Raw genomic sequence first — 142,256 nt, forward strand, 5'->3', positions numbered from 1 at the left:
TAGGAGCTTGGATCTCAGGAACAAAGCAATTCCTGGAAGAATGCACTGCAAGGATTTCCCTGAACTGCAGATTTTTCCAGGAAACCTTTCCTCAGCACAACCACAGCAACACTTCACAAAGCACAGCTCTGGGACAAGCCCCAAAAGTTCAGTTTTTATCCAAACACCAAAATTTCTTCGGGGTGTTGGTGGCTGCCCCTGGATCCCTGGCAGTGCCCAAGGCCAGGTTGGACATTGGGATTGGAGCACCTGGGACAGTGGATGGCACTGGGTGGGATTTGGGGTTCCTTCCAACCCAAACCCTCTGTGATTCGGTGCTCCTAGGAAAAGGTGTTCCCTGGAAAACAGGAATTCTGTTCAGGGCTCAAGAGCAGCCCCAGGTGGGTGAGGAGCAACTTGCCCTGCTCCCTCAGCTCCTGTTCACCTGCATGAGGAGTCAGGGACAGTCTGGTGTCTGTCCAAACCCTCTGACACGTGCCAGCAGGCAGGGAGGGAAATCCTCATCGGAATGAGAGGGTTGATAATGGAAATAATGAGATTGGAATTAAAAATTCCAGGTTTCAAATCCTGCGTGGGACAGGAAAGTTTGGGAAAACCAGCAAGACCAAAGCTGTGTTTGTGTCCTGGGCTCTGCCTGGGTGGAATTTGGTGCCTGGGGATGCAGAGAGGGGCTGGGGGTGTTTGTGCTCACGTGAACACAGGACTGGGTGTGCTGGGCCAGGGTTGCACCCGTGCCTTGTGCCACAGGGAGGGCAGAGCCTCAGGATAGTCATGAAGGAACTCCGTCCCTCAGTGGGGATGAGATTCGGAACATGGAATGTCCCAAATTCAAACCCAAATTCAACATTACAACCCAACATTAAAACATACTAATGCAATAAGAAAGGCAAACCTCCAATTTTTTCAGCATGAAGTCTGCAGAGCATGCCTGGAGCAGGCATGGGGGGATTTGGGAGATTTGGGAGGGGCTGGAGTTTGCTTTTGGTTTGTGCTGGTGACAAAGCTGTCGAAGTTTTCAATGTCACTTAGAATACTTGAAAGACAATTAATCAATACCTTAATGACAGCTGCCCCTTTGTGCATGCCGAGGTAATTAGGTTGAAATTCCCCAGCTGTCTGGTGCAGATGGCCCTCCCAGAGCTGGGCAGGAAGAGGGAGAGGAGCAGCTGGGATTCCCCAGAGCGGGAATGGGGCACTGGGAGCTCCGTTCCCAAAATAACGCTGATGTCTCAGGTGTATCTGCCCACTCGCGTGCAATGGAGATTATTTATGTATCACGGAGTGGTGGGACAGTGGGGATGGGATACTGGGAAGGAGTTCCTCCCTGGGAGGGTGGCAGGGCCTGGCACAGGGAGCCCAGAGCAGCTGTGGCTGCCTCTGGATCAGTCTGGGGTTTTGTGAGGCTGTGCAGCACCAGGAGCTCCACAGCAGCCATGGCAGGAGTGGTTTGATGGAGATCTGACTCTTCCTTGGCTTCTTTCTGAACCTCCTAAAGCCTGAGCTCACTCGTCTGGGTGACTTTAATTTGATACCACCAATCGTGGCTGTGCTGATAGATATTGGTAATATCAATTCATATGCAGATTTTCCAGGAGCTGGAGCATTTGTTCCACACTCAGCCTAAGCCAGCACTGCAATTTTGTGTGGGGATTAGCCTGAGACTCGAGCTACACAATATTTTCCAAAGCCCAGTTCTCAGGAGCACCCATTGCCTTTAGTCTGATTATTATTATTATTGTTGTAATAATAATAATAATAATAATAATAATAATAATAATAATAATAATAATAATAATATCATTATCTGCAGCCCCCAGAAGTGACCTGGAGAACACAGGTCCTGGAGGCTGCTCGGGTCAGCCCAGAGCTGCTGTGATGGAGAGGGATCAGGGCCCTGGAGAGCCGGGATCAGGGCCTTGGAGAGCCGGGATCAGGGCCCTGGAGAGCCGGGATCAGGACCTTGGAGAGCCGCTCGGGGTAAGAGGTTTTCCTGCTCCATCCCATTAGGAATGGGAGTGTCCCCAGGCCTGTTTTCCTGCACAATCCTCACATATTCAGCGTTGGGCAGGGTCAGTGCTCCGTGTCCCAACAATGGCAGGTGGAAACCACCCCAAGATTGAATTTCTCTGCTAAATAAAGAATTGTGCTGCACTGAACAGTTTCATTGGGAACTGGAATGTTTCAGCAGAGAAGTGTCCTCTACTTAGAGGAATTGTTTTTCAAATAGGTAATTTGCTTCTCCTTGCCCTAATTTATAGAAAGGAAATATCGGTGCCAAGGGATAAATTCAATTAATGGCACTTTGTAAGTCCCCTGGCCTGTGGCAGTCAATAAGGTGAGGGAGGTCCTGGTTTTTAGGTTATTTCCAGCCCAGGTGATCTGACTAAAAGCTGGTCCACAAGTTATCCAACACCTTTTCTGGGATGTCTTGCAGAATTTTTGTGCTTGGCTTAGTACTGACATTTAAGGCTGGTCTAGGGCAATTATTTCTGGGTTTCCTCTATGACATGAAGTCCTTACTGTAGCAATTCTGAAAAGAGCTTTTTATTTTTTTAATCCTGTGAGGTCTGAGCGGAATAACAGGTTTTCATTGGGAGGTTTGGGGCCCTAATTTTAGGTGAACATCATTTGCTGCCAGTTCACAATCCCAGCAAGGAAAACCCATCATCGTGGTACCACATAATCCTTAAAATGCACCAATAAAGCTGGTTCTGATGTGTCCCCACTTCAGTGGCACCTGTAAGGGGAATAATTCTGGCAAAGTTTGTCCAGAGGTTGGCAAATGGTAGAACAGAAATGGTGCCATGCAGGGGGAATTTGCAGCTGCTTATAAAACCTCTGGAGGCCAGGAAAACACTGAAACTCTGCTCCAGTGAGAGGAGAAGGCTGGAATAATGCTCCCATGGGAATTGTGGGAATTGCACACCGGGCTGAGGCTGGACAGGCTGGGTCAGGCAAATGAGGCAGAACAGCTTTAGCTGGGGGCCTGTCCAGCTCCCTTACACCCAAACGCTCCAAGTTCATCAAATTTCCCCTGAACACCAATTACAATAATTCTAACACAGCCACACACGCCTGCTGCTGGCCGCACAGCATCCACGCTCGTCCCACTGCCATTCCAATGAAGGAAATTTGAGTTTGGCAGTTCTAATGCAGGTAAATAAAAGGAACACCCATGTTAGGTGTCGGCCCCTGCTTGTTTCTAATGGCTTTGGCAATTACTGAGATGGATGGGCTTGAAGGAGAGGGGCTGGGCTGAGCGAGGGGCTGGGAAATAAAGGCTGGGGATGATGGATGCTGAGGCCTGAGCTGGTTCTTTACTCCCTGCACAGCTCCTGCCCCTGCAGCCCCCAGGAGGATGGGGAAATCCAGAGCTCCCTCCTTCCCAGCTGGGCTCAGCTGCCCCGTGCTCAGCAGGGCGGTCCTGAAGGACAGGTTGTCATTGTCACCCAGCCTGCTGCCGGTCTTGATCGGTGTTTTCCCTTGGAGCCCGTGGTTGTCCCATAAACACCGTGACCTGGCAGGGCTGTGGCTGCCTCTGGATCCCTGGCAGTGCCCAAGGCCAGCTGGGAGCAGCCTGGGACAGTGGAAGGTGTCCCTGCCCATGGCAGGGGTGGCACTGGATGTGATTTAATGTCCCTTCCCACCCAAACCATTCCATGATTCCCTGAGTCTCTTTATCCCCAGGCTTTCCCGGGCAGTACATTCCCATTCCATTCGGAACACCTGGCTGAGTTTAGCCTCAGACTCAGAGCAAGGACACAACTCAGCTGCCAAAAACCAGCGCCAAGATCTCCAGGATTTTCCTGTCCTAAATTCAGGGTCTCAGACCATGTGGGGTAAGCACCATCCCTCAGTCCCGAGCTCTGCTGTTCCCTTCCTGCAGCTTCAGATCAGTCTGGGCATTTTGGCTCAGCACATCTTGGGTAGGACTGGTTAAATCTTGCCTAGCTCTGAAATCTCAACCAGAGAAGAACTCTCACTTAGAGAGACTTGGGTAAAAGCAAAATACTGTAGACTGTGAGGATCTCACCTGTACAGTTTGTAAGGCTGGGGAATCCATTTAAAAGATGAATGATTTAATATTAACATCCCCCCTCACCCTATGAGCAGGAGAAGTGGGTAATGTATAGCACAGGCACAGACTCTGCCTGCCCCTGCAGCCAGAATTGCCAGCGTTTATTTATTGTCAATATCATCAGCAGTGTCCTGAGCCTGCGTGAGGCTGCTGCTCACAAACCACGGGAATGTTTCTAGATGAAATAGAAGATGGATAAAAAGGATCTTTATCCTGTCAGTTTGAAGAATAATTACAGGATGGGAGCAACTAAAGAGCTGTGCTCGATGCAGGTTTCACTGGCAGAGTTCGGGCTGACAGAGAAATGGGGTTTTTTACTGGATTAACAAAAGCTGTGTTTACAATCCAAAAATTGACTGCATGGCCCCAGTCCTTTATAGGGGTATTAATGCACGTTTAATTCAAATATATGGCATTGATCTGGGTTGTGCTGGATATAACAGAGCTCCCAGCACGATGGGGCTCTCCGAAAGCCTCAGACTGCGAGTCTTTGCCTGACTCCGCGCTTTCCAAGTCTGTTTTTCTGCAATTAATGACAATCTATGAACTCCCCTCGGCGCGAGGGCTGCCATTGGAAATCAGTGCCTGTGATGAAGCTGTGCCACAGCAGGAGAGGCCCCTTTGGGGCCGCATCTCCAGCCCTGTGCTGAGTCTGTGTGTACTCCGGGAGCTCCTCTGGGTGTCTGAACGCTGAGATCCCGATTTGCACCCCCGCAGATCCCAGCTGGAAATGTAATCTTGGGAATGAGGGTGTGCTTGGAATACTCTGTTCTGCAGGGGAAGGCTCTGTGCAGTCGGGGAGTAAAACACCACTGACTTATCCCTGCAGATTAGGACAGCACAGTGGGGATGGGACAAGCCTGGATCAGGAAAAATCCCTCCCTGGGAGGGTGGGAGGCTCTGGCACAGAGCAGCCGTGGCTGCCCCAGCCCTGGAATGTCCAGGCTGGGCAGGGTTTGGAGCACCCTGGGACAGTGGAAGCCCCAGGACTGGCCCCGCTTGTGTTCCTGAATGCTCTGAGCCCTCAGCTCTTCGCTGAGCTCAGGGCTTTGCTCTCAGGGAACAAAATCTGCCATCATCACATAAGAAGGAATGGCGGCAGAATGCCCCCAGCAAAACCTTGAGGTGCACTCGGTGTGATGTGCTAAGTGCTCCTCACTTTTTGTAGAACATTAAATTGGAATTTAGCCCGGACTGTGCATCTGCCCCAGCAATTTACACCTCATTGGTTAAGCCTAAGGAGGGAGGAAATTAAGATGATTAATTAAGGAAAAACAAATTAGTCTCACTTTTTTTTGTGGACTGTGGCTTATTTGCCTTTGTAGAGAAAAGCTGTTGGGGGCTGGTTTGGCCTTGGATTCTGAACCAACAACTGAATGTGTGCGAGGGTCCGCCCGGAGCAGCTCAGGGAGCTGAGCAGGGCTTTGTTGAGGAAGGGAAATGTGCAGTGCAGCTCACAAGGGCTCTTCCCCCGTGCTGCCATTTGTCTTTCCATAAGGTTTTGTTCTCACTTCATTCTATGCTAAGGTTGATGCTAAATTTGCTATTTTTGAGACGTGAGAGTCTAAAGGAAAGCCAATCCCTGAAAGTGGATAGAACTTTCCTGAAAGTATATTTATTTGGGTGAAAAAAAATTCTTCTAATGGTGTTTGGGCTCTGAGTGGGATTTTTTCTTGGTGCTGATATAAATCAGGAGCAAATCAAGACAAGTCTGGTCTGCCCAGACCAGAGGGGGGATGTTCCTCAAGTGCTTTAGGTGAACCCCTCCAACCATGGCAAGCAGGGGTCCCTGGTGCTCCTGTGCCCCCCTGAACTCCCATCCCGGGGGGCTCTGGGGGCTCTGGGTGGGCTCTAACTCTGTTTGTCTGAGCAGCTCCCTGGGTAACTTCTGATCTCCTGTGCCTGACTGCCCTGACGCACCAGCCTTGACATCGCAGAGGTGAGGGTATTTATTCCTAATAAAGCACTCGCAGTCTTCTCTTCTTCTTTCAGATTTTAACGTGGCTGGATTCTGTTGGTGGTTGGTTATTCTGTGCCCCTCATTACAGGGAAAAAATCTCCTTTGGAGGATGCATCCAGGCTCTCCTTTGTGGGACACCAAAGGTTTGAGTTCATTTTGATATGTCAGGAAAAAAAAGTTATGAAGATGAAAAGACTTATGACCATCTCTTTGGACTTTGCTCTCCCTTCAGCAGCAGCATCTTTATTGGCTCCAGGAGGAGGAAAATATTCTCTGAGATAATGAGACTGGCAAGTTAAATCTAAATATTGTGGCTTTTGCTTGGAGAAGGGCAGAGATGGTGTCATGCACACAGTTTCAGTGCCTGATGCTCAAACTCACAAGAGAAGACCTCAAGGTCACCCTTGGGTGAGAACGAGCAATGGATGTCCTGAGATGGGGAGAGGAGAAAACTTGAAGCTGGTCAAACCTTCAGAAGCTAGTTTTGTTCTAGCTAGACTGAAACTTGTTTAAAAACCACTCAATTAAGGTAATAGGCAGCACATTCTCATGCTAGGGAGAGCCATAAATGAGCAGCACAAAAAAGAGAAATATTTCCTCTGCGAAGTCACTTAGATGAAGCAGATCAATAAGGCACCTGTACCAGGGGAAAACAGCCATCAGTGACTCAGAACTCCTGGGTTTGAACAAATCCTTGGGCAGATGGGCACAGACAGAGCTGCTCTGGCTGCTGCTGGAAGCTGTCCCTGCCCGTGGCAGCGTTAATTGCTGTCACAGCAGAGGAGGATGGTTGGGAATGGGCGCATGGGAAGAGAGCCTTGAGGTGACTGGGAATAAAGGAGCTCAGGGGCTGTGTGCCATGCCATGGATGTCCAACCCAGCCTCGGCTCCAGCTGTGACAGCGGGAAACTCCATCTCCCACCACATCAAACACTGCCATGGAGGGAACTCCAGCTCTGAAAATCCATCTCTGGCTGGCTCTCCAGCTGGCCTTCAGCCTGGAAACCTGGGAGTGGAAGTGCAGTCTTCCTCCAGTGCAGGGTTCATTGCGCTGACATTCCCAGGCCTGGGGGGCACTGAGGAGGGGATTTGGGGGCAGTGAGATTGGTGTTATCAGCCCCAGTTTGGGGGCAGTGGGATTGGTGCTATCAGTCCCAGTTTGGGGGCAGTGGGATTGGTGCTATCAGTCCCAGTTTGGGGGCAGTGGGATTGGTGCTATCAGCCCCAGTTTGGGGGCAGTGGGATTGGTGCTATCAGCCCCAGTTTGGGGGCAGTGGGATGGGTGCCATCAGCCCCAGCAGCAGTTCCAGGATTTCCCAAGGAAAGCCCATTTCTAAGCAGAGCTTGGCCGGGTGCCTGCTGCTCGTTTCTCACTTCCCAAGGAGCTGCTGGCAGTGTGGGGTCTGAGCTCGCCCCTTTGTCCCCGTGCCAGGCTCTGTGACTGGACCAGCCCATGCTGGCAGCTCCGAGGTTTTCCTGCTGCAGGAGCCGTGCTGGGAATGGGGGGCAGCAGGCACGAGAGGACCAGCGGCTGCAGGAGTGAGGGGAAGGCACTCAGGGAAGCAGAGCTGTTTTCTTCTCCCCTGCTCTCCAGTTCTCCTCAAGATAACAAGAGCTGCTGTTTGCAAAACAACAAGGGCTTGTTCAGGTGTGAATTCCCTCACCTGGGGCTGCAGCTTCACTCCTGGTCAGGCTGGAGCAGAGAAGATGCAGGGAGAGCTCAGAGCCCCTTCCAGGACCTAAAGGGGCTCCAGGAGAGCTGGAGAAGGACTGGGGATAAGGCATGGAGGGACAGGAATGTGGGAATGTGTCCCTGCCCATGGCAGGCAATTGGTGACCTGACAGGATCCTTAAAGGATCTCTCCCAACCCAACCCATCCTCTGGCTCTGTTCCTTCTGCTCTGCAGCCCAGCCTGAAGAGATGCAGAATTTTTTCCATCTGACTGCTGCTAAACGAAATTTGATGGCAATAGTGCATCAATAAGCTCGCAGGGTTTGTGCTGAAGATGCTTGGCAGAGCTGAAGGATTCCTTGGGGGGATTGCTCTGCACTTCGCAGCCTCCTCCAGGAATCTCTCCTGGGGCTTTAAAGAGAGAAGCAGCAAAGGGGAGGGTGGGATTCACCTATCAGAGACTTTATCAGTTACTTCCAAAGCCACACAAAGAAAATGTTTTATAGGTGGCTCTGTTATCTGCTACTCCATCTTCTTATTACAAAAAATTTCTTAGCAGGACGTTTTAATATCACTTTCTCTTTGCTTATCAGGAAATCTAACGCCAGGCAAACAGGCCCCAGCTGCTTGGTGGGGTTTATCTGAGCTCAGAAATGCAGTGTAATAACAGATCTTTAATAATGCAGCACGGGGCTGTGCCTGGCTGATTTATAAACTTCATAGCTGCAGCAAGTCCCAGCTAACAGGGATTTACTGCTCCCTCTGCACCAGCATCCCAGCAATGATGGGGGAGCAGATGGGGAGTTACAAGAGTGTCACCATTTGTTTCAGCAGGGCTTGGGATAAATCTGTCCTGCCATGGCAGGGACGTGAGCCTTGCTTGTGGGCCAGGCAGGACCTGGAGACAAGGAATTAACCACGAGTGCAGCGAGGGGAGGTGCAGACGGGGAGGGCCAGGACAGCTCTGGGGTGTCTGGTCAGAGCTCAGTGCCCACGAACTTCTTGTGCCCACCCTAAACCTTCTCCCTTTTTCATCCTAGCACCTGAGAACTTGGGTTAGCAGTAGGACACAAGTGCCAGGAACCCTGGCTGAGGCCAGAGAGGCCATTTGGGTCCTCTGTGCCTTATTGGCCTGGGCTGGCCCCCTTTGGAGCCCTTCCACAGCCTGGTTCCAGCCCAGAGTGCTTCCAGGCCAGCACTGACCCTCCCTGGCCAGAGCCTGGCTGAAGGGAGGCTTTGGGCAGAGGTTTCACCATTCCAAAGAACACCAGGAAGGGTTTGGGAAGAGGTTTTGGAGCAGCACTGGGCTGGAGAGCTCCGAGAGCTCCGTCTCACTCCAGCCTTGCTCTCCATAATTCCAACCCCTCAGCACTGTTTTACAGAGCCTGAGTGCTCTGAATGCGTGCAGCCAGCTGGGCTTTGCCTGTGGGATAATCCATCATCCCTGTGACACTGCTCCTAACAGTGATAACAGCTCCAGATGGCACCAAGGCACTGGGGGAGCTCCTGCCTGTGGAGTGGCAAAACATTCAATATTATCTTTGAATGTGCCACATCCAGTCCTTTTAAGAGGAGGGTCAGTGAGCTGAAGGGGTTAAATGTGATGCCAAGATGGGAGATCTCAAGATCTTGGGTCTTTTCCACCTGAAGGAAGGAAAACTGCAATTGGAGATTCAGGACAAACAAGGAATTGGGGTTTTTCCTGTAAGAAGCTTTTAAAACACCTTGGGTTATGTTAAAGCATTTGTACAAAGTGATGAGTGGGGAGGTTTGTCAACATCTTCAGTCTCAGCTGCCTTCAGAAACCCAAATGTCAGAGCCAAGAAAAACACAGTGAGAATTGGCTGGAAACTTTGAACTTTTCAGGGGAAATAAAGCAATGATGATATTATCTACAAATTCTCTTAAAAGAGATATTCCCAGGGCTCTTGAGAAGGAGGCATCTTCCCTGCACTGGAGCAGAAAGGAGTTAACTGCTGAGGGGGTGAGCTGAGCTTTTAAACAGACTGGGACGAGAATTCTTCATCCACCTCTTCTCATTCTTCAAATGAACAAATGGCAGAAATCTCCATGTTGTGGTTTTCAGCCCATTATTCTCCCCTGGTTGTCAGGGCAGCTGCTCGCTCAGTTACGGAGCAGGGAAAGGGCTGTGCTCGCTCTAAAGGGCATCCTTTCACTTCTGTTCCTGCTGCCACTTTCAAGGGAGATAAGGAAAATGAGGTTCTATTTTTCCCTGTGAATACCTGTTTATCCTCGTTGTCATGTCTCTGCTCTGAGCCCTGGGGATGCGGTGGGAGGATTTCTCTCGCTCCTCCTGGGGCTGTTGCACAACTAAATCACAGCAGAAGGCAGAGGGTTCTGGCACAGCCTCCTCAGCTCGTGTGTGTCTCTGCGGGGAAAAATAGAATTGTGGAATCAGGGAGCTTGGAAAAGACCTCGAGGATCATCACAACCAGGCAGGGGCTGGGGGAGGAGGGGTCAGGCTGAGCCTCGAGTTTGTGGAGTCATGGAATGGGGTGGGTGGGAAAGGACCCCAAATCCCACCCAGTGCCACCCCCTGCCACGGCAGGGACACCTCCCACTGTCCCAGGTGCTCCCACCTGGCCTTGGGCACTGCCAGGGATCCAGGGATCCCTGGGAATTCCATCCCAGCCCCTCCCCACCCTCCCAGGGAACAATTCCTTCCCAAACTCCACCAAGGTGTCAGTCTCATCTCTGGGTCACTCCTCGTCCTGACACCTTGGTGGTGGCTCTGCCAGCATTTCCTCAGGCACGTGCCTGCTGCTCTGCCTTGCCCAGCCCCAAAACCCCCTCCTGCTCCTTGAAAGGCAGTTTTATGCCCTTGGTTCCAGCAGGAGGGCTCGTTTCCCCTGCTAGGTTGGCTTTTCTCTCAAATACATGGTTGAGAGCTTTAATCTGCTGCAAGCAGGTGCCACTGCAGGTGAGCTCTGCTAAGAGCATATGTTTAATTATGCTGCTGAAGTCAGAAAAAGCTGTTATTTTAAAAAACTTCCTTTAATAGTCTGGGTAAGCGTTGGCAGCCAAACATTCTCAGCTGCAGATGTATTCAGCTTATTATTTCAAAACACATTTCAGACTTGCAAAAATATTGAAGGAGCTTAAGTACAAAGGAAAAATTAGAGGGGTTTCATTCAGGGATCTGTGGTCAGTTCCCAGAATCCCTCAGTTCCCAGGAACTGAACTGAACTGAACTGAACTGAACTGAACTGAACTGAACTGAGAAACCGCAGCCCTGGAAGGAAATCTGGGATGAGAAGCTCCAGGGAAGTGGCTTTAAAGAGATCAAAGAATGAAGGTGTGTGTGCTTGAAATCTAAGAACTCACAGTTTCCATGTCCCCAGGTGCCACAGCCACACGTCTGGGTGGGACTCCCTGGATAGGCTGTGCCAGTGCCTGACCACCCTCCAGGACAGGAATTTTCCCAATCTCCAATCCAGACCTCCCACGGCACAACTCCAGGCTGATTGCTTTTGTCCCCTGGGAGCAGAGCCCGGCCCCACCTGGCTGCAGCAGCAAGGCTGGAGGGGTCAGGAGCTGGTGGGACTGGGGGGACAGGACACCCCTCCATCCAAAAGAACTGGAATTTCCTATGGTTTTCTGGGAAACAACAAGCCACAGCTGGCTCTCTCAGTGAAATGTGTGTCCGTGCTTGGCAGGCAGCCTTTGGAAGGGACAGGAAGGAGCCTTTGGAAGGAGCCTTTGAAGGAGCCTTTGGAAGGAACCTTTGGAAGGGGCAGTAGACTTTGGAAGGAGGAGAAACGAGCCTTTGGAAGAAGGCTGAAGCCTTTGGAAGCAGGCTTTGGGAGGAATTTGAAGCCTTTGGAAGGGGCAGGCAGCCCACGGTGGGAGTGCTCCAGCAGGATCCCATTCCAGCTGCAGGGAAGGCTCTGCTGTGCATCACTGCAGACTCAGTGACTTCAGGGGAGTTTTATTTACGGGTAAATAATCCTCAACACGGAGCTCCCGAGCATTAATCTCAAAGCAAAGGCTCTGCTTCCACATTTCCTGCTCCTGTAAAATGAATGCCAGGTAGGATGCACTGGAGAGTGCTGATACAGCCTGGCAGTGTCTGCCTTACATTCCCTGGGAGCCTTCGCTGTCTCTGAGTTCAGGCTGGAACAACCAGGTGCAAATCCGAGGCGATGTTTCCACTGTCTCCTCTCCCACTGAATTAGAGCCCTCTAATGACGCGACACTAAATCCATCCTGAAGGCTTCCAGCAAGCAGAGTTTCTCTGGGAAGTGTTGAATCATCACACCAGACGAGTTTTGCTGGAACAGAAAAGGTGATTCTGCCTCTCTGAATGTCAGTGACCTCGCTGCCCCCAGGGCAGACGGATCCAATATCTCCTGGGGTGTTGGGAAAGGAATTGGCAGCAGGGATGGGAGGGGCAGGGACTGACCCAGGAATTCTCCCGGCAGTGCCCAGCCTGAGCAGAGAGCAGAGAGAGGCTGGGCTCTCCTCCCTGGGGACATTCCTGGGGACAATCCTGTGCTCTGGGGTGACCCTGCTGGAGCTGGGGTCTCTTCCAGCCTGGCATCCTGGCAAAATGAACACTGCCATCCTGCTTGGTGGGAATTCCCTTCCAGCGCTGATTTTCAGGAGGAGGTGTCCCTAAAATGCCTCTGTGTGAGCAAATGTCTCCATTCACCTGCTCCTGCCTCCAGGGCTGCTCCAGGGCTGCAGGTTCCTGCTGGGAAATGCCCTCATTTCCATTCCAAACCCCTCACTCCTGAACTCAGCCTTCTGGAGGCAAGGAAATAAAAATGGGCTCTGAACCTGGACTTAGCTCCTGCTGAAACTTCTGACATTCCAAGTGCCTGGTGTGGAGCAGTTTCATCGATTCTCAGCCCAAATCAGCAGTGGGGGGACAACTCCCACCCCTGGCATCATTCCCCACCAGTCATGGGAAGTTTGGTCTCACACAGACCCGGGGCTCACTGCTCCCACACCCACAATCAGAGATTCACTGGGCATGAACCTGTCTCAAAATGTCTTTAACTAGAAATTTACTCATTTACCTCTGTGGTGTGATGTGACATTCGCTTCATCCTGGTAAAATAGGGAAGAGTTCCAGAGCTGAATCGAGCGAGGGGTAAATTATTCATATGCAGCGTCTGGAAATCTTTACATTGGTTTCCTGAATCGGAGGCACCAGGAAAATTGGAAACCTCAGCTAATACCCTTGTAATAATGTGTCACCCTGGAAGGAATTAGAGCTTGGATTTTGTCACTTTTCAGCACTTTCTGCGGGCGCTGCTGCTTGGGAGGCTCTGTGCTCTCAGGGGGAAAGCTCCTTGTGGAGATTGCAGGGCAGGGAATATTGTGGGAATATTGCAGGGCAGGGAATATTGTGGGAATATTGCAGGGCAGGGACTAGTGCAGGCTGTCATCCCAGGCCAGCCTGGGAAAGCATTTCTGGAAAAGCATCCTCACCCTCAGAGTGGGGAAAAACCAGATCCCTGTGAGGGGAAGCAGAAGGAGCTCGGGAAGGGTCAGGAGGATGATTTGGGTGGGGATGAGGGGCAGGAGGAGATCAGGGTGGGGATGAGGGGCAGGAGGAGATCAGGGAGAGGATGAGGGGCAGGAGGAGATCAGGGAGAGGATGAGGGGCAGGAGGAGATCAGGGAGAGGATGAGGGGCAGGAGGAGCTCAGGGTGGGGATGAGGGGCAGGAGGAGATCAGGGAGAGGATGAGGGGCAGGAGGAGATCAGGGAGAGGATGAGGGGCAGGAGGAGATCAGGGAGAGGATGAGGGGCAGGAGGAGCTCAGGGTGGGAGGGCTGGGTCTGACCTTCTGCACAGGGGTCGCTGACCCCAGGCACCTCCGGGGGAATGGCCAGGGGGGTGCTGTGGCTGTCGCTGCTGTCACAAACGGGACTGCAGGCAGCGGCACAGCAGGGTTACACGGGGATTGATGTTACATGGGGTTACACGGGATTTTGGGCTCTGATGTTCTATTTCTGTGCTTTCTTCTGTCACCCTTTCTGCACACGGGGGATCAGCGGCCCCTCTGAGGATATTCCTCAGGCACGGGGATGCTCCAGGGTGCAGGATGGAGATGGAGTTCTCGCTGATCTCTCCCTGCAGGCTGGGGATGGGAATCAGCACGTGGGACTGATGATCTCGGGATTAGGGACACAAATTCCCACGTTTGTCATCATACCCTGGCTGCCCTTCCCAGGCACACCTCAGGGATGATTCCATGCTGGAGTTGGGAGGCACAGGAGCAGAGGGTCTTGGTGGGATCCCGATTCTTTGTAGAATCAGAGAATCCCAGCCTGGTTTGGGATGGGAGAGACCCCAAATCCCACCCAGTGCCCATCCAGGCACCTCCCACTGTCCCAGTGCTCCAGCCCCAATGTCCAACCTGGCCTTGGGCACTGCCAGGGATCCAGGGGCAGCCACAGCAAATCTGGGAATTCCATCCTGTGCCAGGGCCTGCCCAACCTGCCAGGGAGCAATTCCTAATTCCCGGTTCCCAATATCCCATTTATCCATCCCTGCCCTCTGGCAGTGGAAGCCATTCCCTGTGTCCTGTCCCTCCATCCCTTGTCCCCAGTCCCTCCCCAGCTCTCCTGGAGCCCCTTCAGGCTCTGGAAGGAGCTCTGAGCTCTCCCTGGAGCCTTCTCCTCTCCAGGTGAGCACCCCCAGCTCTCTCAATTTGGCTCCAGCCCTGGAGCATCTCCGGAGCCTCCTCTGGATTGTCTCCAGCAGCTCCAGGTCCTTTTTGAGTTTGGGGCTCCAGGGCTGGATGCAGAACCAGCATAGAGGTGTCCAGGGGGGCAAGGTCTGGTTAAAGCCCATCAGGACACTGAGCAGGTGGGATCCACCCATCCCATCCCATCCCATCCCATCCCATCCCATCCCATCCCATCCCATCCCATCCCATCCCATCCCATCCCATCCCATCCCATTATCCCATCCCTCCGTGCCCTCAGGAGGGCTCTGTGGCACCCCAGCGTCCCCTCCCCTGCAGCAGTGACCGGGAGCAGCCGGAGCCTTTCAGCCACAACCAGAATTCCTCTCAAGTCCGGCCTCCCCCTCCAAGCTGCTGCTGCTCAGGAGAGCCTGAACCAGATGGAGGCTGACGAGGTAAACATGGAAATAAAAAGCTCAGATGTGGCTTTAATGTTTACTTTGAAGCCAAGTTATTTTAATGAATTCCAATTAACGTTAAAAAAAGAAAAAAAATCGCTTTTGCTGGATGGTCCCTATGGTTAACAAGGAATGCAGATGTTTTTTGCACTAATTGTTCTAATCTAAGTGTTTCCGTACTTTGCATTCTCAGTGCGCCAGCTCTCATTGCCCCATGGTATTTAAATAGGAGAAAGTGATTCCATGATGCTTTATTTCCCCAAAAAACAGGAAAAAGTCCTGCTATACTTTGCATTTCAATATTATCTGGCAAATTCGATGACCCTCTAATTAAAAAAGAAAAGAAACCAAAACAGCCAGTATTTCAAAGATCTCGTGCAACACAGTAGCCAAGACATCCCAATGCAGAACTTTGTTCATTGTCAAAAGATTTATTTCACCAAACTCTTGTCCTGTACCCCAAAAACTCCTCACTTGAATCTCCTGTTCAGTGAAATCATCAAAGAGATTTGATGAAAAGAAAAATTAAACTGTAAAAGTAAAAGTAAACTGGTCCATAAAAGCGTGGTTAAATAGAACTGAACCTGCTCTTGTCTATAGTTTATTTATATATTGCGAGGTGCTTGTGACCAGAATTTCAGGGGAAGACATTTCTAATCACAGGCATTGGGGTTCCTTACGTATTGAGATATTTATCACAAATATATATAGCATATATAAAAAGCAAATACATATACCATATATGTAAAATAAATATATGCCCTATAGACATAACAAACATATATACTATATATATGTGACAAATAAAGTGTATATATGACATATATATATAGCAAATAGCATATAGCATATATATAAAGAAAATATACGTACCATATATAATATATAGAATTTATATGCACTATATATAACAAATCTATATACTATATATAAAACAAATATATGTCATATAGATATAACAAATATACATAGTATATTTATGCTATATATACAAAACAAATACATATACCATATATATAATATATATACCATATATAGAACTTATATGTACTATACATATATAAAAAATCTATATACCATCTAGATATAATAAATATACTATAAATAACAAATATATATAGTGTATTTATAATATATATAAGATAAATATATATGCCATATATATAAAGCAAATATATACCATATAGATATAAAAATATGCATAGTATATTTATGCTATATATATATGACAAATGTAGATATCATATATATAAAGCAAATATATCCACCATAAATAATATATACCATATATAGAATTTATATGAGCTATACATATTTAACGAATATGTATACCATATATTAAAAAACAAATATACTCTATATACAACAAATCTATATATGATAAATATAGCAAATCTATATGCCATATATAAAGCAAATATATCCACCATATAAATAATATATTTACCTTCTATATAACATATATATACAGTACATATGTAACAAATTTATATGCCATATATATATATATAAAACAAATATATATACAACATATATATAATAAATATAGACCGGATATATAAAACAAATATATATACCATATATAAAAAACAAATATGTATACTATATATAAAAAACAAATATATATACCATCCAGATATAAGAAATATCTATACTATACATATAAAATATCTAGTATATGTATATATGTGCTATATACCTCTGGTTTTAAGTGTGTGTACACATAAACCAGCATTAAATAGGAGCTGGGAGCTCTTCTCACATTCATTACTTGCACTGATCTCTCCATTAATTACAGTGGAGAGGCTGAGCTGGTTCAGGGCTGCAGCCCAGCCTCTGCCTCCACGGGTTCCTGGCACACTCGGCGTCCCAAAGGACATTTCTGGGACAGTTTTGGGCCAGAACACCTGGGCTTGTGGTGGCCACCGGTGCCGCTGCTCAGGGATGTTCTGAGCTGAGGGCAGCAGCGGCCGACAGCCCGTGGGAGTCAGGAGCAGCCTAAAGAGACCTGGTGGAGCTCCTGGGCTCAGAGCTGCGCTCAGAGCTGGGCCCAGCCCCAGTGCCAAGGTGCCAGGCAGGGTCTCTGAGGGTGCCCAGCTCACAAGGAGCCGTGGATGTCACCCAGTGCTGCCCAGCTGGGCTTCCAGCTCAGCTCCAGGGCTCTCCAGCCCAGCAGCGCCTTTGCTTTCCTCATCTCCTGCTGCTTTATTGTGTTCTGAGAGCCCCCAGGGACAGGGAGTGATTCACAGACCTGCAGTTGTTGTGACACGGGCACAGGAACCATGGAATGGGTTGGGAGGGATCCCAAATCCCACCCATCCCACCCCTGCCATGGCAGGGACACCTCCCACAGTCCCAGGTGCTCCAACCCCAATGTCCAACCTGGCCTTGGGCACTGCCAGGGATCCAGGGGCGGCCACAGCAAATCTGGGAATTCCACCCTGTGCCAGGGAACAATTCCTAATTCCCAGTATCCCACCTAAATCTGCTCTCAGTGTGATGTAGCACTGCAGTTAACTCTAAAGACAGGGAATGTGCATGGAACGAATGCGTATTCCTGCTTTTCCCACCCAAAACCACACAGCCAGTGCATGAACTGTTGCCATGACTCAAGAAAAAGCTAAACCCAGCTTAGACCTCAGCTTCTACTGAGCCAAATCCCTTCCAAGAGCTCCGAAGGCTGGGCCGGACGGGGCTCGGAGCCCTGGTGGCAGGGACAGGCTGGGGTTTGAGGCGCCTCTCCAGGCTGGGGTTCCACGAGTTCCCTGCCATTCCACGAGCCTCAGGCACGCTGCCAAGCCCGGAGCTGCAGCCACCCAGAGAATTCTCGGTGCTGTGCCTCATTAGCAGCGAGCAGCTGCCGGTTCATTCACAATTAATGGCAGGGATAATGAACGACACCCAGTGCAGGAAGGGCTGGAGCTGCACAGGGCTCTGGCGCCAGGCAGGGGCTGGGGAACCTCCGGGCAGGCTTTGGGAAAGGCAGGGAAATGTCCATCCACGCTCCTGACCCGGCAGCCACAGCCCCTGTGCAGCTGGGAATTAATGCAACAGAGAAAACCGAGGTTATTGCTGGCGTGATTTCAAACAGAGATATAGATTTATATATATATTTATATATATGTGATGCTGTTCGTGCGTGAGACAAGCAGACTCTGCTGCTGCTGCATCAAAATTTTGCCCTGGAGAATATTTGAGAAAAAAAAAAAAAGACAACCAACCCTCAAACCCTTCTGAAATGAAACTCACTTCATTTGTTTTCCACTTCTGAAAATATAGGAGAAGAGTTTACAGATCCTTAACCATTTTTCTGCCTTTTAAGGATTCAGAAGGAAACAGTAGATCTGCAGTGAGGGTGTTCATTGTGTTCCAAACCCAGAAAACATAAAAGCCAGGCAAAGTATTTGCTGGAGGAAATGTGTTTTTATACAAATTACTATGTCTATACAAATTACAACTTCTATCCAAATCACAATTTTAATTCAAATAAGAGATATTTTGTGGGGTTTAACAGTGATGGTGCTGCTGAATGAAGGGAAGGCAGGAAATGGAGCAGCAGCCCGGGGTGAAGGAGAAAAAGCCAGTACACAGGGTGGGATGGGGAGGGAAGGAGATGGAGCAGTGGGGCGAGAGGCTGGGAGGGCTGCACAGAACTGGGGGGCTCCAGGGTGAATTTTGGGACCAGCTAAAGGTTTTAAATTCATTAGAATGATTCTGTCGAGGTCAGGCCCCCATGAGAGCACTCCCTACTCCTGGGACACTCAGAGCTGCACTTAATTCAGGCTCAGAGAAATGTGTGGGTTGTTGGGATCACAAGAAGCAGCAAAGAGCTGAGAAACCTTAAAATTAAAGTCATAAAGGGACCGAGTCCAGCACATACAAGCCCAGGCTGTGTCGTGCCGTGCCCTGGAGCCACGGTGCCCAGTGTCAGCCTGCCTTGCGCCCTGGTCCCTCACCTGTGCTGGATGCTGCCAGCTTCACACCGGGCCAAGGAAAAGCCAAGTGACTCTGCCACCTAAAAACCCACGGTGAACACAAACGGGGATGCTGTGGAGGTTTTCTTCTGTCAAGCTCCTCAGCCCAGGCAATGCAGATCCTTGCCCTGCTCCAGGAGCTGTGAGTCCCTAGGGCAGAACCATTTCCATGAGCAAAACCCTCCCCAGCTTTCCCTGCCAGGGCCAACCCCAGCGACACCAACGGGGGTCACAGCCACAAACAGAGGGGTCACAGCCACAGGGGTCACAGCCACAGGGGTCACAGCCACAGGGATGACACCCAGAGGGGTCACAGCCACAGGGTTCTGGTGCTGGTTTTCCCGCAGGGATCCAGAGGGGTGTCCAGCAGCACTTCCATGGGCTCTCCTCAGCTGCCCAGTCCCAGCAGGTCCCAGGTTTCAGCTCCCCTGGGTGCTGAGCCCAAGGGCAACAGGACAGGGGGAATTTGGTCCTTGGATGGCAGCAAATAACCGCTGTCAGGTGGGGTTTGGTTCAGACCCTCCCTTGTCACCAGGATCCTGCCCTGCCACCTCCAGCAGGGCTCCCCAGCACTGGAATACCCAGAGGAAAACGCCTGGAGGGAGCTCTCATTGTCAGGATCTTAGGGTTACTTCCAGGTCCCTATTTTGCCCCAGCTGTCACACAACACTGCCATGTCTGTGCTCAGAGCCAGGGCAGGGCTTTGGCACCAGAGGGACGGCAGTGTGGGCACAGCAGAGTGGGTTTCACAGAACCCCAGAACCCCAGGCTGCTCTGGGGTGGAGAGACCCTAAATCCCACCCAGTGCCAGCCCTGCCATGGCAGGGACGCCTTCCCCTGCCCCAGGTTGCTCCCAGCCCTGTCCAGGCTGGGACAGACCAGCCCTTCCCTGGCACGGTCTCAGGTATCTGCTGCTGCTTCTGGCTTTGCCTCCTGTCACCCCTTTGGGAGGGGCAGCCCCTCCCTGGGTGGAGAGGAGCTGACAGCCCCATCCCCTGGGGTTTGCAGTGCCACCCCTCAGGGTGGAAGGTGCTCATGTGCAGCTTTTAGCACAATAAACCTGGAGCTGAGCTGGTTCTTGGCACTCAGAGCCACAGGTAATTAAGACAAAGCAGAAAGTCTCTGGGTAGAGAGAAGATGAAGGGACTGGGAGTTGTCATCTATTAGAGTTAATAATGGGTACAGCATTCCCTCTCTGTGCTCCTGCAGAAACCTCAGCCAAGTTCTGTGCAGGGAAGTTCTGGGGAGTTCTCTGGCTTTAAACTTGGTGAGTTTGTAAGGTGGGAAAAGAGAAAAATGGGAAATATGAAATGGGAAAACAAAGAGCTCACAGCTGGTTGGAGCTGAGGGGAAAAATTACAATTCCCATTGTGGCTTTAAACCAAAGAGTTCAGATGAAAAGAAATGAAATGGCAAACACTGCTTTGTAAAGGGAGAGAACACAGTGCCAGCTCTGCTCCACAGCCGAGCACCAAATGTGTGTGGGATGGGGTGAGGGGGTCCTGCACAGAGAAACGGGGACAGGGTTCTCCTAAAGGGCTCCTCTGAAACCCCCTCGAGCTGCTTCTCACAACTTCTCTGCTCCTTCCACTTGATTTTCTCCCCTTCTCTCCCCACCACAGGATTATGGCAGGTTTGGGGTACAAAACCCCACCAGGTGAATTCAGCTTGGTGGAGCTTTGGCAAGAAGCAGGAGCTCTGTGCCAGCCCCGCTGTTCCTGTTCCCGTTCCTGTTCCTGTAGGGACCAGCACTGCCCCCATGGACTGCACCAGGGCTGGGGCTGCCCCTGCACCCCTGGCACTGCCCAGGGCTGGCCTGGAGCAGCCTGGGACAGGGCAGGTGGCCCTGCCATGGCAGGGCTGGCACTGTGGGCTCTGGGCTCCCTTCCCAGCCAAACCAGGCTGGGATTCCAGGCTGCCCATGAGGGTGATGCCCAGGTGGGCACTGCCCTCCCTGCCCACACCTGGGGGACATGCCGGTCCTGGGAGGGAGCAGGCACAGCCAGAGGGGATCACAGGGGATCAGTGAGGGTCAGAGGGGATCAGAGGGGGACAGAGGGCTGTTTGCAGGGGGAGGATGCTCAGTGCTGTCCCGGTGAGTGACTCTCAGGGGGTTCCACCGTGCCTTCAGGGGCTGCTTGTCCTTGCTGGCTCTGGTTCCCAACTCTCTGCTCTTTGGGGTTTGGGGCCATCCTGCCCATCCTGCCCCATCCTGCCCCATCCCACAGCCTCCCCCTCCCTGCCTGGTGCCCCTGGGTGCTGCCAGGCTGGGTTGGGACATGGCTCAATGCCCCTGTTTGAGGTGCCAGGGCAGTGTCAGCCCCTCCTGGTGCCTGCTGAAAAACCCCACACAGAACAATAAATTCTGTGCCCAGTGCTGTACCCGTGACTGTCACTCCTGAGGAGGTGATTTGGGAGCACTTCTGGCTGAAATGTGCCCCTGGTTCCCTGAAATGTGACCCTGGTGCTCTGAGATGTGTCCCTGCTTCTCTGAAATGTGCCCCTGGTTCTCTGAAATGTGTCCCTGGTGCTCTGAAATCTCTCCCTGGTTCTCTGAAATGTGCCCCTGGTTCTCTGAAATGTGCCCCTGGTTCTCCGAAATGTGTCCCTGGTTCTCCGAAATGTGCCCCTGGTTCTCTGAAATGTGTCCCTGGTTCTCCGAAATGTGTCCCTGGTTCTCTGAAATGTGCCCCTGGTGCTCTGAAATCTCTCCCTGGTTCTCTGAAATGTGCCCCTGGTTCTCTGAGATGTGTCCCTGGTTCTCTGTCCTGGGTGAGGAGCCCTGGAGTGCTCCCTGTCCCCGATTTGCTTTGTGCTGAAGGAAACCACTCCTTAAATTTGGGGTGTGTGGGAATTTTGGCCACTCAGTGATTGCTGTTTGCTTCTCCTTTTGGTCCCAATGCTCTAATGAGCTCGTTAGCATTAGCCCCAGCCACACACTTTATGCAAATACTGGATCAGTTATGAACTGCTCCTTCTTTTCAGTTTTGGGAGGGGGGGATAGTTATAAATACCCAGACCAAAAATAGGCTTATTACAAAAGCTCTGGGCTCATTAGGAGATTCAAAGGCACGTTGATTTTTGCTGTACATATATTAACTTGTCTGGTTTCAAGGGTTCCCAGGGAATAATGTTATGGCTGGGCTTGGACTGGGGGTCACAAGTGATGGTGGTGGTGGTTGAAAAACCCCAATTTTTTCTACGTTGTTAATATGATAAGAAATTAGAGGGCAATTTGAGCGTGCAATTTTAATTTTGGTTTTCTGTAGCTCTGTGCCTTCTCCTGGCTCTCCAAACCCCTCTGGTTTTGGCAGAGGGGATGAGGTGAGGAAGGTCCGTTCTCAAGTTGGTGTTCAAGCTTAATGGGGAAAAAAAAAAGTTCCAAATGAGAATGATCTTAGCACTGTTCCAGGTGAATCATTGACCCCAATGTACCTGATTTTATATTAAATGATGAAGAGGTGGTGAAATTCCTTTTCTGCTGTGTGTGTGGGGAGGAGCAGGGCTGGCAGGAGAACAGTGGGAAGGGCAGGATGAGCCAGGGGGATCTTTGCCTTATCTAGGGGCAGTAAAAATGATGTTGTTCGGAGGAACAACACAAGGATGGTGCTTCAGCAGCAGCTGGTTGGGATTTTATTGGCATGAGGCTGGAGCTGCCCATGGCTGCCCTGTCAGGTCCAGCCTGGACCTGGCAGAGTGGGGAGAAACAAAACAACATCAAAATACAGTGAAAAGTTAGCCTGGGTCTGTGCTCAAGGGTACAGGAGATGAACCCTGGATCCCTGGCAGTGCCCAAGGCCAGGTTGGACATTGGGGTTGGAGCACCTGGGACAGTGGGAGGTGGCACTGGGGTGGGATTTGGGATCCCTCCCAGCCCACAGCAGTGTGAGAAGGAAGGCAGCAGCAGTTTAGAGTCACGAGTTTCCTAAAGATGTCCAGTGCTGAAACTGGACAGGAAGATTGAAATTTGCTCTAACATTGGCTGGGGACGTGGCTGGAGACAAACAACACGTCCCCCTGTGATGTCCAGCCCAGCCCAGCCCAGCACAAAGCAGGGGCTCAGGGAGCTGCTCCTGCCCCGCAGCCAGGCTCTGCCTCACCGAGTGCTGCCTCTGTCACAGACACCCCAGTGCCTAGTGAACCCCAAATGAACCCAAACATCACCCTGGTGAACCCCAAATGAACCCAGACATCACCCTAATGAACCCCAAATGAACCCAAACGTCACCCTGGTGAACCCCAAATGAACGCAAACATCACCCTAATGAACCCCAAATGAACCCCAGCACCACCCAATGACCCCTGCACCCCCTGATTGCTCTCAGCTCTGTCCACAGCTCCCAAAGTGGTGGCTCTGTTCTCCTGCACAACAGCCCGAGATGGGAGCATACATCTTCTGCCAACTGTCCAATGAATATTAATCTGCTCATAATAAACTGTCTCATAAATAATTCCAGCTTCACAAAACGAGGGAGTTTAAGATATTGTGAAGTTAAATGAACCATTAGTGATGTGTCTCTTATAAGTACCACCAGTGATTGGATGTTGTTTCAGAGAGTTTTCCATCATGTACTTTTATTCATTTATGAACATGTGACAAAGAACCCTTAGCTTTTGTTCCTTATCTATCTTTTTATTGTTTCTATTGAAAGGTGAGATGGATTTATTTGGATTGCAGTGGTTATGGCCCCTTTCTGAGAATGAAAAGGCTGCAATGCTACCAGGTAGTGGGGAACACAAAGACACAAAACATGAGATGGCAAAGCAGCTTCATAAAATGAGGGCTAAGGATGTCTGGGCTGAGATTTTTGGATCTGAAATTCCCTGCCTCAGCCAGGACAAGACTTGCAGCCATCCTCAGTTCCCCATATGATAAACTAAGGATGCCATTCCCTGTTTTGTTTGAGAAATCCTTTCCTGATGAGGATTCTTGGGCACGCCTGCCCTTTCTGCACGAGTGTGGGAGAACTCACTCAGGGGAGGAAGTTCTGTTGGCGTGATTTCATTAATACCAAAGACTTGGCCAAGTCTTAGATGAGTAAAAAAATGAAACAAAATCTGGTTTGTGTTAGAAGGGACCTTCAGGACCATCTCATTCCACCCCTGCCATGGGCAGGGACACCTCCCAGTGTCCCAGGGTGCTCCAAACCCTGCCCAGCCTGGCCTTGGGCACTGCCAGGACTCCAGCCCTGCCCTGGGCAGCAGTGCCAGGCCTGGACAGCCCTTTCCACGAGGAATCTGTCCCTATTCTTACCATGTTCCCACTGCTCTCTTATTTTGAAATAGAACACGTTGTTGTAGGTGAGTGTCGGGTGGGCGAGATGGAGATTTGCCTTTGGAATCACAGAACTAGTCAAACCACATGAGCTTAATTATCAATCACTAAAACCGCAGAGAAAAATTTGTGAAACTGCCTCCTCCAAAATAAAAGGTCTAATAAACTGTGGAAAAAGCAATTTTAAGGGAAATGTTTATTGCGGCGAGATGATTTATTCCCTGGGAACCACTCTCAGCTTGACTTTTCTGAATCTCTCAGTACAAAACAATAAATTGCTACTTCGAGCCATGAAAAAAAATTGAAGTAGACAAAGTCAAAGTGACAGTGGCCGACTTTAATCTGCCATTTAAAGCGAATTAAAAGCTACCCTCTCTGTAGGTGTAGGTTTGAAAGCTTTTGGCATGTCTGGCTCTAGGAATGCCTCCGGGATTTCTGGGATTCTCCCCTTTATGGTGTGGGGAAGGAAATGCTCCGGGTTTTGTTTGGAGGGATGGACAGAGCTTTTCCTGGAGCGAGCACAGAATGTGGCAGCACATTCCCTCCTCTTCCAGGGATTTCCAGGGAGCATCAGAGCCTGGCTCTGCTCCTCTCACACCTGGAGAGTCGATATTGTGGAGGGTTCATCAAACCGGCTGAAAACCTCGCACTAATTAGGAGGCAGCTGCACAGTGGCCATAAATCCATTTCCTCTGGGAAACGAGGTGAGACACGAATCTCTCGGCTCCCAAGCCATGAGTGGTTAAGGAATTCAGTTATTTATAAAAATATGCAAGCTGTAGTGAGGGAGATAAGCCTTGCTTATGAATAACATTACCCTAAAGTGCTCAGCTGAGCTCTCCTCCCTCGGCTGGCGCTGCTCCACAGATTGGAGAGGAGATAATGGCCATTTGTAAGGGCTGCTAGAAGTTATTCTAACATTCAGCTTCCTTCTGCTTTTCCCACTTTGTGTTAATTTGGACCTGACCTCTTCCCATCACTCTTGGTGAAGTGCCCAGCTCTTGGTGCCACCTGCCCAGGAGCTGCCACACACTGGGGGTGACCCCTGGAGAGTCTGGGCATGAACAGCAGGTTCAGGGTCAATCCCTCTTTCCAGAGGATCAGGGCTTGATCCTCATTATTCCTCCCTGGCAGGGGCTGGATGGAATTCCGAGATTTGCTGTGGCTGCCCCTGGATCCCTGGCAGTGCCCAAGGCCAGGTTGGACATTGGGGTTGGAGCACCTGGGACAGTGGGAGGTGTCCCTGCCATGGCTGGGGTGGGAATTTATGGGATTTGGGGTCCCTCCCAACCCAAACCCAAACCCCTCTGGAATTCCATCATTATCCCCTGTGGTGTTCCCTGGGGAGTCTCTGGCAAGCCTGAAATGCCACAACGATTGTTGAATCTGCCGATTCTGAGCAGCATTTGCTGCCCTGAAAACTCCACCACCTCCTTTTGTTTCGTGGCAATCTCTAGATCCTCCCCATGCAATTGTGGAGAGATATTTCTGGTGCGATCTGGGGTCCCAAACCATGCCAAGATTGCCCTTGGGTGATGCTGGTGCTGGACGAAAGGAAGATAACAATCCCTGAAGGTTTTTTTCCTGAAGAAAGAACAGATCACAGTTCCATAGCTCTGCACAAACCTCACCCCTGGAGCCCTGTCCTGCCCTGGGGCGTGTGTCCATCCTCCCTGGGCACAGCCGTGGGAATGTTGGGAAGCAGCCAAGACGGAGTTGGTTTGAGGAGGTGATTTTTCGACTTTGTTCTCGCACAGAAAATTAATTAGGCCATGATCAGGTCTCAGCAGCAGCAGGTTGCCATGTGGCTCTGGGGTGCGTGGGCGTAGTCCTGGAGGTTTTCTGAATCTTTTAATTACCAGCCACGAGCGCGGCAGAGCCTGGAGGAGAGTTGTGCCCATGGAGGGAAGGAAACAGGAGCCCGGGGTGGGTGGGAGCCCTGGGAATGTCTCGGTGCCTGCAGCCAGGGTGCTCGGAAAGGCCGGGGAGACGCAGACCCCCGAAGAGCAATTGCAGCCTTGAACCATCAGAGCACAACCGCTGGGACGTGCGCACTCTGCTTTTTGCGCGAGCGGTCCTGGCCGACCTGTCCTCCGCACTGCGGGGCTCGCAGGTCCTGCAGCAGTGCCCCTGCGTTGTTCTCCACTGGAAGCAAACTTCTGTGTGCTCCCTCCTGAAAAAAAAATCCAGCAAAACCCTTCCTGCTCTCATTTGGCTCATCTGATGTCTTATACAGAATTTAAAGGTTTGTCCCTTAAAAACAGACACCCCTCAGCCGCACACGGCATGGGTGTCGTTCCTCAAGGGTCCCTGGCAAAGGAAAATTGAATTTAATTTTCCTTTCATTCCTGTTTCCATGGGAAAACATGCACCCATCAGGCAGGGCAGCTGGGAGTGAGGGGCTGCTGGGGTCTGGAACGGGGTGAGAAATGAAGGGTCGGCTCCATAACCTATATTTATATATTATTTTTTATATTTTTAATAGATATAAACATTTATATATAAAACGTAAGTATTTAATACATAATAAATACATTTATATAGTTACATATTTATTTTATAGTTATATATTTATTTTATGCTTATATAATATATAAAACATTTTATATCATATACAACTATTTAATACAGCTATTTATATTTATATCTATATGTCTATATATCTATATATTTATATATCAATTGATTTATATATCTCTAGATTTATCTGTCTATATTTATACATCTCTAGATTTATATATCTCTAGATGTATATGTTTATATATTTATATATTCATATATTTTATATATTAATATATTTATATATTTATATATTTATTTCACTAGATTTACATATTGATTTTTATATTTATATAATATATGGAAACATTTTTATCATGTATAACTATTTAATACAGCTAAATATATATATATGTTTTTATCTATAGATCTATATATTTATATATCTCTGGATTTATCTGTCTTTATATTTATACATGTCTAGATTGATATATTTGTACATCTCTAGATTTATGTATTTAAACATCTCTAGATTTATGTATTTATATATAAAATAGGCCCCCCCAAACTCAAGCAGGCTCCATGGGTGGCTTCTTGGGGCACAGATCCACTGGATGGACAAACAAAGCATCTCCTGGACCTTGGGACACCAAACTTCCTCAAAAAAAAAAAAAAAATCAGGTGAAGTCATGGGGTTTCTTTCTCTATTAACCCAGAAGTCTGCCCATGAAATGTTCATCCCCGAGCCCCCCCAGCATGTCTTTATTTCAGCCCCTGCCCCAAGCTGAGTGTGCCCAGCACAGGGGAAGGAGAGGGGACACGGGCACAGCCAGAGGTGTCCAGCCACTTCCCATGGCGTGAGAAAGGGGATCATGGGAGCACAGAAATGTGTGGATTTGGGGTTTTTTTTCCTTATATGGAGGAAATTCCAGCACATCCTGCTGCCCTGAGGTGGAGGAAGAGCAAAGCCTTGAGTGTTTGGGCTGTAGCTTGGAGCAATGACAACATTCCCAAGGGATTGTGGATTCCCTGGATCCCTGGCAGTGCCCAAGGCCAGGTTGGACACTGGGGTTGGAGGACCTGGGACTGTGGGAGGTGTCCCTGCCATGGCAGGGCTGGGAATTTATGGGATTTGGGGTCCCTCCCAACCCAAACTCCTCTGGGATTCCATCATTGTTCCCTGGGGAGTCTCTGTCAAACCTGAAATGCCACAACGATTGTTGAATCTGCAGATTCTGAGCAGCATTTGCTGCCCTGAAAACTCCACCATCTCCTTTTGTTTCGTGGCAATCTCTAGATCGTCCCCATGCAATTGTGGAGAGATATTTCTGCATATAATTTTGATTCTGAGGACAGGCATTAGTTAGTGAAAGAAATGAAAAAACCCATCTAATAGCCTGTAATAACTCATAATGTCAAACCCTAAATTGTGTTTCTGTGGCATTGAGATTGGCATTGAGATTACACAAAGGTTTTCCTGCACCAGAGGCTCTGGGAGACCTTGAATATTCCATTGTGTTGATGAAGACAAATCCTCCCCGTGCTCACTTGCGTTAGGTTGATGTCTGAGCACGTTTCCTCTGGAATAGGATGAGAAATTGGAGGGGCTGGTGTTGGGCAGACGTGTGCAGGTGACCAGGACGAGGTTCTGGGCTCACACACAGACCCCATCTCCTGTCAATATATTTGTACTTCATGTGCTGCTGCCATCACCTCTGCTGCTGCTCCCTCTCCGAGTTCAGCCGGGGGTTTGGAGCTTTTCCAGACCTGTCTTTGCCCAGGAGCTGGGCTCAGTCCTCTGGGTCCCTCAGCTGTGCTGTGATTCTGGGATTCGCCTCTCCTGAGCAGAGCTCCGGCTGACATGGAAAATTCCTCTGGAACGTTCCACTTCTGCCCAGCCTGGGTTTCCTCATGTAAGAAATGTTCATTGTGAGGTGGTTTAAAACATTCTGAGTTCCCTTGTTCTCTTTGTTCTGTTCTTTCCATCACCTCTTCTCACATGTTTTACACATCAGTCCGTCTCTCCCCTGTTTTATTTACCCCTCTTGGTTTCTTACCCCTCTTGATGACAGGACAGGAGATGGGGGGGTGCTTTAAGTGAAAGAGGGTGGGACAAGATTGGATTTTAGGAGGAAATCTTCCCCTGGCAGGGTGAGCAGGGCTGGCACAGATTCCCAGATTTGTTGTGGCTGCCCCTGGATCCCTGGCAGTGCCCAAGGCCAGGTTGAACATTGGGGTTGGAGCACCTGGGACAGTGGGAGGTGTCCCTGCCATGGCAGGGGTGGGATTTGGGATCCCTTCCCACCCAAACCAGTCTGGGATCTTCCCTCAGCTCCTCTCTCTGCCTTTCCCTATCATTGCTCTCTTTGCATTTCCTTTTTCCTTCACTCCCTTCTGGACACAACATTTGAAAAGCTGTGAGGGTGCCAGGGTGGAGGGGAATCCTTGGAATGAGGTTTCATCCACTCCCTGTTTTCCTTCCAAGCAAAAAGCCAATTTCTGCTGCCAGCCTTGGATCCAGCTGTGCCAGCCAGGGGTTGAACTCAGAGGAGATCCTTGGTGGCACTGTGGTGACTTTCCTCCCATCAGGCTCCTCTGGGGAAGGGTGGCCCTGGTCCTCTGCACCAGTCAAGTGCTGGTCAGATGGAATATTTTCTCCTGATGTCATCTCCTGCTTCTGTAGTGCCCTCGAAAGGAGGGAGAGAGGGAGAAAAAAAGTGATTCAGAATGGGTTTGACTCAAGAGAATGCTGCTCCTGCCTCAAACACAGCTTGACCATCTATGGAAGAATTATGATCTATTTAGTTTAATATTTCAGCCTTCTTCACTTCCAGTGAGTGCAGCAGTAATGAGTCACTGACCCTGGAAAAATATCACTGATTTGATTAATTAGCACTTAAAAAGGACTCCTCAGAAAGGCAACTTTCAAAGGTTGGCAATAATGCTGGTATTTTATTTGTCCTTTCATTAGCTGGAGCATTAAGAAATTCTGACAGGAGCTTTATGTGATTACTTTCCAGTTGGTGCAGTGCAACCCCTGAAATATTCCTACATGGAGATCAGAAGGAAAATTCAAAGGGAAGAAGTTTGAATTGCTCTTTAAACTCAGCTTTTTAAAGTGAGGAAGCAGGGGATTATTCAGGGGGGGTAATGAACACTTTTCTGCTCTGCTGCCCCACCAGAGCTGGGGCTTTGTAGCGTTATGGACAGGTTTGGGTGGGAAGGGACCCTAAATCCCACCCAGTGCCACCCCATCCATGGTAGGGACACCTCCCACTGTCCCAGGAGCTCCAACCCCAATGTCCAACCTGGCCTTGGGCACTGCCAGGGATCCAGGGGCAGCCACAGCAAATCTGGGAATTCCACCCTGTGCCAGGGCCTGCCCACCCTGTCTGTAGAACACTCCCAGAGTCTCATTAGTGGATCCAGTTAATGAATGAGGCAGGAAAAGCTGGGCTGGGATTGAAGCTGTCCCAGCAGGACAGGAGTGCTGGGGTCTGCAGGAGCCAAAGAGGGTCACAGGGCTGGGGACAGGAGCCCAGGGAGGGTCACAGGGCTGGGGACAGGAGCCCAGGTTGGGTCACAGGGCTGGGGACAGGAGCCCAGGGAGGGTCACAGGGCTGGGGACAGGAGCCCAGGTTGGGTCACAGGGCTGGGGACAGGAGCTCACAGAGGGTCACAGGGCTGGGGACAGGAGCCCAGGTTGGGTCACAGGGCTGGGGACAGGAGCCCAGGGAGGGTCACAGGGCTGGGGACAGGAGCCCAGGTTGGGTCACAGGGCTGGGGACAGGAGCCCAGGGAGGGTCACAGGGCTGGGGACAGGAGCCCAGGTTGGGTCACAGGGCTGGGGACAGGAGCTCACAGAGGGTCACAGGGCTGGGGACAGGAGCCCAGGGAGGGTCACAGGGCTGGGGACAGGAGCCCAGGGAGGGACACAGGGCTGGGGACAGGAGCCCAGGTTGGGTCACAGGGCTGGGGACAGGAGCTCAGCCCTGCTGGGTGCCCCAAGGGTCAGGATGGCATTGCAGGCACAGGTACCCACAAGAGGATGAGGAGCACTGGCAAAGCTCCAGTGGAATTGCAGGAACAGCATTTTCCCAGGCTCCTGCTGCTGCTGTCCTGCCTTGGGGCACGTTCTGTCCCTGTCCTGCTGCATCCCAGGACTGGCTCCCACTGCCCTTCCCACAGCACCTGGCCCCTGCCCAGGCTGATCCTGTCACTGTGTCCCCAAGGAGTGGGGCTGACAGGGAAACATCTCCTGAGCCCCATGGGCTGTGCCCCTGGCAGCCTGGCTGGCCCCAAAGTGAGCTTTGGGTTTTCCCAGCAGAGCAGAGTGGGATTTCAGTGTGACAGGGAGGGAAGGAGAGGCTCAGCTGGGCTCAGGCACCTCCCTGGGAGCTGGGAGGGCATTCCCAGTTCCGTGGGAGAACTGGGGGGCTGGGGCTGGGTGATGGGATCCAGGTAAACTCCTTGGATGGGAAAAGAGGTGAAATGCTGGAGGGGTGTCAGGAATGGGGATTTGGTCACCCTTTAGGGCTTGGGTCAGGTCTGATCATCCGTGGGGGATGGATGAGCCAGGGAGGGCCAAGCCCATACTCAGGGAGGGCTCTGATGTCCAATTGCAGGCACTGGTGTCAGTGATCCAAGGAGCCCAGGTCTTGGATTAATCAACACCTCTGGAATTCCAAAATCCATCGACTCACCTGACGAATTCTGATTCCAGCCTTCTGCCAGGGCCTGCTCGGAAGGAAAGAGGGAAGAGCAGCTTCCCTTTGATTCCAGCTATGGCTGTGCTCTACAGTAATTTGGGATTTAATCTGAAAACGCACTACAGCGTTCTCATGGCGTGATGTAATGTTATTGCCTGCTAATTAAATTAATTGGGATGTGCTCCCTGGTGATTAGCCAGGTGCTCTAATGGCACAGACATGGGGGCACTGGGTAAGGGGCACACACGTCCTGCAGAGCCCACCTTGGGCTGGCTGGGTGAGCAGGAGCAGCCTTGGCATTTGCTGTGCTGAACTTTACCCGAGTGCTCCTGCGCCTCTGGGGCCTCCTTTGATCCGTGCTGTTTATGTTTGATTGGATTAAAACTGCTTTAATAACTGCGCAAAGCCCTGTTTGGATTAGGGAGCGAAATTAATGCTACGAGGAAGGAAATAATGAGGCTGATCCCACGGCTGGTGCTCTGCCTGCAGCCTCCTCGCAGAGCTGTGCACCCGGGATGGCTTTGGTGGGGACCATGGGGGGCTGCTGGCTCCTGGCTGCTCTGTGAGGGCTCTCCGGAGCTCCTGGACCCTGTGCCCGGCTGGGCAGGCGTGCCTGGCCCCTGCAGGCTGTCACAAACCAGCAGGGAAAGCCAGGGGATGGCTGCTGGGGCAAGTTTTCTGAACTCCTGTGGAGTTTATCGCTTGTCTTCAGGGCAGGAGTGTCTGCCTGTCCTGGGCAGCTGGGTGCTCACCCAGCATCTCTCTGTGTTCAGGGACAGCAGTGCTGGACATTTTCCACAGTGCCTGGGTCCAGCAGATCCCAGCTCTGTGCTGCTTGAGGGTGGAGCTCAGCCTGGACAGGAGAAGGATCCAGGGAGAGCCCAGAGCCTGAAGGGGCTCCAGGAGAGCTGGAGAGGGACTGGGGACAAGGGATGGAGGGACAGGACACAGGGAATGGCTTCCACTGCCAGAGGGCAGGGATGGATGAATGGGATATTGGGAATTGGGAATTGTTCCCTGGCAGGGTGGGGAGGGGCTGGGATGGAATTCCCAGATTTGCTGTGGCTGCCCCTGGATCCCTGGCAGTGCCCAAGGCCAGGTTGGACACTGGGGTTGGAGCTCCTGGGACAGTGGGAGGTGTCCCTGCCATGGATGGGATGGCACTGGATGGGATTTAGGGTCCCTTCCCTCCCAAACCATTCCATGATCCTGTAATTCAGGAGGAACAGTGAACTGGTGTGAAGCCCGCGGCTGATCTGGGATGCTCCATCAAGGGATCCATGAGGATCAGCTGCTCCAGGGACAAACTGGCCCCACCAGGATCAGCGGTGGAGCACTGGGGGCTCAAGGAACTGCTGGGAAATCCTCCTGCTCATCCCCATCCCTGGGAAAAGGAAAATCCCCCATGTCCCCTGTGCTGGTCCATCACGGCACCTCTTCTGCTGCAGCAGGCAGGGAGAAGTGGTTATTTTTTAAAGCTTTTATTGGTATTCAACAAACAATAATAATGTAATCAGAGCGATCAAATCCTCAAGTACTGTCAAATTATTTCTGGGAGATGAAAGCATGAAATGTTCTGCGCTCCTGGCAGTTTGTGCTACAGAACCTGAGCAAACTGGAGAGCTTGGTAATGCATTAATGGCACCAGTTTTCACAGGAGCTGCCTGAAATGCCACATTTCCCTCTCACAGGAGCACTGGGGTTGTTTTTCCTGTCGTTTGATGTGTTGGGGCTTTTCTCTCCCATTTCTGACCAGAACTCTCAGCCCTGGCACAGAGCCCTGCACGTTCCCAGCAGGGCTGCAGCAGCTCCTGGTCCTGTCTGGGGCAGGCTGAGCTTCACCCACAGCCTGGGCAGGGACAGAAACTGCCCCTGATGGACACCTGGGACACCTGAGTGACAGAAACTGCCCCTGATGGGGACACCTGAGAGATCTGGGGACAGAAACTGCCCCTGATGGGACACCTGGGACACCTGAGTGACAGAAACTGCCCCTGATGGGGACACCTCAGGGATTTGGGGAATGAAACCCCACTGTGCTTTGATGTCTGGGTATATTTTATATTGTTTTTTCTCTGAACAAAACCATGAAAACCCTTAAAGAAAAAATCCCAAGTGAGCCCCCAGCAGACTGTGGCACCTCAGGGACCTTCCCCCCACCTTCTCCAGGGTCACAACAAGGGACACAGAACTTCATCACCACGAAGGATTCCCGTGGCAGATGGAATTGTCCTCTGCCAGCAGGACCCTCTGGAATTGATTCCCTTTTCCCTTTAGGACTCTGCTTGTCGATTGAGCTTTACCTGCATTCAAACACTTCTTCTTTCATTCAATTTTCATCTGCTCGAAAATACCCTAAAAAGAAACGGAGTTGTTTTTTTTATTTCCTCTCTAGTAGAATGGCACTACCAGCAGTTGCTCAGGGTGGTTTTAAATCAAACAGAGCAGAGGAATTTTCAAATAGGAAGGGAGGATTTCAGTCATTGTGAGTCCTTAAAGCCCAAGCCCAGGCAGATTTTCCCCATCCCCAGCTGTTCCGTTTGGAGAGGGAAGAACGAGTCTGTCACACCAGGTGTGGGGTTGGTTTGGGGTTTGTTTTTCTATTGTAAAGCTTCTGTCTTGAATTTGCAGTGTTCAGGTCTGGAGGATCCAGTGCTTGAGGTCAATCACGAGTCTTTGCTGAGCAGTAAAAGAGACTTCTTTAGGGGCTTTAAGGGTATTTCCTCAAAACAAAGCAAAAAAAAAAGAAAAAAGAAAAAAGAAAGAAAGAAAATAAAAGGCAAAAAAAGAGAGCAGTAATTGCTTTATTATAATCACAGTATCAGAGAGTGGTTGGGGTTGGAATGGACCTTAAACGTCCAAAATCCCATTCATCCATCCCTGCCCTCTGGCAGTGGAAGCCATTCCCCGTGTCCTGTCCCTCCGTCCCTTGTCCCCAGTCCCTGTGCAGCTCTCCTGGAGCCCCTTCAGGCTCAGGAAGGGCTCTGAGCTCTCCCTGGATCCTTCTCCTCTGCCCGAAGTCCCTTCTCCTCCTGGCTGAGCTGCAGCTGCTCTGGCCCCATTGGCCATGCCCAGACCTCAAGAGCCTGCAGCAGGGGTTTGATGGGTCCGTTCTCAGAAAGCTTTGTGTCCTTCCTAATTCCTCTGCAGGTGACTGAGCACCTCCCAGGTGTGCAGCCCTGGGCTGGGGCAGGGGGGTGGCCCTGTCCCTGTGGCCCCATGTCCCTGTGTGTGTCCCCATGTCCTTGTGTCTGTGTGTCCCTGGGTGTGTCCCTGTGTGTCCCTGTGTCCCCATGTCTCTGTGTCCCTGTGTCCTCATGTCCCTGTGTCCCCATGTCCTTGTGTCTGTGTGTCCCTGGGTGTGTCCCTGTGTGTCCCTGTGTCCCCATGTCTCTGTGTCCCTGTGTCCTCATGTCCCTGTGTCCCCATGTCCTTGTGTCTGTGTGTCCCTGGGTGTGTCCCTGTGTGTCCCTGTGTCCCCATGTCTCTGTGTCCCTGTGTCCTCATGTCCCTGTGTCCCCATGTCCTTGTGTCTGTGTGTCCCTGGGTGTGTCCCAGTGTATGTCCCTGTGTATGTCCCTGTGTCCCCATGTCCCTGTGTGTGTCCCTATGTCCCTATGTCCCTGTGTCCCCATGTCCCTCTGTCCCTGTGTATGTCCCTGTGTCCCCATGTCCTTGTGTCCCTGTGTCCCTGTGTGTGTCCCTATGTTCATGTGTCCCTGTGTGTGTCCCTCTGTCCCCATGTCCCTGTGTCCCCGTGTCCCTGTGTCCCTGTGTATGTCCCTGTGTATGTCCCAGTGTCCCTGTGTCCCTGTGTATGTCCCAGTGTCCCTGTGTCCCTGTGTATGTCCCTGTGTCCCCATGTCCCCATGTCCCTGTGTGTGTCCCTATGTTCATGTGTCCCTGTGTGTGTCCCTCTGTCCCCATGTGTCCCTGTGTCCTGCAGCTCATCCTGGAGCTCCTCAGTCCCTCTGGGGCCAGGAAAGGGTTCGGGTTAGGGTTTGGGTTTGGTTTAGGGTTTGGGTTAAGTTTCGGGTTCGGGTTAGGTTATGGGTTAGGGTAGAAGTCACCAAAGTCTAGAGGCAGAATCCAGCCCTGCTCCAGGACTTGCCAAGGCTGGACTGCAGGAAAAGGGACTGGGGAGGGATAAATGGGCAGAGCCAGAGCTGACTGCACAGGAAAATCATCCTGCAGTGGGTAATTAGGGGGGAGGAAAAGTGGCTGCAGCGAGGAGAGATGGGGAAGCTCCATCCTGGGAATTCTGTGGGAGCAGAGCAGAGCAGAGCCCATTTCAGCTGAGTGGCTGTGCAGCATTCCGGGCCTTTAGTGCCAAGGAAATGAAATGGGAAGGGCACCAGATGGAATAATTAGTTCTTGGTACCTTTTATATTTTTGTGACTTGCCACTGCAATTCCCAGATTTGGTGCCTGTGGTGGCTCTGGAGGAAGCGAGCTCTGTGATTTGGGGCCCTGTCTTCGGCTGAACCCCGAATAATGGTGATGTTACTTAAGAGCAATAATCTGGGAAGGGAAATAATTAGGAAACAAAAGTGTATTAAAGTTACTGCGAAGAGGATAAAGCCCATAAAACTGTAATTGCTCGGCTGATAAAGTGAAGTTTAAAACTTGCAATCAGCTTTGACATAATCGAGTTAATGTGGGGAGGTAAAAACACCTAATTAAGGAGCCAAAGCCATGTGTTTTACCTTGGGATAATGGGAGAAATGCAGAGGTGCTGAGGATTTCCTCCCTGTGAGGCACCAGTGCCCACAGATCCTCTCCCTGCACATGGATTGAACTCCTGAGGCTGGGGCTGGGATCCTGGGGCACCTCTGGAGAGCCCCAGAGGGGTTGGAGCTTGTCCAGGACAGGGAACAGAGCTGAGAAGGGACTGGAGAATTCCTGAGGGAGCTGGGAAGGGGCTCAGATGGAGAAAAGGAGGCTCAGGGGGGACTTTGTGGCTCTGCACAAGTCCCTGACAGGAGGGGACAGCCAGGGGGATTTGGGATCTGCTGCAGGGAACAGGGACAGGAGCAGAGGGAGAGGCCTCAGGGTGGGCAGCAGCAGGAATTTCCCCATGGAAAGGGTGCTCAGGGACTGGAAGTGCCCAGGGAGGGTTGCAGTGCCCATCCCTGGAGGTGTCCCAGGAATTCCTGGAGCTGGCACTGGGTGCTCTGGACAAGGTGGGGATGGGCACAGCCTGCACTGGATGATCCTGGAGGGCTTTTCCAGCCTCAGGGATCCCAGAATTGTGATGACATGACCATCCCCCAAGGAGCAGCAGTCCCTGGCCATGCTGGGATCACCAGGATGTCACACAAATATTCTGCTGGAATTCATGAAGGAGTTAATTTCCAGACAAGTTCTTTGGAGTGAACTCATTGATGTGACTCCACGGAGAGGATGCAACGCTCAGAGTTTCTTCCTCAGCTCCCTGAGGTTCCTGGAATGCTTATGAGAGGAGTGGTGGTGCAGAGGACCCGTTCTCCAGGCTCTCAGGGATGGCTGAAGAATGAAAATGAGGGAAGCACCCCTGGAAGCAGCGGGGGCTGCAGCAGCTGCAAACCCTCTTCTCCTCAAATCCTCGGTGCCTCACTCGTGTCTCGCTGCTCCGGAGGGCTCAAAGGTGCGAGTCTGAGAGCTCCGTGTTTCTGCAGTGTCTCCTTGGAGATCCACAGAGTCCTCCAGACAATCTGCTGCCTCTGGAAGCGTGGAGGGGAAGGAATAAATTTGTCTCCTTTTATTGCGGTGAGCAGTGCCTGCTAGGAGTGTCTCCCATGGAAAGGAGAAGTGCTGGGGCCCTTCTGGAGCAGCCGCAGGGCAGCAGATCCAGGGAATGAGGGAGCTCCAGCCAGGTTTGGGATGGGAGGGACCTCAAAGCCCATCCAGGGCAGGGACACCTCCCAGTGTCCCGGGTGCTCCAGCCTGGCCTCGGGCACCGCCAGGACCCGGGGGCAGGGTCACTGGCATCAGCAGTGCCAGCGTTTGAGGGAGCCCCCCACCCCCTGAGGGCATCACCAGGGGCAAGCTGCGAGGTCCCGGTGGGTGGGAATCCCACTGAAGGGGGGAATCCCACCGAGGGTGGCAATCCCACTGAAGATGGGAATCCCACCGAGGGTGGCAATCCCACTGAAGATGGGAATCCCACCGAGGGTGGCAATCCCACTGAAGATGGGAATCCCACCGAGGGTGGCAATCCCACTGAAGGGGGCAATCCCACTGAAGATGGGAATCCCACCGAGGGTGGCTTTAGCCATCCTCCCCCTTCTCTGGACGTAGAGGGGAGCTGAGCTGCTGCGCCTGGCGATTGCTCAGCCCCCAGCTGAGCCCAGAAAGCTTTCTGGAGGCTTTCAAGGGGATGCCCGACCCCAGAGAGCTGCGTGCGCTCTCAGGAGGGCTCTGGCACCAGCGGGGGCAGGTGCAGGTATCCTCGTCCCGGGTTTCCTTTCCCTCCTGCTGCTGTGCAGGGCGCTGGGGCAGACTCCCTGGAAGGGTTAAATCCCTGCGCTGCAGGTGTGCTCCCGAACTGCTGCAGAGCAAACCCTCCCCAGACTCACTGTGCTCTTCATCTCCAATTCACAAAGAGAATGTTCCCTGCCTCTCCATCTCTCTCATGCACACACAAAAGAGTTTTTTTTTTTTTTGTATTTCTCTTGGTTTGAATGTTTTCTGTTTCTTCTCTCAGCTACCTGAAGTGATCTCTCTGAGTGCAGGCCCTGCCAAGCCTTACCCTGCATCTGGGCTGGTTTTAAAGAAGAAAAGTGTCTTCAGCTTCTGCATTCAGCAGGATCAGAAGAAATTCAGGATATGAGTGTGTAGTGGTTTGGGTTTGTTAATTTGAAGTTTTTTTTGTTGTGAGATAGGATTAGGAGGAAGGTAAAACAGATTTAACTTTAAATGGTATAAAAATTTATTAATAGAAACTGTAAGAAAAAAGAATAAAACTTAGAATAAAACATTTGGAATACTTCTCCCCCTACATACTTTTTTTTTTTTTTACACTGATAATGTATGGAAAAGTAATTAGTTAGTTTATTTTTTTTAAGTTTTTTACTGATTTACTTGGGGGAGGAGATTTCTTTTTTCAGTCTATGGAGATTTTTTTAAATGAGAAATAATTTTTTTTGTAGCTTCAATATTTAGTGATATTTAGCACGGGAGAATGGAAATGTGATTACTATGTAAAAATTCTTTTTTTTTTTTACTAACAGTTTTTTTACAGCTATTATTGAGGACTATATTAATTTATGGGACACACTTTAAGGATTATAACAGTTTAAACAAAAGCTTTTTTCATCTTTGAAAAGCAGATGTGAATTCAGATATTACCCAAAGAGACTTTGGCTGCCTCTGGATCCCTGGCAGTGCCCAAGGCCAGGTTGGACATTGGGGTTGGAGCACCTGGGACAGTGGGAGGTATCCCTGCCATGGCAGGGCTGGGAATTTATGGGATTTGGGGTCCCTCCAACCCAAACCAGTCTGGGATTTTGTATTTGCCTGCACCCTCTTGTTGTGCTTTCAGCTGACCAGGAACTGAAGGACATTCAGCCCTTGTCTGGTTTTCCTTCCTAAATTACCAGAGTTGGAAGTTTTGGTATCAATAACTCAGACTTTGGATAAAACCAGCTTGTGAATATTCTACACATCCCAGAAAACAAATTGATTGAGCCGAGTAGCAAGGAAACCGATATTCTACAGAGGGAATTTTTCAGGAGGAATGCTGCTCCCTCCTTTTCCTCCACCCAGTCTGCTGGAGGTCAGCTCCTGACAGAGAGCTGGGAGAGCCTCCCGAGGAGCCCAAGGCAGTTCCCACCATCCCAGGGAGTGAAAAAGGGCTCCTGGGGAGGCTGGAGTCCTGCCTCACACAGGTATCCCTGCCACGGTTTTCACTGCATTCTTCATTTACCTCCTCTTTTTCTGATACTTCTTAATGGGCTTGTAACAAGGCTCGTGGAAATCAATGGCATTCAGCAAAAATCACATCAAAGACCGGGTATTCAACATGTTCCACGTGTTCCACATGCCAGGAGCCGAAACAAGGGGTCCTGTTATGTCAACCTTTGATTTGATGTGTTTGCCTGGGGCTCTGCTTGGCTTGTGCTCGGAGGAGCAGTGGGAGCAGGGACCCTCAGCAGCCACGGAACCTCATGGGAGCCCCAACATCCCTGTGGGAACCCCAGAATCCCTGTGGGAGCCCCAAACATCCCTATGGGAACTCAAAAATCCCTGTGGGAGCCCCAGCATCCCACAGGAACCTGCTGTGGTTTGGGATTTGGGGGTTAATCCTCAAACCAAAAAGAGGGAATTTATCGGAGATTCCGAGGAGCTCTGCAGGAGGATGAAAGCAGCACCTGTGCTGGAATGGAAGCCCTGGGGACAGGGAACGAGTGCCCCGGCTCTGGGGCACTTCTGGACGGGATCACACAGTTTGGGCACTCTGGCTTTGCTTGATCCATCCTGGAATCTCCTCTCCTCAGCACCTCTGGGAACAAAGGAGTGAGGCAGAGATCAGGATCGCCACCGGGACAGCCGGGCTGGGCTGGGAAAGCTGCCTGGAATAATCAATCCCCTCCGTGCCCTGGCAGGGTCACTTGCCCAGGGTCACTTGTCAGCAGAGGAGATTCCCTGTCCCTGCTGCTCCCTCTGAGCTTGGAGCACGCAAACAGGCCGGGATTGATTCCCTGGGAACTGGCTGAGCGTGGGATCGTGCCAGGATTCTGGGCGGTGTTGGCACCTTCAGGGGCTCAAAGGTGCTGCAGGTGCAGCTGCACCCAGGGGATGTCTTTGGTGAGGGACCTGGGCTGTCTGTGCCCACCACTCCGGATTTGATGGATCCCTGTGGATGGCTGCTGATCTACAGCATCCCTTCCCCGAACCTTTCAGGGCTTCGACATCAGAGAGTTCGGTCATTACCCGAGACTGCCTCACCAGACAGCCCCGGCGTGAGGAAAGGTGGTTGAGAATGTCCTCAGGGACACAGACCCATAATGTAGATATTAACAAAAGGGATGTCTCTTTGGAGTGCTCAGACTCATTTCTCAGACTTAAAAATGAAGATGATGGGTCTAAGCCTTTTATTTCAGTGCTAAATTGGCTTTTTGGCTGCCTAAAGTGCTCTTTGCAGTATTCAAGGGCCAAGGTGTGCCCCAGAGGTGACACTGATGAACTGTCTCAGGTGCCTTTCCCCCCACTGCATTCAAACCTAGCTCCTTGAGCACCACTGCATCCCATAGGAAACAGCATTATTCTGGTGTTTTTTTGTCTGGTTTGTTTTGCTTTTTTGTTGTTTTTTTTTTTTTTTTTTGGTTGATTTTGTCATTGTGTTTCTGTTCCTCTGCTCAGTCCCAATTACCAGGATGTGGTTTTGGGTTTTACAAACAGCCACACACTAAAGCATTTAGCAGTGATCCTCTGTTCATCTGATTTCTGTAATTTTGTGCATTATTCCACTCTCCATTTCCCAGTGTCTCTCAAGGTAATTAGAAGCAATGTGTTTTCCTGATCTCCTGTTCAGCCATAAATCATCATCATTTGATTCCAAAACTTTCTGGGGATTACCTTTACTGAGGTTATTTGCTGCCATGGGAATCGACCTCCTCTGCAACGATTTTGAACTGTGAAGTTGAAACATTCGTGTGTTGTGTGAATTCAGGCTTGGCCCATTTTGCTGTTATTCATTCCTTTAATTTTTTGTTGGAGCTGCTGGAAGCTGTGATGCCGTCAGCAGAGGCTTGCTCAGCTCCTTCATTTCCCAGCAGGGAGGAGATGGCAGGAGAAACAAACCCACAGGTTGGGAAGGACAAACCCACAGGTCAGAGGGACAAACACATAGGTTGGGAAGGACAAACCCACAGGTCAGAGGGACAAACCCACAGGTTGGGAAGGACAAACCCACAGGTCAGAGGGACAAACCCACAGGTTGGGAAGGAGCTCCTCTCTTGTTTGCCAGGAAATTCATAGGGTACCAGACTGGTATGGGATGGAAGCGACCCCAAATCCCACCCAGTGCCATGGCAGGGACACCTTCCACTGTCCCAGGCTCTCCAAGCCTGGCGTTGGGCACTGCCAGGATCCAGGGACAGCCACAGCTGCTCTGGGCACCCTGCTCCCCCTCTCAGGGGAAGAATTTCCTCCCAAAACCCCACCTAACCCTGTCCTCCGGGAGTTTAAATCCATGGTACTTTTCCCCTGCCGACGGAAGGGTCTCGGCTGAGGGGCAGCCGAGGGGCACCTGAACTCGCTGCTGCTCTGATGCCGTGGCACTCGCACGGTCTGGGGAAGGGGGAGATTGGGAGGCTCGGGAAGATTTTGGGGCTGGGAACAGCGAGGAGCTTGGTGACCTCTGGGAATCAGAGGTGCTGGGGGGGTTCTGGAGGATTTTAGTGATGAGGGAGACTCAGGACACTTGCGCATCCCTCCTCGGGTAGGGGCTGCCTCCCGCACCCGCCGGGGATGACGCCGAAAATCCCACTCGCTGCTGCCCCGACCCACGGCGGGGCCGCGTTCCCAGGGGGGGCTGCACCGTGCCCGGCAGCCCGTCCCTCCTTCCCTCCTTCCCTCCCCCATCCCGCCCCCTCCCCGGGCGGAGCCTGCCCGCGGTGCCGCGGGCTCGGAGTTGCGCCGGGCGGCGGAAGCGAGCGCAGCTGGGCGCTCCGGGTCCCGGTCCCGGTCCCGGTCGCGGCCGGGCCGGGCCATGCAGGATGCTCCCGGCCGCCGCCCCGCGCCCTCCGCCGCTGCTGTGGCCGCCGCCCGCCGAGCCCCCCGCTCCCCCCTGGGCCTGGGTGCTGCCCGCGGCCGCGGGGCTGCTCCGGGTGGGCGCTGCCACCTCCGGGGCTCCGCCGCCGCCGCCGCTCCTGCTGCCGCCCCCCGCGCTGGTGCGGCCCGGGCCCGGCTGGAGCGGCCCCACCGAGCCCCCGCTGCTGCCGCTGCTGCCCGGGGAGCCGCTCCTGCACGGCCAGGTAAGGGCGGAACCGCCGTGCGGGGAACACAACTTTGCCGGAGCCGCTGCCCCGGCGTCAGCCCCGGCACCGAGACCCCCGCCCGTGGGATGGGGGCGGCGGTGGGACAGACCCCGCGGGGCGGCGTGGGCTCCCCGGGCTCTGCGTGCTCCTTTTGCGAGCTCCGCATCCCCCCCCGGGCGCTGCATCTCTCTTTTCCCGGGTTCTACATCTCCCTTCCCCGGACTCTGCAGCATTCTCCTTCCCAAGCTCTGCATCTCCTCTTCCCCAGATTCTCTATCCCCGTTTCCCTGGGATTTACATCCCCCTCCCTCGGGTAGCTGCATCCCTCCTTTCCTTGGTTCTCCATCCCCATTCCCAAGCTCTCCATCCCCCCTTCCCTTGGTTCTCCATCCCCACTCCCAAGCTCTCCATCCCCTCTTCCTTTGGTTCCCCATTCCCAAGCTCTCCATCCCCCTTTCCCTTGGTTCCCCATTCCCAAGCTCTCCATCCCCCCTTCCCTTGGTTCTCCATCCCCTTTCCCGATGCTCTGCGCCCCGCGGGCTCGGTCGCGGCATTTCCAGCGGCTCTGCAAAGGTGCCGGGGGGATTTCTCCGGGAGGAGAAGGGCTGCCAGAGGGGCTGGGGGTCGCTCCGGCGGGGCTGGGCTCCCCGCAGGATGCGCTTTCCTTTCCGCAGCCGGAACGGGAGCGATGCTCCAGGCTCGCTCCGGCAGCCGGGGCAGCATCGCCGCTGAGCGTTCTGTGAATATTTATAAAGACGAAAGTTTTGAGCCGTGTCACTGGAACCAGCGTGTCGCGCCAGTGCTTCCCCTGATGAATATTTCAATTATTAATGCTGCCGTGAGCCCTCAGCCGGGCGTTCGCCCCTCACAGCGGCGCGGTCGGGGCTCGGTGCGCGCAGTTTTGCCTCGGATTCATGGTTTTTGGGAGACAGATGTAAAAATAAACGCGAGCCGCGAGCGCGGTGGCGTCCGCTCGATTCCGTGTGATGATTTCCAGCCTTTTCGAGCTCGAGCGTCTCTTGTGGTTCTGGAGAAAACAGTCGGTGCTGCTCTAATGAAACGCGAACATCAATTATTCCCCAGCGGGAGAGCGATCCACGAACGTGCAGACGCGGTTTTGCTGTGGGAACCCATTTGCCAGGCGGATTTAAGTTGAGCGGAAAAAAAAATAATAATAAAAAGACATCTCTGCGGTTTCCTTTGGCTCTGCAGCCGCGTTCGGAGGCGCTCGCTGGTGCCTCGTGTGGGGTTCGGTGTGGGCAGAGAATCCCACGCTGCAGCCACCGGGGCTCCGGGTTTTGGGGGTTCCGAACCGGGATCTGGCTGTGCTGCCAGGGCCGCTCGCAGCTCACCCCGCGGTGCCCAAGGAAACGCAAACCCTTGTGCTGAAAGGACTTTCCTGACGTTTTCCGTGCTCATCAGTTAGGAAATCATGGAAAGCATCGGTTACTCAGCGTAAAATCCTTCTGTTAATTCCTTTTTTTTTTCTTTCTTTGTGTTTGTTTGTTTTTTTCACCTCCGAAGTGGATATTTGGAGCTCATTCCCCCGTCGTAGGATTTTCCCCTCCTTCCAGCGTGGAATTCGTGCCGGTGTTCCCTCCCGTGTACACAGCCGCGGTGCCGCCTCACGCCGGGAAGTGCTGGATTGATAAAAGGCTGCCAAACTGCAAAGTAAGTGCGATCCTGGCGTGCTGGAGGCTTTCTGAGGCTGGAGCACAGCGAGTACAGAAGAGTGATGGGGGTTTAGGGCAGTGAGAGGTCGGTGCTCGTCAGGAAAACCCTGCGGAGTAGCAATGCTGGAAAAGAGGAATGTTGCAGGTGATGGAGCAGCAGTTACAGCTTCACCCTTCCCAAATTTTAATAAGACTAAAATGTCTTTGATCTTTATTCCTTTGAGTAGAATGTCTTCATTTTCCTACGAGAAGCAATTATGGGGATTTTCCATCTTCCCTTTCTCCCTGTTTTTCCCACTGTTTGTCCCAATGTGTGCCACACTCCAGCGCTGGCAGAGCACCGTCACTGTGGGTGCTGTCACATCCCTGGTGCCAGGGTGGCCCTCGGGGTCCCTTGTCCCCATCCCAGTTCTGTTCCCCACATCTGTCCCTTTGCCAGCTGAGTGCTGAACACCCGGGTTCATGTCGCTGTCCCTCAGTTGTTCTGTGTCTTTGTCCCCTGCTGTCCCTCACCCCTGTCCTGCCTGGGGAGGTGGCCGCAGTCCCTGTGCCCATGGGGTCACTGAGGTGTCCCCAGTCCCTGTGCCCATGGGGTCACTCACAGTGGCTGTATCAGGACAATGCTGCCTTCAGGGTTTCTTGCCTCCCGTGCTGCTGCAGCAGCTGATGAGTCATGTCAAAGCCAATTAATTTTTAAGTGCTCACCTCACTTCAGCCTCAGCACTGAGGGAGCAGAAACCTGCCTGGTTTGGGAAGCTTGTCCCCAGCTGAGGCTCTGTCTGTTGAAATACCCAGTTAAAGACGCTGTATTCTCACTTGTATTTCTGAATTTCGGATCTTGAACCGTAACATTTTTCTTTCTTTCTGTTGGACAGATCTACTTGAACAATGCCTTTGCCTTGGACTCGGCCTGGGTCCAGCCTGAGGAGTCCAGGCTGTTCCAGGGGGCTGAGAAGCCTCTGCTGCTGAGCAATCAAGTAGCCATGGCAGTAGCCAGGCCAGCTGCTGCCTCCAGACCACTGCCCACGCTCGTCTTGGCTCCTCAGCTGATCCCAGGTCAGGAAATAAGTACATCAATAATTAAGTATTGAACTTGCCTGTTTCTTGATGGTTTTCCCTTAGTGCATCCCCCAGAGAGGCAAAGCTGCTCTCTAAAGCAAAGGTTCTCTTCCATTCAGCTGCAAATCTCTTGCTTGAGCAGAACCTTGATGGCCAAGTGCAGCTCAGCCTCTGAACGACTCTGAGAGGAGGGAAAAGGCCGTGTGTGATCACAGCAGATTGTGCCAGGCTGCTCTGTAGCTGCTCGGTGGCCTCTGCAAGCACTCCCCACCTACTGAGTTTATTTTTCAAACAAGAAATCGCTGACAGCCTGAATGATCCTGTGATTCTGTGGCACAGTCCGTGCAGGGTTCTGCTGGCTGCTCATTTTCAGAGTTTGGCGGGGTCTGTGCAGACAGCCAGCAGGAGAGAGGAGCAGTGGATCCATCATCTCATTAAGGCTCGGTCATTTGTGGAATAAATTCCATTAATCTGCATAACAGAAGAACTACAAGTTATAAATATAAATATTAACTGTGTAAATATTCTGTGATGCTTTAGGTTAACTAAGATATATACCTGGAAAAGAACATTTATCCTTGGACAAGAGGAGACCCCACATTCCAGTAGGGCTGAATCTGTTTTGTCGCTGCAGGAGTAAATTAAAAGAGCAGCTCTATGCAGAAAGTTGAGGAGAAAAGTGCCACTGATGTTTCAGCCCCTAAATACACTCCTAGAGTGGGAATCAGAATTGCTGCCTTGCTGCGGGGTGCTCTGCCTTCCTCAGAGCAAAGGGGACTGAGGGGATCTCTCCCTGGGCTTGGGAGCAGAGCTCCCCTTTCCGTGGGCTCTCCCCAGCAGCATTTTGTATTTCAGCTCCCAGGACCTTGTGTTTGCCATCAGTGCTGGGTTTGGAGTGTGCTGGAAATGATCCTCACTCCTGGGCTCGTTTGCCAGCCTGATTAATTAGCAGGGAATGCCCTGGCACGAGTTGGCCCCTTCAGGCTGGGTCTGTATTTTGGTGTTTAACTCAGCCGTCCTCTCCTCTTGCCAGCAGTGCCCCGGGCTCAGCTGGAGCAGTCACTGCTGTGGGGAAAGCCTGGCATTAATTCATTTCTGTTTATTAGAGGATTTATTGGTATTTATTACACATAAAAGCACTCTATGCCTGGAAGGGAGTGTGCTGAGGAGGGGGTCTGGGCAGGGGAGCCCCAGCCCCTCCTGTTTCTGCACATCTCAAAGACTTCAATATTTTCAAATATTTCAGTATTTTCCACGTGCACAGGCGTGTTTTATCACCTGCAAAATGGCAGATACATGGCAAGAGTGTTCCCGGGAGCTCAACAGGGACTCTGCCAGCCTGGTGCCACCTCTGTGGGCTGCAGGGAGCCCCGGGAGGGGAAGGGTCTCCTCCCCTGGACAGGGCACGTGCCCACGGCTGTTTGTCCCTGCAGCTGGGCCCTGCTCCTCCTCCAGCAGCAGGGTCAGTGCTGGCTGCCAGCTGAGCTCCCTCGGAGGGGGAGAAGTGCAGGGAGGAGCTCAAACCCACCTCCCACTGTCCCAGGGGCTCCAAGCCCAGTGTCCAACCTGGCCTTGGGCACTGCCAGGGATCCAGGGGCAGCCACGGCAAATCTGGGAATTCCACCCCGTGCCAGCCAAGAATTCCTTCCCATCCTTCTCGAGATGTTGCTGTGGTCGGTGCCAATCCATCACATCCCAGGCTGTGTGGCACGTGTGCCACTCCTGCAGGGTGACCCCATCCCTGTCCTGCAGCCAGAACCAGGAGCTGTTTCTCCAGCTGTTACAGCAGCACTGGAAGTATTTCCTATGTCATATCTGCACTTAATGTGAAGAGTAATAAAAATCCTGGGAGCAAATTGCTCAGTTAAGTGGGATAAAGGGGAAGTTAATCAGGTTTCTGCACGGGATTCATTTCGGGAGCGGCTCTGACGGCAGCTCTGCTTCCCCAGTTATCAGTAATGATATAATTGTTTTCTCAATGGAGCTGCAGCTCCTCAGATAAAGCAGTGAGCACGGAGGCTGGCCAAGGGTAATGTGCATAATTCAACAGCTGCAGCTCCAGCTCCTCCAAGGTGTTATTTGCTGTGAGAGGCAGCAGTTATTGTTCTCTCACAAAGTGCAAAACGTGAATTTATGTGCTCTGTGTTGTGTTTCTAAGGAGAAGGGTGGCCTTTGTCCCTGGCAATGATCCTGCTTCGTGTCTGTGCTTCGGGGAGGAAGGCAGAGAACATCAGTATTTCAGTAAAGGAAGATTTCTGTGCTGTCTGAGGGACACCAGGGCTGGCAGGTGCCCTGTGCCACCTGTGCTGTGCCCAGGGTGTCCTGCACATCCCTGGGTGCCCGTGGCATGGGGTGAGGGAGTGCTGGCAGGACCCCGTGGTGGCACTGTTAGTGGAGCCCTGTGGTACAGGACATTCACTGGTGGCACTGGGGCTGTGCTGGGCTGGACTGGCACTGCTGGTACAGCACATTCACTGGTGGCACTGGGGCTGTGCTGGGCTGGACTGGCACTGCTGGTACAGCACATTCACTGGTGGCACTGGGGCTGTGCTGGGCTGGACTGGCACTGCTGGTACAGCACATTCACTGGTGGCACTGGGGCTGTGCTGGGCTGGACTGGCACTCCTGGTACAGGACATTCACTGGTGGCACTGGGGCTGTGCTGGGCTGGACTGGCACTCCTGGTACAGGACATTCACTGGTGGCACTGGGGCTGGGTACAGGACATTCACTGGTGGCACTGGGGCTGTGCTGGGCTGGACTGGCACTCCTGGTACAGGACATTCACTGGTGGCACTGGGGCTGTGCTGGGCTGGACTGGCACTCCTGGCTCTCAGGATCATCGCCCCCGTGCTCCCTGGCTCAGGGGCTGTTCCTGTGCTGTGTCTGGGAAGGTTTTCATGGAATGGTTGGGGTTGGAATGGACCTTAAAGCTCATCTGGTTCCGTGTGTCTCTGCTTAGAGACAAGGATGCGTGTGGGACATCCCAAGGACATTTACATTTGATCTTTCTCATTCAGGTCTTTTCTTTCTCCTAATTGCAGAGCCCTTTACAGAATTGAGAGTGTCAGCACTGGCACTGACACGCAGACACTCATCCAAACACAGGCCCACTTTGCTAATTCCAGTTCACAGATTATAAATTAATCGGGCTGCTCTCTGTTCAATTTGGGTTCTTTTTTCTCATGAAATACATGACCCAGGACCTCTGGCCTCCTCTATTTCCTAAGCACGAGTTGTGCTTGAAGCACATCTCCATTTACAAGCACTCAGGTTTTGGCTTCCCAGATTGGATTATCTTGTACTTCAGCTGTGCTGGGGCTCGCTGTTTGGGGATGGAGAATAGCACAGCAGGACCCCATTCATGTCCCTGAAAAGCCATCAAACCTCTCTTTGTCTGTGGAGCATTCAAGCTCTGCCAAGCCCGGTGCCTTTTTAGGTCTGGGAATGCTTGGGTTTAACTTCAGCCTTCACAAAGTTTTTGTTTTGCTCATTAAGTTTTTGGTGGCTTTTGGTGGTTTTTTTTGGTTTTTTTTTGTGCTTTTTTTTTTTGTTATCTCCCCAAATCAAGAGAAACTTAGAGTGAAGTTTGTTTTCCCACTTAAATTACAGAAATAAACCCACGAGCAATATCTTCATGGGCAAGGCTGGTGGTTCTGCCCTTTCCATCCCATCCTCCTAGCTGACCCCCAGAGTAAACCCAGCTGAATAAATCCAGCTCTCCAGGGCAGGGGCTGTTTGTGAGGAGCCAGGGATTTGTGTTTATTGTTATTTGTGTGAGCAGAAGAGTGAGCCGTGCTGTTCCTGGCAGCCACTGGGGGCTACAATGGCAGTGCCAGCAGCTCTTTTCTCCCTTGGACAGCAGGGAAGTCAGGGAAGCAGGGACATCCCTGGGTTTCTCTTCCCAGGGCTACTGGTGTGTTTGTTTTCCTTTCCAGGGACTTCCCTGGGTTTGTTTGTCTTTCCAGGGCTGTTGGTGTGTTTGTTTTCCTGTGTTTCCCTTTACCCCTGTGTTTCCCTTTACCCCTGTGTTTCCCTTTACCCCTGTGTTTCCCTTTATCCCTGTGTTTCCCTGTGCAGGGATATCCCTGTGTTTCCCCTTATCCCTGTGTTTCCCTGTGCAGGGATATCCCCGTATTTAGACATTTTTTAGGAATTCTAAACACACACAAAGGCTCAGGTTGGAAAAGGAGACTTTCATTCCACACTTGGTGAAAGTTTTCCACAAATCCGAATTTATCCATTGAAATCTCCGCACATCTCCTGTCTAATCCTCGTTATCACCTCCCTGCTGCAGAATCCTTTCACCTAAGATGTCACTGAGCCTGCCTGGGCCCTTTGGGGGTCTCTGGTGTCCTTTGGGGGCTCAGGTTTGAGCCAAGCTCAGTTCAGGCTCACAGAAGCACAGGTCAGTGCAAGGTGGAGGTGCCAGGTCCCCTCAGGCCATTGTAAAACACAAAAGTTTTCAGTAAACACCCAGCAACACCTGCTTGACACAGCTGGGAACATCTGGGAACAGCCCCTCAGAAGGGGTCTGACGGTGGCAATGGCACCACCAGGCTCCACCTGCAGCTGAGGTCAGAGGAAGGGACAGCGAATCCTGCTTGAACCCCTGGAGCTTAAAAATGCAGAGAATTTGACTTAAAAATAGACAAAATTCTGCCTAAAGACTCAGAGCTTAAAGATGAGGAGAATCCTACTTAAAAATACTGAAAATTCTACTTTAAGGCATCAGAGCTTAAAGAAGCTGAGAATCCTTCTTTAAAATGGAGAGAATTCTGCTTGGAGCCATCAGCTGGGCTGGATGCAAGCACAGAGCTCGTTCCAAGAGATTTTGGGAGCTCCTGGTACAGCAGGACTGGTGCCAGGTGATGATGATGATGATGATGATGGAACAGGAACACTGGAAGCGCCCAGGGAGGGTTGCAGTGCCCATCCCTGGAGGTGTCCCAGGAATTCCTGGAGGATTCTGAGTGCTCTGGACAAGGTGGGGAGCAGGCACAGCTGGACTGGATGGTCCTGGAGGGCTCTTCCGACCTCAGTGACTCTGGGATTTGAGGACAAGTTTTCACCTCACTGCCAGGGTGTACCATGACCTGGCAGAAAGAAAAACAATCCTGCATTTACCCTCTCATTGGAATATCAGTGATGGTATTTTTGACTCCTCTTTTCGTGGCATTTGACTTTTGAAATTCCCCCCGTAAATGCAGGGTGATTAATGGTAACTCTAAAACCCTTTTGAGGTTGTAAAAAAACACAAACACACACACACAAAAAAACCCCTTAAAGCAAGATCTGGTTTGTTTATGAGGAGAACTCCTCAACTGGAAGCTCCCAGGGAGTCCTGGCCTGGCTCCCCATGGCTTTGGGGCTGTGTTTGAGTGCATGAAGTGTGGGATGCTGTCGAGCTGGGGCACAGCAGGACACAGGGCTGGCCCTTTCTCCATGGAATTATTCAGCAGGAGGGAAGGAGCGAGACCTTCATCAAAGTAGGGGAAACCACCCAAACTCCTCTTTCGACTGAGTGATGAAACTTTGATTAGGGGGTTGATGAAAGTTTAATGAGGAAGGGCAGCTCCAGGAGCGCTGCTCATCACAGCCTGGACTGGCCCCACAGCCCAGGCTCGCTCATTTTCCTGTTTTCCTGCCCTCTTTGGGGAAATCACAGCCTCCTCTCCAGAAGAAAAGAATCAAATGAGAAGTAAACAACCTTTCTGCTCGCGTGCCCTGCAGGAAGGCACAACAAAGTCGTGTTTCAGACAGCCTTAGTTTGCACAGGAGCTACAGGAGATGTTTTGTGGGCTTTTCCCGGCAGCTGGAATTGGGAATGAGCACAGGCTCTTGCAGGGAAGGGGTTTGACCTCACTGAAGTATTGCTCCACTTCCCAGGTGAATGAACAATGAGCTTGTATTTAACACTTGGGCTGGGTGGACATTGATGGGTTTTTTCATTTTGTTTTTTAATTTCCATTGTCGGTCTTGCAGAAAAATCTGTTTTCATTTATCCATTGCTGAATGATCAAAACTTAAATATTTTGGGGTTTTTTTTTTAGTCTGTGTGCCTGCTACTTAGTGCATCTGCAGGTGTTCCTTGGCATGGAGGAATAATGACTGTAGAAATAATCAACTTTTTTTTTGGCGACACTGAAAATATTAAACTTCTGTTGTATTGATGCAGGGCTTGTTTTGTTGGGAAATAATTGTTTGTAAAGCTGGGAGAGCTGGGGGTGCTCACCTGGAGAGGAGAAGGATCCAGGGAGAGCTCAGAGCCTCTGGCAGGGCCTAAAGGAGCTCCAGGAATGTTGGAGAGGGACTGGGGACAAGGGATGGAGGGACAGGACACAGGGAATGGCTCCCACTGCCAGAGGGCAGGGATGGGTAAAGAGGATATTGGGAATTGGGAATTCCTGGCTGGGATGGAATTCCCAGATTTGCTGTGGCTGCCCCTGGATCCCTGGCAGTGCCCAAGGCCAGGTTGGACATTGGGGTTGGAGCACTGGGACAGTGGGAGGTGTCCCTGCCACGGCAGGGGTGGCACTGGGTGATTTTCCAGATCCCTCCCAACCCAAACCATTCCCTGTGATCTTACCCAAGGTCCCTGCTGTGCTTCTCCTACCTGGACTTGTTGTGGGGCTGCATCCCACAGTCACCCTTCCCAAACTCTCCTTTCCCCTTTCCCCTTTTCCTTCCTGGGAAAGACAAACCTCAGAGTGCCAGGAGGCTGCAGTGAGGAGTGGGATCAGATGGGATTTGTGGAGCCACAGTTGTCTCCCACTGCCTGCAGGGTTTGCACCCGGGCTGAGCCTTGCTGGATGCCATAATGAGCTGATGATTGCTTAATTTTTGAATCCCGAGCTCAGCGTGGAGGGATGAACAGCTGCTGGTTGTCAGATTTGCTTTGCTCCTCGAGAGTTTTACGACTCCTGTTCTTGTTTATTTAACATAATTAGCCAAGATTGAGCTCTGAAGGTCTTCCCTGGCACTGCCAGGCTGGGGAGTGAAGGGTGCGGGGGCTAAAGGGTGCTCCAGGTTGATCTGGGACATTCCTGGGTTCCACTGGCAGGAGCTGCCCAGGGAGGGTTGCAGTGCCCATCCCTGGAGGTGTCCCAGGAATTCCTGGAGGTGCCACTGAGGGGTCTGGGCTGGGACAAGGGCAGTGGACACTGATGGGCTGGGAGGGCTTTTCCAACCTCAGGGATTGCATGAAGTTTCCCGTTGAGTTTTTGGGATGAAGGAGATGAGATGTAGAGCTTGTCAAGCTTAGGGATTTGTGTGCAGGACACAGGAGAACAGCCAGGCAGGTGAGGGGGCAGTGTGTGCCTAATATAGCAAGGAATAAATTCAGATTTGGCATCAGACAGTTACACTTAGGAAAGCTGAGAATAATCGTGTTCCCTGTGTTCAAATATTTGACTTCTTTATTAAGTTTTTTCATTTAAATTTAATAACTCTGCACAGTTTGTGTGTGAGTCACTGCTGCCTGGTCCCCCTGGGTTATGGTGATGTGTTCACATCTGTGGGGTCTAATGGCTCACAATGCTCCAGCCATGAGCTGGGGCTTTGGAATCACGATTAGCAAAGGGACCCTGGGAATCCTGCAGAAATATCTCAGTCACAGATCAGCTGGGCTTGGAGGGGACCTCTGGAGATGATCCGGTCCAGCCCCCTGCCCAGGCAGGGTCACCTGGAGCAGGTGACACGGGAACGTGTCCAGGAGGGTTCGGGATGTCTCTGGAGAGGGAGACCCCAGCCCCTCCCTGGGCAGCTGCTCCAGGGCTCTCCCCCCTCCATGGAAAGAAGTTCTCTCTCACCTTGGGCTGGAACTTGTTGTGGTTTGGTTTCTGGCCATTGCTCCCTGTGCTGTCCCTGGCACCACTGAGCAGAGTCTGGCACCGTCCTGTGCCGGCCCTGGGGAGATTTGTGTGGATTGATGGGATCCCCTCTCAGCCTTCCTTCTCCAGACTGACCAGCCCCAGTCCCACAATCTCTCCTCATCTCAGAGATGCTCCAGTCTCAAAATGACCTCTGTGGCCTCTGCTGGACCCTCTCCAGTAGCTCCTTGGGTTTCTTCCTTTGTCTCTGCTCCAGGGAACAGGGACAGGAGCAGAGGGAGCGGCCTCAGGGTGGGCAGCAGCAGGAATTTCCCCATGGAAAGGGTGCTCAGGGACTGGAAGTGCCCAGGGAGGGTTGCAGTGCCCATCCCTGGAGGTGTCCCAGGAATTCCTGGAGCTGGCACTGAGTGCTCTGGGCTGGGGACAATAAACAGAATTATTCCATATATGACACCTGCTCAGGCTCTGGGGTCTCTCTGAGGTGACACACAGACGTGCTGCACCTTGTGCCAAAATTCCATGTGCTGAGCACACCATTCCCCCAAACGCCCTGCTCTCCCCTCCAGCTCACGCTCGTGTCTCTCTCTCCCACAGGTGGTTGCCAGAACAGCCTTAAAGCCATGGGTGGCACTCAGAGCCTGGCCCTGGTGTCCCTGGAGTCCGAGCCCCTCCAGGGCCCCCCGGGGCCGAGCCTCCAGCCCTGCCACCTCCTCACCTTGTCCCCCATCAAAATCCCGCTGCTGGCCTCACCTTTCCCAGGTAAGGTCCCTGCTGTGGCCCTGGGGAGCAGCCCTGGGCAGCACAGGGTGTTGGTGGGTGTTGGCACAGGTTGGGCACTGCTGGGGTTAAATTTGGGGGTTCTGGAGAGGTTTGGAGGCGTTCTCTGGGATTGTGTGTCAGGAGTGGCTTTAGAGCTCCATGGATGTTTGTCATGGGCATGGCCCTGTGACATTTAGGGGCAGCTAAGCTGGTCCCTCCCTCATCTCAGGTGGGAAAACCTTCTCTGAGTCCCACCAGCACACCCTCAGCTGGAATGGGCACTCCAAGGTGTCTGCTCCACGTGGGATAATATTTGATAAATTCCTGATCAGATCCTCTGGGTGTCTGTGGTTAAAAACCTGCTGGGAGAACTCAGCCTGGATCTTTTCCCAGAGGCTGAGCTGTGGTTGCTGCCTGGAAAAATCTCTTTTCTGGCCTTTGAGTGAAACCTTTGTGAAGATGGCAGCTGAGGAGGCACTGGGGCATCCCTGCCTGCCCGGGCAGCTCTGGCCCATGGGGAGCCTTTAGGGCAGTGCCTGTAACTGCACTTTAAGCTAATTTTAGAGCAGTTACCTGCCAATTAAGTTCAAAATATAAATGAGGGTGTGTTTTCTGCCCTTTTGGTAACTGAAGTGGAGCACAGTGAGGCACAGGGAGACTGGATTCTGCAGGAGGTGCAGCTCTGGTTTGATGGGAGAACTTTAATGAGAAATGGATCCAGGGATTCTCGTTCCTGCCCAGCTCTGTCAGTGCAGTCACCTGGAGAAACACCAGGGTGGGGAGACAAAACGCACCCAGAGGAATGAAGGTGCAGGAAAAGGAGGCTCAGGGCAGGCAGCAGCAGGAATTTCCCCATGGAAAGGGTGCTCAGGGACTGGAAGTGCCCAGGGAGGGTTGCAGTGCCCATCCCTGGAGGTGTCCCAGGAATTCCTGGAGCTGGCACTGAGCGCTCTGGACAAGGTGGGGATGGGCACAGCCTGCACTGGATGATCCTGGAGGGCTTTTCCAACCTCAGTGGTTCTGTGAAAATGTTTTGTACTTACTCCAAAAAGGCTGGTGCTGAACTTGGAGCAGAAAGCAGAATTAATGCTGCTCTGGGGCAAGAGCTGGTGCTGATTCCCATGGAAAATCCTGTTTGGCTCCTGGAAAACATTTTGCCTGTTTAGGAGTACTTTAGAGGGGGAACCAAAGGAATAAAAAAAAAAATCCCTGTTTACCTGAACAGTAGGATTACATTTGAAATGTGTCCTCAGTGGAGTGTAGGGAGGAGCTGGGTGTTGTCATTCCAGGAATCCCTGTCCCTCCTGGGTTCTGTGACAGCAATCCAGGACAGGAGAATTGTCCCAGAATTGTCCCTGTGCTGTGCCATCATTCTCACCCCCTTATCAATCACTCGTGGCAATCCCACACCGGGCATTCTCTCCTGCTGGATGGAGAGCAGATTCTTGGGAAAGAAAACTTGGGAATGCCTGTCCTGTGAGCAATGAACCTGAGACTCAGCTCCCTGTTCTTCTCCATCACCCCCATTTCTGGGGGAAGGCTGGGGCTTTGCAGAGCTGCCATGAAACAGGTTTATAGGATTCTTTCTACTGTGCTGGAGGAGGGGAAGATGAAAGGGCTTGGGGTTGGGTTCTGTCACCAGCAGCCCAAGGCACAGCTGGCCTGGCAGCTGGGAAGGAGCCTTGGGGTGTCCTTGAGGCAGGGACCCCTCTGTGGTGTCCTTGGCCCGGCTAAAGGGCTGAGGAAGGAGTGAAAATGGGAAAAACGAGGGCAGAAACCTCAAATCCAGCTTGGGGTAATGCTTGGGCCAGGTAGGATGGGACAAGGGGAAGGTTTAAACTGCTGCATGCTCCCTTTGGATGGGAGATTGGGAAGGAATTCCTCCCCATCACCTAAAAAGTGACGTTGGGTTAATGACCTGTGACCTCGGGGTTAATGAGCTGTGACCTTGGTGTCAATGAACTCTTATCTTAGTGTTAATGAGCTGTGACCTCGGGGTCAATGACCTGTGACCTTGGTGTCAATGACCTGTGACCTTGGTGTTAATGAACTCTTATCTTAGTGTTAATGAACTCTTATCTTCTTGTTAATGAGCTGTGACCTCGGGGTTAATGAGCTGTTATCTTGGTGTTAATGACCTGAGATCTTGGTGTTAATGAGCTCTTATCTTGTTGTTAATGAGCTGTGACCTTGGTGTTAATGAACTATTATCTTGGTGTTAATGAACTCTTATCTTGTTGTTAATGACCTGTGACCTCGGGGTTAATGACCTGAGATCTTGGTGTTAATGAACTCTTATCTTGGTGTTAATGAACTATTATCTTCTTGTTAATGAACTGTGACCTCGGGGTTAATGACCTGTGACCTCGGGGTTCATGAGCTGTTATCTTGGTGTTAATGACCTGAGATCTTGGTGTTAATGAACTCTTATCTTGGTGTTAATGACCTGAGATCTTGGTGTTAATGACCTGTGACCTGAACGACCTTCCCACTCGTCTGAAATTTATGAAAGGTCATGGGCACACAGCAGCAATGAACTTAAAAAACCCCAAATTAAATTATTTCCATCTCCATGTTTATTGGTGCCTGGAAGACGGGGCGCTGTGTGTGTGATTGCCCCAGTGAATTGATTATCCCCTGTTAATTGATTCCCTTAGAGATCACCGTCCTACTCCTGCCTTGTGTAGTCCTGTGTCTCCAATCACAAGGATTTGATCGATCAATAGTCTTAGGAGTCAATATTTATTTTTTTAGACCTTTTATTATAGTTAGTTTTGCAGCCTTACAATGAATTCCTGGCAGCCTAATTAGTATCTTTGGGAATAACAGGGCAGTATCACAAGGTGGGAGGTGTGGGAAGGGCACAGGACAGCTGAGGATCCAGGCTCTGCTGCTTTTCCATCCTCACAGAGAAAATTCCTTGGAATTCCCTTGAAGCAAATCACCAGGAATTTAGGGGAACTGAGAGCGTGCACAACGCAGCGGTCATTTTTTTTTAAACCTTCGTTCTTAAAACATTAATTTTTAATACAATCCATTTTACATTTTGAGAAGGGAAAATCGGGAGCAAAGCCACGAGAGAGAGAGAGCACAGGATATTCAGGGAACGTGGAGGCACGTGCAGCCTGTCCCTGCAGGATGCTGTGAAGGATCCCGGCTGGATCCCTGCAAAGGGGGCTGAGCACACAGGGCTGGGAGCTGCTGCCTGCTGCAGGTTGCTGTGCCTTGGCTCTGCAGTCTGTGCTGCTCCTGGGGATTGGTTTGTCACTGTGCTGAGCTTAGAAGAACTTGTAATGATGAAATAAACGTATGGGAGAGAAGCAGCATAAAAATCCCGGGTTTAATAGCAACATAAAATGCTGTTTTATATGGAATCAAACACTGGAGCTTGAGGAGCCTGTCCAAGGAGTGATCTGTGGCTGGAAAGGCTCCAGCTCAGGCTCTGCGCAGGGAGAGGGGCCTTGGTCCCACATTTCTGTGCTCTCTGCTCCCACACCAGTGAGGTGAATGGAGAAGGTTCCAGCAATGCCACTTTTTTGGGTTAGTATTGCTTTTATTTCCTTTCCGCCTTTTGCATCTAGTGGTGGTGCATCTCCCAGGCAAATGTTCCCTTAAATATTTCATGGCAGCCTGGCTGCGAGTGTGGATTTTGTGCCAGGTTTAACATAAAGACTAAACAGGAGTTTGTGGAGATGCAGCTCCTCGCTGTGCTGCATCTTCCTGTGCTCTGCCGGGGGAGGAAACTTCATTTCCCAGCACTGCCACGCCAAGGCTCTGAATTGTGTCTCAAGGAAACCCTAAATGCACTAAACTTTGCAAACACCAGCACTTACCTGCAATAATTAAGGAATGGGGTGTCTGGTAATCTCTAATACCCCTCTGCAGCTAATGCATGAAGAAGTGGGTGTTTATTTTCCTCGCATGCAGGTTGTTAATGGTAGGAGTGAAGAAGGTAAGAGATGAGTCTGTGGTTATGGACTCTGTAAATTAGCAGTGAGCACAAATATTAAAAAAGGCACCATCTGCCACGGAATCCATTTGCCACCTGTTCCCTGGCTCTCAGCATTATTTAAGGGTTTAAATGCGGTGGTTTAGGCTGCCACGGAGCAGCTGGGAAGTGACTGAGCCTTTTTCCTCTCAGCACCTCGGTGCTGTGCGTCAAGCCCAGCTCAGTGCCAGGTTTGTGTCCGAGCTCTGTCCGTGTGTGCCAGTCCCTCCTTAGCAGGGGCTGCTGCTTGAGCCGGGCTTTAGAGCGGGATCGGTGATGGGTCAGGGTGGGGCTGGCAGCAAACAGCTCCTCCAGCAGAGACTGGCCCAGAGTGGCCACAGCACCTGGGAAGGGCTCGGTGCTGGGGGGCCCTGGAGTTCCTCCCATTAAACCCTTGAGCTCAGCCTAAGATCCTCAAGGAATCTTAGGATGGATTGGTTTGGAGGGACCTCAAATCCCACCCATTCCACCCCAGCCATGGCAGGGACACCTTCCCTGTCTCAGGTGCTCCAACCCCAATGTCCAACCTGGTGTTGCAGCATTTTCCAGATGTTTCCTGGCCAACCTCTTCCCTCCCAGTTCGTGACTGGGAGGGCAGGGCCGAGACATTTGTCTGTGCAAACTCCGACCTCTTTCCTTCCTGCTGCGATTGAGATTAATTAGCAGCTGCAATCCAGTGAGTGAATGCAGCTCTGGGCACTGGGGGGTTCCTGCTGGCCCTGCCAGGCTGGGTCTCTTCCTGGGCTCCCTCCCATCCCTTGGGGATCCTCTCAGTGGGAATTCTCCTCGCGCAGTGCTCACTTCAGATTAGTCCAGCTCTCCTCTGCAGCAGAATTCCGAGGTACTGGGTGAGCACAAATGAACTGTTTTGGGAAAACTGCCAATATTCCAGACAGGAGTGTGATGTTCCTGTCCCGAGGAGCTCCCCCTGAGCCCTGCCCTGTGTCCCACGTGTCTGGCACTGAACAGGCTGGGAACGCTGAACAGCTCAAACGAGCTCCTTGTGAACGATCTGCCCAGCCCTAATGCTGGGTAACGAAGCAAGTAAATGAATGTTTATAGTTATTAAAGTGATAACTTCCTACCCTGGCTGATATTCAGCACAAAATCCCATTGTGGGTCCCTGTCTGTGCTGGCACACACGGAGGGAAGGTGAGCTCCTAGAGGGCTCAGGTGCTGCCCAGAGCCCGTGGAAATGGAGCCAATTCCCTCCTCCCTGCTCTGAACCCCCTTGGAAGCTGGGAGTGCCCCATTAGGAGCCTGTAGGAAACGGGATGCTGGCTCTTCGGGTGTGAGAATTCAGCTTTTTTTGGGTTCCCAAGGCAGGCTGCAGCAGGAGGAGGGGCAGAGTGAGGTCAGGCACAGCTCTGTGGAGTTGCACATTTGTGCACCGTCCGTGCTGGAAGCCGAGGCGACCGTGGGGAGTTTATTGGTGCCAATACACGGATGGAGCAGACTGGATTTATGGATCACGGTGCACTTCATTCAAACTGGGATTCCCAAGGCTTTGGGATGTCTGGGGAGCAGGGGCAGGACCTGAAGGTGAGGCTGGACATCAGGAAAAGGTCACAGCTCAGTCCTGCCTAGGCCAGGCTCATGGTTAAGCAGCTGCTTCCATGGCGTGCTCCAGAAGAGGCTCTCAGTGCTTGGGATGTAATAGCGAGGTATTGACAAAAGGAAAAATATCAATACTCCAGTGGCAGTTGCAAAAGACAAACAACCCAAATCCTCTCAGTCGTGCCCAGCTCTTGGTAAATGTCATGAAAGTCAGAGTTAATTTACTGTATCTGTAACTGCTTGTTAAAACAGGAGTTGGGTTTTTCTGGGAGAAGCGTGGTGCTGTGCACAGCTTCGATCAGGTTTTGCTCTCAGGAGCAGCAGTTCCTCTGAACAGAGGTGTTCCCCAGGTGGGTTTTCCCCAGCCAGGAGCCAGCCCAGGTGTGCAGGCTGGGGCTGTTCCCACTGCTGGGGTGACACTGGGACAGGAATTTGTCATTCCCCCTTGGGCTGCGCTGGGCAGAGTGGGATCTTCTTCTTTCTCTTCAGCCTCAAATTAATTGAGATTTGCGTAGCTTAGAGTCCTCACTAAACTGGATGTATTTCTTGTAAATGGAGAAGAAATCTTAGAAGGAAAAACCAAACTGAGTGACACAGAGGAACCAGCCTTGGAAGGACAGTGGGGTCATTCCAAGAAAAGTCCTTGCTTGTCCCTCTCCAGAACATGAATGAGTGAGAATTCCTGTGAGAATTCCAGGAGTCTGAAACCAGAGCTGAGGGAACACCTTGTTTTTGTGGCTGCTGCTGCTGTGTCCTTAAATTTATTTAGGCAGTGAAAGCATTAGGAGCTCTGCATGTGTGGCCAATGGTGCTGGGATGCAAAATAATTCCCAGGGGATGTTCAGGCTCAGCTTTGTTGTGCAGCTTGGGGGTGCCCAGGAATATTGAGGGACTTGGAGAGGAGAACAAGGGACCAAACCTTACTGTAAAAAATGGGAGTGATGTTTCTTTGTGTGCTTTCATCTGGCTTATTAGTGATTAAAAAAAAAGGCAATTTTTTAAAAATTGGGTTTTTTTATGTGTTCAGACAACTTTATTATTCAGCTTTTTGGGGACTGATTTTGGTGGTGTAAAATGAAGCCACAGAGTCGATTTCAACTAATTTATTCCTAATGTCTGGTCTGAATCAGGGCTGGATGTGGGGTAAACTCAGTGCAAAACTAAGCCTGATGGAGGAACAAATTCCACAATCTCAGTGGATTAATCTCCACTTGCAGGGTCTCGCAGCTCCTGGTGTAATTCCCAGCGTTCCCAGGAACAGAAGGGGACCCTGCAAGGCTGAGGGTTCATTTTGTCCAGTGAGATTGAGAGCTGAGCACACCCTGTGCCACAAAACATCCTTTGAATCATTCAAAAGTATTGCTGCACTTCCTCTTGGGGACAAAAATTAATACAGAAATACCTGCTTGGGAGTTTATTGTGGAGGAATAGAAAAGCCAGGGCACCAGGGCACAACCTGGGGGGGTCTGCAAGGCTGAGAGCTCAGGGTTTGTATTACTACTGCTACTACTACTACTACTATTATTATTATTATTATTATTATTATTATTATCATCATTATCGTTATTATCGTTATTATTGTCATTATCATCATTATCATTATTCTCATTATTCCTCCAATCAAACAGCTATTCCTGTTCAGCCCCTTGGATGGTGGGATCCAAATCCACGGGGATTTTCCTGGTGTTTTACCCAGCTGTTTGCTTTGGAGCTGTGGACGTTTCCTGGGTGCCTCCCCCTGTTCCTCAATCAGGCTCCACTAAAGTGTAAAGAAATGTAACGAGCTAAAATGAATCTTCCTTCTTGGCCAGAATATAAATAAGGGAAATTAATTACATTTCCCAATTTTAAGTGTGCCACAGGAGCTCCCCCAGAGTACTAAATGGAATTTCAGGGATTTTGTTGCGCTTGCAGCTCTGTTGGCACATGCAGGACGTGGTGATGGTGGGAGGGGAAAGGAGAAGGACCTGGGGGTGTTGGTGGCTGCCTCTGAATCCCTGGAAGTGTCCAAGGCCAGCTTGGAGCTGCCTGGGACATTGGGAGGTGTCCCTGACCTTCCAGCACAAACCAGGCTGGAATTCTGCCATTCCCAAAACCCCTCCTGCCTGCCCCTGCTCCACACTGAGTTCCCTCTGTGATGTCAGGAACCTGGGACCTTAAACCTGGCCCAGGAGCCACCCTAAGAACGGAGCACCAGAGGCACATTCCTGGTTTCTGCCTGGCTGGGTTCAAAGTTCCAAACCTGATTTCTGACTCAAACCCTCCCAGAAATGAGCGTTTGAAGTTTTCACTCAGGAACACAAAGGATTGGTTCATGCAGAAATAATAATGACTCTGCTGGACGGGGAGCAAGGGCAGGTTCTGGGGGTTGTGACGCTCCATAATTCAGTGTATTCTCTCAGAATTCCATCCCACAGTGAGGAGATGGGAATTTGCTGCTGGAGTTTGTGTGAGGCTTGAACAGAATGATAAAAGTTGGGGAGATGGGACTGGGTGGAGCAGTGAGAGGGGCTGTGTGGGGTGATCATCCTCATCCTCATCCTCATCCTCATCCTCATCACCATCCTCATCCTCATCCTCATCACCATCCTCATCCTCATCCTCATCCTCATCCCCCTTCTCCTGCTGTGGGCAGAGGCTCCCTGGCCCTGAGGGCTGCAGGGTGGTCCCAACTCCCCTCCCTGTGTTTGGAAAATCCCAATTCCAGCCCAGGAAACTCCCAGTGCCTGCCGAAGGTGCCCAGGAAGGCTCAGCACAAATCCCTGCTCTGCCTTTGGGCACCTCCAGCCTTGTTTTCCAGTTTTCTGTGATGGCTCCATGAATAATTCAGGAGGATTCTTTTATCAGCGCTGGCTGCTCAGGAGGTCCCGGTGTGCAGGGAGGTCACCTGGGTCAGGAGCTGCTGTTCAGAACCTGGCCAAAAATCCAATACGAGCTTCTTTTCTTTCTTTCTTTTTTTTTTTTTTCTTCCCAATTTGGAGATTCCATTAAGGTCTGTAATGCAGCAGGAGCCAGCGGGGCCTGGGGAGATCTCAGTGGGGTTTTGCACACTCAGGAACCCCTGGAAAAGCTCTCCAGTCACTGCTCCGAGCCGTGGGCTGTGTCCTGTTCAATGAGTGAGTAAAGCTGAGTTTTGCTCTGGGATCATGGAATATCCTGAGCTGGAAGGGTCCAGCCCAGCTCCTGGCACACCTCAGCAATCCCCCCATGCCTGAGAGCTTTGTCCAAACACCCCCTGACTGTTTATCCTACTAAATAAAACCAGGAGAGAAAGCTTCCAGCAGTTTGTATTTGCAGCCTGGAGCTGTGGGGTGTGAGCCAAGCAGAGTCTGGAGCAGGGCTCAGCTCAGCAGGGACGCGAGCTGAGCCCCTGAGGATTTGCATCATTTGCTTTTCAAAACAAGGCTTGAGTGGGGTTTAATAATCCTGCTATTTCTGTTATTAAATGTGTCGGGTTCCATTCTGTCATGGCGAGTCCTGCTCCTACAGCTCTTGTGATCAGAAATCTCATTAAAAATTGGGAATGCTTTCTGTTATCTTCTGCTGCTCACAGAGCTCTTGTTTCAGTTTGAACTTCTTTTTCCAATGAGGGACAATGTCAGGACTTGGCACAAAGTGGGGAATTCCTGCCTGGGATCACAAGGGCAGCACCAGAGGAGGTCAGGGCTGGGCAAGGGATTTGTTGGGATGGGCACAGGGGCTGGAACAACCATTACCCAAAAGGGGAAGAAATGAGGGTGCTAAACCCCCGTCTAAAATGATTCCTCTGAGAACGTTTTAAATCGGGACTCTCCACATTTCCCCCAAATGCTGGAGCAGGGCTTTGAAGGGCAGTCAGAGCTGTGGCTTCCCAGGATTATCCCTGTGTGGTGGCACAGAGGAGCAGGGCACTGCCCGGGTTTTGGGGGGGGGTTTCATGCCCCCTGAACCCAGCAGGTTTGGGGTGTGGGGCTCTGCTGGTGCTGCCACCGTCATGGAATCACTGAGTAATTTGTTTTTGAGGGGACCTTCACAGGTCCTTGAATGCCTCAGGGCAGGGAGCGATTCCCTGGCTTGGTTTAACTTTCCAAGCATCCATGCACAGCGCAGGGCAGAGCTGAGGCTGGATGTGACGCTCCAGCTTCTTGGAGGGGTTGATTTGGTTTGATTTCACTTTGCTTTTGAAGCCTCTGTGCCTTCCCTCATTTCGCTGCTCATTTGGTGGAAATTGCAAAAAACCAGGTTGTTAAAAGAAGAGAAAAGGGAGAGGGAAATCTTCCCCCAGCACAGCTCATTGCAGAAGGTGCTCATTGTCACTTAGCCCTGACTCTGCAGATTTTCAGGAATTCTTGCTGACTTCCTATCTCCCGTCTCCCTTCCCGCTCCAATAAGCAATTTACTCCAGCATTCACCAGTTCCTAAAGTGGTTATGGCAACGCATGTTGAAATGAAAGCTCCAAATTATCCTGCAGAAACAAAAGTGCAGCTCCTGCTCGTGGCGGGGAGGGTGCGGGGTCGGGCTGGGAGCCAGCAGGAGCTGGGGTTTGCTGGAGACCCAGAATCATGGAGTGGGTCGGCATGCCCTGAAATCCCACCCAGTGCCACGGCAGGGACAGGTCCCGCTGCCCCAGGCTGCTCCAAGCCTGCCCAGCCTGGCCTTGGACACTTCCAGGGTGACAATTCCAGGGAATTGTCTTACGGAACAGGCTGGTGATGTCTCTGCATGGTTTTGTTCTGCTGTACACTGGTTTATCCAGGTGCAAATCTCTCTCCAGATGTACTTCTGTGCCTCGTGCTTTTATTTTACATTTCACCAAAGACAGAAGACCCTTCACTCATTTTCTGACCTCCTTCCGGGGCAATTTATTCATCTGGTGGAATCCCGTGGGGTGTCTTGGCTTCTACACCATTAATTTTAGACTAAAAAAACCCCAAAACATTTCTGTGCCAAAATCCAGAGGCAGCTCCTGCTTCTCCCAGTCCCTGTGATGGCCTCGAGTGCCCTGTGCTGTGCCAGGCTCTGCCTTTCCAGGGACAAACATCCGTGCTGGTGTCACCTCTCACCTTCCAGCTCCTTGTCATTCTCCTGTGCTCAACCCCAGGTCATGAATGCATTATTTTTGTGACTTTCCAGTGCAGCAGAAAAGGAGCACTTCAGTAGGAATTTCCATATACTTTTTTTTTTTAATTTAAGAATGGGAAAACCCAAACAAACACAAACCACAGGAGAGAGGGATGAAGGAGTGCAAAACAGTTGGGGTAATTCTGCCCAAACCAGCGGTGCTGCCAATGTTTCGAGGGTTATTTCTGGTTGAGTAGGAGGCTAAAAAATTCTGATTTATGAATTCTCCTCCACGCAGACAGAAGTGGCCCATGGGCTGTGCAGGGATTCCCCAAAGGCCAGGTTGGACACTGGGGTTGGAGCAGCCTGGGATGCCGGGAGGTGTCCCTGCCATGCACTGGGTGGGATTTAAGGTCCCTCCACCCCACACCGGTCTGGGCTCTGGGGTTCTGCGGTGTGAATGCCATTTGTGTCTGTCTGTCCTTCTCCCCAAGAGCCCAACCCTGGCTGTGACGTGTGCTCAGCTGGTCCCAGCTGGGACTGGGGGCTGCTGGCAGGGGTGGGTGGGACAGAGCTGTGCCCACCCAGCCCCACTGCCCTGTGTCCCCCCGGCACGGGTCCCAGCAGAAGGGGCGAGCAGGGATTGCCATTCCCGGCCCCATCTGGGCCGGGAGCTCAGTTCCCCAAGCCCTGCAGGGGGCTGGGGGCTCTCTCCATCAGCCAGGGAGCAGCAGCTGAGCTCCTGGGGCTGAATTTGGGGTGGCAGAGGGGGCAGAGCAGCTGTGCTCAGCCCTGCAGCAGCTGTACCAGCTGTGCCAGCTGTGCCGGGATGTTCTCCCGGGATGTTCTCCCGGGATGTTCTCAGGGAACACCACACATTCCCATGTCTGAGGCAGAGGGAAGGGCATCATCATATTCAGAAAGCTTTTAATGAATGTTTTTAATGAACGTGTCTGGGCCTGGCACAGGAGCAGAGGAAGGAAGGGAAATTTCTCAGAGGTGGCTCCTGGGCAGCCTCGTGCTTCCCCAGCAAGAATTGCCTTGAGGAGGAGTGTGGTGTGTCCTTGTGGGGAAGGGGGAGCAGAGCTCAGGGGCTGCACGAGCTGAAGGAGTGATTGGTAAAAAGTCGATTTTTTTTAATGACTGCTCAATTCTTCCCTTTTTTCAAGCAAAGAGATTTCTCCTGCCCTTTGCAGATTGGCAGGGCTGCCCCAAATTATCTCATCAGGATGGACTGTGCTTCTAGATGAAGCAAGTCCCTGGGCCCTGATCCCCAGAACCTTCTGGGGCCAGGGGATGATAGCAGCAATAATAAAAATCACTGGCTGCATTTCTGGGCCTGCCTGTTGGGCACAGTGGCTGCAATTACTGATTTCCCCTCTCTCTCCCCCGTTCATGTCCCAGGATGTCACCAACTCCTCCTCCCTGTGCCTGGGGACAGTTTGGGTACACCAGGACGAGCCTCAGGGGCTCCTCTCATGGGGCAGGACACCTGCGGCAGGGGAGGCTTAGATCAGGTATTAGGGGAGATTTTTTTTTTGTGGAAGGGGCTGTAAAGCGCTGGGACAGGGAATGGTGGAATCTCCATCTCTGGAGGGGTTTCAGAGCCCTGTGGATGTGGCACCTGGGGACATGGTTTAATGGTGACCATGGTGGTGCTGCTGGTTGGACTGAGAGGTCTTTTCCAGCTGTAGTGACTCTGATTTCCTGGTCCCAGCTGGTGCTGGTGGCACCCACCCTGGGGCTGGGAACGGGAAATTCCTCCAGAGCGACGTTCCAGCAGTGACAGAAAGGGATGAGATAGGGATTTATTCTTGTACCTTCTCCCCACACCATCCTGCACCCCGGTCTCCCCAGCCTGGAGCAAAGCCCAGCACTAAGCTGGGTTTCTCTGCTGGGCTTGGCTTACCTTGGGCAGGAGCTTTGTGCTGATGCTTCTGCCCGAGCCTCATCACACAGTGCTGTTCTCTCCTCTCCTCTCCTCTCCTCTCCTCTCCTCTCCTCTCCTCTCCTCTCCTCTCCTCTCCTCTCCTCTCCTCTCCTCTCCTCTCCTCTCCTCTCCTCTCCTCTCCTCTCCTCTCCTCTCCTCTCCTCTCCTCTCCTCTCCTCTCCTCTCCTCTCCTCTCCTCTCCTCTCCTCTCCTCGAGTCCCAATCCCACAGGAGCCATGGAGAGGCAGCAGGGATGAGTTAATGGGAAATGCTGGCAGTGGTTTTTATGAGAAGCTGTGGTGTCCCTGCAGCACCAGGCAGGGGATTTTCACTGCTGGCACTGGCTCCTGGAGCTCCCCACACAGAGCTGGGAATTGCAGGCATTCCTCACATCCCATTGGGCTGGGGGAGTGCCCAGGACCAAATCTCAAACATTTCAATGCCTTGGACTCAGTGCCAGCTGTGGCAGGGAGGGGCTGGAAAACAGCAGAGACTCCGGAGTGAGGGGGGATAAATCTGTGCTGGGGACAGAGCACCTTCCCCTCTGACCTCCTTCTGGCCCTGTCACCCTGTCCCTGTCACCTCCTTCTGGCCCTGTCACCCTGTCCCTGTCACCTCCTCCTGGCCCTGTCACCCTGTCCCTGTCACCTTTCCCTGTCCTTCTGACCTTCTCCTGTCCCAGCTCACCCTGTCCCTGGGGAAGGTTTTTGCTGCCAGAGGGACAGAGCAGGTGGGGCTGTGGATCTGGGGGTCCCAGCCCAGCTCAGATGTCCCCTCTGGATCCCATCATCAGACACACAAATCAGGGCAGTGCATCCTTGGATTTCTTGCCTTTCCCGTTCTGCTTTTGGCTCCTCTGTCCCTGTTGCAGTTCATGGAAGTGTCGGTGGCTCTGTGTTTGGAAAATGCTGAGAAATGCCTGAAATAATCTCAGGAATGGGCAGATGTTCTCCAAAAGCCTCACTGGCTTGTCCAGACCTCCCTGGCTCTGAAACCACTCAAAACTTCACTGGGAAAGAACACTTTCCTCCTCCCTTCCCCCTCCTCAGGATTGTTTTAGAGTAAAATGGGCCTCGATTTAATCTTGAAGCACTCGGAGTGTAGGTTCACATCCAGGTGTAATTCCAGCCCAGGTTATGTTCAGTTCAGACCAGAGGCTGATATTGCATCGTGACATTCAACTCCATCCAGGCTTTATTTGTATTCCAGAGCCATCCATTGCAAAGACTGCTCTTCATAAGCACAAAGAGCTCCAAAGCATAAATATTTATTCCTTAAAGGTTAAGATTGCCTTAAATCATTCCTGCTTATTTGGTGAGCAGCAGTTATAATTAAAATAAGCAGTTGAACTCGATCAGCGTGTATGAAATGCATATATATGTGTATATAAATATATATTTATATATACTTGACTCTGGTGCGGATGGAAGCCGTGGGATAATTGCTTCCATCACATCAAAAGATGCACTGATATTGTTCCTGGATTGGATAATAAATCAACATAAAGAAGCAGCTGAAATTATATAATGGCAAGTCACGTTTGAGCAGGCGGCAGCAGCCGAGGTGGGGAGTGAGCAGAGCTCCTCTCGAGTGCTGGCTGCAATTGCAGGGGATAATTATGCAAGTTATGGAAATTATTCCAGTTCTGGCTGTAGAGAATCCATAGAACCCAAGGACGGGGCTTGGAGCAGCCTGGGACAGTGGAAGGTGGCACTGGCTGGGATTTAAGGTCCCTTCCAACCCAAACCAGTCTGGGATTCCGTGTTCTGTGTTGGAATATTGTGCTGTGGCACCTGGAATTGCAGGGACACAGATCCATGGGAGCGTTCAGAGCGTGTGAGCGGGCTCTGCTTACACTCTGAAGGTTTCAGAGATGATCCAGGTGGTTCCAGAACGTGGAGGAGTTGGGATGGGAGCTGGTGAAAGGAAGGGGCAGGAAATCCTGCAGCTTGCACTGTGCTGGGAATTGCGTTATTCCCAGTCTGCCTTAAAGCAGGGATGTGTCTGTACAGTTTGGAAATGGGACGTGGCACAGCCGGACACCTGGATTTACCTGGCAGGAGGTGGGCTGGTGTGGCTCAGCTTCTGAAGAACTCATGCCCAGTTAATTGGAAATAAATGCTGATATAAATGGAATAAATCTGAGGTTCGACCTCCGATTTGGCAGCAGTCAGGAATTCTGCAGGACTGGGCAATGGTTGAACCGGGCTGGTTCTAGCAGCAGCCCTGGGTTACTGATTGCTCATGAACAACGCACATGAACAAATCAGAGAGGTTCTGGTTTGGGCCTTGTCCCAGCAGACTGTGAGTCCCTGGATAAAGCTGCACTTTTAAAGTATTGGCAAAATAATTTCCCGTGGATAGAGTGGGACACGAAGAAGTTGTGATGAGTAACAGTGGAAACCAGAGGAGTGTTATTTAAAATGATCTTGCTGTGACCTGCTGGGAGGGCATTGATCTACCCTGGCAAATTCTTACTTAGAGAGCCACATTTTCATTGATTTTAAATTTCTGGCACTGTTTATTGGCTGAAAATCCGTGGGCATCGTGGCCAGGGATTGAGCTGAGCACAAACCTTGTTTTAACCCTGCAGTGGGGGCAGGAGATGTGTTCAGCAGATGAATTCACTGAATCACTGAGGTTGGAGAAGCTCCCTGAGATGCCCCAGTGCAGCTGCTGGTGCAGCACTGTGCTGACCACTGCCCATGGCCTCGAGTGCCACTGGTGCCTTGATGTCCCTTTGTGGTCACCAGAACTGATGCCTGGAAAGGCTGAGCTGGAACAGAGACTAGGCAGAGCAAAAGGAATAAAATAGGAATTTATTGAAAGGATTCACCTTGGCCAGTGCAAGAACCTGGCTGGGGCTGCACCCAAATCAAATCCAAGGTGGATCCTGGTCACGAGTTTGACACTTTTCTAGGTTTTGGTTCATCTCCATCTCGGGGTCAATTATCCAGCCACAGCCCCAGGCTATGAACTCTCAGACCCCTTGCCCTCACTGTTGTTTCTGCTTTTTGGGTACCAGTTGTCCTTGATTCTCCAGCTGGGATGGAATTGTTTTGTCCAACTCCCCTGTGAAGAGAACTCACTAACACCTAACATGGAGTTCCAGAGTTACACACCAAGCAGCAGAGATTGTGAAAAATATTACAGCTAAAACCCAAGGCATCATCACGAGCTGGGGAACAAAGCCAAGGGTTTAAAGGGGAATCTTTATTTACCAGGGCAAAACTCCACTCTTCCACTTTTCTTCATTGTCCACTTCCACTCTTCCCTTCTGGTTTGCTGGCAGGTTCTGCCTCCAGGCTGGACGCTGCCATGGGCCCCTTGGTCCCAGCACAGGTCACCCGTGTCACCGCCGTGTCCACGCCTGCTGTCACCCTCGTGGCCACCAACCTGATGGAGCAGGCACGAGCAGGTGGGTGCTGATTCCATGTGTGATTCCATGTGTCATTCCATGGCTGGAACCTGTGTGTGTGTGATCCTGTGTGTGATTCCATGGCTCTGTGTGTGATTCCGTGTGTGATTCCATGTGTGATCCCATGGCTCTGTGTGTGATCCCATGTGTGATCCCATGGTTCTGTGTATGATTCCATGTGTGATCCTACATGTGATCCCATGGCTGTGTCTGTGTCCTCCCAGCCAGGCAGGGACGTCCCCCCCTGAGCAATCCCTGGATTTTCTGACTGTGCTGGGGTTGGGGGGGGGGAAGAATTTAAAAGAAGTGTTTTTCAGGAATTCCCAGGGATCAGCGCAGACATAACCTACCTGATCCTTCACCCCAGGAATTCCACTCTGTGCCCTGTGGCTGCCCCGGCCCTGGAAGGGTCCAAGGCCAGCTTGGATGGGACTTGGAGCAGCCTGGGACAGTGGCAGGGTGGCACTGGATGGGCTTTAAGGTCCCTGCCAGCCCAAAGCAGGCTGTGGTTCCCTGATTTCCAGGGCGGTGACAAAGAGCACCTCTTGGGCAGTGCTGGCTGTGTGCCTGGAAAATCCAGCCGTGGAATGAGCTTGTCCTTGAGCTCCACACCAACAAAGAACTGGTGTTATTCTCCTGTCCCCATTACAAATGCCCTGAAGAGTTACAGGGAGGGTGGGGAGTGTTTGTTGCAAGAAGGAGAAAAGCTCAGCTGGAGGAGATTTGTTCTGAGAGGGGAACGGAGCACTTGGAGGGCACAGCAGGAGCGGTCAGAGCAGCACACGGGGAGCGGCTCCAGGGGAAAGCAGCGTGGGAATGCAGGAGCTGCAGTGGGAGCTGTGGTGGGACCTGCCTGATGGGACCTGCACTGGAATCCCACGCTTGGGTTGAGTAGGAGCCAGCAGAGGAGGGGCTGGGGATCGGTCAGGGAAGGTTTTAGGCTGATCTCAAACATCAGAGCAATGATGGGGTTGTGGGGACGGACAGAGCTGGCCTATGGAGATTGGAGATTCTGGGGGAGAATAAACCCTGCAGTGTGGAATGTGTGTACGTAATAAATCCAGGTCTTGGGAGCATTTAAGAGTCAAAATGTTAAACTTTTTAAGATTAATGGAGGTTTGGCCTCTGCATATTTTTGCAAAACAAGTTTTTATTATGCCGTGTCCACAGCTCCTCATGGCACTGAGTCCATCTTCCCTCTTCCCCTCCCTCTCTAATTGTGCTGTTAATGAGATGTTTGTGATCACACCCAACATCCTCTGTGCTATACCCAAGGCAGTTCTGCTGCTTCACCTTTCCTTGCCATGCTGTGAATTATTCATGTCCCTGTAGTGCCGTGGAGCCTGGGAGAAACCTCTTTAATCAGGATCCTTTATCTGCATCTCCTGCTCATCCTCCAGCAGCCCAGCAGGAACCCCGCTGTTCTGGTGGTGCTGCTGAGTTTGGGGTGAAATTTGGGTTGGAAATATGCTTCACTGCCAGGCTGCAGCTCAGTCTGTGCACTTAATCTGTGGGAGAGGTTAATTAATGAGCCCAGAGTGACTCCGAGTGAAGGTGTGCCCTGCTGAACACCTGGGGTTGGTCCCACCCAACACGGGCAGAGGAGGGGAGGTCTCCAGGATGGGGGAGGCTCTGGCAGGGTCCCCTTGGGAAGCAGAGGGGTCCCTGGGGCTCCCCCGTGGCACAGCCAGCCCCATTCCAGGGCCGGGTGCTCCTGCCTTGGCCTCTCTGGGATTCCTGAGCCTGGGCAAGGAGAAACAACCTCACGTTATTTTCCTCTTTCCATGGCACTCAGTGCAAACACTCAGTGCTCAGCTGTGGGTGTAAAATAAATGGTTCTTGCTGTGCACAGGGGCTTTCAGGGCTTCCCTTTGTTATTTTATTTCTTTTTATTTAATTCCCATCTTCTTTTATACATGCTGAGTGCCCAGAATGCTGTGGCAGTGTGTTCCCTGTGGGAATGCCTGAGGAGCTGCCTGCTGCAGGAGCGCACCCATGGGTGCAGCAACCAAGGGTCTCCCTGGGGCACTGGCTTTGCTGGAAGGGAGGGAAAAGGAGAGGGAGCTGTCGCAGGAAAAAAGGAGAGGGAGCTGTCCCAGGAGGAAAAGGAGAGGGAGCCGTCCCAGGGAAGCAGAGGGAGCCGTCCCAGGGAAGCAGAGGGAACTGTCCCAGGGAAGCAGAGGGAACTGTCCCAGGGAAGCAGAGGAGCTGTCCCAGGGAAGCAGAGGAGCTGTCCCAGGGAAGCAGAGGGAGCTGTCCCAGGGAAGCAGAGGGAGCTGTCCCAGGGAAGCAGAGGGAGCTGTCCCAGGGAAGCAGAGGGAGCTGTCCCAGGGAAGCAGAGGAGCTGTCCCAGGGAAGCAGAGGGAGCTCTCCCAGGGAAGCAGAGGGAGCTGTCCCAGGGAAGCAGAGGGAGCTCTCCCAGGGAAGCAGAGGAGCTCTCCCAGGGAAGCAGAGGAGCTGTCCCAGGGAAGCAGAGGATGCTCTCCCAGGGAAGCAGAGGAGCTCTCCCAGGGAAGCAGAGGAGCTGTCCCAGGGAAGCAGAGGATGCTCTCCCAGGGAAGCAGAGGAGCTGTCCCAGGGAAGCAGAGCCTGCCAGAGGTGTTGCAGCACACAGAGTTTCCCTCGGAGCAGACTGGCTCTGTGCCCACACCTGCACCTCCCTGCTCTGAGCCTCAGCCTCATCTTCACTGATTAATGACCAAGGCAATTATTCTGTGCTGGACTTTCCTTTGCACAAACCAGAACTCCCGGAGTGGTTTGGGGGTCTCCTCCTATTCCAATTTCCATCTGCCAGTTGACATCTGTGTGTTCTGGCTGGCACGGTGGGCAGGCCCGGGCACAGGGTGGAATTCCCAGATTTGCTGTGGCTGCCCCTGGATCCCTGGCAGTGCCCAAGGCCAGGTTGGACACTGGGGTTGGAGCAGCTGGGACAGTGGGAGGTGTCCCTGCCATGGCAGGGGTGGCACTGGGTGGGATTTGGAGTCCCTTCCAACCCAACCCATTCCATGATTTGTATTAAAGCTTCCAAAGCCAGGGAATGTTTTCCTGTCTCTCAAGCCCACGTGCCTGTGCAGGTACAAGGATTAAATCCATGTCTACTTCTCAAACCAGTGGTGCCTATAAAAGAACCAACATCACCTCTGGCCATTGCTGCTTCCCTCTCCAGGTGCTCCCTGGGACACTGCTGGTCCTGGGGCTGGCCCTGGCAGTGGCCCTGTGCCACCCCTCTGTGCCACCCTTGCTGAGGGATGTCCTTCCCTTCCCTTCCCTTCCCTTCCCTTCCCTTCCCTTCCCTTCCCTTCCCTTCCCTTCCCTTCCCTTCCCTTCCCTTCCCTTCCCTTCCCTTCCCTTCCCTTCCCTTCCCTTCCCTTCCCTTCCCAGCAGCCAGGCAGGAACTGGGCACTGACACCAGGGTGACCTCCCTGTGTCCAGAGGACCAAAGTGCCTGGGAAAGCTTTGATTGGGAAAGCTTTGATTCCCAATTACCAGATATGCAGGGAAGGAAGATGAATGTAGAGCCCCTTTTGATGTGGATCAGCAGCTCCCTGCTCCTGGCTCCTTTAATGTGGAAATTAATGGCTCTGGTTTGTAAATCTTCTTTTTTTGCTCCCCATAAAGCCATCTTCTGAGAAAAATGCCATGGATTTAATGTTTTATTATTCTGAAATTCTCCGAGGGAAGCAGAGTCAAATGGGGGCCTGTCCTGTACCCCGAGTACTTCTGAAATAATTGCAGTAGCATTTAGAGGTGAACGTGCCACACGGAACCCAGACTGGTTTGGGCTGGAAGCTCATCCCATTCCCCCCATGAGCTGGGACACCTCCCACTGTCCCAGGCTGCTCCAAGCCCCAGTGTCCAGCCTGGCCTGGGACACTGCCAGGGACACCCAGGGACACGTGGGAGGCGCTGGGGACACCCCCAGGGTTGTACAGGGGAGTCACACGCACCTTGTCCTCCCTGCTGCACGAGGGAGCTTTCCCCACCTTACCTCGGTTCAACTCTTTGTTTGGAGAGCACGGGCAGACAAAAACCCCCAAATTAAGAAAATCCCATATTTCTTTATGTAGTCGTGTGCACACTCGTCTGTTGGGATGGCCGGGTGTCCGTGTCACCCCTGGTGCCTGCCTGTCACACTCTGTTGTAGGCAGCAGACACTGCAGGGTTAGGATTCCAGCACGGAGACAGTCTGCAAAGGGGAGGGAAATGGTATTTCCCTGCTTCCAGTGGAAACCAATGCAGCATTCCAGGCTGGGAACGGGGGGGGAGAGGATCAGAGAGTCAGGGAATGCTTTAGGTTGGAAAACCTTCAGGGGTCCCAGAGGTCAGCCACGAACCCCCGTGAACCCCCCAGCCCCCGGGGACTGTCCCTAAGGATGTCCTGGGCTCAGGGAAGGACACTGGGATGTGGTGGCTGGGGAGCAGATGTGTCCTGGGCACAAGGGAGGTGTGCGGATGGAGGAGGAGGTGGCAGGAGGAGCTCACAGCCACAGGCAGCAGTTTGGGGTTTTGTCGAGCTTTTCACAGGTCTGGGTCCTCAAAGAGACAAGAGCAGTTGTTGGATGCTGTGAAGTTGTTGCAAGAATTCATCAGTCTGGAAGGAAAGAGCTCAGAGTGTTCAAGTCCATGCTAAAGATTTCTGGTACAGAGTCCCAGCAGAGGCAGCAGCAGCTCCCACACCTTTCTTTTTTCTCTTTTTCTTTTTCTTTTTCTTTTTCTTTTTCTTTTTCTTTTTCTTTTTCTTTTTCTTTTTCTTTTTCTTTTTCTTTTTCTTTTTCTTTTTCTTTTTCTTTTTCTTTTTTTTCTCCCTTTCCTTTTCCTTTTTTCATCTTCTTCCTTTTCTTCTTCCTCTTCCATTTTTTCTTCTTCCTCTCTCACCCCAGTCCAGGGGATTTTACTCATCAAACATCCAATCAGCTACAACACAAATCTAAAGCATCCTTCCTACACCTCTCAGAGCTCAATTCTAAAGTACAAAAGTGGTATCAGTCCTTGCACATAATTTTCACATGCAGTTCTATCCATTCACATAAATGGTTTTATTTGTTTTACCTAGAAATGCAAGCAATGTTCTGCTGTGTTTTCATTATGTCTGGAGCTAAGTTACTGAACTTTAAAGTAGGCTTTAGGGCTTTTTACTCTCTTATGGCACTTAAAGTTTATTCCTACTTACTTAAAACTAAGACTTACACTTCTACTTCATGTCTGTGGTTTAATATATTTTAATTTCTCTAAAGGCTTTATTTCAATCCCTGCGTTATTTTCTCTCTCTGAGGGATTCAGAGAGGCTTTTATTTAATACACTCCCTCAGGTGCTCTTCAGGAGTTTTGGCTTGCTGTGAGTTTGTTTATTCCACATTAAATAGCTGCTTTCCCCTCACAGATGGTGGCAAGGAATCGAGCAGAGGCTCCTGCGCCCCGACGCTGATCCTGCACACCGAGAGGAAGAGTGTCCCCACGGGCAGTGACAGGGACAAGGTCTGTCCTGGAGCCTCTTCCAGAGCCCCTGGAGCCTCTGAGCTGCACAAATCCGGGCCAGGGTCAGCACTGGCCCTGCTGGACACTCAGGATCCTTCCCTGCAGTGGATTTTAAAGAACCATGGATTTCATTTATCTTGGAGCTGTGCGGGAGCTCTGGCGTTGTCAGAGGATTGGGGGCGGGGGGACACTCAGGGCTGGTTTGCTCCTCGTGGAATCCCAACTTTGGGATTGAAGGGATCCCAAATCCCACCCATCCCAGCCCTGCCATGGCAGGGACACCTCCCACTGTCCCAGGCTGCTCCAAGCCCCAGTGTCCAACCTGGCCTTGGGCACTGCCAGGGATCCAGGGGCAGCCACAGCAAATCTGGGAATTCCACCCTGTGCCAGGGCCTGCCCACCGTGCCAGGGAACAATTCCCAATTCCCAATATCCCATTTATCCCTCCCTGTCCTCTGGCAGTGAGAACCATTCCCTGTGTCCTGTCCCTCCATCCCTTGTCCCTCTCCATCATTCAGGCACTGGAGGATGCTCTAATGTTTCTCTGGAGCTTCTCCTGTCCAGGTGAGCACCCCCAGCTCTCCCAGCCTGGCTCCACCCTGGGATCATTTGGTGCCTCCTTTGGGCTCTCTCCAGCAGCTCTGAACATTTTTTTGCTGTGTGATGGGGCACTCAGTCACTGCTGGTGTCCCTGGCAGTGCCAGGGCAGCTGCTGGAAGGGGCAGTGCTGGCACAGGCCCTCCCTGGGCTCTTTCCTGCCCTGGCTGGTGCCACACTCGGGGCTTTCCCTCATCCCACCGTCCCGAGGGAGCTCTTGGTGTGGGCAGAACGTGTTGGCTGCTTTTGCACTCACGCTGCTCTAAGTGGGGAGGCATTGCAGGAACAAGGGACTTCGGAACAACTAAGTAATGTGATTAACAGAAGCCACTTCGTTGTTTACTTTATGCCTTACTTACACATTTTTAGACTACTGTCCACGTGATCACACATTACTTGATTGGTGCCTTTATTTTGTCCATGCACTTTGCAGGAAATACGGTTGGTTACAATTCAGTGCTTCACTGTCCCCCTTTATTTTAGTTCTTGCAATCTTGGCATTCTGTTTTTCAGCTTCTTTTTTTTTCCCAGTTTAGCACAATTTATGTTTCAGTAGCCTTGACAAATTCCAGAGCGTTTGATAAGAATAACTAAAAATGTCTTGGTGCACCTTGTGTAAACAGAGGCATTTTTAGAATTCCCATCCACGTGTGCTATTCCAGAGGCAGCTGGGTGTCCACAAAGCCTCTCCTGGAATTCTGCCCGCAGGGTGACCCCCTCCAGGCTGCGGGGTGGTGCGCACACCGGGGGCAGCTCTGTGCTTTATTTGCTAACTCATCCCTCTGTGTCCCTCCAGGATCGCTCCTTCAAGCTCCTGAGTGAGGCTGACGGCGCTTCCAAGGGGAGCAAGCCCGTGGCATCCACCCCAGTGCCAGGATCCCCGTGGTGAGGAGCTGCCAGGACCTTCCCCGGTGCCATCCCCATTCCCAAAGCGCTTTCCTGGGCTGGCGCACGGGGACAGCAGTGCCAGGGGGTTCAGCAGCACGGCTGGGCTCCTGCTGCAGCTCCTGGCACTGCTTTTCCCCATTAATTGTGGCCTCAGGGAGATGTGGGAGGCACAGGCAGAGCCTGGGGTCTGCAGGGTGGGCTCTGCCTCGCTGGTGCTCGGCTTGAGCAGAGAGGAACACCAGAATTATTAGTGCTAGTTTAATATTATTATTATTATTATTATTATTATTATTATTATTATTATTATTATTATTATTATTATATTAACATATATTATAATACTAAATAATAAACTAATTATTATTAGTTTATTTATTAGTAATAATAGCAGCATCATTAGTGTTTATCTTCTTTTTTCCTTTGCCTTCAGTCAGAGTTGGGATTGAAGCACGAGAAATGAAGTTTTGTGTTTGTTGTTTATTAATTTCTATTTATAGGACAGTGAGCCCTATAGCACTTCTAGCTAACAAGACAGAAGTGAAAAAATGGAGCTGGATCTTGTTTGTTAAAAGGTCTTTGAAAGGCAAATGGTCCAATTAAAAGTTCATACCTATATTATTTATACTTTTGACCTAATGATCAAATTACTTGTGACCCACAGTATGGCACTTTTTATCTAACTAAAAAATACTACCTAAAGAAGAAGGAACAGGAAGGAAGAGAAAATCTCCGCCCCAAAACCTTTATCTTGTTCCATACTTATATTTTAAAACCCCAGATTCCAAACCCTTCACTATGTGATGCTACATGCTTCTACCCCAACTACACACCAGTGACTGCAGCTCCAGCACTCCATTTTGGAAACCATTTCTAAGCCCTCAGTTCAAAAGCAGTGTTCTTTTGGGGTCAGTGCCAGAGAGCACAGACAGTTCAAAACTCCCAGGCTTCAGGGCTCCAACACAGCATTTTGAAGAGAAAATGTTGTTTTTTAGGGCCAGGTCAGGTCTCCTGCAGTCCTTTTGGTGCCTTGCAGGGCTGGTTTTGGTGCAGGGTGTGGCTCATGGTCCTCATTCCATGAGCACTGACAACAGGAGCCGGGTCAGGCTCTTGGGATATTTTGAAATAGAAAAACCTTTCTGCAATTTCTAGCCCGAGTGGTTGATAGAAGGATTTTTATCTCTATTACCCCTATAAAATGGGTTTATATCTAGGGCCTGACACCTTTGCTCCAAGCCTCATCCAGCCTGGCCTTGGACACTTCCAGGGATCCCATCCAACCCTGCCAGCCAAGTCTGTCTCTATTGAATGCCTGAATTTCCCTTTCCCCTGGGAAGAGCTGTGGCATCTCTGGAGCCTTGGCTTGGGATTGTTCCTGCCCATTCCCTGTTCCTGCCCTCGGGGTTTCTGGGGGAACAGATCTTCCCACAACTCTTCCAAATCATCCCAGTTCAGAGGAAGAACCTCTCATGTGAGAGATCCAATGGTTTGTGATCCAAACCGTTGTGCACAAAAAGGAACGTGAAGTATTCATCAAGTATTTATAGGATATGTGCTATATATTATATAGAGTTAGCTAGATAATGAGATAGAAAGGTTATTAAAGATATTTATCACGTGCATGTCACTGATTCCAGGATGCCAGAACTTCCATGGGTTTGTACAGCCAGTTTTATGGGATCTTACCTGTCCTCCACGAGGTGTGTTGGGTTATTTTATGGCAACACCCTGCGCTGAGGGAGCACTTTTCCTGTTTCTAGTCCTTTTGAACCCATCTTTACTCCCTGCTTTCAATAACAATTAAATATCAGAACTTGTAATTATGAAGTTTGTCCCTCCCAGGCTTTTTTGCTTCAGAGACAGCAGGATTTTCCTGCCAGCAGTGTGTGTGTGCCTCAGTCAGAGGGCTCAGCTCTCACTGAGATTCAGGAGGTGCTGGCCTGAGACAGAACAGAAATTCTCTTTGTTTATTTGCATAGAAATTTAGGGATGTGCATCTCCAGGTTTTGAAGGTCTGTTAGGGATGGTGCAGTAGTTATTTTCATATTATTTTGGCTGATTGCAGATGAATGTCAGGACAAGGGGTGGAAGTGCTGCCAGGATGTTTCTCTGGCCAAGCCCAGGGGCTGTGCTGCTGCTGCAGGGCTGGGACATGTCTGGCAAATCCCAAACACAGCCCAAATTCCAGCCTAAAGATTTGGGATAGCTGCTGTGGTGGGGCCTGGCTGGGGTGCCATGGGAATGGCACAGGGATGTCATTGGAATGGCACTGGGATGTCACTGGGAATGCCGTGGGGATGGCACTGGGATATCATTGGGAATGCCATGGGGATGGCACTGGGATGTCACTGGGAATGCCATGGGGATGGCACTGGGATGTCATTGGGAATGCCATGGGGATGGCACAGGAATGTCATTGGGATGGCACTGGGATGTCACTGGGAATGCCATGGGGATGGCACTGGGATGTCATTGGGAATGCCATGGGGATGGCACAGGAATGTCATTGGGATGGCACTGGGATGTCACTGGGAATGCCATGGGGATGGCACTGGGATGCCATGGGCTTGGCACAGAGTTGCAATGGTAATATCATGATGATGCCATGGAAATGGCACAAGGATTCTGTGCGAGTGGCACAGGGATGGCACAGGGATGGCACAGGGATGGCATTGGATGGGATTTGGGATGCCATGGGACTGGCACAGGAGTGATGTGAGGATGGCACAGGGGGTCTGTGGTTGCCCCTTTCCCCTCCAGCGCAGCCGCTGAGGCTCCCACGGCCCCGTGCCATCCCGTGGGATCAAGGCAGGGCTCTCACATCCCCACAGCCTGGGATGGCTTTTCCTGGAGCTGCTCCTCATGGGAGCACCATGCCCTCCCTGGTCCTTGTGCCCTTCCCTGACAGAATGTCTCACCTGCTGCCCTTCGGGGCTGTTCCCTGTGCCCCTGGGTGGGTGAGGACAGAGTTCCCTGCCTGGGGTGCAGGGCAGGGCCCGGCCGGGGTCACTGGGGTGACTGGAGTGTCCCTGGGGTGTCCCTGGAGTGTCACTGGGGTGTCATTGGAGTGTCACTGGGGTGTCATTGGAGTGTCACTGGGGTCACTGGGGTGTCACTGGGGTCATGGTGTGTCCCTGGAGTGTCACTGGGGTGTCATTGGAGTGTCACTAGATTGTCACTGGGGTCACTGGGGTGTCATTGGAGTGTCATTGGGGTCACTGGGGTGTCACTGGGGTGTCCCTGGAATGTCACTGGGGTGTCACTGGGGTCATGGCGTGTCCCTGGAGTGTCACCGGGCTGTCACCGGGCTGTCACCGGGCTGTCACCGGGCTGTCACTCAGGGCACACTCCTGGTCCCTGGGCAGGCTCTAAGGCTGGTTTATCGCTTGGAGCAGGTGTGTAGTCTGGACTGGAGATGACCGGGTGTTCTTCTTCAACCCCACCATGCAGCTGTCAGTGTGGGAGCGGCCGCTGGACCTGAGGCACCGCGGGGACATCAAGCGGCTGCTCGAGGACCCCCCGCACAAACGCAAGCTGGAGGCTGCAGCAAGTAACCAAACCCTGGCATTGTCCCCCTCTCCCGAAACTCCAGCAGCCCCTGGAAGCTGGAGCTGGGCGTGCTGGGTGGAGGTTTGAGCCCTGGGATTAGAGTGGGTGTGCTGGGCAGATTCCCAATGAGGGGGAAATTCGCTGTTTGTTGTAAAATCCTTGTTCTGGCTGGAACGCTGAGCTGGGGGATTGAGCCTCGTCCTTCCTGGCAGTGAAGAAGCAGGTGGCTTCCTCGGGGAGGTGAATCTTTGACGGATGCAGCCGCTCTCAGGAGGCACAGAGTGTTTTAGTGCCCGAGCTCGGGGCGTGCGTTTGGAGTGCATTAGCAGTGCATCACTCCGCTGCATCACTGACCATCACCGGGAGGGCAAATCCAGCTGGGAATCTCCAGTGGGAGCTGCGGTGCAAAGGCTGCCCCGCTCCTGGGAGCTGCCCTGTCCCGTGGCGGTGCCCCTGAGGCTGTGCGCTGCCTGTGCTGGGGACTTCGGTCACCGGGACTGGCTGGAATTGTTCAGTGTTCTGGTTTTGGTGCTGGAAGAGCGCTCACTGTCCTTCAGCTGCTGCTTGCTCCTCAGTGGGGAGGGAGAAAACCCGAGGGGGACAGAAGTGAGACTTCTGTGGTTGTGTCCAGGGCTGTGTTTTAAACCTGCGCTGGGATGGGGGCTCTGCCAGGCAGGACCTGCCCTGTGCCCCCGGCCAGCAGGGATGGGCACTGGCTCTGATCCAGGGGACAGCTGCCAGTGAGCCCCTGCAAACCCTAAAGAACCACTACAAACCCCAAAGAACAACAGCAAATCCCCAGTGAACCCCTGCAAACCCCAAAGAACCCCTGCAAACCCCCAGTGAACCCCTGCAAACCCTAAAGAACCCCTGCAAACCCCTAATTAACCACTGCAAACCCCAATTAAGCACTGCAAACAACAGTGAGCCCCTGTAAACCCCAATTAACCACTGCAAACCTAATTAACCATTGTAAACCCCAAAGAACCCCTGCAAACCCCAGTGAGCCCCTGTAAACCCCAAAGAACTCCTGCAAACCCCAGTGAGCCCCTGTAAACCCCAATTAAGCACTGCAAACCCCAGTGAGCCCCTGTAAACCCCAATTAAGCACTGCAAACCCCAGTGAGCCCCTGTAAACCCCAAAGAACCCCTGCAAACCCCAGTGAGCCCCTGTAAACCCCAAAGAACCCCTGCAAACCCCAGTGAGCCCCTGTAAACCCCAAAGAACCCCTGCAAACCCCAGTGAGCCCCTGTAAACCCCAATTAAGCACTGCAAACCCCAAGGAACCAGCAGCCCGCAGGGAGATAAGGCTGAGCCATTCTCAGCTTTTCTGTCAGCACAAAAGCAGCTCCACGGAGGGATCTCTGTCTGTGTCCTCCTGTTGACACCTCCTGTAATTCCATTTTTCTCTCTGGATTGCCATAGCAGGTGCTTGGATGTGTATTTCTGTGTAATTTGAAGAACTTTAGCTGTAGTGGGTGTAATTTCTCCAAAGCCTATCTGCTGAAATTCGTTCTTCAGGAACAAAACAGAGGCTTTTATTGCAGGATGTGTTGAGAGCTCAGTGAGTTCCTGCCAAGGGATGGCCAGAGACAAAGCTGAGGGTCATTGTTCATGGTCTCTAGCATTGTTCCTGCTCTGTAATTAATTAACAGAAGAGACTAAATTCAGGGCTGATAGGTGCCACTTCAAAAATCTTTTTTTTTTTTTTTTTTTTGCTCAGTTCCGTCCTTTGCATTTATTATCTCTACCACAAAGATTTGCTTCATGCTCCTGGATTTTTATGGCCATGACTTTCATTGTTGTTAAATAGTCTTAATCTTCCCTGCTATAATTGGGCCTTGTGGCTGCTCAGGGTTGGAGCAGATAATAATTAGTATAGATTAGCTCTGAGGTGAAGGGGATTATTTGTTACCTCTTCTCTTAGCTTGTAATCTCCAGTAAATAAATAACACAAACGAGCTCAGTGCTCCCAACAATCCTTCCCACATTTATTTAGCTGAGTGGCTGCTGCTGAGTTTTAATTAGAATTTTCAAATCAAACATCTTAAAACATCTTAAAAATAAAGAAGATGTCAAGCGAAGCTGTCCACGGGATGCTCTGGGCTGTCTCTGCTGAAGGATCAAGTGCTTTTTAAATTCGGGCAGAAATGAAGAATTGCTCATTTCTCAATTACTCCTCCTCCACCAAGGGTTTGCCCCAGGAGGTTGATGTGGCTCTTCCCTCATGGGTTCCATCCCACGGGGCTGGAGAGGAGGGGCAGCTCCTGCCAGGGCCCAGAGAAATTTATCTGCTGTGATCTCGTCCTGCAGCTGCTCAAGGGCTCGCCTGGGCACTCAGCCTGAGGAAGTTTGAATTAGTTGAATTAGTTTTTCCAGCTGATTAATAGAAAATGGACATCATGGAGTCATCAAATCATGGAATGGTTGGGTTAGGAGGGATCCCAAATCCCACCCATCCCACCCCATCCATGGCAGAGACACCTCCCAATTGTCCCAGATGCTCCAACCCCAATGTCCAGCCTGGCCTTGGGCACAGTTGGCAGAATTCCTACTGAAAACCAGTGATGATGGAATTCACTGAATTCCCACAGATATTTTGGACCCTTTGGCACTAGGACAAGAGTCTGAAGCCCGTCCCTAGGAGCAGCCCATGAGTGTTTCCCAGCCCAAGTGCAACGATGTCACTTCTGGCACTGTGTCCTTGGGGCTTTTGGTGAGAACTGCAGCTGGCAGAGGCGAAGAGAAAGCATTTCAGAATTCAGGCTCTGCTCTCCTTGTCTGTGACTGAAAATCCAAGCTCTGAGCCCCTCAAGGACCCGTGTCCAAGCCAGAGCAGGGGCTGAACCTGGCCTTGGAGCTGCTCTGCAGCCTCAGCAGTGTGGAGCCTGTGGGTTCTCCCAGCCCTGGCAGGAGCTGCTGGAATGCTGGGGAGAGCACCCCGAGAATGGCTGATCCCAGGAGAGGAAAGGGGGAAGGAGTTACCCCCAGTGAATCCTTCAGGCTGTCAGCACGGAAATGATTTTGCAGGAATGTCTCGGGTTGCATTTGGAAGGGAAGGGAGGAGAGAGGATCAGGTGAAACAATAATAAGATTTAAAGCAATCATGTCATGAATGATAAATGAGGAATTTTGCTGACTGGAAATGGTCACTTTGTTGCCGTCGCTTCCATTTGGATGAAGGCTATTCCGAGGATTTTATAAAATACTTGTTATTTTTAAAAGCTTCTGTGGGGGTGAAAGCCAGGAAATACCTGAGCAGCAGAGACGAGGGAAGAGAAGTCAATCTGAGGAATCTGTATTCCCATTTATCTCGTTCAAATCTGGTAATGACTTACTTCTTTTCAGCAGACAAGTGTATGAGCTCTTGTCCAGCGGATGAGAATGATGATCTGAGCATCAAAACTAAGAGAAATAAGTAAGTTCTAAAGTTTACTTCTCTGCGTTTAATGGTGGCAAGGGTTGGTACAAAGAAGGGCGAGTTAAATGCAGTTTTTGTTCTGTGTGAGTGAGGGGAGCCGTTCTCCAGGTGTCCAGGATTCTCTGTCTCCCATGGACATCACCCGTTTGTGTCTGGGGAACGCTTCCTTTTCGAAAAGGTTCCAAACAAGGCTGTGGGTTATTCCACAGGCATTGATTAAAAGCTCTCCCTCACTGAAGTGCAGCAGGTTTTTCCCTGCTCTCAGGCGTGCAGGCTCAGAACCAGCTCCAGGTGCTGCTGGTGCTGACTTTCATTACCTTTATTAATTTATTTCCTTTATTACCATGTGTGCCTCACATTCTCCTGAAGCCACGACTGAAAAAGCAGTTCTGGGGCGTGCACACTTCCCAGAGCCACCCCAGGTGTCCTTCCCAGTGGGCAGGCACGGGGTTTACGGTGGATTATTCCAGATGTGCTGAATTGGATCCTTTCTTGTGGCTCTTGGCATGAAACCAAGACCCCTTTAAGGTGGCCCCTCCTTGTCCAGGACTGTATGAAGCTGTTACTTTGCTGTGCCTTGAATTTCGGTGTCAGATCCCCCCAATAGCCCTGAGTGACCGTGGTGCCCCAGCAGGAGCTGCTGCAGGTGCCAGCAGCCCCAGGTTTGGTGCCCAGCTGCAGTTTTGGGGGAAATGCCCATCTGTGAGTGCCCAGCCCCAGGTTTGGTGCCCAGCTGCAGTTTTGGGGGAAATGCCCATCTGTGAGTGCCCAGCCCCAGGTTTGGTGTCCAGCTGCAGTTTTGGGGGAAATGCCCATCTGTGAGTGCCCAGCTGCAGGCATGGCAGCTCCTAGGGCGTCCCAGGGGGGATTGAAAGGATGAAAAGGATGAAGAGGATGAAGAGGATGAAGAGGATGAAATCCCCTGCACAGGTGAGCATTGCTGACCTCTTGTCTGTGTTCCCTGTAAAGAACAGAGGAGTGCCAGGCTGCGGGCCCGGGCGGCGCCGAGGAGGAGCAGGGAGGGGAGGAAGGCTCAGCCACGCAGATCTCGCCGCCCCTGGAGGAGAGGATCACCCACTTCAGGGACATGCTGCTGGAGAGGGGGGTGAGGAACAGCCCTCCCTGGGACACAGAACGCTCCTGGAGCCCTTCCCTGCCTCCGGCTCAGCAGCCAGGGCAGGAACCAGCGCTGGGCTCTCTGTCCCTGAGCCTGGCCTTGGTGACACTGTCGGTGGCAGTTCCCCTCTGCCACCCGTGGGAACTGGGAGCCCATTCCAGACAAATTCCCAGGGATATCCAGAGGCAGCAGCTCTTCCAGCTGGGTCAGTGGGGCTGTGGCACAGCCATGCCAGGGCTCCACAGGAACCCCAAAGGGCAAGAGACGTGTCCTGGGCAGCACCTCCCACCTCAGGAGTTGTCCTGGGGAGCTCCTGAGTGTCCAGCACCACAAACTCCAGGAATTCCAGCACTGGGGAGCCAATTGCACTGAGTGGCCATCCAAAATCGTGGAATAATGAATGGTTTGGGCTGGAAGGGACCTTAAATCAAGGCAGGGACACCTCCCACTGTCCCAGGTGCTCCAACCCCAATGTCCAACCTGGCCTTGGGCACTGCCAGGGATCCAGGGGCAGCCACAGCAAATCTGGGAATTCCATCCCAGCTAGTCCCCAGCCTCCCAGGGAACAATTCCTTCCCAGTATCCCACCCATCCCCACCCTCAAGCAGCATAAAGCCATTAATGCTTATCCAAGGAAAGTTCTGGAGATGGTTCCAGCTGTGCTGAGCTACAGGAACAGGGAATGCTCCAGGTTTGGGCTCAGTGGGGACAGGGAGGTGGAAAACGAGCAGTAGGTGCAGATTTTCTGCCTCCCCCCACACTGTACCCCATCAAGGGAACGTCGTCCCTGTAGGGAAATGCAGCCCAAGGTGCCTGTTGACAGGCACCAAAGCCCATCAAATTTATCCCAGTAATCAGCAGGCTTTAAAGGGGGATAATTAGAGCTTCAGCAGCTCAGCAGTGAATTATCCCCACGCCAGAGCTGCTTTATTAATGCAGCTTGTTATTTATGCTGCAGAAATGCAGAAGGGCCATAAACGAGCCCTGGGTGAGGACTTTTCAGCAGATTGGAACTCGGGGGGCAATAAGTCAAAATTTGGAAGGATCAGGGGTGTTCTAGAACAGGATTCCTGGGTGCTTCTGTGTAAGATTTGCTCCTAAAATTAAGAAATCTGGTAAAATTGGATTTGCTAATGTTTAAAAATGGGGAGAGAAGAAGTCACTTTGCTTTTACCCTGAAGATTTTTGATGTGTCCAGCTCAGCAGCAGCTGCTTGTCATGGCTGAAGCACAGGGAGACCATTAATGCCATTTAAATCTGATTATTTGATGGCTATGCCCTGCCCTTTCCTCCTGGAAGAATGGAAGAGTTGTTGGATGGAATCACAAAGAGCTCGAAGCAAATTGAGTTTTGCCAGTGGAGCTCTGCAGCTTCCTGCAGAAATTAAGAAAAATAAGAATTAAGAAGAATATTTATTACAACATTTTAAAAACAGAGGGGGTTTGAGGGAGCTCCAAGATGCAGCCACTCTTCATTCTGAAGTCTGGGGTGAGTTTCCCTGTGTTAAAATGTAATCTGGATGTTCTTCCAATAAATTCAAATTTTCCACAAAATTCCAAGAAGGAAGAGGAAAAATTAAATTCCTGCTCTCTCTGTCCCACCCAGCACCAAAATATCCATGGTTTTAGCCAGCATTTCCAGGAATTTCTCCCTGCTGGGCTGCTTTCAAGACTTCTGAAAGGATTCCACAGGGTGTTTGTTCTCAGGGAGAATCCCAGGGAGAGAGGGGGATTTGTGTGTGAAGTGTAACTGGAATTAATTCAGAAATACTGGAATTAAATCAGAAATGCCAGGTTATTTTAGGTGACGTTTGCCAAATGTGGGATGTAATAATTGCTAAGCACAGAACCATCAGCTGCAATGATTACGTGATGAATTAGTTGAGCTTAATTAGCTTGGAGCTCAGAGTGCTGGGAACAAGGCTGATGTCCAGGAGGGTGTGAAAGACACCAGGAAAAGAGAATTCCTGGTGCTGGAACCCCCAGAGCTCAGGACAAGGCAGCACAGGGAGGGGAGCTCGGGCTGTGGGGAGGGGTGATGGGGGGACATGGCCTCAGATCCCAAATGCAGCCTGAGCTTTGGATTTCCAATGGCCTCAGATCCCAAATGCAGCCTGAGCTTTGGATTTCTGATGTCCTCAGATCCCAAATGCAGCCTGAACTTTGGATTTCCAATGGCCTCAGATCCCAAATGCAGCCTGAACTTTGGCTTTTCCAATCTCAAACCACTCTGAGAGGAAAACGAGTCCACTTAAAGCCACTTTGCTTCATCAGAGCTTTCCTGCTGGACTGTTAATTACTGCTTAATTATACTCCACATCCTTGTTTTGTTTTTTTTTTAGTGAATTCACTCTTTTGTAATTAGTTGGAGTGATTAGAATATTTTATTTCCTTCGGATTTTTCTGTCGTCAATGAATTAATTCCCAGGAATGCTGTAAGAGCTTCTGAAACAGTGGGAATTGTCCCTGCCCAGGCAGGGGATGGATCTGGGTGGTCTTTGAGGTCCCTTCCAACCCAAAGCCTCCATCATTCTGTGATCCCATGATTCCGTCATTCCATAATCCCATGATCCCATGATTCCATCATTCAATCATCCCATGATCCCGTGATTCCATGATTCTATGATCCCATGATTCCATGAGGCTGGAGCAGCCCTGCAGGATGTGGCATTCCCATGACATTCCCATGCAGGATGTGACATTCCCGTGCAGGATGTGACATTCCCATGACATTCCCATGCAGGATGTGACATTCCCATGCAGGATGTGACATTCCCATGACATTCCCGCGCAGGATGGGACATTCCCGTGCAGGATGTGACATTCCCATGACATTCCCATGCAGGATGTGACATTCCCATGCAGGATGTGACATTCCCATGACATTCCCATGCAGGATGTGGCATTCCCATCCCAGTGGCTGTGGGAATGTGCTGCTCTGAAGGTGCTCCCTGCCAGCTTTCCCTGTGTGCCTCAGCTGGGAGACAGTTCCAGCTCTGGGGTTGGAATTGTCCCTTCCCTGGGAATCGGTGCCAGTGCTGCACAAACAGCCCCACAAAATGACGTTTCCTGCCTGCTGCAGGTTCCTTCCGCCACAGCTGGGGAGCGAACATCTCCCAGCGAGGAGCAAACCCATCCTGGCGCTGTGGGGGCGAGCAGAGCTCTGCCAGAGATTAAAATTCCCCTTGAGGCGCGCCAGGAGCCGTGCCCGGGGCTGCTCGGCTCCCTCCCCGTGCCCGTGAAACGCCGTGACCCTGCTCTGTGCCCCCAGGTGTCGGCGTTCTCCACCTGGGAGAAGGAGCTGCACAAGATCGTGTTCGACCCGCGCTACCTCCTGCTCAACCCCGAGGAGAGGAGGCAGGTGAGTGACCTCTGCCCCCACGAACACCTCCCAGAACAACCAGCATCCTGGAGCACTCGGGAGATTAAAGAATTCCATGAAATTGGAATTTCCCTGTGAAGACTTGTTGAGTTTTTCAGTTGGGTCTGGGTCCTCAAAGAGACAAGAGCAGTTGTTGGATGCTGTAAAGTTTTTTATTGCGTGAATTCACCAGTCTGGAAGGCAAAGAGCTCAGAGAAAGTCCATGGTAAAGAATCTCCCTGGCTTTTCTTTTTCTTGTCTTTCTTATTTTTCTTATTTTTCTTCTCTTTCTTCTTTTTCTTATTTTTCTTCTTTTCCTTCTTCTTCTTCTTCTTCTCCTTCTTCTCCTTCTTCTTCTTCTCCTTCGTCTTCTCCTTCTCCTCCTCCTCCTCCTTATTTTCTTCTTCTTTCTCTTTTTTACTCCACTCCAGGGGATTTTACTCATAAATCATCCAATCAGCTAAAACACAAATCTAAAGCATCCTTCCTACACCTCTCAGAGCTCAATTCTAAAGTACAAAAGTGGTGTCAATCCCTGCACATAATTTTCACATGCAGTTCTATCCATTCACATAAATGGTTTTATTTGTTTTACCTAGAAATGCAAGCAATGTTCTGCTGTGTTTTCATTATGTCTGGAGCTAAGTTACTGAACTTTAAAGTAGGCTTTAGGGCTTTTTACTCTCTTATGGCACTTAAAGTATATTCCTACTTACTTAAAACTAAGCCTTACACTACTACTTCATGTCTGTGGTTTAATATATTTTAATTTCTCTAAAGGCTTTAATTTAATTCTTTTATTTTTCTCTCTCTCTCTGAGGGACTCAGAGAGGCTTCTATTTAATACACTTTAACAGAGACTCCCAGGTTTGGCTCTGCCTGTTGTGGGTGATGCTCACCAGGCTCTCAGTGGGGTTCTGGGGGCTCTGGGAGTTGTTCCCTTCCCACTCAGGATATTCTGGGATTGATTCCCAGTGCTGCCTCCTTGGCCATCAAGTGCTCCAAGGTTTGGTCACAGGGACAGGCTCCCGTCCCTTGGGATGCAGAACAGCTCCTGAGCCTGGGAAACCTGCCTGTATGAAGGGAAATGGTCAAAATTCTTCCCTGAATGATTGGGATATTGCAGAGGCACTGCTGGATTTCCGTGGTTTAGGAAATCTCCCAGGAGTCTGGCAGGATTTGGTGCTGACCCCACTGGACAGAGCACTGGGCTCTCTGCAGGGAGAGTTTTTCTGGGGAGCTCCAAAAGGATGTCGAGTTTTTTATTATTATTTTATATATATTTTACAAAAAAATTACAAATATTTATTAAAATAATTATTTAAAAATACAAATACTTATTTGCTGCCTTGATAATGTTGGCATTAATTTTCACTAGGGGTCCCAAAGTCTGCAGATGAGTCTACAAAATTCAGGAGGGATCTTGCAGAGAAAGTGAACACTGCTGTTCTGTGGTTGTTTCTCTGCCTTAAAAGTTTGTGCCATCCTGCAGAAGAAATAATTTTGAATATTGAATTGTCCATTTTTTAAGTAAACAGGATGAAAAATGAACTGATTCCATTTTGTCCCGTGGTTCTCCAGAGAGCTTCCTGTTGGCATTTGCCAGAGGACTAGGCACATACATCTTCATTTGCTTCCTTTCCAACATTTCCTTTCCTAAGGAAAAAAAAAAAAGTGAAACAAAATAATAAAGAAATACAGGAATGAAAATGTATGAGGAACTGCCAGGACGGAAAGTGATGCTAAAGAGCCTGAGCTGGGAGTTTGGGATTTATTTCAGGGAATTTCAGGGCAAGAACAACGCCTGGACCGTGATGAGTCAATCAAGACACATTCGTTGGAATAATGGAATTATTTTCCAAACCTTGGAGCAGTCAGGGCCCGTGGGCCATGGCAGGGCTGGGACTGGCTGGGCTTTAATGTCCTTCTACCCCAAACCAGTCTGGGGTTAACATAAACACTGCTGCCCTTTGATTCAATGCCCGATTACAGCCAGGACAGAGGGCCAGTCCTTGGAGGTGATGGAATAAAAACTCCTGGACGTGTGGGGAGGGCAGACAAGGCCCTGGGGTTGCAGAAACCCCCCAGAGGCTTTGGCAATGACTCCTTGTCCTGTGTCCCTTCCTTGGCCAGATTTTCGAGCAGTTTGTCAAGACCCGGGTCAGGGAGGAGTACAAAGAGAAGAAGAACAAGTTGCTGTTGGCCAAGGAAGAATTCAAGAAGCTTCTGGAAGAATCCAAGTTATCCCCAAGGTGGGCATTGCCTTAGGGAGGGGTGGGGAGCTCGGCTTTGTCATTTAAGCTGAGCTTTTCAGCCTAAGAATTCTTCATAGCAAGTGGAAGATCCCTGTTCCACTGCTGGGGTGGCATTTTTTTCCCCCGATATTTCCCAGTATTTCGTTGTGTTCCTGGGAGAGGAAATATTCCATCCCTTCCCCTCTCCCTTCACCCTCACAATGCGCAATACTTTGCACAGCACATTTATTTTGTATTCCCGTGTATGCTGTGATGACAGAGCACACATTACTTATGGAAAATCAGTACCACAATGTTCAGCCTCATCTGCATTACACATGCAGGTGTAATTACTCAGAAATTGTATTTAGCCTTGGCGTTTGGTGGAAGAGAAAAATATAATTTCATGAAGTTCCCGTTAATGCCACGCCATTAAATTTGGGGAATGTGTCCCTGCCCATGGCATGGGGATGGAACAGGATGATCTGTGAGGTCTCTTCCAACCCCAAGCCTTTTGTGACTCTAAATTCTGTGATTAAATTAAAATACAGCGCACAAGGCAAAATTTATGTTTTACTTTGCTTTTCAAGTGATGGATCCAGCCTCACGCAGTGGCAGTGCTTAGGGCAGTGCTTTCTCATTTGTAAATTACGTGAAAATAAAGGGGTTTCTATTATAAATATTGTTAAATTGCTGGAACAAAGAAATTACTGTTTTCTCTGATAAAATATGCAGATAATTATTCAGCACGACCTGTGTGGGCACACAGATCCTAAACAGCATGTGGGCTGTAATAACTGTAATTACAAGAAACATTTTACAGCAGAATTAGGAATACTCTGGGCTGATGTCCCACTCAGACTCTGCTCCCAGCACTGATATTCCCAGTCCCCGAGGGAAAAGCTGTGCTGGCCCAGGGCCAGGAGCATTTCACCCCTGAAGGGTTGTGGGAGCTGACTGCGACACCAAAGCACTGAGGAAGCTCCCTTCCCTGCCTTGATTTAGGCACGCAATGAGAGAAATAAATCCCAAATATTTGCAATAAAAAGCAAGGCATCACCTTGGGGAAAGGAGCTGGGCATGCAGCCTGAAAGGCAATGAAGGTAGAAAACCCTGCTAGTAGAGTGCTCGCCTTGAAAATACAAAATCTGCAGGAGTTTCAGTAAAATCTCCCTGCCACGGCTCTGTGAACGTTGTCATAGTGGCTCAGCAGGCTCCAGCAATCCAGTCTCAAATCCCAAAGTTGATCCTTGCTCCTCGCAGCTTTCCAGGTGTCCAAAGCCCTGCTAGCGTGGTCTCACCTTCCTTCATCCCAGATTTTCCATCCTGGTGCTGTCAGACATTCCCAGATTCCCTGATTTTTGGTGCAGGAGCCTGGGGGTGCCTTGGCACAGCCCCAGCTTCCCCAGATCTCCTTTTTCCCCAGGACAACCTTCAAGGAATTCGCGGAGAAGCACGGCCGGGACCAGCGCTTCCGCCTCGTCCAGAAGAAGAAGGACCAGGAGCACTTTTTCAATCAGTTCATCCTTATTCTCAAAAAGAGGGACAAAGAGAACAGGATAAGGCTACGGAAAATGAGATAAAAGCAGCTGAAAGTGGCTACAAAGGCACGAGGCCAGGTCTGTGGCTGCGGGAGGGGATCCCAAGGAAGGATGAAACGCTTGGGGTCCAACAGCACCTCCAGGAGTGGGAGATCCCGAGGGAAAACTGCCTCTGGACGGAGCTTGTGGAGCACCCACCACATCTGGGAAGGCTCTTCTGCAGGAATGGGAAGGATATTTCGTTCTCAAAGAATTAATGTTTCATATTGAAGCTCTTTTTGTACAACATCCCGAGTTTGATGCATTTCTAATTGCCATGATATGTCGATCCCTTAATTGTTTTAATTATGCAAATTACTTGTAATACACACAAGTTATGACTCCGATGCAGATTTATAATTAAGCAGAAGCAGATGCCATCCAGAGCAATCTCAAGGCATTTCCATCATTTCGGGGAATTTTCTCAAGCAATCTTTTGGCAACTCTGCATTTCCACCAAGTGCGTGGGGTCTGGTGGCCTGCAGGACCCGCTCCCGCTGCTCATCCGTCTCTGTCCAGTCCTCTGAGTAGTAGTAATCAGCTATTAATTGTTAATCTTGGTGAAGAGTGTGAAAATCTTGGCACATGTTCCGGTCCAGAACTTCCCCCTCAGCCTTCCAACCCCAGTTCTGTGGTGAAGCCATCCCAGTCGGATTTGGGTTCTGTTCCTGTGCGTGAAGAGTCTGCATGAGATTTTTCTCATCATATTTGTATAAATAAATATTTAACTTTTGTAATTAAGAAGCATTCCAAGCCTGTTTTCAGGGGGATTTCAGGGGAGAAACTTTTGGAAGAGTTTTTTTGTTTCATTGTTGGTTTGTTTGTTTTTTTTTCCCAGACCTCAAGTGGAAAATTCTGTCAGAGTTGGGAGGGGTTTGTTGGGGTGGACTAGATCCTTGTGGGTCCCTTCCAGCTCAGGATACTCTGGGATCCATGAAATAATGGGGAAAGTACCACAGGGCTGGTGGTTTTTACTGGAGAGATGGAAAACCAGAGGGGGCTCCTGCCAGTCATGATTTGTGTGCAAATTCCAGTGAGATCCATCTGAAATCTGAGGATACTGGGAACAAAAGAGTCACTCTGCACAGGTAGGATGTCGTGGCTGGAGGAACAAACATCGGGACATCTCTGCCTTTGTGCTGCTCCAAAGATGCTCTGATTGCAATTTTATTTTTTCCCTCAGGAGACCTAAATCTTAAATTATCGCTCCCTAAATCCATAGATTTCTGTTTTCTTGGAGTGAGGGGGATACTTTCTCTAACTCACTGTCGTTTTCATTTAAGTGTGTGCTGTATATTTTCATAATCAAGATAAAGGAACTTTGGGCTACCTGGGAAAAAAGGAACTTGGAATAATTCAGAGTGGCAGAACGAGGGGGAACGGCTTCCACAGTGCTAGAGGGCAGGACTGGTGGGATACTGGGAAAGAATTCCTGGCTGTGGAGGTGGGGAGGGACCAGGAAAAGGGATTCTCCAGCCTTGGCACCTGTCCCAGGCCACGTTCAGGTGCTCCTTCCCTGACTCCCAGCTACTCTGTGCTTCCCAGCAGGAGTGGGATGGGTTTTGAATGGTTCTTGATGATTTTAATGGTTTTGAATGGTTTTGAATGATTTTTTTTAAATAATGTTTTTGAATGGTTTTGAATGGTTTTGAATGGTTTTGAGTAGGTTTTTTTTTTTTAATAATGGTTTTTAATGGTTTTGAATAGTTTTTAATGTTTTTGAATGGCTTTTGAATGGTTTTGAGTGGTTTTGAATGGTTTTAATGGTTTTTATTGGTTTTGAATGGTTTATGAATGGTTTTGAATAGTTGTGAATGGTTTTGAATTGGTTTTGAATAGTTTCGAGTAGTTTTTTTTAAAAAATGTTTTTTAATGGTTTTGAATAGTTTTGAATAGTTTTGAGTAGTTTTTAATGTTTTTAATGGGTTTTTAATGGCTTTTAAATGTTTTTACTGATTTTTAATACTTTTGAATGGTTTTGAATAATTTTGAGCCGTTTCAAATGGTTTTGAGTGGTTTTTAATGGTTTTTAATATTTTTTGGATGGTTTTAATGGTTTTGACTGTTTTTTTTAATGGTTTGTAATGGTTTATAATGGTTTTTAGTGGTTTTCAGTTCAACCAAGAGCATTAAGAGACAGCCCTGAAACCTCCCCAGAGAGCCAGGCCAGGGCAGCTGCATTTGGGGTTGGTTGGGTGAGAATGAACCCAGGGAATCTCCAGATGGAGCTCGGGGTTTGCCTCCCAGCACAAGACACTGAAAATTAACAAAGCTGTAATTAAAAGCTAAACGAAGGTGGAATGGGCTGCCAAGGGCTCGGGTTTGCTCCTTTTGGCTTCAATACTGGCTGCCAATAAAATGCTAATAAGGATTTTTGGCTAATGGGAGGAGCAATTTGTGTGCTGACATCCTTGGCTGGGTTCTATTAGTGTGAACCCAAGATAAATAGGAGAAAAACCAAAGGTGATGATGTTCTGTGGCTTTTCTTTGCTCAGGTAAAGTGCAGTCCTTAGGGAACACATTGTGCTCAATGTGGGCAATGTGAGGATGTGCAAAAGATGATTTTGGGAGGTTTTGTTGAGTTTGGGATTTTTTTTTTCTCTGCTTTTCAGCCTCCCAACAAGGCTAGAGATTTTTTTAGTGGTTGAGCAAGAGTTAAAGCCATTTTGGTTCTCTTTCTGAAGTACTTTGTGACTGTTTTTTTTTTTGTTTGTTTGTTTGTTGATTTGTTTTGTTCTGGTGGGTTGTTTTTTTTTTTAACTTAGCTCTTCATATTTTTATTTCTTCACTTGGGTTTACTTTGGTAAATATTGCTTTCATCCCATTCCCCTGGGAGCAGATTTCCCTATTGCTGTGATCATTGTTGGGAGAGCTAATCCCGAGAAGAAATGAAGAGAAGTCAGAGAAATGAAAACAAATGACGGCAAAGTCCCCAGGAGGCTCCAAATTTCTTTTTCTGGATTCGCAGCGAGATGCTGCTGTGAGCAACTCCAATTCCTGATTTATGCTCCAGGTGCCAATGGAATGTCCATGCACTGTGCAATGTCCATACACTGTTTCCTTGGCAGTGCCGGTGACTCTGGGAATTGCTGCCTCTCCACTGGCCCTTCCCACAGAATTCACTTTTCTGGGAGCTCTCTGGGATCCAGGCAGCTTTCCCTGGGTTTCTTCCATTTGCTCGTCTTGAGTTTGTTGTGTTTAAAGCCTCCACACTGGGAAGGGAAACTGGGAGAAACTGGGAATGCAGAAGTGATGTTTTTCCTTGGGAAGGGGATGGAGTTTTCTGCAGAGACCTGAAGCTGGCCTGGGGCTTTTCAGGAGTTGTGAGAAGTTCCTCTCACACAGTGAGCTGGCGTAGCCCAGGCTGGGTGCTTCATATTTGTCAGAATTGCTCTGAATGGAACTTTTATCCCCTCCTCTCCTGGGAGGGAAGGAGGGAGGGAGGATCCTAGAAGTGCTTTTTGATCTGTTGTATTTCCTTATCCAGGTGCTCAGCAGGGTTTGGCTCTGGGGGAGAATCAAGGATTTAATTTTTTTTTGTTCTTTTTTTTTTACAGTCAGAGAGAGAGCTGATCCTGTCCTACCACAACCCCATCCCTTTTCCTTCTCCTTCTTTAATATTAGTGAATAATTTGCCAATATTTAACGCTGAGGATAATTTTCAAAGTAAATCATTGAATGGTTTGGCTTGGAAAGGACCTTAAAAATCATCTCCTTCCCCTCCAGTGCCTTCTGTAGCTGATCATTTTGGAGTTAGCTGCTAATAAAAATGAAGGGTTTGATAAAAATAAGGCAAAAAAATCTTTGCCAGTTCACTGAACATTCTCTGAATGCTCCTCTTCTTTCTCAGTTTGTTATTTATTTAGAGGGGAAAAGCCTGTCCTTGTGAATTCTCCTGCTTGTTTAAAGTGCACATTTCAGGCAGCTTTTCAAGGGTGTCGGAGTCTCCAGTTCTTCCAGGAAGTTTCTGAGCTGGAAGGACTCACTGAAATCTTTCCAAATGAATTTTTCCACATTTACCTGTCAGAATCAATTTGGCCATCATTGGTTTTGAACCGATGACACCAGCTGGGGATTAACCATCAAAATTCCCAGATTTGCTGTGGCTGCCTCTGGATCCCTGGCAGTGCCCAAGGCCAGGTTGGCCATTGGGGTTGGAGCACCTGGGACAATGGGAGGTGTCCCTGCCATGGCTGGGGTGGGATGGGTGGGATTTGGGATCCCTCCAACCCAAACTGGTCAGTTCTTTAGATCTCAGATTCTTTACCCCATGAAACAAAATATTTTTAATATATTTCTCCTTTTTCTCCTTTGAAGAGAAAATCCTTTCCCTGGAATCACAGCAAAGCTCTGCTTCTGCTTGCAACAGGCAGTGCCTGCAAAACAAGAACATATTTAACTTTAAAGAGCATTTTTAATAAAGAACTTCCCCATCTGAGGGGGCTGTGATTGTAGGCACGATAAGCTGAGACTTTCAAGGCCTGTGTTTTGTTTGTATTAAAAATAATTTTCCCCTCAGATGTGATGTTTTTCCTCCTAAAAGAATAAAATATTGATTTAATAATTCAGACACAGTCAGCTGGAGGTTGATGCGTCTGGATCTTCTGCACAAATCTCCTTACAAATTGCAGCCGCGTGGTTTTTATGGTTTCATTGTGAAACAAAAGCTGCTCCAAAATTCGCCAAAATATTCTCTAAAACACCCAGTGTAGCTGGGATGTTATGAAGGCAGGGGAAATCCTGTTCCTGCAGAGCTGGTGGTGATTCCCAGAGAGTGGAGGGAGCGGTGCCCGTCCCTGGGGGGTGACAGCCCCATGGGGTGGCACCTGGGGACACACACAGGGCAGAGTTCAAGGAATAAAGCAGGGATTTGTTCCAACCCTTCCCAGGACTCACCTTGGGCAGTGCAGGAGCCCGGCCAGGGCTGCAGCCAAGGTGGAATCCGAGTCAGGAGTTTCACACTTTTATCAGTTCGGCTCCATTGCCACCTTGGGGTTCAGTGTCAATGCCAGCTCCAGGCTCTGCAGTCCCACCCTCCCAGATTCTCCCCTCCATTCTCTGCTCTTTGCACTTTCTGGGGCTGGAGCTGCAGCCGTGTCCTGGGCTGTGGGGCTGGAAAAGGATTGTTTTGTGTGCCTGAGGCGTGAGGAGAGCTTGGAACACTTGGTGTGGAGCTCGGAGTCGCACAGCAGTGCGGGGCAGAACCTGGCAAATGTAGAAGATAGAACTGCAGGCATCACTGGGGTGGCCAGGGCAGTGCTGGTTGGCCTCAATGGGTTCCAGGGGCTTTTCCATCCCCCCAGTTCCATGGCTCTGAGCAGTTCCCAGCCCTGGCCACCTCCGGGTGTAACTCTGGCCGCTCATTCTCCCCTGGGACAATTCCCAGCCCTGCACTGTCCCACAACCCCGGGGTGGTGCTGGGGAAGAGCTGCTCTGCCCTTTCCTTGGCAGGGCAGCCGCAGCACGCCTGGCCCCACTGCCCAGCCTTTCGGGGCCTTTCGGGGCCTTTTGGGGCCTTTCGGGGCCTTTCGGGGCCTTTCAGGGCCTTTCATGGCCTTTCGGGGCCTTTCGGGGACTTTCGAGGCCTTTTGGGGCCTTTCAGGGCCTTTCAGGGCCTTTCAGGGCCTTTCATGGCCTTTCGGGGCCTTTCGGGGCCTTTCGGGGCTCCCTGGGGCCTTTGGGATCTGCTGATGGGGAGCGCTCCGATGGTCCCGGCTGGGGAACCCCACTCACCAAAAGCCAGCTGACATTTTGGGTGCTGCCACTGGGGCTGCTGCCCTGGGAATACAGGGCATTTCTGGAATAAAGGGAATTTCTGGGAATATGGGCAATTCCTGGAAATACAGGGAATTTCTGGAAATAAAGGGAATTTCCAGAATAAAGGTAATTTCTGGAAATAAAGGGAATCTCTGGAAATACAGGGAATTTCTGGAAATACAGGGAATTTCTGGAAATAAAGGGAATTTCCAGAATAAAGGTAATTTCTGGAAATAAAGGGAATCTCTGGAAATACAGGGAATTTCTGGAAATACAGGGAATTTCTGGAATAAAGGGAATTTCCAGAATAAAGGTAATTTCTGGAAATAAAGGGAATCTCTGGAAATACAGGGAATTTCTGGAAATACAGGGAATTTCTGGAAATAAAGGGAATTTCCAGAATAAAGGTAATTTCTGGAAATAAAGGGAATCTCTGGAAATACAGGGAATTTCTGGAAATACAGGGAATTTCTGGAATAAAGGGAATTTCCAGAATAAAGGTAATTTCTGGAAATAAAGGGAATCTCTGGAAATACAGGGAATTTCTGGAAATACAGGGAATTTCCAGAATAAAGGGAATTTCTGGAAATACAGGGAATCTCTGGAATAAAGGGAATTTCTGGGTGCTGCAGTCCCCGGGTGGGTGTGGGCTCAGCCAGTGATGAGTGGCTGTGGTTGAAGAGCCAGGATAGGTCTCAGCACAGCACAATTGTTGGGCTCTCTTCTCTGGCACTGATGGATGTTTTGGCTTCTCACTAATTAAAAATTAGTAAATCTTTCAAATCACTGGCACTGCTTTCTGTTGCTGAGGTCTCAGCACTGAACAGAGAGAGTTTGCTCTGTGTCAGCTTCTGAAATTGCTACACCAAAAACACCATTGCTCTGGGATGCTCTGGGGAAAGCAGAGCAGTAACCCGCTTTAAAATTAAAGTCTTTGCCTTGGGCAGTTTTTGAAAAAAAAAAAAAAAAACAAACATCCATTTTGCCTTCTAATTTTAAGAAAACAAAGGAAACTGTAAATTCCAATGCAGAAATGAAGAGCAGGACTATCCTGCTCACTGCTTCCATGAGCTGCATGAGTCAGGTTTTTCTGTAAATTATTCTGTTTATTGGGGGAGGTGACTCCAGAGCTGAGGTCCAACATCAGAAGGACGTGGAGCTGCTCAGAAAGAGGAAGGCAACATTTTCCTCTCAGCTTTGCTGTGTCTTTAGGTATTCCACACTTCTCCTCTGCTTGGAGAAGAGTTTTGCCTGAGGGGAAATCTTGGACAAAAGCAAACCAAAAAAAGCTGTGAGGTTGTTTGTTTCATGCCCTGGGGATGAGAGGGGAGAGCTCAGAGAGGGAATGGCTTCGAGGGGAACACTGGGATCCCATCATCCCATCCCATTATCCCATCCCATTATTCCATCCCATTATCCCATCCCATTATCCCATCCCATTATCCCATCCCATTATCCCATCCCATTATCCCATCCCATCCCATCCCATCCCATCCCATCCCATCCCATCCCATCCCATCCCATCCCATCCCATCCCATCCCATCCCATCCCATCCCATGCCCGGATCCTCCTTCTCCTCCAGAGCCACTCACACATCCCTGGGGGCTCCGGGGGGAATTCTCACCTCATGGAACCCCTGATCCCAGATCTCTGCCCTGCTCCTTCATGCCTTCAATCCTGCTTGTGAGACTTGCTCTGGCAGGAGGAAGAATTTCCTTCCCCTCTCTGCTGCTTGGGCTGTGCAAGGAGTTTGTGATTATCTGTGACTGATAAAACATCAGTGCTGATAAATCCTTCATGTTTTCCTCCTGGAGCATGCTAGGGCTGGGCAGGACAAGGAGTTTTGTCTACTATGTTTATTTTGAAGCAGCAGACAAGTCGAGGAGTGTTCCTGACTCCAGAACACTCAGGAACTCGAGGCTTTACATTTTTAATCTCACCTCTTTTCTCCTGGTAGCTCCTTGATGTGTATTTAGCAGTCTTCTCCCAGCAATGGGAGCTGGATCATAAGGAATAGGAAAAATCAGAGTATTCCCTGACTGGGACATGTGGTGGGATCAGCCCTGGCTGGGGCACCGAGGGCCACACTTCCATATGAGCATCCCGAGGGTTGCCAGGGAAACCAAACTGGAATCAGCCACGTTCCTCTTCGTGCAGACAGCTCCGAGCTGATTCCCAGTGAAGGAAAAGGCAGCCAAGGAAAACAAGCCAAGCTGGGGAGCCCGTGGTGCCTGCTGCCCTCGATGATCCTGAGCTGGGCTGGCTGTTGGGAGCCCCCCAGCCCTGGGACAGCAGAGACACCAGCAGATGGGTTGGCACGTGGCTTTTATTCCTGTTCCTATGAACGACTGTTTATTCTGACTGTGCTAACACATGGGGTTTGTGGGATAAACCCTATTCCTGAGCTGCTAAGAATAAACCCTGTACCTGAGCTGCTGGGAATAAACCCTGTACCTGAACTGCTAAGAATAAACCCTGTACCTGAGCTGCTGGGAATAAACCCTGTACCTGAACTGCTGGGAATAAACCCTGTACCTGAGCTGCTGGGAATAAACCCTATACCTGAGCTGCTGGGAATAAACCCTGTACCTGAGCTGCTGGGAATAAACCCTATTCCTGAGCTGCTGGGAATAAACCCTGTTCCTCAGCTGCTGCTGGCAGAGATGGGAACCACCCCAGGATTTGTACCCAGTGCGATCCCAGCAATGAATGTGGGATCCATCAGTCCCAGAGATGCACGGATGCAGTGATGTTACTCCCACATTTAACAAATGCTAATGAACCTTTAGCTGGCCAAACCATCTGGGGCTGTGCCCTGCCCCTGTCCCGCTCCCTGTGTTCCACAGCTCACCCCAAACCCACAGGAGAGCAGGGACATGGGGCCAGGCTCACTCCAAACCCACAGGAGAGCAGGGACATGGGGCCAGACTCACTCCAAACCCACAGGAGAGCAGGGACATGGGGCCAGGCTCACCCCAAACCCACAGGAGAGCAGGGACATGGGGCCAGGCTCACCCCAAACCCAGAGGAGAGCAGGGACATGGGGCCAGGCTCACCCCAAACCCACAGGAGAGCAGGGACATGGGGCCAGGCTCACTCCAAACCCACAGGAGAGCAGGGACATGGGGCCAGGCTCACTCCAAACCCACAGGAGAGCAGGGACATGGGGCCAGGCTCACTCCAAACCCACAGGAGAGCAGGGACATGGGGCCAGGCTCACCCCAAACCCACAGGAGAGCAGGGACATGGGGCCAGGCTCACCCCAAACCCACAGGAGAGCAGGGACATGGGGCCAGGCTCACCCCAAACCCAGAGGAGAGCAGGGACATGGGGCCAGGCTCACCCCAAACCCACAGGAGAGCAGGGACATGGGGCCAGGCTCACCCCAAACCCACAGGAGAGCAGGGACATGGGGCCAGCGTGCTGGCTGTGGTGTGAGCCCAGCACTCAGGGATTATCCTTGACTCGACTTTGCTGATCTCTCTGTATTCTGCTCCGTGGATGTCCTTCCAAACTGCAGCTCCTGTTTTTTCGCTCTAATTCCTGAACTCGATTATCCACTCTCCCCAGTGTTTAAGCCAGTTTTGGTTCATTTGCTTCACACTTATCTTTTTCAAAACCTGTTTGTGTTTTCAGTTTAACTCATTTAAGTTTTGTTTTCCTGCCTCTCTTGCCACCATTTCCCATCTCTCCCCACAATTATGTGTTATAGCTGATAATTCATGCTCGGGGGAAAAAAAAGGCAAATTTTGTTCCAAACGTTCCTGGCTGTTCAGCAAAGCCATCTCCTTCCAACACTACTGGTACAGCTCCTGGAGAACCACCTGGAATTCTGCATCCAGCCCTGGGATTTCCAGCACAGGAGGGACCTGGAGCTGCTGGAGCCAGCCCAGAGCAGGCACCAGATGATCAGAGATGGAGCAGCTCTGCTGGGAGGGAAGGCTGGGACAGCTGGGATTGTTCACCTGCACAGGAGAGGTTTGGGGTGACCTCACTGTGGCCTCACAGCACCTGAAGGAGCCACGGGGAAAAGATGGAGAGAGACTTGGGACAAGGGATGGAGGGACAGGGCACAGGGAATGGCTGGGGGCAGGGCTGGATAAATGGGATATTGGGAATTGGGAATGGTTCCCTGGCAGGGTGGGGATGGAATTCCCAGATTTGCTGTGGCTGCCCCTGGATCCCTGGCAGTGCCCAAGGCCAGGTTGGACACTGGGGCTGGGAGCAGCCTGGGACAGTGGGAGGTGTCCCTGCCATGGCTGGGGTGGATCTGGGTGGGATTTGGGATCTCTCCCACCCAAACCAGGATCCTGCCCCGCATTTACCCAGAGCATCACCTCTGAGCAGGGCTGGGGGGTTGAGGAGCCCCTTTCCCCCATCCCAGCCCCTGCGGTGGGAAATGCCCCCGGACAGAGAGAACAGAGCCCTGGCTGATGGAGGGCAGGTATAAATTTCTCATTTCCCAGGTTCATGAAGCAGCCCAGTGTCCTTATCCCTGTGTGTAATCAACATTTCCGACAGCTCCTGCTCCCCTCATCTCCTGATGGAAGGGGAAGCATTCAATTAGCAAACAGAGGCTCTAAAAGGGTGATTAACCAGAGCTCAGGAAATAATAAACCCATTTAACGAGCAAGGGCTTTCTCAGTTGCCATTTAAATGATTTTTGTTCTCTGCAAGCAGGAGAGCTCTGGCCATGGAACATCTCTGTGCTGTGTTACCCCCGGAGCTCTGGGCTCCCATGGGCACGACTGGGACCACCCCAAAGCTGTTCCTGGATATTCACCATCCCTGCTGGGCTCCTGGCTGGGGAATGGTTGAATGCCAAGGCAGAGGATGCTGAGGACGAGTTCCAGCTGTTGCACAAGGATAAGGGAGGCACGAGGCAAATGGAATTTTCCTCTGGATTCCTTTCCAGCTGTTTTGCCCTGGCTGCTGCTGTCCCAGCAAAGGGACACCTCTGTCCCGCCAGGAGTGGCTGCTGCTGGGGCCAGGGGACAGGGAGGGGTGGGAGTGGCAGGGATGTGCTGCTCCCCACAACCTCTGCCCCTGTTCCCAGGGTGGGAATGTGCCCATGGAACCTCCCTGGCTCCCCCTCGGGGTGGAATTTCAGTTTCCTGCTCCTGCCACAGCCCAGGGCTGAGCCCGTGCCTGCCCCCCGTGTGCCCATGGCTGTCCCCTCCCGGGAGGTCACCCTGCTCTAAGTGACGTTTGGCACTGGCACTGCACCAGTGGGGGCTGGCTGGGACCAGAAGGAATTTTATTTCACTCTAATTTCCTTTTATTCATTGACAAACCTGACTGTGCACATACAGACTGGGCAATCACCCAGGCCTCAATTAACAGGGGCACTAATTGAACAGGGCTGGGAGCAGCAGCAGTGGGTGTACTGAATGTCCTGGGTAATTCCTTCCTGCCTCTGCCCTGGGAATGCCGGGCACTGGGAATGCCGGGCACTGGGAATACCGGGCACTGGGAATGCAGGGCTCTGGGAATGCAGGGCACTGGGAATGCAGGGCACTGGGAATGCAGGGCTCTGGGAATGCAGGGCTCTGGGAATGCAGGGCACTGGGAATGCCTGGCACTGGGAATACCGGGCACTGGGAATACCGGGCACTGGGAATGCAGGGCTCTGGGAATGCAGGGCTCTGGGAATGCAGGGCACTGGGAATGCGGGGCACTGGGAATGCCGGGCTCTGGGAATGCAGGGCACTGGGAATGCTGGGCACTTGGAATGCAGGGCTCTGGGAATGCAGGGCTCTGGGAATGCCGGGCACTGGGAATGCGGGGCACTGGGAATGCAGGGCTCTGGGAATGCAGGGCTCTGGGAATGCCGGGCACTGGGAATGCCGGGCTCTGGGAATGCAGGGCACTGGGAATGCTGGGCACTTGGAATGCCGGGCTCTGGGAATGCTGAGCAGTGGTCACTCAGCCTGGTGTCAGTGGTCACTCAGCCTGTGGGCAGTGGTCACTCAGCCTGTGGGCAGTGGTCACTCAGCCTGTGGGCAGTGGTCACTCAGCTCACTGGCAGTGGTCACTCAGCCTGTGGGCAGTGGTCACTCAGCTCACTGGCAGTGGTCACTCAGCCTGTGGGCAGTGGTCACTCAGCCCAGTGTCAGTGGTCACTCAGCCTGTGGGCAGTGGTCACTCAGCCTGTGGGCAGTGGTCACTCAGCCCAGTGTCAGTGGTCACTCAGCCTGTGGGCAGTGGTCACTCAGCTCACTGGCAGTGGTCACTCAGCCCAGTGTCAGTGGTCACTCAGCCCACAGGCAGTGTCCAGAGCTGGCTGGAACCTGGTGGCCTCTGGAGCAGGTTCTTGACCCTTCCCACACAGGGCTCAGAGCAGAAACACCTTCCTGAGACCTCGGAATTGTGGAATTGTGGAATGGTTGGAGTGGAAAGGGATCTGAAGGTCACCAGTTCCATTTCCAGCCCCTGCAGTGTGCAGGGATCCTTCCCTGGGTCAGGTGTCCTGTCCACCCTGGCTGTGAATGTTCTCAGGGATGGACCTGCCCAGAACCATCTCTGGGTGGATTTCTTGTTCTTTCCCACAAACCAGTAAGGAGTTTGTTCCATCCCAGAAATGCAGTTTTTCTCTGGAGCTGTGGGAATGTGCAGAGTTTGGGATCTGGTGCAGGCTCAGGGCAGAGCAGCTGGAATGAGCAGGGTGCTGATTCCCAGATCCTGGAGAGGGACTGAGCTGAGCCTGGGCAGGCTTGAGAAGAGGTTTACACCCCCCAGCCCGCAGTCACTGCTCTGCAGAGCCACATCAAAGGAAATTGGATTTTGTTATCGCTAAAAAGTCTCATTTTTGCAAGGAAGTGCCACTGTAAAAGTTTCTTTTTAGTAGTAGAAAATATTCTTCCCTGATTGACTGTGTGGCTAAGCCAAGACCAGGAAGGGGAGCAGATTATTCTTCATGGAAGTAATTTCTTTAATCTTGTGGCTGCTTGAAGGCTTCAGCGTGTGTTGTGAGGATCACAGGGAGCTGGTTTATTACTGCTGGGATTGCTGCTCTGCCCGGGCTTAGGCACTGCTTAATGGAAATCCCTGTGCCTCTTCCTGGAGATCACATCTCCCTCATTAATCTTTTAATGTGCTTCAGTGAGAAAAGAGAACAAGGCTGGGCTTTTTCCTTTTGGAGCGGAGTGTTTGGGATTTGTGTTCTGCCCTTTCCACTCACTGGCACTATTCCTTCCTCTGCTGTTTCCCAGAGTTCCAGCAGTTTTCCAGGGCATTAAATCAGAAAAAAAATATCTCTGAGTCTCCAGCAGAACAGAGGGATCTGTCCCAACCTGACTCCAGCTCCTGAGCAGGGATTCAGCATTCCCAGGGTGGGAGCCAGTGGAGAGGGGCAGCCTCACCTGGCTCAGCGCTTCTGGGCAGTTTGAGGATGCTCCAAGCCCATCCAGCCTGGCCTTGGACATTCCCAGGGATCCAGGGGCAGCCACAGCTTCTCTGGGAACCCTGTGCCAGTGTTTAGATCAACATCTACATTAACGAGCTGTCAATATTTAACCCTTGTCGTTGGAAAGCAGGAGCAGCTCAGCTGCATGCCTGGCTCTGAGGAATGAGCGGCTCCTCCCCTTGGAACGCAGGAGCTGGAAAATCAGGGAGAAGCATCACCCCAGGAAAAGCAAAGAGCAGAAAGCACGGTGGGAATCAATCTTCCCAATCCTTCAATTGATCAGCGGAGCCACAGTCCCTAATTCCAAGCAAGGGAAATCATTATTGGCGGAAAGTCATTAATTGAGGGAAAGCTTTTATTGAGCGTGCTGCTGGGCTGTTCTTGCAGACACTGGGGGTTGCTGGTTTGTGTGGGAGATGAAGGGAATCACTGGGATGTCTCCGGAAGGAGTCAAGGGGATGGAGCAGGTGCCACCTGAGTGTGAAAACTCCCAAATTTGGTAAAATCAGAAATTCTATATAGAGTCCGAGGCCAGACTGGCCATGGCTGGGAGCAGCCTGGGATGGTGGGAGGGGTCCCTGCCCATGGCCCTGGGTGGGCTCAATATCCCCTCCAACCCAAACCCCCCTGGGATTCTGTTTCTGGATCATTGCCCAGGGTGCCCAAAGCACAGGGACCCGAGGGAAATGGGCAGTGGGGGGCTGCAGGAGGGGCTGCAGGAGGGGCTGGGTCCTGCCCTGCTCTATCCTGCCCTCCTTCCAGCACGGGGCATTCCCAGGATTAGGATCCATGGCTTACACCGGATAGGAAATATTTTGTACTTTTACCACTGGAGCTCACCTGGAGAGGCCAGGCTCACCTCCAGCCTGGCCAGGTGACACAGAGCACACAGGGAACCTGTCCTGCCACGCCCACACCTCCAAACACAAAACACTGAAGGAAAGAACCATTTTCTCCTTGGTGAGTAAAAGGAATGAGAGGATGAAACAAGCTCTCCTCTCATTCCAGCTTCATCTGTCTGGGCTTTTCTGCTGCTGGCCTTTGTTATCGAGTGAGTTCATTCCCTAATTGCCAGCTCTGCCTGCCTCCAATCCTGTTTTGTGCAGCTGCTGGAGAGCACCGAGTGCTCCTGAGTCTGTGCAGCCCCTCGGAGCTGGGGGTGCTGGGGGTGCCTGCAGCCAGGGCTGCTCAGCTCTGGGGAACGCCCTGCGCCCTAAAACCTGTTTGTGGGAAGCAGTGAGATCCCAAATCCCTGTTCTGTGCAAAGCTGTGGGATCCCGAATCCTTGTTCTGTGGGAAGCAGTTTGGGGTCCCAAGCCCCCTGGTCTGTGTGACCCCAAACCCTCCAGGGCTCAGCCTGGTTCTGTGCCGGCACTCCTCAGGAGACAATCTGTTTAAGGTGGGTTTGAAGCATGAAGGAATCAGAAACAAATGGAACAGGCCAACAGCAGCTTGAGCAGAGCAGCAGGAAAAGGCTGGAATTATGAGCTGGATGTGTGGGATCTCTGGCTCTGAGGCTGAGCAGGGTTTCATTTTCAGAGGGTGCAGAATTAGGAGACACCAAAGCCCCTCCATCCCTCAGCTCGTGTTTCCAGGAGCTCCAGTTCTGCTCCTCATTCACTCTTTCCATGCTGCTTCTCTATGTTGATTCAAAGCTCCACCTGCCTCTCCTTGCAATCAGTAACATTAATTAATTAACGGCCCAAACTGAAAAGTTACAGGAATTTATTCAGGAAATTGATTTTGGCTGTGATCAGGAGATTGATCCAGGTCCCCCCATGATTGCAGCAATCTGTCCCCAGGGTGGGTAATCAAGAGTGGCACCAGGAGACAAATGAGCAGGGCTGGGAATGGCAGGGCAGGCACGGAGCTGATCACCATAAATATTCCACCCTTCCAGAGAAGTGGGGCTGCACAATGAAATCATTTATTCCCCTGACTGTAATGGGGAGGAAAACGACATCATAAGGTAAATGGAATAAACAGCAGAATGTAATTGAATGATGTTAACTCGTTCTAATTCATGCACTGGCACTTTGGGGCACCAGTTTGGATTTCACCTTCTTTTGGCTGAAAGGGAATCCGTTTCCAAAGAACGGATAAAGGAGTGTGTGCTAGGATCCTGCCAGGAATTTCTCCATGGAAAGGGGGCTCAGGCCTTGGCAGGGGCTGCCCAGGGAGGGTTGGGGTGCCCATCCCTGGAGGTGTCCAAGGAATGAGCTGAAGTTTCCCTCGGTGAGTGGGGAAGGTGTGGCAGAAGCTGCTGACACCTGTCAGGTAAAAAAACCTGATCAAAGCAGAACCCTTTGGCTGTTTTTTCCATGCTGTGATGCTCCTGGCACTGCCCTGCACAGGGAGCTCCTAAACCTGCTGGGCTGGAGAGCTGCCCAGCCCAGCTCTTGCTGGCACACACATTTCCAGGGGCCTGACTTGTGCATTGCTGTGGTGATCTCTGATCATCCACTCAGCTGTGGTGGAGAAAAGCCTCTTAGCTGGGATTAGTCCTTCCAAACCCAATTAGTTAATCCTGGAATTAGACTGTGGCACCAGTCTGGGGGCCTTGTTTGCTGAAACCCAGCCCAGCAGGCTGGGATATTCCAGAGCTATAACAGGGGATGGTTTAATATCATTTACTTGGTTGATCTTGTGGAGTCTCCCCGCTCCTGGGACCAGGCCAGGAACATTCCCAGGAAGAGACAGGCTGCAGGCAGGAGGTGCCATCCCCTGCGGACTCCCAGGATGGACTGGCAGCTCCTTTCCCATGGATATCTCACTGCAGGATGCTGCTTTACTTCATGGAAAGCTTTGTCGTCAGTGAAACAAAGTCAGTCAGAAAGAAAATTTGTTCTGCATTAGGAATTGTGTTTAATACCCAGCAAGAGAGATCAAGTATCAGGTTTGATGGCTCTTTGTAATTCCATGGATCTCTACGGGATCCTCTCTGATTTATTTCCTCTTGACTAGAGCTATCCCATCTTTTTGATTTTTCATCTCCTGACTGACCATGGCAGCTTTCTGCCTGCCCAGCTCTTCTGAGGCAGTGAGAAACACTCAGTGCGTTCCTCAAGTCAGGCCACCCTGATTTAAAAAGTATAAAATTTAGGCTGGGCCAAAGATTCTGCACCAGGTCATGTGCAGCCCTTGGCATTTGCAACCAGCAGTGCCACACGGGGAGCAAAGGAGCCTGGAAAGGATTCCCAGATCAGCCCTACAAGAACCCTTCCAAAGGTTACACCAATGTGTCTTTGGCACGCTGGGTTCCTCCAGCTCCTTCCAGCTGACCTGGACTGCTCTGGCTCCTCCTGTATGTCCTGAGTTTGTTTTTCCTGACCTTAGCATGGTTCCAGGGAATTGGTGGCATCGACGCTTCCCTCACTGTGTCGCTCAGACAGCAACAGACATGAATTTAAACCACGGCAAATCTTGGCCATTCCTGCCTTGTCCTGGACTGTGAGTGAGGTGGAGTGAAAAGGCTGGAGTTTCAGATGAAATCCTCAGAAATTCCCTGAAATCTCTGGTCCCGAGGGACCCCAGCACTGCTCCTGTTTCCCTGGAATCCCCACGGCTGCGGAGCTGTGCTCTCACCCCCAGCTCTGTCTGTGGCTCCCATCTGCTCCTTCTCCCTGGAGAATCTGGGGATTCCACCCTGCTGGGAGCAGCAGCTGTGCCCGGGACACCCTGGCTGCCACCTCTGCTATTCTGAGCTCTTTGGATCGGGATAACACACGCCTGGAGCTGGAGAGAGCAGCTCGGATGTAATCCTGCCTTTGGGTACAGCTGATGCCAGCCCGGTGCAGGCTCACAGAAATGGCCGTGAATATTCATTGCCAGCCCCTCAGGAGCATCCCCACCACACAGGGGGCAGCCTGCAGACCACCCCCATGCTCAGGGGGGCTGGGGGTGTCCCCTGGGTCCCCGTGGGGACAGGGCTGTCCCTGCTCCTTGTTCCTGTCCCTGCAGCTCTCGGGGCTGCTTTCCAAGGCCTTCAGGGAGAGAATTCCCAGGGAATTTGCCCACGCCTTGGTGCTGCTGATCCATCTCTCCTGCCGGGGCACCTCTTAACCCTGCCCAGGGTGATGATCAGAGCCTGGGGCAGGCAGGGCTGGATTTGTGATCAGGGCAGGAAAGAGCTGCTATAAAACCTTCACCTCCAGTTCAATTCCAGGGTTATAGCAAACACTCAGGAAGGTCTTAACTTCCTTTTCTTTCCCCCCCTTTTTTTTTTCTTCCCATTTGGAGTTCATCTCAGATAAAAAGAATATTCTGCACTGATTGAAACTGAAATCAGGAAAATTGGAGTCCCTCTGCCCTGGAGCCAGGCTGGGAGATCTGGGGGTGCTCACCTGGTGAGGAGAAGGATCCAGGGAGAGCCCAGAGCCTGAAGGGGCTCCAGGAGAGCTGGAGAGGGACTGGGGACAAGGGATGGAGGGACAGGACAAGGGAATGGCTTCCATTCCCCAGCATGGGCCCTAGAGCATCAATTTCAGGGGAGGCATGAGGAAAAAATGTCTTTAATTAACCTTGAGATGCTTCTGAGTCCGTCTGACTCCCCATTCCTGTTCTGTGGGATATTCCTCTTCCCACCCACTGGCATTCCATTCAAGGATAACTCAGGATTAATCATGCAGCCATTGGTGGCTCATCTGAGGATTTATCTTGTTTCCCAAAGAGCAGAGCTCAGCCTTGTGAATCACATCAGTGTCACTGCCCAGACAGCACAGGATTAATGGGTGTTTTCCTTAAAAATCTGATCCTTGGGAAAGGAAATTCTTCATGCATTTTATTTTTATTACCCTTGCCATGCCAGCATTTAGCTGCAAGGAGGAGGAATTTGGAGCTGGAGTCAGAACTATGGGATGAGGGTGGGTTTATGGGGTTGCACCAGGTGTTCATTCCCTCCACAGGGCCAGGAGAAAGGCTGGAAATATGGAATTGCCAAGAAAATTCTAGAAGAGAATCATAGAACAACAGGATGCCTGGGCTGGAAGAGACCTTCAGGATGCTGAGGGGCCTGGAGCATCCCCCTGCCCAGGAGAGGCTGAGGGAGCTGGGGCTGCTCAGCCTGGAGAGGAGCCCCAGCCGAGAGGTCCCTGAGTGTCCCTGGGTGTCCCTGGGTGTCCCCGAGTGTCTCTGGGTGTCCCTGACTGTCCCTTTCTGTCCCTGGGTGCAGGCAGGGGTTGATCCCAGGAATTCCCCCAGCACAGGAGGCAGAATTTCTGCCCTGCCCTGAGCCCCCTGGGCTGGAGTCTCCTCCCTGGGGACATTCCAGGGCCCTCTGCACATAACCCTGGGGTGGCCCTGTGCCCTGGGGTGGCCCTGCTGGACCAGGTGTCCCCCTGGAGTCCCTTCCAGCCTGACCTAGCCTGGCATCCCGGGTCCATCAGGAACAGCCTCATGGTTTTACCCTGAGAGGAGCCTCCAGCATCCCCCTGGGCCGGAGCCAGCCCGAGCCCCATCCTTGTCCCCGTCCTTGTCCCCATCCTTGTCCCCGTCCTTGTCCCCATCCTTGTCCCGTCTTTGCCCTGTCCTTGTCCCTGTCCCTTCCTTGCCCTGCCCTCACTGCTGGGAGGTGCCACCCCAACCCACAGCCCCCAAACCCCACTTTTGGGGCAGTTTTGGTGCCCAAAGAGAAGCTGTCCCAGCCTGGCTCTCACACAGCCCTTTGCAGTGTCATTTATAGCATGAGGGCAGCAAACAGCTCAGGCACTGAGCTCTGGGCTTTGCCAGGTTCCCAAACTCATCAACAGCAGGATTCAATAATGTCTTAATTCAGGAAAACTAATTTCCCAAGCCATTAAACGGTGCTTAGCAAATTAGCTCAAATTTATTTTTCCAAACTCGGAATTAAAGTTGACGTACATCTCGATCGTGGTCTGGTTTCCCTTCTCACCAGAACCAAATTTCAGCGGTGCTGCCTCCCTCCCTCCCAGCCCAGTGCTGGAATTCAGCAGTGCCCACCGTGCTCCTCTCTATGGACTCACCAAACCCTTCCCATTTAGCACCTGGAGCAACCTGGCAGTGATTCCAGCTCTGTGTGGAGCAGAATTCCACATTCCAGAGCTGCTGCCTGAGTCAGTGCTCAGATTTCTCACCAGGTTTTATGATCATCATGATGTGTGCTCGAACGAGAGCTTTTCCTGCTGCAGAGGGGAGGAGAGTTATGGATGCTGAGAGCTGGACCTGCTGCCAGGAGCTTTGTGCTGCCCCTGGGCAGACCCTGAACAGGAATTTGGCTGCTCTGTGCAGAAACACGTGAGCCTCGCCAACAGAACGAGAATAATGATTCAAACTTTAAACTTTCCAAGATTAATCCGTGTTGCTCGTAAATTTTCCAGGTTCCTCCACAGAGCAGGCAGAAGGGATAAATGCTGCCTTTCCCTTTTCCATCCTTCCTGATTTTGTTCCCAACTGGAATTCATGGAATTCCCACTGCTGACATGGGGGTGGGCAGGACAGGCAGGATTAGGATGGAGAAGATGGAAAATGAGCTGGCCCCTTCTGCTGTGGAGAAACAGAGACCTGCACCCTTGAAATGGCAGGGATCTCTCACCACAGTCAGGCTGCTGGCTGATTTTCCTATTTCCAAATCCCAGATCTCTCACCACAGTCAGGCTGCTGGCTGATTTTCCTATTTCCAAATCCCAGATCTCTCACCACAGTCAGGCTGCTGGCTGATTTTCCTATTTCCATATCCCAGATCTCTCACCACAGTCAGGCTGCTGGCTGATTTTTCTATTTCCAAATCCCAGATCTCTCACCACAGTCAGGCTGCTGGCTGATTTTCCTATTTCCATATCCCAGATCTCTCACCACAGTCAGGCTGCTGGCTGATTTTCCTATTTCCATGTCCCAGATCTCTCACTACAGTCAGGCTGCTGGCTGATTTTCCTTTTGCCATGTGCCAGAGTTAACTCTGGGCTCTGTTTTTGCTGCCCAGCTCCTCCCGGGCAGTGCTGCAGGACAAGGGCACTGAAATCTGCTCCTGCAGCTGTGGTTGCTTTGGGGTTTTCACTGCTGAAGGCAAATATTCTGTTTTCTGTGGGGAAGGCATGAAATTCCCATCACTTGTCCCCATCCCATGTGCCATAATTTGAGGAGAGGTTGGGAGGTTTCTCTGGAGCCCTTGCCCAGCCAGGCTGCCCGTGCCCATCAGGAGCTGCTTCACGAGGGGCTCCCAGCACATTCCCAGCTGTGAACTGCTGCTTTCCCCCCTGCAGGCTCCCTGGGGCTGTCTGTGCGATGGGAATTTGGAGAAGCCTGGCTGAGATCCCTGTATTTCATGGGCCTTGGCAGGAATCACGCAGCTCAGGGCTCCATCCCACTGCAGATCAGGAAATCAGGCACAGAGAAGGGTTTGCTCATCAAAGCTGGTCCTTGTCACCAGCCCAGGGCTCTGAGGTCCCTCCCAAATCCTTGAGTGATTCCATGATCCTGTTCCACTTACACCGATTTCCATTAGGCTGTAGCTGGGCTGTATAAATGACTCCAAATAAAAACTCAATAGAAATTCTCAGTGCCCCCAAAGCTCAGGAAATAAATCCATCACATAGAGCAGATGGAAATACGGGCAGCTCAGTGAAGGGCTGTGTGGCAGCACAAGATATATTGGCTTTTTCCAATTTTCTCCTTGTTATCAGGAGCTGTTTTGACTGGAGAACTCCTGACCCTTTGAATAGAAGCTCCTCTCCCAGCAATCAGAAATGGAACAGGATTCTCTTATCAGCACTCCTGGGATGGTGGGTGGTGGCAGCGCCCCTCTCCCAGATAGGCTCTCATCCAAGCTGGAGCCAGAGGGGGAAACGCAGGAAGGAGCATCCTGTGTGGAAATCCTCTCCAGAACCCCGCTCTCCTGGGCTCCCTGCTCTCCAGCAGTGCCTGTCACACTGAGAATCTTTAGCACCACGTCCTGCCTGCCTGCTGCATCTGATTTTTAATACACTCTGCAGGAAAAATCCAGCTGGGATTTACCTCTGAGCACTTCCCAGTCAGACGTTCAGGATGGAGAAAGCTGACACGTCCCATTTTTTGTCCATTGTGAAGGCTGGCAAGTGAAACCTGGGCCAGCAGTGCAAGGTGAGATTCCCCCTTGCTGGAGCCCTGGCCACAGAGAATTCAAATTTCTGTGCTGGCAAGCACTGACCCCCTGGAGAACTCTGCTTTTGACCTGAGACCGTGGAGAAGCTTCCAAAATGGAATGGTGGAACTGGGATCACTGGTGTGTAGTTTGAATAGAAGTGTGTGATGTCACACGGGGGAAAACTTAGAGTTAAAGGTTTTAAAATGCAGTCATACATTTAAAAAATATAGTAAAATATAGTAAAATATCCATAGCAATAGATGGAGGTTTTTGGGCAGAGGTTTGTCGCTCTTCTTCATGGGTTTGGGTGATCTTGTGTAATTAGATAAAAAATTCTGCATTTTGGGCCACGGCTGGTTGGCAATTGGGTTAAAGGTAAGTATAATTTAGGTGTCATTTCTTAATTGGGCAGTTTACCCTTAAAAAGCCTTGTAGAGAGAGACACAGCTCCATATTTAGTTCGTTACCTTGAAGTGCTGCAGAACTCATGGTTTGCAAGAATGCAATATAAATATGAATTAATAAACACCTGAGTCCAAACAAGAAATACTGTCTTGCACATTTAATCCTGACCCTAGCAAAAAAACCCCAAGCAACAACAAAACAAAACAAAAAAAACAAACAAAACGCCCCCCCCCCAAAATAACAAAAAAAACCCCAAAACAAAACAAAACAAACAAACAAACAAAAAAAAATACCCCCTCTCCCACTGATGCCATCTCTGAGCCCAAGGAAAGGTTTTGGGTTTGGGATGTGGCAGCAGGGAGAGCTCTGGGGGGCTCTGTGCCTTCCCTGGAGTGGTGTCATGGGAGGGTTTATCCTCCAGAAACTTCAATAATTGTGTTTTAATCAGGGAGCACATGGAATGTGAACCTCCACATGGAGAATATTTGCTGTGTGCTTTTCCCTCACGTGGTTCTTTTATCCAGTGATTTCTCCAGGCTCCAAACCTGCACTTGTTTCTTGTGTTTTCAGCCCTAAACATTTACAGCCAAACTGCTCCAGAGAAGGAATTTTGCATCTGGAGAGGCTCAAACTGATCAAAACAAACCCAGTTCTCCTTCAAGGCACTGCAAACACTGACCCTCATTCCAGGAGCCAGAATCCCAGAGTCATGGAATCCCTGAAGCTGGAAAAGCCCTCCAGGATCATCCAGTGCAGGCTGTGCCCATCCCCACCTTGTCCAGAGCGCTCAGTGCCAGCTCCAGGAATTCCTGGGACACCTCCACGGATGGGCACTGCAACCCTCCCTGGGCACTTCCAGTCCCTGAGCACCCTTTCCATGGGGAAATTCCTGAGCCGAAGCCTTCCTGGAGTTTTTCCTTACTGCTGGCTGTGGCTGCCAATCTTCCTGAAATTGCCCCAGATTTCTGGTTATGAGCACGCCACGCTGGACATGGTGCTGTTGCCCCATCTCAGCACCTTTTGAAGCTACAAAGGCTTTTCCACACTTCCTTCCATGCTCCCAAAACGTCCCAGACTCATTCCCTTGAGAGCACAGAATCACCAGCCCACTATTCCAGAGCTGCAAGGGCAGGTATCTCCCAGCCAGGGATAATAACAGGAAAAATAAATATTAAATCTTTGAGAATTAGCTGAACCAAACATTCCCAGCAACATCAAAGCAGGCTCTCCTAAAAAAAGAGGAATGTTTCACTTTACTCCAAGGAGATGAGAGGGAATGGGAATGAAATGGAAAATTGCCAATCACCAGAATTTCCTTCAGAGCCTGAGAGTGAAATATTCCATGATCATGTTCCCATCAGAGAGGAAAAGTCACGGGTTTAACCTGGTCAGAACCAGGCCCAGGTGGAGCTGCACTTTGATCGAGGATTTCTTTTGAAGATCCACTGCTTGGTTTGAGAATATCAGATGGAATAAAAAACAGGAGCATCAGAGCAGGAGCTGGGAGATAAACGGCAGAGGATGCAGAAATTGAGAGGAGTGGGACAATGGGATGCATGACAGGAGCCACCAACCTTCTTTATCTATCACCAGGAGAGTGCTGTGGCTTAACCTGCTCCTGATGCCACTAATTAGACACTAATTACACCTTAATGGTGAGTGTTAACCTGCTCCTGCCCACCACTAATTACACCCTGACCTTCCCATGGCACATTTCATGGAACTGAATCTCACCAGGGTGGCCTCATGTCCTGAAGGAAGAGGATGAACATTGGAGAAGGCAATTTGAGAGGAATCTAGCAATATTTTCTTTAGAACAAGCCCTTGAAATTCCCTGTACGGATTCCCCTGGAAACGAGAACCTGCAGGAGCAGAAGGACAGTCAGGGAGCTGAATTTTTATATCATTTTTCAATCAATTCATATACCACACAACTCCCCCACTCCGCTCTTTAAGTAGATGAAAATGCCTAATTGGTTCCCCTGGAAGAGAAAAGAGCTCAGGCTGGTTACAGAGCAAACAACAATAATGTGAATAATTTGCTTTTCCCCTTTTATTCAGGAGAAATCAATCCAGACGTTACAAGAGCACTTCCAATTCCTGTTTATTCTGCTCCCACAAGCCCTGTGCTGCTGTTTTGTCAGGCTTACAAAGCACAACCCCTGCTAAATCAGGCATTAATAACTGGATAAACTGGAGGGGCTCCCACAGCGCTGGGGAGAGGTTGCGCAGGGGATTTGCTGCTCATCCCATTTGTGCCAGCTGAGGAAATCCCAGGGCTCCTGGACACAAACTGGGAACAGCCCTGGCTGAGGGCTGGGCTGGCTCTGAGCTCAGGGACGGTGGAGCTGGAGGGGCCTTTGGGATGTGGGGCAGAACCCCAGAACCCCAGAATCCCAGAATCCCAGAATCCCAGAGTGGCCTGAAGCCCCTCCCAGGCAGGGCCACCTTCCCCAGAGCAGCGCCCACCACAGCTGGTTCAACCTCTGCTGTTCCTGCAGAGCTCCTGCTCCTCTGCAGCTCCTGGCACCAGGGGGAGTGGGATGGCACCTGCAGGGAATGACAGCACGGTGACAACGCAACGACACCACAATGACATCTCACAATGATGCCACAGTGACATCACAGTGACATCACAGTGACACCACAATGGCATCTCACAATGACGCCACAGTGACATCACAGTGACACCACAATGGCATCTCACAGTGGCACCTCAGTGACAACACAATGACACCAAAATGACACCACAATGACATCACAGTGACACCACAATGACACCACAGTGTCATCACATTGACATCACAGCATCACCACAATGACATCACAATGACATCTCACGATGGAACCACAATGACATCACAGTGACACCACAATGGCATCTCACAGTGGCACCTCAGTGACAACACAATGACACCAAAATGACACCACAATGACATCACAGTGACACCACAATGACACCACAGTGTCATCACATTGACATCACAGCATCACCACAATGACATCACAATGACATCTCACGATGGAACCACAATGACATCACAGTGACACCACAATGACATCACAATGACACAAGAATGACATCACAGTGACACCTCAACGACACCACAGTGACACCACAATGACACCTCCCAATGACACCACGATAACACCACGGTGACACTTCAATGACACCGCAGTGACACCGCAGTGACACCACAGTGACACCTCAATGACAATGCAGTGATTCCTACCCACCCCTGGTTTTTATTGCTATTTTTGATGGTTTCTCTGCCATCCATCCCCTGCAGCACCACTGGCCTGGCTCTGCTCCCCAGCTCCTGCCTGGAGGCTGCTTGGGATCCTTGGGAAATCCCTGCAGCCACCCGTGGGCAAATGTGGAGCTGCGACTCCACATTTCCATGCATTGCATGGAATCTGTGGATATTTGGGATGGGTCAGGAGGAGCCATCCCAGCTCTGGGAGCAGGGAAAGACGGGAACACAAAGCCAGCGGAGCAGCCTGGACTGGTTTTCACCTGGAGATGAATTGTCCTTTTGAGAGTGCTCAGCACATCCCAGAGCCACTGGATTGCCGGCGCTTTCACACAGCAGAATTTATTTCTCTTTCAAGATGCTGGCAGCTCCAGGAGGCTGCTGGAGCCCCACATCAAAAGCCAGCCCGGGGAGCTGGGGATGAGCTGGGAAAGCCCCAGCAGAGCAGGAACAAAGGTAACAGGAAAATAGGAGGGCAGCTGTGGAAATAGAAATCCCTTCATTAACATTTCATTCCAACACCTCATCCATTTTTTGTGAGGCCTGCTGACTCTTGCAGCTCCCCAAATTCACATCAGATAAATCTCTTTTTCCTTCAGCTGTTGCTGTACTCAGGGCTCCTCAGAACTTTTGGATTTGCACCACTTTTGAGTGAAGGATTTTTAAGGAATATTGATGCACACCATGTTCTTCTTCATCTGCCACGATGCTCTTTGAGGTGCCTTCGCTTCCTGCAGGGTGATAAAATCTGCTCCAGGCAAAGTGAGGGATTCCTCTCCTCAGCCCTGCATTCTCTCCCCAGCTGAGTCAAGAAAACCTCTTGGGTTTGATTCCAGCCCTGAAACAGGAGGGTTGCACATGGTGATTTTCCTTCTGAAGATTAAAACGGGAAGGTTCAATCCCTCTGAATTTCTGAATTTTTGAAAATCTGTCTGCTCGGATCTGTGGCACCCTGCAAGGAACCCAGTGGTTATTATGGAAATCTTGGGTTATCCTGGAAATCCAGATGTCAGCTCTGGGGAAATCTCAATGTGCACAGCCAGGAGTCTTCACCTGGATGTGTATTTCCTACAGACATTCACATAAACAGGATTCTAATAGGATTTCATAGAGGAAAATTGCATCCAGTGGTATTGCATTGTGATAACTAATGGGAAATACCTTTTATTGGATTAATGTGCAGTTTGTGGTCAGCGCAGGTAACACATTCTTTGCTGCAGCTGCTCTTTATAAGGCACCCAGAGGGCAGGATGGGTGGGATTTTGGGAAAGAATTGTTCTCTGGGACGGTGGGGAGGTCCTGGATCCCTGGGAACGTCCAAGGCCAGCCTGGATAAGGCTTGGAGCAGCCTGAGACAGTGGAAGATGTCCCAAATCCAAATCCACTTTTCTTGTAAGAGCTGAGAGATTAGAAAAGGAGAAATTCATTTAATGAATGCAGGGGTAAAGTAATACATCTTTTTATTTCTATATATTTTAGTATATAGAATTGTCTTTATTTACATTGAAATTGATATCAAAGGTTTTTTATTCCATTGCAAGTCCCTTGAAAGAGCTCATCCCACCTTTGTCTCTGGGCACATCCTTACAGTAAGAGAATGATTAATCTGACACACAGGAGACCAGAAGAAAACAGGTAAATCATTTTGCAGAAGAACATCTCACATTTTCTGTGTCTATTTTTTAATATATTTCATATAAAAGAACAGGCCTAAACACCCCAGTTTGCCGTGGAACTTATTGAATATCACTGATTCTTTTTCTCTAAACCACATTTCACACAGTTTCTATTACTTCCTAAAGCTTTGATTTCAGTCTTAGTAAAGTCCTGCTCTGAAATGTAAATTAGCCTTATCAAATATGACATAATAATCTCACAGCCTTAATTTCCCCAAAACTTCCAGGGAATTATGGCCCCATTATCCCATTTCAGAGCCTCAGAACTGGGATGTGAGCTGAGGGTGAATCCATGCAGCCAGAGCTGTTCTGTAATGTCATCAGAACTGGCAAGGATGTGGAGGAGCTCTTCCCAGGAACTTCTTGCTTTGGGATATGGGGATATGGGGATGTGGGATATGGGATACAGGGGTATGGGATATGGGGATATGGGATATAGGATATAGGGATATGGGAATATGGGGATATGGGATATAGGGATATGGGATATGGGGATATGGAATGGGGATATGGGATACAGAATGGGGATATGGGGATATGGGGATGTGGGGATGTGGGATATGGGGATGTGGGATATGGGGATATGGGATATGGAGATATGGGGATATGGGATATAGAATATGGGGATATGGGGATATGGAATGGGGATATGGGATATAGAATGGGGATATGGGGATATGGGATATGGGGATGTGGGATATGGGGATATGGGATATAGGGATATGGGATATGGGGATATGGGGATATGGGGATATGGGGATATGGGATATAGGGATATGGGGATAGGGGGATGTGGGATATGGGGCTATTCCAGATCAGAAAAAGTTGGGATTTATTGCTGCCTCCTCTTGAGGCTCTGCTGCAGTGCCTTTATTCCATTTACTTATTCAAACTGGAACCACAGGTCACTTCCAATCACAAGTGTCTCAGCTTGGGTGAGAACTTCACAGAGCTCCATGGAATTACCTGATGAATTAATCTTTGGGAAGAGCCCTGAAGCTGGCACATGGAATCCCCCAACATCCTCATTACGGCTCAGACCTTTTTATTAAGGCTAATTTGGGGAGTTTTCTTGTCACTTGTCTCAGGCCTGATTTCCAGAATGTCTTTATTAATCTGCTCTAACAAGAGTTCTTCAGACTGAGGAAATGCACGGGGCTGCAAACGAGGAGAGGGTTCTGATTTCAGGGAGCCACAGAATCCCTTTGGTTGGGAAAAAAGGTTTGGGTTCCAAATGTCCCCAGCAGTGCTGAGGCCACCACTGCCCCGTGTCCCCAAGTGCCACATCCAGGTGACACCTCCAGGGATGGGGATTCCAAACCCTTGTGGGCAGCGCTTTCCATGGGGAAATTAATTAATGTTCTTTAAATGAAAAATAACCCTTTCAAAAGCCCTTCAGAGCTAAACCCCCGAGGATATGTGAGCAGTGGATTTCTGATCTGCTTGAGTGGCACCTAAATCTCAATTTTGGTGTCTCTCCCTGCTCTGGATGAAGTTCAGGGAACTCATTCCCAAAGGTCCCTGTGGATGTTGGGTTTATCTGGGGCAGTTCACACCTGCAGTGTGGATGCCAAGGTCCCGTTTGGGCTCCTGCACTGAGGCAGCTCTCGATGCCATCTCTAGCTGGCAAACAAAGATATTATTAGAGATATTATAAAAGAAAAGGCCTTATAAAATATGGCAAAGCTAACAGTTAGCTTGCAACTTCCCTGTGAAAAATCATAAGAATGAAAGCAGTTAGCACAACAAACTGTTCTGCTAAGAGAACCATTTGCACCTGTAAGAAACAATAAATCTGTCCCAAAGGAATCAGCGAAGAAAATATGCAAGCTATCCAAGAATAAAAATATTTGATAAATCTTTCTATCTGATAAATAGAAAGATTGATAAATCTTGATAAAAAGAAAGATTTGATAAAGTAAAATGCCATTTACTAACCAATTAATTGAATAGCAAGAAAGCCATGAACCAGTTGGAGTTATACACGAAGTCTTGAAAAGTGCATAAAAATGGGTTGTAGGTTAAAGATCGGCTTTTCTGCATGAAAAAAACGAGTCCTGTCTAATTATTGCTGCAACAAATATGCACGAGGCAGCAGAGCTGTGCCAGCTGTGCCAGCTGGGATGTTCCTGGCACATCCCAAACCTGGGATATTCCATGGAGCTCTCCCAAGCTCCTGCTGTGCCAAACGTGCTGCTCTGGGATGGATTTTTTGGTCTTTTGGTTGAGGCCAAAGCTCCCCCCCAGGAATCTGTTGAATTTCACGGGAATTCTCACGGAAGAAGGAGGCTTGGAAGGAGAAGGGATTGTGGGGTTTGCATGCAGAGTGTTGGGGTGGGCTGGGTCCCAAAGGGGAGCGGTTCCCTGGAGGCAGCTGGAAATGGGGACTGTGCTCTGGAGGAACTCAAGGCTCCAGGGATTCCCACGAGGAAAACTCAGGTTGGGATTCCAAGGTGGCTTGGGATGAGCTGCTGGTAGAGTCTCGGGGAGGGAGGGATGTGACAGCAGGCTGGAAGGGAAAATGAGCCCTTTCTCTGCAAAATTGTAATGGTTTTTCCTAATAAGCTTTAAGGTACCACAGGTAAGGGTGGAAATCCATCCCTGCCCTGTTCTCATCAGTGGCTGTGGGCAGAAATCAGAGTTATTTCAGCCCAAGCAAATAACAGCTCCTGAGTTCTTTTTAAAGCACAAGATCTCCCTCAGTAGCCACATAAAAATGAGCCAGAAACAGGGAAAGCCAAAGGGGTTGGTGCTTCCAGATTCCCAGAGACCAAATCATCCATCCTGCCTAACAGGCAGGAGAAACAGCCTTGGACCTCTAAAACACTTGGATTTATTGACTGACAGCCTCCTGAGCAGCCCAAAGTTTAATTTGGAAGCTGTCAGGGAGCTGGGCTGAGCTCCTCAGTGTTCATCAGACACAAACTGGAGCTTGGCACGAGGGACAGGCTCCTTCTGAACTTCCCTTTTTGGCTGCAGAGTCACAAACTCTGTGTCCCAAATGTCCCCTGGGTGTGGGGACACACCTGGTCCTTAGCTGAGCTCACAAAGAGCTCTGTGCTGAGATCTGATCCATGGGCAGGGTTTGATCCATGGGCAGGGTCTGATCCATGGGCAGGATCAGATCCATGGGAAGGGTCTGACCCATGGGCAGGGTTTGATCCATTGGAATGGTTTGATCCATGGGCAGGATCAGATCCATGGGCAGGGTTTGATCCATGGGCAGGGTTTGATCCATAGGCAGGGTTTTGATCCATGGGCAGGGTTTGATCCATGGGCAGGGTTTGATCCATAGGCAGGGTTTGATCCATGGGCAGGGTTTTGATCCATGGGAAGGGTTTGGATCCATGGGCAGGGTTTGGATCCATGGGTAGGGTTTGATCCATGGGAAGGGTTTGGATCCATGGGAAGGGTTTGGATCCACGGGCAGGGTCTGATCCATGGGCAGGGTTTGGATCCATGGGCAGGGTCTGATCCATGGGCAGGGTCTGATCCATGGGCAGGGTTTTGATCCATGAGAAGGGTTTGGATCCATGGGCAGGGTTTGGATCCATGGGCAGGGTCTGGTCCATGGGAAGGGTTTGGATCCATGGGAAGGGTTTGGATCCATGGGCAGGGTTTGATCCATGGGCAGGGTTTGGATCCATTGGAATGGTTTGATCCACGGGCAGGGTCTGGTCCATGGGAAGGGTTTGGATCCATGGGAAGGGTTTGGATCCATGGGCAGGGTCTGATCCATGGGGAACCCAAACCCAGCCCATCCCCACTCCAATCCCTGGTGCTGTGCCAAGGGGCAGGGGGCGGCTGTTGTTGCCCTTCTGTGGCACCTGGTGGCTCAAAGCCAGCTCAGTGGCATTCAAGGTCTTCCTTCAAAACGACCAATCCTAATTATATTTCAACTTTGGCTCTTTCCCATCCCTTTTCCTGAATCTTTTGGGCTCATTAAAGAGGCCTGGGAGGATTTTTTTTGGCTTTCTTTTGTCAGGCAAGGACATTTTGATAGATACCAAAACACTCCAGCTGTAGCAAAAATCAGGAGTGCTAATGAGCAAAGACCTCCAAGATCACGTAGTCCAAGCCAGCGCTGGGATTTTGGGAATGGGAGGAGGTGCCTGTCCCAAGCTCTGACCCTGCCTGCTTGCCCTTGCCCAAGCTCCAAACTCTGGAGTAACTGCCCTTAGGAAAAGGAGGAGATTGCTCCTCAGAAAGCTGCGGGGACTGTTTGCATAGAGCAGCTTTTACCTGCTACAAGCAACCCCATAAATCCTCTCCTGAAAATAATAAGACCCAGTAGAACAGCAGTGCAAGGCTTACAGCTCCTGCCCAGGAGCTGTTTTCCATGTGAAAACACACAAAGCCCATCAAAGCCTCCGCTGCAGCTTTTATGGGAAGGTTCAGTGTCGTTTAACAAAGGATAACAACAGCAAATCCATCGGGGGAGTGGGGGGGAGTGCAGCAAGTTTGCTGTGTAATATAAATTACCTCGTTGTTGAGGTAATTACCTAAATTACCTGCGCGATATAAATTACCTGGCATGAATGATGCCTTTTAGCCTAATGAATCCTGTTAGTTTACCAAAAAAATGTGGGATCTTTATCGAGTTATCTGCCATCAGTCACTGGCAGCCTGGGCTGGGACTGGGAGCCGCTTCCTGCGCAGGGAACTCTCCCGTCCCACTCGGGGGTTTGCTCTCTGTCACTCGGGACCTTTTCCTCTCGCTGTGGGTTTTTGTGGGGTGGGGGAGTGTGAGGAGGGGATCCAAAAAGTGTTTGCATCCTGCCCCCGCCCTTCCATCACTAATTAACTCCGTTAATGGCATCGGCGTGTCCCTGTGCCAGGGAGCTGGGGCTGCGGCTCCCGAGCTGCAGGTGGAGCGTTCATCAACAGCATCTCCATAAAAAGCCAGGAAAGAGGCACAGGGAGCCAGGAGGGGGCTCAGCTGGGGGGTGAGTGGGTGGCCGCTGTTCCTGCAGGTGATTCACTGGGATTTAGGGGAGGAGTTTGGATCCAGGGAGTGCTGCAGGTCAGTTCTGCGATCCCAGGGTTGGAAAAGCCCTCCAAGGTCCCCACCTTGTCACCAGCCTGGAGCTTGAGTGCCACATCTAGTTTTCCCTGGACGTAAATGCTTCATGTCTATGTTTTCCATGGGAGCTCCAGATTTTCCATAGGATCCAGGACCTCCCCACCGTCCCAGGGAACAATTCTTTCCCAAAATCCCACCCATCCTGCCCTCTGGGTGCCTTATAAAGAGCAGCTGCAGCAAAGAATGTGTTACCTGCGCTGACCACAAACTGCACATTAATCCAATAAAAGGTATTTCCCATTAGTTATCACAATGCAATACCACTGGATGTAATTTTCCTCTATGAAATCCTATTAGAATCCTGTTTATGTGAATGTCTGTAGGAAATACACATCCAGGTGAAGACTCCTGGCTGTGCACATTGAGATTTCCCCAGAGCTGACATCTGGATTTCCAGGATAACCCAAGATTTCCATAATAACCACTGGGTTCCTTGGAGTGCTCTCAGTGTCTGGTGGGGCAGAGGGAAGAAACCTCTGCTGCAGAAAAAGCCCCAAATAAATCCTTCCCTTGTGCTTCAGATTGCCTGTGCTCAGCACGGAACAAACACTCCAAATGTGTTAATATTTAAAGGTGTTGTAAAATTATGTTTGCTTTAAAGGCTGAGCATATTAGCAAAGGGGGAAAAAAAACCACCTCCTGCTCCTTAAGTAGCTTCATCTTTATTGACTTTGGTTTTTTAAGTGAGCTGACAGCACGGGGAGTGACAGTAACAATTTGGGAATTGGTGGGGATCCAGTAATGCCTGGATTTTGAACGATTTGGGTAAACCAGCTGCTTTTTCTGTTTTGTTTTTCAGGAGCTGTGCCAGTTAATATTTGAGCAGGGCTGTTCAGAGCTGCAGTGGCTGAGGTCTGTGTCAGGGTAACACACAGGGCTGGCAGGTAGGTACAGAGCCCTTGGGCATTCTCAACATTATTCTCCTAAGGTGCCAAAAATATTGCTTTATTTGGCATAAAAAGCCTGTAAGAGTTGTGGGAGGTGGGAGTGACATTCCTGCAGGCAGGGTTTAAAAGCCTGAGGTACTGCCCCATTGTCCATTCGCTTCTCCTGTAAAACACTATTTATTTATTCTCATTTCCATTTATTCCAACTGCAGCTTCCCCAGCTCGTGGGTTAAGATGTCAAACTGCATCCTCGACGGATAAATCCACGGATAAATCACTTTTACTGCTCCTTCCCTGCTGCTGGGACTCGTGCCGCTGTTGGAATTCCGAACACATCCCACGGAATTTTGTGCTGCTCTGCCAGCATAGAGCAGGGGGGAGTTCCATCTCCTGCTTCCCTTCACAACAAATTCATGCTGAGCCAGGACAGCTCGGGCTGGAACAGAAACCCTGTAATTATCAATAATGCACTTTCAGATAAGCCCAAAGCCACTTGGTTTTCCTGTCTCATTTCAAGGCAATTTTTTGGGGGGAGCAGATAAAGCAGTGCACAAAGCAAAGGGATTTCTCAGATGGGATAAGTGAGATAACTTCTTGGGCCTGATGTTTTCCTATTATTTGTGACTCCTTGGGTGATTTCTTGGAGTATTAAAGGGAATAAAAGCTGGCACCAGTCATCGGAGTGGGAGTGAAGTGGGGCAAGGCTTCTCTGCTCTTACATACACCCACACATTCAGGAGAGGGTGCATACTTCAAGATTTATATTTCCAGAGAGTATCCCGGTGGAAATGTGTGTTGAAAAGACAAATGAGAGCTTCTATAACCTCTGGTTATTCCTGAAGCAAGCTGTCAGTTTGCAGGCAGGAAAACCTTCATTCCTTTCATTCCCGGAGCTGCTCCTTGAAAACTTCCCACCACTGCAGCCTCCAGGTGCCGCAGGGGGGAAAGAAAAAAAAAAAAAAGGAATAATTGGGGAATTTTTTTCCCCTCCTCTCTGCAGGAAAAGGTGTCTGCAGAGATGCGGGGGGGTCCAGGACCTGGCAGGGACCCTTCCCCACCTACCCCCAGCATCACGGGAGGGTGCGGGTTGGAAAGGACCTCTAATCCCAGCCGGTGCCACCCTGCCATGGCAGGGACACCTTCCCTGGCCCGGGGTGACCCCAGCCTGGCTGGCCGGGGCAGGGGCAGCAGTGGTGCCCATGGGCTGAGGAGGTGCCAGCACTGCTCCTGTTCCTCCTGGTTTGCATCCCAGCCCCTCCAGGGCCCATATTTCAGTTTTATCCAGACTAATGAGTGCTTTAAGGATGCTGCCTATGGAAAACAAGGTCGTTTTTCTTCTTTCCCGGAGTGCTGCTGACGGACATTAATGGGGCTTTGAGGCGTTTCTCTGTCTCTCATTTTAAAAAGCAGCTGGGGCTTAACTGGGGGAATTAAAAGGCTGACACCCAATTGTGCTCATTGATCACGGCCTCCCTTCATTAACTCTGAGTGGCTTTTGTGTCCCACGGCTTTTGCAGGGCTGAGATTGAGCAGGAAAGGAGCAGAGAAAGCTGGAAATAAATCTGATGGAATTCCAGGCTGGGATGCCTGGGTGGGATTGAAGGTGGATGGATGCTGGGGAGGGGTTTTGGAGAGCTCAGGGTGATGGATCTGTCCCTCCCTGCTCTGCCTTCCTCTGCTGCTTGCAACAAAATGTGCTGCCCGTCGATTCTATTTGATTATATTTACCTATTGTATAGAATATATTGTATCACCATGTATAATATCAGAATAGATTTGGTTGTATTTAATGGGAATATTGGGCTCTAAGCTGGAGCTCTCCTGAACACGCTGCCACTGCTCTGCCCTTCCCAAGGGAATCCTAAGGATGATAAAACTTGGACAAACACAACCTAAGACATTATGAAGATGACAAATGTTCCTGCTGATTATGATGAAACTTTAAGGGATTTTTATCAGAAGATCCTGGTGGTGTAATTTTAATTTTTCATAAACTCTACCCGGGGTGCAGCTTCCTAAACCAGAGTGTTTAAACCCCGCTGAGGTCTCTTTGTACTTCGCAAGCTGTTGTGGGCAACAAATAATATTAAAATTAATATTACATTTCTTTTGTTTCCCCTCTCCTGAGGGAGAGAACACATTTCTTGTTTCCTTCCGTATCAAAGCCGTAATGTGAAATATTTCAGTGTGTGTGTGATGAATGGATGGCAGCTCCCAGCCCGGATCTGCCTCGGCACCATCTGTGCAGGGATTTCTGTGCAGGTTGTACTGGAGCAGGATCCCAGGGAAGTGGTGGAGTCTCCATCCCCGGGAGGGCTCAGACCCCTGGGGATGAGGGGCCTGAGGGCAGGGGGTGCTGGGTGATGGTTGGGTTTGATGGAGCTTTCCAGCCTGAATGATCCTGGGATTCCAGGGAACAGGGACAGGAGCAGAGGGAACGGCCTCAGGGTGGGCAGCAGCAGGAATTTCCCCATGGAAAGGGTGCTCAGGGACTGGAAGTGGCCAGGGAGGGTTGCAGTGCCCATCCCTGGAGGTGTCCCAGGAATTCCTGGAGCTGGCACTGAGCGCTCTGGACAAGGTGGGGATGGGCACAGCCTGCACTGGATGATCCTGGAGGGCTTTTCCATCCTCAGAGATTCCATAAAATATCACAAACAATGTCCTGGGAAAGAAATCCAACCTTTTGTAAGTCCTGGGGAGGAATTCAGGGTCTGTGACCTTGCTTAGGCAAGGCCAATCCCCAGCTCAGCTCCCACTGGGTGTCTGCTGCAAGGTACTCGGTGTTTAATTAATTTATTTAATTAGTAATTAGCTGTGGAGGCAGCTGCTGTTAATTATCCCCTGTAATGAGGCAGCCTGTCCTGCAGGTTCCTGCCAGCACCAGCTGCACATCTGGGAGCTCCCTGCTCACCTCTGGCAGATCCCACCTTGCTCCCTGTGAGGTTGTCCCACCTTCCCAAACTTTCCAGGAATCCCCCAGAACTGCCCGGGAAGGGGAAAACCCTTGGGAATCATTTCTGGAGTTGTACAGGAGGCAACAGCTCAGAGCTCTGCCAGGGGAGGTTCAGAGTCATTGCAGGAATGGCTCAGCCCTCGGTGCTGAGGGTGTGTTACTTCCCCTAAAAAGTCTTGGTGTGTGGTTTTTTTGCCTTTGAAAGGTTTTGAACAATTTATTCTTCCAGCACATCTGGTCTTTCCTTTCTGCGAGTTTATTTTGTGGAATTGTGGTTGGCCTTTGCTGTGAAATGCTGAATAACAAAGTTACATTTCTTTTAAGTTGCCTTTGCACACCCAGAGATCGTTTGTTCAAAGGAATGAGATTCAGGGAGATCCATTCTCATCCCTTCACAGAACCACTCCGGGAGTGAATGGGGGAAGGAACTGTGGCAGCCCCGATCCCCAAACCAGCAATATCTGAAAATTATGAGTGTGGGTGTTTAACAGGTGCAACAAACCTGCAAAAAAAGAGGAAAATCCATCAAACCCATCAACCCTTCTGCTTTGTGAAGATGCTAAACAGAAGCCACTTTATCAAATAAAAACAAATGGCATTTTCATAACAGAGAGTAATAGGGAATTATTTTCTTTGCGGCAGGAAATGATTGCCCACCTCCTGCAGGAGGCTGGGAAGCGATCTGGAGTTGTAGAACACAAAGCAGCCAGAGATACAATCACATTACAGGGCTTGTCGGAGCATTTGTTCCAATAAAAGCAGCGTGGGGCTGCCATCGATCACAGCTCCCAGCTCGGTGACACCGGCTCCTCTGTCACCTTTAGGCACAGCAAGTTCTGCTGCTAAATAACTGCTGCTCTCTCCAGAACGGGGCTTTGCTCTTCATTACATCAGTGCTGGGGCACAAATCCCCTTCTGATGGCTCCGTGCTGGGCTGGGGGATGGGGGGGATTTATTGCCTTTATTGCCGTGCTTGGAAATGGATCCCGAGGCTTGGGGAGTGCCTGGGGCAGCTGCTGGGGACAGCTTGGGGTTCAGCAAGGCTTCATGCTTCTTTCCACATGATTTATGGAATTCTGCCCAGGTGTGCCCAGGTGAGCCCCACCTGCAGAGCTGGAGGGGCCTGGAGCTGCTGGAGCCAGCCCAGAGCAGGCACCAGATGATCAGAGATGGAGCAGCTCTGCTGGGAGGGAAGGCTGGGACAGCTGGGATTGTTCACCTGCACAGGAGAGGTTTGGGGTGACCTCACTGTGGCCTCACAGCACCTGAAGGAGCCACGGGAAAAGATGGAGAGAGGCTTGGGACAAGGGATGGAGGGACAGGGCACAGGGAGTGGCTGGGGGCAGGGCTGGATAAATGGGATATTGGGAATTGGGAATGGTTCCCTGGCACAGGGTGGAATTCCCAGATTTGCTGTGGCTGCCCCTGGATCCCTGGCAGTGCCCAAGGCCAGGTTGGACATTGGGGTTGGAGCACCTGGGACAGTGGGAGGTGTCCCTGCTTTTCTCTGTGAGAGCTGGCACTTGGTGAAGTGGCATCATTGCTTTGATTCACCATTTTTGGGGGGCTGGAAGAGGGAAAAAACCTTAAATCATCTCTCTGCTATGGGTAAGAGTCCTGTTAATGTGGGAATGTTGCTTTTGAGCAATGTGGCGTTTGTGTTCTTTGGTACCAAGAGGGGGCTGTGAATCTGATTTCACAGAACGTGCTGAGCTGGAAGGGACCCACGGGGATCGTGCAGGGCAAGCCCAGACCCCCCAGCAATGCCCCCTGTGCCTGAGAGCCTGGCACAAACGCTGTCTCAAGCTGCACCAAGGCACATACAGGGTGGATATCAGGAAGAACTTTTTAATGGAAAGAGTGATAAAATATTGGAATGTTCTGCCCAGGGAGGTGGTGGAGTCACCATCCCTGGGTGAGTTTAAAAAATGCCTGGATGTGGCACTGGGTGCCGTGGGGTGTTTGGGGTGTTAGGGATGGGTTGGACTCGATCTTGGAGGTCTCTTCCAACGCAGTGATTATGTGAAACACTGTCTGAAGGAGCTCCAGGGGCTTCTGCTCAGTGCAGAGCCTGGGCTGGGGAGCAGCAGAGCTTCCAGCAGGAGCAGGAGCAGCTCCCAGAGAGCTGTGCTGGGATCCCGCGAGCTGCAGGAAGGGAAATGTGGGACAACCACACGAGCCCAGCCGGGATGATCCACGGAAGGGACTGGAGGGACCTCCCTGTGCCCAGCCAAGGTGGGCTGAGAAAGCCCAGTGGAGCCAGGTTTGTGACTTCACCCCCAGCTGGGCTTTTCCAGGAGAAAACTGGCTTTGCACAGGGCTCTCTGAGCGTTTTCACAGCGCGGATTTTGCGTTCTCACGTTTGCCAGTTCAGGTGCTGACAGCCACGCACCTGACAGAGATCCCAACATTAAAGCTCCTGTTCAATTTTTAATTGTGCTTTATGGATAAAAGAAGTCTCTACATCAGTGCAGTCTAATAGCATTGATTTCAGCATGGAGTTATCAATTATTATTCAGAATTCTCTGTTATCTAGCTGCAGCTCTGCAGCCTGAGCTGGTAATTCAATGTTTCATGCGATAGCCTTTAACTACCATCACTGTCAGGAGTGAATTCCTGGGTGAAATCCCAGTTTTTTTCCTGGTAAATAAGGCATTTGTTGCTTTAACAGAGAGGTGATGCACTGAGAACTCTCTCACTTGTGATGCTGTTTGCAGAATCAGCTGATCCAGAAATAAAAACTTTGAGCTGTTCCTGGGCTGCAGGAGGAATGGCTGCAGTTATCCCACTGCAGGGAAAAGGGAAAAGCAGGAAAACTCCACCGTGGCTTGCCAAGTTACACCTGAGGATTAAGAGTAGTGGATCAGCGAAGTGCTGAATGCGCAGAGTTTATTCTGTGGAACTGGAAATTCCCTGGATCCCTGGCAGTGCCCAAGGCCAGGCTGGACATTGGGGTTGGAGCACCTGGGACAGTGGGAGGTGTCCCTGCCATGGCAGGGCTGGGATGGGTGGGATTTGGGATCCCTGTCCAGCCTGGCCTTGGACACTCCCCAGGGAAAAACGGAATCAAATTTCTGCATAAGGAACTTCAGGAAGGACAGTTCCCAAGTGGAGTGTGCTGGGAGGGCAGTGAATATTTCCTCTTTCCAGCATGAATTATTCCTTTCATTCTCCCCCTCCTTTCAGTCTGGCGTAACTATAACTTTATTTAAAAGCCGCTTTTCTTTTCAGTGTGACTGCAATAATTTCTTAAAAAACATATTTTAATAGCATGCCTATATGCTCAGGATTTCTGTTTGCTCCCATAATTGCTCCTTAATTATTTTCCAATTGCTGAAGCAACAGTTTTCACAGTTTATTAAAAAGCCTTTTTGAAAGTGTTCCCCCAAGGCTTTGTCAGTTTTTATGGCTGTCACTAAGAGCCAGAGCAAGTGAATAATCAGCACATGGGGCTGCTGGCACCAGGAATGGGGAGGCTCAGGCAGGGAGCACCAGGATGTTCCATGGGAACCTGGATTTCCTTCGGGGCAGGAGCTCAGGCAGATCCCAAATGTCCCAGTTCCCACTGCTATAGTGGGAGGTGTCCCTGCCCCTGGTGGTGCCTTTTTGGGGCTACCTAAAAACAATAAAACCAATAAAAAGCTGTTGTATTTATTGAAGAGCTTTCAGGTGCATTTAGGGAAAACAAAAACCCCATAAATGGACCACGGGTCACAGGTTTTCATATTTTTATAAGTTTGGTCCATTTGCATGTCGGGGGTTAATGTTCCAATTACAGCTTCAGCTAATGAAGTCATTTACCCCGATTTTACTGCCCCCAATCTCTTTTATTTCCATTTCTCAGGGCCTGAGGCACTGAGGTGTCCTTGATTCCCAGCCTGGAGAGGAATTGGTGTGTGTGCCCAAAATGGGGAAGCAGCAGCTCACTCTGAACTGGAGCTTGGAGTTCTACACTAAAGAACTGCAGGGTTACAAATACACATAAAATATTATAAAATTTTATAAATACAAAATGTTATAGAATATAAATATTCTATAGAATAAAAAGTATGAAAGGCAGGGCTTGGGATGGGCTCCATGCATCCTGGCCTTGGACAATTCAGGGATCCAGGGGCAGCCCCAGCTGCTCTGGGAATTCCATCCCAGCCCCTGCCCACCCTGCCAGGGAATAATTCCTGCCCCATATCCCATTTATCCCTGCTCCTGGCAGTGGGAAGCCATTCCCCCTTGTGCTCAGAGAGAACTTTGGTGTCCTCTTACGACTTTGCAAAGTTCTGATACAGAGAAACATAATGAGGGTCTGTAATTAGATTAATTTCCTCCCTGCTCCAGCCCCTTGCAGATTTAAACAAATTACCTCAGAATAGCGAAACCAAACTCCCTCTCCCCAGATCCCAGGGATTTAGCAGCACTTCCACTGCTTGCTCTTCATTTTTCACTCTGGGGAAGAGTTCTGTGTCTTTTTTATTAGCTGGAGATGCAGAGATGCTTTACAGCCTCTTATCCCAACCACTTCCACACAATGGCCAAATGCAGTCCTTAAAGAGGGGGTTTTTAGGAAAAGAGGAGCTGTCTGTGTGTCTGGAATTGCTGGTGCTAAAGGGTCAAATCCTGGGAATTCTCATCAGCCTCGACTTCCTCCCAAGCTGGGCAGTTCCAGCTCTGCCACTCACCCCATGTCCCCTTTTGTTGCCTCCATACAATGTGATACTCACTGACAGAAACCACCAATGGCCTGAATTCCTCTTTCCAGGAGAAGGTTGGGAACCTGGGCGCCCCTTGACCACCTTTAGAAATTAGGAATACTCATCTTTTAAATGATCTCACTTTCTAAAATTCATCATTTAATCTAAAATTCATCGTTTCGAGAATCTCCTTTTTCCAAAGATGGAATTTTGAAGCTGCACTGCAGTTTGGGGACTATTGGCCCCCGTGAGTGCATTTATCGAGGTAATTTAAACCTGCATTAATGTCATTTTGCTGCGTGGGGGTGCAGCCCAGCAGCCCCAGCCCAGGCTGGGTGAGGCTGAGCAGGGGCTGTGGGTTCTGGGTGGGTTGTGGGATCCATTTGGGAGATTTGTGGGATCCATTGGGTGGGTTTTAGGATCCATTTGGGTGGTTTGTGGGATCCATTTGGGTGGTTTGTGGGATCCATTTGGGTGGTTTGTGGGATCCATTAGGTGATTTGTGGGACCCATTGGGTGGGTTTTGGGATCCATTTAGTGGTTTGTGGGATCCATTTGGGTGATTAGGGATCCATTTGGGTGGTTCATAGGATCCATTTGGGTGGTTTGTGGGATCCATCTGGCAGATTTGTGGGATCCATTGGGTGGGTTTTAGGATCCATTTGGGAGGTTTGTGGGATCCATTTGGGTGGTTTGTGGGATCCATTTGGGAGATTTGTGGGATCCATTGGGTGGGTTTTGGGATCCATTTGGGAGGTTTGTGGGATCCGTTTGGGTGGTTTGTGGGATCCATTTGGGAGATTTGTGGGATCCATTGGGTGGGTTTTAGGATCCATTTGGGAGGTTTGTGGGATCCATTTGGGTGGTTTGTGGGACCCATCTGGCAGATTTGTGGGATCCATTGGGTGGTTTGTGGGATCCATCTGGCAGATTTGTGGGATCCATTGGGTGGGTTTTAGGATCCATTTAGTGGGTTTTGGGATCCATTTGGGAGATTTGGTGGATCCATTTGGTGGTTTGTGGGATCCATTTGGGAGGTTTGTGGGATCCATTTGGGTGGTTTGTGGGATCCATTTGGGAGATTTGGTGGATCCATTTGGGAGGTTTGTGGGATCCACTTGGGAGGTTTGTGGGATCCACTTGGTAGATCCATTTGGGAGGTCTTTGGGATCCATTTCCTCCCCCCAGCTGGGATAATGGGCACTTTGCATGCAGGATTCATGGCCAGAGCCACCCCCCTCTGGCACCTGCAAGGGCCCCAGCTTTCATTGGGTTTTATGGATTTTGCCATGCCCTGCTCTGTTGTGTCTGACATTCTTTTTGCCAGGGTTGGGATTAAGTGCTCAAGATGGTATTTCTTGTTTGGACTCAGATGTTTGTTGGTTCTTATCTATATTACAGTCCCACAAACCATGAGTTCTACAGCACTTCAAGCCAACAAACTAAAAATGGAGCTGTGTCTCTCTCCACAAGGCCTTTTAAGGGTAAACTGCCCAATTAAGAAATTACACCTAAATTATTTTTACTTTTAACCCAATAGCCAACCACCTGTGGCCCACAATGTGGATTTTTTATCTAATTACTCAAGATCACCCAAACCCATGAAGAAGAAGGTGGAGAAGAAGGACAAACCTCTGCCCAAAAGCCTCCATCTTGCTATGGATATATTACTACATTTTACTATATTTTTCAATATTTAAAAATATATATTGTTATATTCTAAAACCTTCAACTCCAAGTTTTCCCCCGTGTGACATCACACACTTCTATTCAAACTACACACCAGTGATCCCAGTTCCACCATTCCATTTTGGAAGCTTCTCCACGGTCTCAGGTCAAAAGCAGAGTTCTCTTGGGGGTCAGTGCCTGCCAGCACAGAAATTCAAATTTGCAGTGACCAGGGCTCCACCAGTGCTCATCTCCAGGAGCAGCAGGACCAGTCCTGCCCCAGCTGGGAGCAGGAATTTCCCCAGGCTCCTCAGCCAGGATTTTCCAGCCCAGAGCCATTCCACAGCCCAGCTCTCTGAGAAGATTTATGCCCATCTGACCTTGTTAACACAGCATAGAATGGACCCCAGAAAAGTGCAGAAGGGGGGATCAAGGGCTGTAAATGTGTATTTATCCGTGCTGGGGGGAGGCAGCAGGAAGGGTGCTCAGGGTCTGAAGTTAATCAGTGTTTCTTTTCAGAGATGGTGCACGGGAGGGATTTGCTCAGTTCTGATAAAGGAATCACTTTTTTGGGCATGTCAGGGGTTGATGAGCTTCAAGTGTTCTTAAAACAACCCAAGTGTTCTATGATTCTAAAAAGTCTTCCGTTCTAAAAACACCTCCAGGGATGGGGCTGTGCCAGGGACAGCTGGACAGCCCTTTCCATGAAATCATTTTTTAATCTCCAATCTAAACCTCCCTTGGTGCAACTTGGGGCAGTTCCCTCTCATCCTGTCCCTGTTCTCTGGGAGCAGAGCCTGATCCAATTCCAGCCTCCTGTCAGGTAGGAAAAGGCTTTTATCCCTCCCAGCCCTGCCCCAGATCTGCTGGTACCATTACATTTATTAAAATTAAAGATGCAGGGAAGAGCAGAGGGTCAGGGGAAGCAGAGACCTCAGCCTGGAGAGCTCCTGCACCACAACAGGAGAATTCTGGAGGGAGTCCAGGGAGAAATTTGCTCAGGTTAAGAGAGGAGGAAATTCCATCTCTGAAGACGGAAAGTAAATTTTTGGCAGCTTGGATGTTGCTCCAGCACCCAGCAAGTCCTACCCTGCCCCAGGAAAGGCAAAAGCAGAGGGAAAACTGCTCTGGTTGGCATCAGGTACCCAAAATATTCCACTTTACAGCCCTGGTACTGCTGCTGCCGCAGGAAATGCTGGATTTAGGGACAGCAGAATGCCACAGAAATGCTCTGAAGCTGCACTGGAGTCCATGGCTGCTGTAATGCATTACAGATAAAAGCTTTTCCCCACTCCTTGCCATCCCTGCCATTAAATCCTGCTCGGAAGAGTTCATCTGTTAATGCTCCTGCTGCTGACTCAGCACCTGGGTGATCTCTGGCCATTGCATTCCCAGGCTCTGCCCAGCCTTCTTTTTGTTTCCCCTGCTGAATAAATTGCAAATGCTAATTTCTGCTCTCTGGAAGGGAAGATTAAGGCAGCAGAACAGACAGGGATGCCAAAACATTTATTGAATGGGTTGCAAAAGTGAAAGAGAGCCTGTGGATTTCCCATTGAGCTCGGAGCAGGAATCCAACCCTGAATTGAAGATCAAGTCCTTTATTTACCCACAATCCAATTTAGTGCAAATACATCATATCCAACATCTGTATTCTGCAACCCACTGCTGAATAACCCTTGAAAATGTCATTTTCTCTCATTCCTGTGCGTACTTGCCCATGGTTCTTGCTGAATCACAGTAATGATCCTAATTCCACATGAAGGACCTCAAGCAAACGCTGTCCCTGAACTGATCTCCACTCCCTGCACAGCTGCTCCACGAGGTTTTTATTAATTTCCACCCCATTTCCAGCCAGCCTCTTGTCAAATGAGCAGGGAAAGAACCCCCTTTGAGCCATGACAGCAATATTTGCACGAGAACTCCTGCATTCGTGGTGCAGTGCTGAGGCTGGGAAGTGGGAATTGCTGTGGCAAAGCTCAGAGACCCTGGGAGATGTTTGCTCCTGGAGGAGCAGCTGAGCTCTGTGGGGAGGGAAGGAACAGCTTCAGCATCTCTCAGCAGGAGAGGGAATTTCCCCAGATATTCAAACCACACCTTGGAACACCACAGGGAACTCAAATAGTATCCCTTGATACCACAGTGTATAGAACTTTCTTGGCATTCTCACCTATTCGGAATTAATGCTTAGAGTGGAATGTGAAATCACCTGTATTTGGTATATAGAAATAGAAATTCTGTATTTTATTCTACTTTTGAAAAATATCTGCTAGACAGTCACATTCAGTTCTGCACCCATTGGAGAGGTGACTTTGCTGCCTGAAGCCATCAATTATTCTGTATTAAAGAGCAAATATGTGCATTGGGTGGGTGGTGATCACCTGAGATGGTCACAGGCATGGAGCAGCTCTGCTGGGAGAGCTGGGATTGTTCACCTGCACAGGAGAGGTTTGGGGTGACCTCAGTGTGACCTCAGAGCGCCTGAAGGGGCCCCAGGAGAGCTGGAGAGAGACTGGGGACAAGGGATGGAGGGACAGGACACAGGGAATGAGGCACTGGGTGGGACTGAATGTCCCTTCCAACCCAAGTGGGTTTTTTCCAAAGGTAAAACCTGAGTTTTTAACTTTCCTATCCGTGGTTTGTTCCTTCCCATCTTGGATCACCTGGCACAGGCTCCTGAGAGCCCGGCCCTGCCCAGCTGCACCCCTGGGGCTGCAGGAATAACTCCATAAATCTCATTTGTATCTCCAGGTGGAAATAACATTTCAACCATGGTGACTTCAACCATTCCCACCAGTTTTCCATTTTGGCTCTCGGGTGGAAGAGTCCCTTCTGTAGCCAGGTTTAAGAGGCTGCGTTTCCCTGCTTTGCTTTTCCCGGAGTGGATGAAGCTGAATGGGCACGCTCAGGGATTGAGCGCGGGTTGCAGGGATGCTCTCACGGCCAGGAAAGTTGTCATGGAAACAGAGCAGGATCCCTGTGAAGGAGCGGGCAGGGTGGAGCTGAGGGGCCTGGCCAGGGCAGGGACACCCGGCCCTGCTGCCTCCTCCTCCTCCTCCTCCTCCTCCTCCTCCTCCTTCTCCTCCTCCTCCTCCTCTTCCTCACACAACTGCAGGGGAACATAGCATAACACAACGTGTAACATAACATATAACTTAAAATAATATATAACATATAACATATAACATATAACACATAACATATATAACATATAACGTATAACATATAACGTATAACATAACATAACACAACGTGTAACGTAACATATAACTTAACATAATATAACATATAACCTATAACATAGCGTAACACAACGTGTAATGTAACATATAACTTAACATAACATATAACATATAACATATAACATATAACATATAACATATAATGTATAACGTATAATGTATAACATATAACATATAATATATAACAGATAACATAAAACATAACGTAACATAACGTGTAACGTAACATATAACTTTATAACATATAACGCATAACATAATGTAACATAAAGTCATATAACATATAACATAATATAATGTAACATAATGTGTAACGTAACATATAACTTAACATGACATATATATAACCTATATAACATATATAACCTATATAACATATATAACATATAACATCCCTTCTGGAGATGAGGGAGTGGGAAGGGTTCCATGGAAGCAGAGAAAAGCAGGAGTTATGCAATCAGGATTCCATCATCATCCACTCAGGACTCCGTCATTATCCACTTGTGATTCCTGTGTTATCCACTCCTGATTCCTGCACGATCCCCCCACGATTCCATCGAGATCCAGCCCTGCTCCTGAGGAGAGGGAAGCTGTCCTGGGGCTGTTCAGCTGGGGGTGTGTGACTGGCATGAAGAGCAGAGCCATGACATTCTCCTGACGAGTCCCATCAACATTAATTGGCTTCATTTCTCCTTCAGTGTCTGGGTCGTTAATGAGATTTGTGATCTAATTTCTCATCTCTTTGTCATATCAGCTGGGAATAATCTTCCTAACAAACATTTATGGACATAATATTCACACATCCATCCGATATGTCCTTTACAACCCAGTCTTCTCCATATAGCATTTCTACTTTGACAGATGAGTTTAATAAAAAAAAAAAAAAATTGAAGCTGAGCATTCCTAAACTCGAGAATTCAATAATAATAAAAACTTCCCCCAAAGCAGAGTGTTCCTTCTAAAGTGAGAGGGAAAGAGGGAATATCTTCATATTTAGTCCATTTTAGCCCATGGATGGGAAAGTGTCTCACAAATGTTATTCCCATTTTTCCATGAGGCTACAAAACTACACAGGAGCAAAGGGATTTGGCAAGTCTAGCTCTCAGTTCTCTTCCTAAATTTGCTTCCAGTTCCTTGAAAAATGTAAAAGATCAAGTTGAAGGCAGGTTGGAGCAGTCTGGGGCAGGGGGAGATGTCCCTGCCCATGGCAGGGCTGGCACTGGGTGATCTTTATGGTCCTTCCAACCCAAACCGTTCCAGGATCCTACAATTAATTCCAACCCCATGCTCCACTCCTGGGCACAGACTCCACCAAGCACTGAAGAATTTCTTGTAGAAAGGGAAAACCCACAGAGGGAACATGAGAGTTTTTGTTTTGAGGTTTCCCCACTTCTCTGGGTGACAGCAAATCCCAGCTCCTGGTGCACACCCAAGGCCAGTGTGGTTTGATTCCAGGCAGTTCCTCACAGAAATCCCCTCCTGGGAGCACAGGAATTTCCTTTGAGGGCTTGCTTTCCTTCACACTGATCCTTTTTTAAGGCAAAACAAACCTTACAGCTCATGAACAATATTTTTCCCTCTCTACCCCTCCCAATTTTCAGACCTGAGCACAGCATCAGCAGCATCCTTTGATCCAGAGCTCTGGGGGAATGAAAAGCTCCTGCAAATCTTCTGGAACTCTTCAGGCTTCCCCTTCAGCTCCAGCTGGGAGAATCTCACATGGGCACAGTGGGGTTTTTGGGGTGTCCTGTACCCTGCCCATCCCATGGAGATTCTCCCCCAGCTCCCTCTGCTTCCCTGGCCCAGCCAACCCCTCCCAGGTGCTCAGCAAGATTTCCTGAGCCCTCTCGTGCCATCCTGGCCCAGGGCTCCCTCAATCCAGTGCTGTGTGAGAAGAACATCCATGAGCAGGTGAGCTGTGCTGGCTCAGGGCTAAAAATTCCTGCTTTAACTGTGCCAGGAATTTCTGTTTGCAGAGTACTCAGTGCTGGGAGGGTGAAGTGCCTGCAGCTCCCTGGGCTCGCTGCTCCTTCTGGAATATTTTATTGAGGGGTGGGCAGGGGCAGTGGCTCCGTGTCCTGCCCTGGCCAGCCTGTCACCCACATCAGCCACGAGCTGCTTCTCTCTGAGAGTCATTTACAGCAATCAAAACTCCCCTCTGCTTCCTCAATTGCTTCTAACGAGATGGAGATGTGTTTCCATGGGAGAGGTAATTCCCCAAACGGCACGGGGTTTAAAATAATTTCTTATTTTAGGATGCCACGCTACTGTTAACCTTATAATCGTTTTCTCTAGGAAGTCATTCCAGAATTTGCATACTCTTCTGTGTCTGTGCTGCTGCACCCTCTGTATAAATCACACATAATTACTTGGAGAAGGAGATCTGACCTGTCTGTTTAGTCTTTCTTCTCAATTACCCCTGCAATTACAGCAAATGGAGTCGAGCAGCACTTCCCTAACCACACTGTGCCACTTCCAGTGCTCAGGGCTGGCAGCATTCCCAGCTCCCAGAGAAACCATGGCAGAGCTCCCACCCTGCTTGGGTGGGGAAAGAGCCCCAGTTTGGGTGGGGAAAGAGCCCCAGTTCTTTGGAGGGGTTTGGTGGGAGATGCTCAGAGCTGTTGCTCAGAACATTGCAGGAATGACTTTGATAAAGTTCACGTTGGCTTTAAACCACCCAAAGTCCTGGCTGGGGGTGAGTGCCTGGTCCCTCTGGTCAGAGGGGACAATGCAGAGCTGCCTTGGTGGTGGCAGTAATGGGGGTTTTCCAGAAACAGCAAAATCCAGACTGGTTTGGGTGGGAGGGGACCTCAAAGCTCATCCAGGGACACCTCCCACTGCCCCGGGTGCTCCAACCCCAATGTCCAACCTGTCCTTGGGCATTGCCAGCAAATCTGGGAATTCCATCCCAGCCCCTGCCCACCCTCCCAGGGAACAAGTCCCAAAATCCCATCCATCCCTGCCCTCCTTTTCCTGAAGGCCGTAAATGAATGTTTCACTCCTGAACTCCCCACAGCTGTGTGTGCTTTAGTGTCACCTGCCTGCTCTGAATTCCCTTTTCCAGCACACCCAGTTATCTGAGGCTGCTGATTAATGCTGTCAAGAAAATGAGAACTTTATGTGTGTTATCAAGGAAATGATGGGCACGGTTTGACAGCTGCAGTCATATTTTCCAGAACATATTTTCAGTATATATTTCAAAGATCTATAGAATGTATGTGGGAATTGTTCTTCCTTCAATCCCATTTCTAATATTAGTAAAACTGCCAAGTCTCATTAGCTGCAGGTTAATTCAGTCTTTCACAGGTGATTAAAATACAGGCACTGTGGAGCAGATGTCACTTTTTCTTTGGGTTCTAATAGAAGGGGAGGAAAAGCAACAGCACTGAAATGCATATTTCAGAGATTTCTGACATTTCAGACACCGCAGCAGTGGGGAAGCACCACGGACAAGGAGAGTTTCAGTTTAAAGGTGACATTCAGGAACAGTCACACCCTAGGGCAGGACCCACAGAATTACAGAATTATTTAGGTTGGAAAAGACCTTTAGGATGATGGAGTCCAACCATTCCCAGCAGGGCCAAGGCCACCACTGCTCCGTGTCCCCAAGTGCCACATCCCCAGAGCTTTTACATCCCTCCATGGATGGGAACTCCAGCCCTGCCCCGTGCAGCTGTGCCAGGGCTGGGCACCCCTTCCAGGAAGGAATTTTTGTGAATATCCACCTGAACTTCCCTGGCACAGCCTCGGGCTGTTTCCTCTTGCCCTCTCCCTGGTCACCTGGACATCACCGAGCCAGTCTGGACAGAAAAGGGGGAAAGTTCTGGGTGTTTTCAGGTATTTTTCTGAGTTACCCACGTATCTGGAAGCGAAGCTGGAAATGCTGTGGAGCAGGACCACAACGCTCAGAAAATCCTTGTTTGGAGCCCAGAGCTGTGAGCTCTCTGTTCTCTGCAGCCTCACCTTCTGCAGGCGTTGCTGTCACTGCCCTGAAGGGACCTTTTCCATCTTCTCCAGGAGGTGCTGGGGGGTTTCCTGGGAGCCATCACTCCAGGACCTCCCTCTGGCTGTGCAACCCTTATTTCATGTCCTGTAATTCCACAAATTCCCCACCAAGGTGGGAGCAGGGCCAGGCTGTGCTTCCTGAGCTTTTACAAGCAGCCATCCAGCCCCGGAACCTGACAGGAATTTGGGCTCTTGGAGTGAGATTTGTGTAAGATCTGTGTAAAACCCATCACAGCTCCACAGTGCTGCCCACACTGAGCTCAGATTTACAGCCAAGCGCAGCCACAGGTGACTCTGCCCCAAGGAAAAGGTTCCTCTGCAAACAACCTGCATTTTCGATGTGAGAATTTTATAATCTCTTCACAGATTACTGAATTGTGTTGGTAATAATAAATCAGAAAGTATAGTAAAGCCCCTAAGGAATTTATTCTCCTGATTCCAGGTGAAATAAAGAAGAATCAAGCACTTAAGTACCTTTAAACCCCGTATTTATTCCCTAAGATAGGATGTGACCTAAACAAAGGACACTACTCATTTCCCTGCAGCACTGCCTGTGGAGTGCAACTAATTTAAATTAAATTTAAACTTGGATCTTATAATTACACGTGAAATATTTTCAGCACGTTTCTTCAAGGCATGGAGCTCCAGAGCAGTTATTGATGATTGGCAATGTTGTATCAGTTTCCAGTGGGGACGTTACCAAGGAAATGCCAATGTCTTGTGGCACTGACTACAAAAGAAAAGGTTTATTTATGAGTCAAAACCCAGCATTTTTTTTTTTTGTCTCTTGCATGCATTGCTGGAAGTGTAAATATCAGCCTTGCTTTGCTCTGGTAATAAAGACAAATTAGGTACATGCAAAGAGCAGCCACGGAAATGAGAGAACAGCACGGACAGAAAATTACACAGTGAGGAATGGTGGTTTCCCTGGCTTTTGCCTGATTTTTACAGCACTTTGACAGAAAGTTGTGTCCAAACAGCTCAGAGCCTTGTTCTGCTTGGATCACAGGGGATTTCAGCTGGGTTGGGATTTCCCTGGGAGGGGAGGGGATGGTGCTGTCCTGGTGCCAGGGAGCAGAGGGAGCTGTCCCTGTGCTGGCCCTTGGGGGAATTTTGGAAACATGGACAGGAGAAGGATCCAGGGAGAGCCCAGAGCCTAAAGGAGATCCAGGAGAGCTGGAGAGGGACTGGGGACAAGGGATGGAGGGACAGGACACAGGGAATGGCTTCCACTGCCAGAGGGCAGGGAGGGATAAATGGGATATTGGGAATTGGGAATTGTTCCCTGGCAGGGTGGGGATGGAATTCCCAGATTTGCTGTGGCTGCCCCTGGATCCCTGGCAGTGCCCAAGGCCAGGTTGGACACTGGGGTTGGGAGCAGCCTGGGACAGTGGGAGGTGTCCCTGCCATGGCAGGGCTGGGATTTAAGGTCCAACCCAG

At 50.5% G+C, this 142,256-nt stretch overlaps 1 protein-coding gene across 1 annotated transcript; it reads left to right on the plus strand.

The window, feature by feature from the left end:
• The first annotated feature begins 41,984 nt into the window (after window positions 1-41,984).
• TCERG1L (transcription elongation regulator 1 like) lies at window positions 41,985-91,724 on the plus strand. The gene is made up of 13 exons (XM_062496300.1): window positions 41,985-42,242; window positions 43,770-43,916; window positions 44,794-44,974; window positions 53,404-53,568; window positions 69,377-69,502; window positions 74,883-74,977; window positions 76,371-76,459; window positions 79,855-80,009; window positions 83,358-83,427; window positions 84,400-84,535; window positions 87,818-87,907; window positions 90,041-90,159; window positions 91,568-91,724. The coding sequence occupies exons 1-13, from the start codon at window positions 41,985-41,987 to the stop codon at window positions 91,722-91,724; spliced, it is 1,788 nt and encodes a 595-aa protein (XP_062352284.1).
• Window positions 91,725-142,256: the final 50,532 nt, after the last annotated feature.

Source organism: Cinclus cinclus, chromosome 7 (genome assembly GCF_963662255.1).
Source record: "Cinclus cinclus chromosome 7, bCinCin1.1, whole genome shotgun sequence".
Taxonomy (NCBI): Eukaryota; Metazoa; Chordata; class Aves; order Passeriformes; family Cinclidae; genus Cinclus; species Cinclus cinclus.

What these genes read in the sequence shown, in the direction of transcription:
- TCERG1L (XM_062496300.1), top strand. Translation starts at nt 41,985, where the DNA reads ATGCTCCCGGCCGCCGCCCCGCGCCCTCCGCCGCTGCTGTGGCCGCCG. An exon ending in GATGGAGCAGGCACGAGCAG is followed by an intron (nt 69,503 to 74,882) that starts GTGGGTGCTGAT and finishes TTCCCCTCACAG; the next exon opens with ATGGTGGCAAGGAATCGAGC. An exon ending in ACCCCGAGGAGAGGAGGCAG is followed by an intron (nt 87,908 to 90,040) that starts GTGAGTGACCTC and finishes TTCCTTGGCCAG; the next exon opens with ATTTTCGAGCAGTTTGTCAA.